Source organism: Miscanthus floridulus, chromosome 11 (assembly GCF_019320115.1).
Source record: "Miscanthus floridulus cultivar M001 chromosome 11, ASM1932011v1, whole genome shotgun sequence".
Lineage (NCBI taxonomy): Eukaryota > Viridiplantae > Streptophyta > Magnoliopsida > Poales > Poaceae > Miscanthus > Miscanthus floridulus.
Window position 1 is genome coordinate 91,833,889 of NC_089590.1, and position 139,435 is coordinate 91,973,323.

A 139,435-nucleotide genomic window follows, 5' to 3' on the forward strand; every position below is an offset into this window, starting at 1 on the left:
TGACGGCTTAGCTTAGTTATCATAACATGATACCAAGTTTTGTGATAGTTATCATAAGAAGATACCAAGCTTTGTGATGTTAACATCTTTGTTCAAATGTCTACTCGATCTGAAAACACAGAGCGTCAAGCCACATAGCTAGTGAGCCGCCCATCAGCCGTCTGAACAAAATTTGTTTTTGTTTACTCCAAACAGAATGTGTTTCACCCAAATGTTTATTTTCATTGCTCCACGTAGTTCTTCTTAATTAAGCGGCAGCCTTTACTTTAAAAAAAAATTGCTCCACGTAGTTTTTTTTTTTGTTGAGGAAATTGCTCCACGTAGCTAGTCGGCCGGCACATGATTCATGTTGGCCCAGAGCCAGAGGCCCAGATCTTGTACCAAAAAGGCCTAAACTATAAGTTTTGGGCTTGATGGCAAAGGGGTGTGGTGGCCCTGCTCAAGGTTCTTTGCTTAAGGAATGAGTGGCCAGTGTTTTCTTCTGAAAATTCTGAACTCGCAATGCGTACGTTGATCAGAGAAGCAGACTACGCCATCGTAGAAGGAACAGTAACTCTGCAGACCACACACACTACACGCACTGATCACACTCCATCACGAGTTCACGACACTACCAAACCTGACACCGGCCATTTAGTTCGTCTTCCGGCAGTTCACCCTGACCTGCCCTCCGGACCCAGTGACGACGCCGATGGCTCCCATCTTCACCATGGCGTCGCGGAAGTCATCGAAGAAACCGGCCATGTCGGACGCGTAGGAGGTGGTCTGCGCGTCCGCGGAGCCGCCGCTGAAGAGCTGCTGGTCAGAGTGGAGCAGGCCCTTGTTCCGCAGCAGGTTCTTGTAGTAGAAGTTGTCGAAGACGTAGGACGTGGAGGGGTCCAGCGGCGACGTGTTGTCGTCGCCGGTGCCGTCCGCGCTTGGGCACCGCGGCTTCAGCGACGACGCCAGCGACGCGTCCAGGCTGGTGGTCTCGTTGTAGAGGCGGCCGCGGAAGTTGACGCACCGCGCCTGCCCAATCGTGTGCCCGCCCGACAGCGCGATCATGTCGTTCGCGCTCAGGCCTTTCTTGGAGAAGGCCTTGATCAGGTCGCCGAGGTCCAGGGTCGGCGCCGGGAGGTCGTTGTTCGCGTCGTCCAGGCTCGCCGTCGTCCCGTCCCGCCGGCCGAGCTCCACGTCCCACGTAGGCCCGCCGAGCTGCAAAGGAGACGATCGTCAATTAATTTAGCTTGTAACCATGCATGAAAATGTGGAAGAAGCAACTAGTCTTGGTGTTCGTGCTTACGGCGACGACGGAGTCGCGGGCGGCGACGGCGAGGATGTCGGCGCAGGAGACCGTTTGGTTGCAGGCGTCCTCGAGCTGCGCCTTGATGTCGTCAACCACGTCGAACCCGCGGAGCGAGTTCTTGTTCGGCTTCGCCGTCTTCTCGCCGGTGAACCCCGGGGCGTCGTCGAGCAGCACTGACCCGTCGCAGCCCTGTAAAGTTAGTTTGCAATTGCAGTCAACGGTTAGTCCACGAAAAGACACTCCATCATTGTACTCAGAGCCAAACCGTCTGCTAGAAACGACAGAGACAGCTTGGTTTGAAAAACCGAAGCACGCCGTAGAGTGCGCGCCACTTTTTAACTGACTTGTAGAGCACCGGACGTAAAGCTAACAGTACCGAAAACTGTCTACTGAACTTCTGAACCAACGAACATGCTCTGTTATGCTATGCCTAAGCAAAATTCCCCAAAACAGTAGAAGATGAGAAGATCTAAGTGGAGTTCGTTAATTCAGTTCAGACTCATATATGGAAGTTTAATGTAACTTCATTACTGAATAAGTACTAGATAATTAGATATTGCTCCAGTTTCAGAGAAAAACAAAAGTGGAAGGCTGAAGAAAATCTGGAGGCGGCTTATGAATGGCACTTGCATTGACAAAGCAGTCGTGGAAATGGAGGCGGAGCAGGGAGGCCCCCATGCGGGACTCCTTGGAGACGGCAGCTCTCACGGCGGACTCGATGATGTCGAGCGCGTCGGGGCATGTCTCGTCGTAGAAGTCCGAGGAGAGCTGCGCCGAGACAGCAGCCGCAGCGAACAGCAGCGCCATGGTGTAGCAGGCGAAGGTCTGCCTAGACGCCACTGTTGGTAGTTGGAGCTGGCTAAGCCGCTGCTAAGCACAGAGAGTTCTTCTGTGACTCGAGTTGTCAGTGCGTGGTGTGCAAGGATAGCTCCACGCGCCACGGTATTTATAGGCATCGCGGTATCATCAGCATGCTGGCTAACTGCGCAGTGTCTACTGCCTACAGGCTACATGTTGCTATTGTTATCTGTCATGTACAGTTTGGGCATTGGCGGTATATCCTCTTTGCTCTTTTATCTTCCAATTTTTTTTTAACTTAGTGCTGTACAGCCCGAAAGCAAGAAATGAGGGGACACATCACACATGTTACATGTAGGGAAAGCAAGCTTTACCTGCATGCAGAAGAACGCTGCTGCGTGTGCTCAATCTGTAACGTACTTGCAGGATTATTACTGCCTGTGTGATCTTGAAGACTGGCGTAAAGGGACCTGCTAATACCAGATAAGTTGAGTGCATGTGTGCGTCATGCATATCTATAATTCTGTCACACTAGAACGCAATTAATTCAAACAATATCATATATACATCCCTCCATTCTAAATTATATGGCATTTTATTTTTTCTATATATATTATCTTTAGTATTGTATCTACATATAATGTATATCTAAATGCGTAGCAAACACTATGTTGTAGGTCGAAACGTCTTATAATTTAGAATTGAGGAAGTACAAGTTTGTTACATACTTCATCCGCTCTAGTTTATAAGGCATTTTGTCTATGTCAACAGTCAAACTTTATAAACTTTGTTCAATAATTTGGCCAATATTTTTTAACTATTGTAATTCAAACTTGACACTATAGATTTGTAATTAAATGTACTAATAATTATAATTATATAATTATACACAATAAAATACAACATAAATAAATAGTCAAAGTATAATTTAGGAGACCGTGTCATGATAGTTTATGCCTTGTAAATGGGATCAGAGGGAGTCATTTTTTTATAATCTTTTACTTTTTTTTCCGATTACAGTAGTTCTGCTGGCACAAGTAACGTAGTGTTGTACTAAGACCGTCCACAGGGTTTATTTGCAAATGGCTTCAGCTAAGAATCTAGAGAAGCCAACTTTAGGTGGTGACTTTTATTATCCCTCTAGTATAAAAATGGCTTCTTTCCTCTACAGTTCTGAACCATTTTATGAGCCATTGTTTGACAAAACTTCATCTAAAGAGCTAGAGAAGCCCAGCCACCAGCCGGTCACTCCTCTCGTGCCCTCGCTTGGTATCTTGGAACCAGGATCAAGCGAGATCCATCCAGTTGCATTTTTGTACTCCAGGTCGGGGCATGAATGTCAAAGCCACTGCCAAAACGTGGGACAGTCTCTCGCTAAGCTAGTGGAGCTTCAGTGCACAGCATACGACTTCGCAACCACCAATCAAGCAATAAACATGACCCAAATCCCCGTTTAGTCTTAAGCTCAGGTGTGAATAGCGGACACGGCTGGTCGCAAGTAGTATGACCAGGGTCAGCAAATTAGGCGCGCAGCATGTTTGCTTTAAGCGGAGGAATGCTTAGCAGCAGCAGCATTAAACATAAAACTCCAAGCAAAGAAACAAATTAGGCGTGCTCATATAGAGGATCGAGTACCTTTTTGCAACCCATGCATGCAGGATGGTTGCGGATCTCCCAAACTTGGTGTGACCTTGTGCCTGAGTTTCGTCCCTTTCTCTTCACTTCTTCACTAAGCTATATGATTCTGGAGATAGCCTTGTTCTCAATATTTCGGAAGTGATCGAATGGCAGTTCAAACTTGTCTTACTTGCATTACAGCGCTGACAGCTATTCGACGTGGTATAACTAGCTACTCCCTCCATCCAAGTGCACATCTAGAGTTCAAAATTTATCCCAAAATAAGTGCACCTCTAAGTATAAGACCACCTAACTCTAGTTGTCTTTTTTCTACCTTTTCTCTTTCCCAAGTGCAATGATTACATCTTTATAGGAGTATACATGTAATTTTTCACTGACCTTGATCTCTACACCAAAACTCTAAGTGTAATTATTTTGGCATGGAGTGAGTAGTAGGTTACCACCTGAACTGTGTTTGGAGGTTAGTTAGGCTATCTTTCGATTTCAATGAATTTCAATTTCTCTTAGAAAGACAGGCAGCTCTAGCATTCACTTAAGAGAGACAAATGAGGTAGTCACATGGATTCAGCTCTATCGAGAAGACGACATCACGTCATCACCTAATCCTAAGTCCTAACCTACCTAGCAGCCACATGGTTGCCTTCTCAAGTTCGTTCTCATTGCATCATACTCCTATATTCATACGCATGCATTTTATTTGCGGTTGCGGGGTGCATTATTATCCATGGAATGATCACATCGTGGCCCTCAAAAGCTGAATCAAATCATGCATGTGGAAGTATATATATATATTCATCTTCTGACACGACTAAAAAAATGGATTAGTCGGCTGAAAAGTGGTGACGAAGAACCATCGGTCGGTCCAAGCACCGATCACGGCGGTGTCTGGCACATTGCCAAACTTGAGTAATAAACACTACACAGACAGCAAGACGCAAGCTAGCTGCATGCGCCGCTGTAAGGCAAGCTCCGTCAACGAGCGCGCATGGCAGTGGCGCACGACCACGACATGCTTTGCTCCGGCCGACAGCGGCGAGTGACTGTTGACTGAAGAGAGAGGTAGGAAGTAGGTCCTCGGCTTTCTATTCTACAGTACGTGACTACGTGCAAGTTGCGAATGGATCACTTGGATTGGACTCTTTTTTTGCCTGCAGCCTCTAATGATCCTTGCATGCCGCGCACTGTCGGTTGGAAGACTCTGTTCACCTGGCGATTGCAAATAAAACTCCGCTGGATAGGGATAAGAATGGGATCAGGGCACCGATGTTTAACTAAGCTATAAGCTGCCGTGAAGCCCTGCGCTAGCCGCGCGCTCGTGTGAGTGATTGAGCGGCAGCAATAGCAGGCTATATATGGCCGCCATCCCACCATATGTCATCTGGTTACCCAAGGACGGTAAAAACTACTGATTCCAATCAGGCTGAACCTTATCCGGTATACCTAAGCGGCAGATAACACCGCATTTGTGCGCTAGTAATCTGGATAACACAACTAAAGATGGCAACGGCCCCGATACCCCATACCCGATGGGTATTTGATCCATTAGGGGACGGGGATGGGATCGTATCTTTACCCGCGGGCATCTAAATGGGCAAGAATCAATCCTCGATGGGTATAGCGGGTACAAGAACGTTCCCTGTTTACCCGTCCCCGTTACCCGTTGGTGAACCCGACTATTTGAGTTGTCATGCGAGTATTAGGCCCAAAGAAGCTCAACATAGGTATTTTGGTCCAAATCTGAACAATCATATATATAGTTTGTGTGTTCTAAGAACCCTAGTTCAATTTTTTCTCACCATCTCCGCCAGCAGCACAAGCACGCCTGCCTCACGAGCGCTCGTGCCCCTCGCTTCCTCAGTTCGGTCTCTCTGCCACCTTTGCTCGTCCTCCTCGCAACCTCGCTCATTCTCCTTGCTATCTCCGAGACTCCGACACTTATACCTGGGTGAAGAAGAAACGTCTCCGATTACAAAGCTGCGACCCCAAGTGTCCTTGTTTATCGGGTATGTAGTACCCGTCGGGTATCTGTTACCCGACCGATACCCGACGGGTACGGGGATGTGCAAGAATCTATACCCGAGACAGTTAATGGGGATGGGGACGGGATGAATTCTCTGTAGCGGGGAAGAGAACGTTCCGACGATACCCGACGGGTATATCCCCGTTGCCATCCTTAACACACAACACGAGTTTAGCCAGAAGCAAATGCCAACGCTATGGTGCAGTAAAGAAAAAGTTAGCAAGACAGGTAACTGTCGGCGTAAAAACGTGTCAATGCGTCTGGCACACAGCAAGCCGAAAGGATCTGCTTAGGATGAGCCCAGAAATCCGTTTGGCTTCAATCGCAGGACCCGTCGACCCTGCGAATTCCTCCCGAGGCGTACCAGTCAATTTGACCTACAATTGACAAGGAGAGAAAGTTTATCAGTAATTTAAGGTGGAATATGCCGGTTTTGCCCAGACAGTTCCAAGTGTGCCGCTTCGGGAGCTGACAGACGGGAAAAATCGACTAAACGACCAATACACGAAGAAATTGGCTGTTACGGACTGTAAAGCTCGTGTGTTGTGATTGATTTTATGTTGACAAGTACAACACATGTAGATATAAGTAAAAACATCAACTAGGTGGGTATTACCAGTGTAAAGCATTGAGCCGATGAATCTAACGAGAAATGATATAACATGCGAATAAATCGACTGTCTAGTACAAATGGATCTACAAACGCTCTGAATCTAATTTGTTATCATCAACAGTGAGGTTCGACCAGATCGATGGCAGCTATGATGATAATAACAAACTAAAACCGAAGAATCTGTAACATCTATACATTGACAGACTTTCCGAAAGACATGCTATATGTGTGAAAGCTCAAGCGGATCGACTGAAATAGCCGATTCAGGTAGAAAAGGACTACAACATGTGAACAATCGACTATTTAACATGAACAAATCTATGAAGATCTTTGTGATCTCCTCTATACTCCTATTATCTTAAGTCTTGTTACTACTCCGGGTTAAGTTAGACGTAGTTAGTCTCACACATTTCCCTATGGATACGATACTTGGAATACTTTCGGGTAAAAGCTACAGCGGTATCCGTGCGCTTGCGGATTTATCTGTGTGCGTTAAATATACCAACACTCACACATGTGGTGAAGGAGCTTATTGCATATGAGACATGACATTGAGCCATGTGACTAAGGTGGAGAAGATCAAGACAAGACTTGGCTTGACGGATCGATTGCAAGCATGAAGGGGCAAGTTGGAGGCTTTGGAATGATGGACCGCGTGGCGGTAAAGCTTGAGCAAGACTTGGCGTCGATGGATGAAGGCAATGGTGAAAAGCAAGTGAGGTCAAGATCGATGAACCAACAAGGTCACATGATGCTATGAAGTGAATTATATCATTTGCAATATGGTTGGTGTATGTGTTGCATCAACATTGGAGGAGAAGGAATGGAATGCGTAAGGCAAAGGTATAACTTATAGAGCATTTCATTTCACCGGTCATAGGTGAGTAGAGAAGTTTATGACCGGGTTTAGGATAGATGGCCGTACTATTAAGAGGAGCAAACTTATTTGCATATCGATCATCTAGTGCCACTTGAGCGATCTAACTTTGCATATGTGTTAGGATCAAGTGGCGCGGTAATTTGAGTGACTAATCCTTTGGAAAAATATTTGTGAAAAGCTAACACACGTGCACAAGGTGTTGTTCACTTGGTGGTGTTGGCACATTTACAAAGGAGAAGAAGTTGGAGTTGAAACGAATCAACTCGGAGAAGAAAAGGTGGTGCTGGTGTGACCGAACGCAGGTGACCTGCGTGTCCGGTCAGTACCGGTACTTTTCCGAGTAGTGGAGGAGGGGTCGAACGCTAGCGCTGAAGGTGACCTAATGTGCAGGGGCCGCGTCCGGTCATCTGTGACGTACACTAACGTCTTGGCGCGAGGAGCGGTAGTGATGCATGGCAGGCGGAGAAGGACCGAACTCGAGCGCTGCGTCCAGTCATGACGAACTTGACACGTCCGGTCGCATAACAGAGGCTCGGGGAGCTCTCTGGAAATGATCGGACTCTGGTGGTGGAGCGTTAGGTCATGTCTTGGAGGCGCGTCCGGACAGGTGCTAGCCGAGAGCAAGGACGCGTGATCTGACGCGGCGTGGCAGCGTCAGGTTGGGGCTCGGCGTGTCCGGTCATCACTTGACCGTTGGCGTGCGGCTGCCGACCGTTGGGATCGAACGCGCGACGTTGAAAGGTAGGGACACGTGGATGGCCAGGAGTAACCGGACGCAAGGCCTGGTGCGTCCGGTCGTTATGAGTTATGACCTGTGCGTCCGATCGCCTCGGGTTGTGCCTAGTGAAGGGGTACAACAACTCTTTTCTCATGGGAGCTATAAAACCAAGCACTAGCCAGCCTTAGGCTGGATGCTGAGCACCCTTGAGCCTTGGTGGCTTGTGTAGGTGTGCTTGGGAGCCCTCTAACTAACATATGCTTGATAGTGTTCATCCGATTGTGTGAGTGAACGATTCTAGTGCGATTGCATCGTGCCATTACATCCAGTGGCACTAGGTGTTCGAGTTGCAAGCCGAATTTGCTTCTTACTCTTGGAGGTTGCCACCTCCTAGACGGCCTGGTGGCTTATGACTCTATTGAAGCACACGGAAAGATTGTGCAGTGCACCGGAGGAGGATTTGTGAGGGGGATTGTGCTCACCCCGTGGGGATCGCGAAGAGCCACTCTAGTAGAGCGTGTCATTGAGCTACCCTCACTTGCGGGTAGGTTCTTGCGGTGCCCGACGTGCGGGCTTGGCGGGTGATGCCAATTAGCCGTCGAACCACCAAGTGAGCGGTCGACACAATGGGGACTAGCGTATTGGCAAATACATGAACCTCGGGAGAAAAATCACCGTGTCAACATTGTTCTTTCCGTTGGTTTGCAATTCTCCAACACAAGCTTGTTTTTACATTCTTTACATTGTGCTTGTGTAGTTGCTCTTATAATTAGTTAGCTTGTGTAGCTTGCTTGTTACCTTCTTGCTTGTGTAGCATAGAAGTAGCTTCCTTGCGTGGCTAATTTGGTTTTAGTAGTCTTATTAGTCACATTGCTTAGTTTGTATAGTTAAGTGTTTTGCGCTCTCTAATTTGGCTTGTGTAGCCTTGTTATTGAGCATTGTTAGTGAGCCTAGGAGCTTTGTGCTTTTTGCATCACTAGTTGTGCAGGAGCTCCCCGGTTGTGTGAAGTACTAGTTGCATAGGTTTGTGTGACCATGCAAGCTAGATTGGTTAGGTGAGCTCTAGCTAGCCCGACACCTTTGTTGTCTAAATATGATCTTTGTAAGGTGCTTGAGAACTTAGTTAGATGGGTGTAGTCTTGGCTAGATCGATAGTTTTAATTCCGCATTTGTTTCGGTTAGCTGGCGTGATTAATTTTAGAAAGTACTATTCACCACCTCTAGTCCGCCATCTCGACCCTATACCTGGCCACCCCTGCAACTTGCTAAGCGCCTAAGCTGGTCGGCCAAAGTAGCAACGCGGCCGGCAGCATGCGACATGGGCAGCTAGGGCTGGTGCAGACAGCACATAGAGAGAAAAGAGCAGCACGGCAAACAGCAACAAGCCTAGGCGCTCGGCAGCAGCGGACGCAGCAGGCGGCTAGTCTTCTGTGGTCACGAGCATGCACGGCCCCCATATGCCGCATGCACCCGAACGAGTGGCCGCACGCGCTCCCAGGGTGCGGACCTCGCTGTAATTATGGCCCTTTTTTATTGGCATAACGGCCCGTTCGCTTGGAGGAATCTGGAGGAATTTGTAAGAGGAAAACACTGTTCCGGATGAAAAAAGAAGCGGATCAAGCCGAGTTTAAGGGCACGCGAACGCGGGCACGGGGTGGGTCCCTCTACGGACGTCATCAACCAAGCATTAGCGAAAAAACAGGAGTCAGGTATGAACCAAATCGAAAAGATCAACAGCTACAACTATTTGCACATCTAATCACCATCGACAGATCAAAGCATTCGAGAGTGAATAAGAAACCATCTCACATCTGAAACAGATTTAGTACCTTGATCGGAGTGAAACAAGCAAGGATGGACTGGGAGATGTGGGACGGTCCTGTTCGTTTTACTAAAAAGCCAGGCCCTGAAAAGTACTATTTGCTGATTTATAAGCAGGTCAGATACCGTTGCACCAGTCGCCTGAATATTCGTGGTATGGGGTATGCCGTATGCGGACAGAGAGCATGCTCTGCTCTACGGTGCGGCTTGCGTTTATCGGGCGAACAGAGTTGGCCCGACCCGAAGCTTGCCGAACCAGAGTTGCAAGCCCCAAATGCCATCGGTAAGGCAGCCCACTGCCCAGCATGGAGAGATGCGTACATGGCCGGGCCAACGGATGAAGGTGCTTGTGCTTCTGCCACTCGGGGCCTAACCCTCTTTTGGATCGAATTCCGGAATCACTCTGGCCCAACCAAATCTGGTGGGCCTACCAAACTTGGCCTGCGCAGATGGAGCTCGTTGACGGTTGCTTCCAGTTCCCCTTCCCGTCATGCAGAGACACCGCGGCCGGGGTTTGGCACCGGATCTGCTGTCCCGGTTGCTGCCATGCCAGGTGGCACCCCTGATCTGAGCAGGAGGAAGCTCCCAGACCCGCTGCTGGGGGCTGGGGCCTGGGGTGGCGGAGCTGGGGCTGGGGCTGTGAACGCTCGCTGGCTGCGGCTGATCCGCTGATGCCGTTGCCAAAGTCCAAGCCAGCTGGTTTGGCCGCCCAGAGTTTGGGCACTTTGTTCTTTGTCTTCATGTGGTGCAAGGGCCTGTTAATCTGGATGGTTTGGAGAAATGCGGTAGGAATTTGTGAGAGAAAAATACTATTCCGGATAAAAAAATAAGCGGATCAAGTCGGGTTTAAGGGCACACGAAGGGGGGCAGAGTGGGTACTAAACGGTGGAGCAAAAACGACAGAGTCGCGGTGCCACTGCAGCAAGCCCCTAATTCAGAACTAAAAAATACTGTTCCAGCTAATTGTTATGAGAGGAAAATACTATTCTGAGAGGACGTGAACAGTATTTTTTTTTTTTTTTTTTATGGTGGCTGGCCAGCCGGTAACCAGCCAGCCAGCCAGCCGAACAGCCTCCATATGCTGCACGCGTTTTGTTAGATAGCTAGTCATCACGTCACTGTCTTCAACTAATCTTCTCTGATAGAGCCTTGTGTGCCGTACTTTCAGTGACCCTGTTGACGCGTTCCATACAGCACGCGAGTTTTCTAACAAGAACTGTTCATTGTTAGCTCCACTTCCTTCTCGCCAAAGACTGCTAGTAGCTCATAATATTGCCTGACTGCCCTGACTGACATCCTCAAGCAGCATTCCATCGCAAGCAGAGGGAGATTTCTCGAAAGATGACGATCCCTCCCGTCTCATCTCGGCGAGCTGCGATCGACTTGATCGGACTACTGGCATTTCAGCAGCATGTTCGGCAGGCTGTAACTGCCTGGCTTAGCTTATCAGTCAGTCAATAGTGTTTTTCTCTCACACCAAACCAGACAGAAGTACTTTAGCTATAAGTTTATAAACCAATCCAGCCGAATCGAACAGGCTCCTGTCGTCAGCGCTAGCAGGCTGGATATCCCTGCCCGGTTGCCCGGAAAGCTGTGGCGACGTACGGGTGCCGTATTCGTTCGGGATCGGCCAAGGCTGCTTCCATGACGGCTTCAACCTCACCTGCGACAAGACGCCGCATCCGCCGAAGCCGTTCTTAGGCATGGAGGTGCTGGACATCTCCTTGCCGAACGGCACGCTGCGCGTCAGCAGCCATGTTCTACGGCCGGTCTCTCTCGTGGTCTACACCTCATGGTCCGTCCCAGATACGACAGGGCCCTTCAGGGTGTCGTGTCTAGCGCGCGCAACTCCTTCGTGGCCTTCGGCTGCAACGTGGTGGCGCAGCTCATCCCCTACAGCGCGTTTGGCCCGCTCAGCGAGGCCAGCGTGTGCGCCGCCATGTGCCCGGAGACGCGCAATGGCTCCTCGTGCTCGGGGGTTGGCTGCTGCCGCATCACGCCACTCGCCGGCGGGGCCCTCGCCTCGTACGGTATCCAGGTCAGACATATGCTCGGGGAACAAAATGTCTCTCCTCTCTATGGAACAAACAAGACCGTGTTCATAGTTGATCAGGAGTGGTTCAGCAGAAGAGAGAGCGAGATGATAAGCAATGGTTTTGGAGTGGGCATTGGATAATTTAACCGGCAACAAGGGATGCCCAAGCCCAAACAGTTTCTCCTATTCTGCTGGTGGGAATTACGATGGGAGGCGATGCAACTGTTCGCAAGGGCACGAGGGCAATCCCTACCTTAGTGATGGATGTCAAGGTATCACTTTCACATGTGTTTCTTTACTTTGATCCTTAGAACAAGTACAAAGAGTGTCACTGTTTTGGCTCTTATTAGAGGTCATTTTCTTTTTATATCCTTTTAACCCGGCCTATTTGTTTTTCTAAAACAAACTTTTCAGATATCGACGAGTGCCAACAACCGGATCTGTACCCTTGTAATGGAACTTGCGTCAATTTGCCAGGGACATACCGGTGTTCAACAAAGAAAAGTATCAGGAACCTTCGAGGTACAAATTAAACACGACTTCCTAGTTTTTTTTTCCCGAACATAATCATTTTTATAGAGAAGAGACCAAGAGTAGCATATCGGCCGAGTTTGAAATGAACTTTATAGAAATCGAGGTTAACTGAACTCTGCAGTAGCCTTTCATTATATTTGCTTGAAATGAAGGTTTTTCCTCAATGTTACGAACTTATTATGATCATAATATGTTATGTACTTAGAACAGTTGCAATGCTGCATTGTTAGGCTACTAGCAAGGGAAAGAAAATGCCAGAGAGGGTGCAATAGGCTGGAATGGGTAGTAGTACTACCGTAGTACTAATTAAGGGCCGAGCTCGTACCGACTCCAGCTTTTCGACACGTGCAGTATTTGTGTACTGTTTACACACTATCTACGTAAGCTCTTTTGCTCTCTTCTTCTCCACAGAGCCGGTGGAGCTAGTTCCGGAGCACCTGGATCCCTAGCAAAGGGGCCTAAGAAATGAAAGCACCGGTTGTCCGGTTGTTGAGGCTTGTACCTGGTGCAAAGAATAAAAAAATTTATTTCTCACCACCTTGCTTCTCATTTTGTGGAGCTTGACTGGCTGGACAGTCCGCGGATAGAGAAAGATTATTTATTCGCTGAAAAGGTATATGGTAAATATACGCTGGGTTGCTCTTAGAAGTCCAACCGTACCACCATGATAGTAATTTTTCCCGAATTTTTTATTTTTAGTCTTTTTTTGAAAGTTTTTTACAAATACGTCCCTGGAGGAAAGATTTCAGAATCTGGACCCTTAGCTCGGCGCTATCGTCGCTGGCGCCGAGCTTACACTGCTCGGCGCCATCGTTGCTGGCGCCGAGATCTTGGGCTCGACGCTGACGTGGTGCTGATTTGACAGGTAGCTCGGCGCCGTAGACGCTGGCGCCGAGCTTGATGCCCCTGTACGAGAGGCCCTGATGGGACAACGCTATGGGCGTGGCGCCCTGTACGGTCCTGATGGGACAACGCTATGGCCATACAAGAGGCCCAATGCACCGCGCATTTCACTGTTTTCATCATCTACTTACTGTCGAGGCCATAGCGTTGTCCCATCCTAGCCCTGTCGTTGCAGATCTTTGCACCGGACTACTAGTAGCAACGCGTAGGGTGGGTATGGCACGACGTGCTTCCATTGTTGGCTACGATCTGACGATTAAGCCTGTGTTTAGGGAGCTCCGTCCAAACAAACTTGTTTGTAGTTTTAAATTAGGTTTTGTTTCAAAAAAAAGTTTTAATTTAGAGGTTTATACTCTGTTTTTAAAGGAGCAGTACTCTTCCGCTAGAGTACCAGGCTACCATCATTGACAAGTAAAAAGCCCATGTAACTCTAGGCAGCAGGCAACAAAAGGCCCGCCATGTTCGTTTCGTGGAAATTTGACTTATGTTGATGTTGATGTTTATACTGATCTATTATGAGAGAAAAATACTGTTCGATTTCTAAAAAATACCGTTGAACTAACAGGCGGGCCGACGCGGATATGATAGTAGTACTTGTACGATAAAGATATTTGACTTGACTAATACGGAATATTCATTTATATCTACTCACTCTGTCGCTAAAGAATTATCGTTTTTTGTTTTCCGTTCCATAAGTTTGATTAGATTTATTAAAAAATAGATTTAACGATCTATCTAATAATATTAATTATATCATAAATATTAATATTTTTATATAAAATTAGTCAAGGTTATTTCTTCTCCCTATATTGATCTCTATCTAATGTGCACCTAATATCAATGAAGTATGAAAAATTCTTTCTTACTTGCTCAACCATGAAACCTCGTTTACATGCACCTAAGACTAATGGCCATAAACTATAAGATCATAAACACGTTATTGTTGAAACTATATCTAAAAGTTGTATCCGTAGCAAATAACTGATAATATTAAGATTAACACTACTAGTAGTATATAAAGATTTTATTTTGATAATTTTAATATAGCTAAACAACATTAAGTTCAGTATGGATAATTATTTTACCTTTAATTAATATGACCAATGATGTATTATATGGTTTATAAGGATCTGTTAGTCAACTTCTTAAGACATGTCTATGATCAATTCATAATCATTTTTGTGAATATGCTAATTAGCATTTTAAAGGCATTTATAAGAAGTTTGTTTCTATGACTATTGACTAGTACTTTTTTCTAGTACCCCAAGAGCAGCCCACCCCAGCACCATCTGTACTACTGTAGAAGCAATGTCGTCCCATCTATGCTTTCGATTGCAGAGTTGACTCACAGAGTCTGCAGGGAGTTTTTTTTATAATGGAATTATTGCAGCCCCATAGTTGACGCGACGGCAGGTGCCTTTCTAGTTTGTAACGACACAGCAGCACGTAAACGACGTGACACACAGAAAACTCCAGTGGCTCCTCGCCCGACGAGGAAACAGTGGTGTGGTGGGGGCCACGACACGACCGCGACCGTCCCGGTTCCGCAATGATGCAGTAGCGCAGTGCGGGGTAGACTGTAGCGCTACCTCCAGCTACATGTGGCTCCACAGTCATCACTGGAATAAAAGCCCATTCATGGCCCCTGAACCCACTCACAGTAACACTGCTGTGTCTTTATTGCTTACTGTTGCTCGTGACTTCTCCATCCCGATTTATTCCTCGACGGTTGGGGCCGTACAGGGCGCCGAGCTCAGCGTCAGCGTCTATGGCGTCGAGCTCGGCGCCAGCATCTATGGCGTCGAGCTACCTGCCAAATCAGCGCCACGTCAGCATCGAGCCCAAGATCTTGGCGCTAGCAACGATGGAGCTCGGCGCCAGCGATGATGGCGTGAAGCTAAGGGTCTAGATTCTGAAATCTTTCGTCCAGGGGCGTATTTATGAAAAACTTTCAAAAAAAAGGCTAAAAAATAAAAAATTCGCTAATTTTTCACTTGCAAAATCAGGTATCCCTGTTGCTATTGCCAATTATTATTTGATACAACATCTAGATTATTAAGTTAAGGGCAAAAGGAAAAGTTGAAAAATATGTGTAAGAATGTAATGTGTTAGTGTTACTCTAGTTATCTCGTGAACAAATTAAATATGAGATGATTGTGCTCTAAAATGTATTCCAAGAAAACTTTTTCTATGGAAGAGTTAAGTGATTTGGAATGTTGAAATTGGTGCCACATCTATTGCACTTTACACTCTTGTATTTTCTTTCTACAGGATTAATTACAATAATATCAATAAGTGCTGGTTTTGGCCTACTATTTTCACTTCTTGGTATTGCAAAAATCATCGATAAACTTAAGCAACGAAGAGCCAAGAAGCTGAGACAAAAGTTTTTCAAGAGAAACCATGGATTGCTTCTCCAACAATTAATCTCATCAAACAAAGATATAGCCGAAAGGTTGAACATTTTTAGCTTGGAAGAACTAGAGCAAGCAACCAACAAATTTGATCAGAATCGTATCGTGGGAGGTGGAGGTCATGGCACGGTCTACAAAGGCATCTTATCTGATCAACTTGTTGTTGCAATTAAAAAGTCCAAAATTGTGGTTCAAAGGGAAATTGATCAATTCATAAACGAGGTTGTCATACTTTCACAGACTAACCATAGAAATGTGGTGAAACTCTTTGGTTGTTGCCTCGAGACAGAAGTTCCTTTATTAGTCTATGAGTTTATATCGAACCGAACCCTATCGTATCATCTTCACGGACAGAGTGAAAACCTTTTGTCATGGAAAGACAGATTGAGGATAGCAGTAGAAACTGCAAGGGCAGTCGCATATCTGCATTGTGCGGCTTCCATATCTGTGTTTCATAGAGATATCAAATCTGCAAATATACTACTCACTGATAACTTAGTTGCCAAGGTATCAGATTTTGGAGCTTCAAAATCAATCTCTATAGATGGACAGGAATACTTACAGGCATCCAAGCAACTCATGGCTACCTTGACCCTGAATACTATTACACCAGCCGACTCACAGAGAAGAGCTATGTTTATAGCTTTGGTGTTATTTTAGCCGAACTTCTGACGAGGATTGCACCAGTCTTCTCTTCTCATTCATCAGAAGTAACAAGCTTAGCATCACACTTCGTGTCAATGATAAGAGACAATCACTTGTGCGATATTCTAGATCCACAAATTGTTGAAGAGGAAGGAGCTAAAGACGCCGAAGTGATTGCAAAGCTCGCAGAAGCATGCTTAAACTTAAAAGGCGAAGAAAGGCCTACAATGAGGCAAGTGGAGACAAAACTTGAAGATATGCAAGGCTCAAAGGTCTATCCCAATTCTCGAATCTCGAGAACAAGTCAAAATGCTCTAAAGGATAAGTTAGCCAAGGGGAACAACGGCGGTGAAGGAACTAGACAATACAGTTTAGAGAAAGAGTTCATACAATCATCTGAATTTCCAAGATGATCATGCCTGTATACATTTTGTGAGTTATTTAGCAGTTTTGAGTTCTATATTGTACTTATGCACCTCAAAAAAAAAAAATAGTGGTAGCCGATACATAAAGGGAGAAGTGTGCCAGCTATCGTAAAAGAAGAAGCCAGTGATGTGGCTATGGACCGATTATGTAGCTAGGTCGTGTGACCTGCTCATTTTCAATCTTTTGGATGATACATATGTCATATAGCTTCCTTTTTAAACAACGATAACATTTGGATTTTCTAGCACTTAATAAAAAAACAACCACCTTTTGCCAATTTTGTGCTGTGATGTGAGCAGACCTAATCATGAGCCACTGACCCGGGCCCGGTGTGACCCACACACAAAAATCCGACCCAATTAATGCAACGGGTGGTGTAGGGCTTGATTTTCGATCCACAACAACAGTCATGGGTGTGTTTGGATCGAGGAATAAAGTTTAGGAGGTGTCATATCGGATATCGTATGGGGTGTCATATCGGGTGTTCGGATAATAATCATAAAACTAATTACAGAAGTCATGACTAATTCGCGAAACGAATCTATTAAGCATAATTAATCCGTCATCATCACGTGTTACTGTAGCACCATATTATCAAATCATGGACTAATTAGGCTTAATAGATTCATTTCGCAAATTAGTTTCAGTCTGTGCAATTAGTTTTGTAATTACTCTATGTTTAATACTCTAAATAGTGTCCAAACATTTGATGTGACAGAGACTAAACTTTAGGAGGTGGGAAGCAAACACCACTGGCAGGGGATGGCGAAGCCGTGAAGGGCCCTTGGCGCTAGCGGCTTGGCGTAGGCGCCGAAGGCTAGAGGGGGTGTGTGGAGGCGGGACGGCCGGCCGCGGACGTCGGACACCGGACGCCGTACGCGGAGGGCGGAGGTCGTGAGCTCGGGTGGGAGGACGGCGGCGTGGTCGCTCGTGGAGGGCGTGCACGAGCGGAGGCTCCTTGCGAGTACGGTGCGGGCGCGGGCGCTCGCGGAGTCTGGGGCAAGGGGCTGGAGCTTAGATATATCTAAAGATGTGCATGAAGCCCGCAGCCCGGTGGCACGGCCCGAGGCACGGTTTTTTTGCCCGGTCCAAGCACGGCACAGCCCGATGTTATGTGGGCCCGGGCTGGCACGGCCCGGTGCTTGGGCCGCAACCCAGGCACGCCGGGCAGCACAGCACCGCCCGGTAAAGGCCCGTTATATATATATATATATAGAGAGAGAGAGAGAGAGAAAACCCTAATTCCTATCTACTGTATTGTTTGTTTGCTTGTTCCCCTTCCAGCCGCTGCCACCCAGCCGCGCTCGCGCCCCTTCTCCTCCCCGCTCCTCGCGCAGTCACGAGTCGCGACCTTCTTTTCCCTGCGGAGTCGCGCGCTTCTCCTCCCCACCCCTCGCAGCTACGCCCTTCTCCTTGTCTCGCGGCCGCCGCCGCCGCCACCTCCTGCACCCCGTTCCTCCCTGTCTCCGGGACGCAGCCACCGCCACCTCCTACGCGCCCCTTCTCCTCCCATCTCACGGCCGCCGCCGCCACCACCACCTCCTACTCGTCCCCTTCGCCGGCTCCAACGTCGCCGCCCCTCACCTTCTTCCCTGCCGCCCCACCGTTGGAGCACTGCGGACGCGACCTGCCGGCCTCCTCCCTCGACGCTGGCGAGGCCATTGCCATGGAAGCCGCGACGGCACGGGCCTCGGGCCGACCCAGCCTGCTAGATTGGCCGTGCTCATAGGGCCGGCCCGGCATGGAAAGTGGCCCGTAGTGCCATTCCTGGGCCGTCGCCCAAGCATGAAGCCCAGCAGGGCACAGTCCGGCGACACGCCGTGCCTTACCTGGCCCGGCCCGGTCGGGCCGTGCCTAGTCCGTGCCGGGCCAGGCAGCCCGAATGCTCATCTTTAGCGATATCCTGTGAATTTTGGAGGCCTCCGGGAGGAGGGGGCAGCCCCTGGATCTGCCCCTGCATGATGTCATGCTCCATTCCGGCTCAGACCAGACGGAAAATATTAGGTGGCTCAGGCCGAACAAAAAATATCAGGTTTTTTCTTAGCCCAATGCAATATCACGTTTCAACAGGTGTCAGTGTGTTAGAGATCGGAGAAATCAAACTCGTACTGTAACACCTTACACCTGTATGGTTAGAATTCCAAAGCGACCCTTTCTAACCCCACTATTCAACGCAATTAGCGATTCATAGGACTAGGCAAATGTCACGTTGGTGGAAGGTCACGGTCTTGGACGGTGCCTTGATAGGAGGGGTGACCAGAGGACTTTGCTTTGCTACGGGGCTGATCGTTGGATGGTGTCAAGGGATTTTCCACGACGTATAGTACTGCGATTTGAATGGACCAATAATCAACCACGGCAGTCAGCCAACGACCGCTCCAGCACTCCCTCTACAGAGGATTGAAAAAACCATTGCATAGTTGAAAAACGAGAGTAAAATCACAGTAGGCTTTTAAAACAGGAAAATTGGCAGTTCAGCGCACAGAATTCTTTGGAGAAATTATCAGAGAAGATTAGAAGGCGATGTGATGACTAGCTATCTAACAAATTAAAACAGTACATCTTATAAAATTCTAAAGCATTAGCATTAAGCCCTACATCAATTTATAGGTTTCAAGAACTCAACACATTCAAGTAGGATATCGTAACAGTGCAAGGAACGATGAAAAAAAAATGCGACTGGGTCGTTGTGTTTTGCTTTGCTTTGTGCCATATGAACATCTTCAAACATGATACTGGATTTACATAACAAAATGAATACCATACACCGACAAGGTAGACAGTAGACTATAACCAAATCCACTTATTTACTGGTGGAGCATATTAGTTCTACATCAACCATAATAATGTGGAGGTGTGCAAGACTATATCTCTAAGTTTCTAATTTAGCCCAATTTACAAAACGACACTCAAAATTACTAAATAAGATGTGAACCCACAAAAGCGAAAATCATCTTGGAATTTCAGATGATTGTATGAACTCTTTCTCCAAGCTGTATAGTCTGGTTCCTTCGTTGCCTTTGCTTTGGTTGCGTGACTGATCTTTAAGAACAATTTGAATTGTCCTCGAAACTCGAGAACTGGAGTGGACCTTTGATCCTAGTATATTTTCGAGAATTATCTCCACTTGTCTCATTGTAGGCCTTTCTTCACCTTTTAAGCTTAAGCATGTTTCTGCAAGCCTTGCAATAACCTCAGCATCTTCGGACCCTCCCTCTTCAACAATTTGTGGATCTAGAATATCTAGCAAGCGACAGTCTTTTATCATAGACACGAAGTGTGATGCTAGGCTTTTGCCTTCTGATGAATGTGTAGAGAATACCGGTTTAACCCTTGTTAGTAGCTCTGCTAAGATTACACCAAAGCTGTAGACATCACTCTTCTCGGTGAGTCGACTAGTGTAATAATATTCAGGATCCAGGTAACCATGAGTTCCTTGGATGGCAGTCTGTATTCCTGTTTCATCTATTGAAATTGACCTTGAAGCTCCAAAATCTGACACTTTTGCTGTTAAAGTATCGGTAAGCAGTATGTTTGCAGATTTGATATCTCTATGGAACACTGATATGGAAGCTGCACAATGTAGATAAGCAATTGCTCTTGCAGTTTCCAGTGCAATCCTTAGTCTATCGTTCCATGCTAGAGGGTTTTCATATTGTCCATGAAGATGGTACGATAGGGTTCCATTTGATATGAACTCATAAACTAGTAAAGGAACTTCAGTCTCAAGACAGCAACCAAAGAGCTTCACCACATTTCTATGGTTAGTCTGCGAAAGTATAACAACCTCATTTATGAACTGATCAATTTCCCTTTGAACCACAATTTTAGACTTCTTGATGGCAACGACACGTTGATCAGATAAGATGCCTTTGTAGACTATGCCATGACCTCCACCACCAAGGATGCGATTCTGGTCAAACTTGTTGGTTGCTTGCTCTAGTTCTTCAAAGCTAAAAATCTTCATCCTTTCAGCTATGTCTTTATTTGAGGAGATTAACTGCTGTAGAAGCAATCCTTGGTTTCTCTTGAAAAACTTCTGCCTTAGAAGTTTTGCCCTTCTTTGCTTGAGTTTATTGATGACGTTTGCAACACCCAGAACTGAAAATAGTAGGCCAAAACCAGCACTTGTTGCTATTATAGCAATTAAGCCTGCAGAAAATAAACTCGAGAAGTCAAGGATTAATTACAGTAAGCTACATGCAGGATGACATCCATTTCAAAATTTTCTAGTCACTTAAATGTGTAGAAAAAAAATGTTTCTTAGAGCCGTATTACTAGTCACTTGATTTACTTCTAAAGCATATTACATTCTTGTAAAAAATAGACTTTTCTTTTTTGCACTTAAATTGAGTTGTATCACATGTTTAAACATCACAATAACATCAGAGAAAACTAATTTGGAAAGTGAAAAAATATAGAAGTAGTGGTATTTAGAGATGAACTACTCGTGTATTGATGTACATGACAGGTTCTCAAAACACTGAAGGAGAACCTTTATTCAAAGCGAGTAGTATTATGTACCAGGATGGATGCTTTTCTTTGATGAGCATCTGTATGTCCCAGGCATATTGATGCAGGTTCCATGACATGGGTAAATATCTGGCAGCTGGCACTCGTCAATATCTGGAGAAGGGAGAAAAGAACAGAACCATAAAGATGAAGTATTTCACATAATTTTGCTTCAGCAGCCTGAAAACATATAGAAAATAAATAACTAAACTAATTTTAGCTAGATAAGCACCTCAGTCATTCGTATAACTTGGACTTGCAAAATTAAAGGCCGAAATGATCGCAAAAAGAAAAAGAAAAAGAGATGACTGTAGTATAAGACAAGTGGTATACCTACCTTGACATCCATTATCAATATAGGGATTGCCCTCGTATCCGTGAGAACAGTTGCACCGTCTTCGGTCGTAATTTCCACCGATAGTATAGGAAAAACTGTTTGAGCTTAGGCATCTGAAGTCAGAAGATCGGGGACCTATAGGGGACAACACAAACAAGCCTGCATCACGTATTAGATCCAACGACCACTCCAGCACCGCTGGAACCGGAACACTACCGCCTCCCATCGCAATCTTGCTGAAGTTGCTCGCCATCTCGGCCTCGTTTCTGCTGAACCAGTCCTGATCAACTATGAAAGCTGCTCCTCCATACCCGGCGTTACCGCCGGTCTGCTCTTCTAGATATTTAAGCTGGATACCGTACGAAGGGAGGTCAGCGCCGAACGATGCGATGGACGTGCGGCAGCAGCCAACACCGGAGCATGACGAGGAGCCACTGAGCATGTCCGCACACACGGCAGCGCAGACGCTGGTGTAGGTAAGCGGGCCAAGGGTGTCGTAGGGGATGAGCCTCGCCAGCACGTTGCACCCGAAGGCCACGAAGGAGTTGCGCGCGCTCGACGCCATCAAGGGCCCGTCGTCCGGCGTCGGAACGGACCATGAGCCGTTGAACTCGGCGGCGTACTGTGCCCACGAGATTTTCCTCTGGATGCGCACCGTGCAGTCCGGCAAGGAGATGCCGAGCACCTGATCCGCGCCGTGCCCTTCCCCTAGCAGCAGCTTCGCCGGGTGCTGCGCCTCGTCGCAGGTGAGGTTGAAGCCTTGGTGGAAGCAGCCCCGGCCGATCCCGAACGGGTACGGCACTTGTACGCCGCCGCAGCTCTCCGGGCAACCAGGCAGGGCTATCGGGCCCGCCAGCGCTGTCGCCACGAGCTGAAGCGTGAGGGCTCCGATCGCGCCGATCGTCGTCGTCGGCCGGCGAGACGATACGGCGACCGTCATCTCTCGGCTCTCGCTTTACTACCGACTTGTGTTCCGTTTCTCGAATGGACTAATTGAAAATTGAGATGGTGGTAGGATATTTATTGGTCCAAAATGTGATCCGGCATGCAATTCGCAATTTCAAATCTAGCCAACGACTTTCACCTAGTCCGTGTTGACTGCCTCCCCTCAGCCCTCACCTTGCCTTCACCTGTTATTCATCACCATGTTCGCTTAATCGTATCAGCCATACTTATCAGCCATGATATAGTATTTTTCTCTCACAAAGCTTATAAGCCACAGAGCGAACATGGTGGCAACATCAGTGGCGGCACCTCTTCCAGTGGCGTTGCCCGGCTGCCCGGCCGGAGACGTGCGGCAACATAACTATCCCCTACCCCTACCATGGACAGTGCCGGTCCTAAGATTTTGAGGGCTCTCTGGCGAACTTGTCGCGACGGCCCTCTAGACTATATATAAATCTTGTAATATATATAAGCGTTATTTTTTTTCAAAACAAAAATAAATCCAGTGATATATTTTTAATTTAACATGCTTGATAATTATCGAGGAACAATGTAGACTAAAACTAATATGATTACCTTAAGGAAGAATAGAACTCCATAATATCCATTGCTTCTCATAAAAAGATGGTTCTTCGGGCGTTTCTTGATGCAAAATCATCGAGGACGGTATTGAGATCAATAGTGTCCAAGATATCCCTCTCGATGGTGCACATAGCCAATCCATTTAACCTTTCTTGTGACATAGTTGATCTCAAATTGTTCTTCAACAACTTCAATTTTGAAAAACTTCAGTCACAAGTACAGTTAAGAGGATTCGATAGGCAACTGAAACATTTGGATAGCAATCTGCAGCTATAACAAACTCCAGAATCTCAAGCACTGACATCAAAGAATCTGGCAAAGTCACTTGTAGCACCTTTAATTCTGAAAAAAAAAATCATCGATCTCAACATCGGATGAGTTATCCTGAGAAAATGTTTCCACAAAATTCTTGCAGCGCAGCCAAAGATCAGCTTCATCCAAAGATTTCAAATTTTTTGAGTTGAACAAGAACCCAAATACGCTATCAAATTTTTCATCTGCTCAAATCTACTAGTCAATGAAGCAATTGCAGCATCAATCATAACATTGAAGTACTCTACTCTAAATGAGTCCACAGCACTTGAGAGCTGAAAAAAACTTATGTATAGCACCTTTTTGAGATTCAATAAATTAATCTTCTACTCTTTTCTGTTTTCTTTTCTGACACCCCAACAAATATTTCTTAGGTAACATTCTAAGTTTCTAACACCCAAATTAGAAGAAAAACACAACTATATGAGTACCGAGTACTAGAAGTTCGAAGTAATTAATTTAGATTAAAAAACGATCAAGGAAAAAATACCTAGATCGTCGCCTTGCCGTCGTCTGCGTCCGGTACCCGCCTACGGCCTACCCGGCGGCGTTATACCGGACAACCACGGGACAGCCGGAGGGGAGCTGCAGTGCCTGTGCCGCACGCACGGTGTCGGCGAGACGGATCACGGACGGCGATTCGCATTCACCCTTCGGCGGCGCGGGTGTTCGGCCATTCGCGTAGGGTCCTGGGCGTTGGGCGAGCGTTTGCGTAGACACGTTACGCATAGTATACCTAAAGGTTAAAGGGCCTGCAGTCCTAAGGGCCTGTATACGTGGGGTCCTGCCCCCCCCCCCCCTCCCGTAGGTCCTAGGCCATCGCACCCCGTGCACCCTTGCAGGGCCGGCACTGTATGGAGGAACCGTCCGGCAGTTTTGGTGACATATAGATTTTTAACTTTTTTTAAAAAATAATTTTTAAAATTAACACCGTTATTTTTTTTTCATTCACACAGGACGGGGTTTGGCACCGTATCTGCGCCATGCTTCTTTCTGTTGTTCCCGACTACCCGTTGCTGCTAAACAGGGCCAAGCCATGGTGGCACTCCCTGACCTGTGACCGAGCAGAAGGGAGCTCCCAGACCAACCTGAACGGCCGGCTGCCGGGCTGCGGCTGATCCGCTGATGCCGTTGCCCAGAGCAAACGGAACGAGACCGTTCCTTTTTTTTTCCGCCTCTCATCTAGGTATGAACTGTAGTATCTGTTTGTGAACAGACACACATCAACGTCACACATACACCACACTCATTCACACCACAAGTGCATAAACAGATCCTACAACTGCACCTAGATTCTAAGATCGCGTCCTTTGTGAGATTACCGGGTCCATGGATCCGTAGACAACGAGGTGCGTCGTATTCCCTTTGTGGTTCTATGCACGAGAGGCACCAGAGTTATTTGGGGACGAACCCCGGTGAGACAACAGAAAATCGCAGCCACTGGGGCTCGATCCCTGGAACAGACACACACCAACGCCACACATACACCACACTCATTCACACCACAAGTACACAAACAGATCCTACAACTGCACCTAGATTCTAAGATCGCGTCCTTTGTGAGATCACCGGGTCCATGGATCCGTAGACGACGAGATGCGTCGTATTCCCTTTGTGGTTCCACGCACGAGAGGCACCAGAGTTATTTGGGGACGAACCCCAGTGAGACAACAGAAAATCACAGCCACTGGGGCTCGATCCCTGGCTAGCAAGGTCCCAGCCACCGGGCCTTGCCACCCGAGCTACGCTCGATTCTCGAACGAGACCGTTCCTGGTCAGCTGCTATGAACATCGCTCTGAAACTCAAAGAACATAAGACCCAAACTCAACATTGGTTTAGTCTCTAGTCTAGTGTGTGAATTTCCACCATGTGGTCTACTTGCCTCGACGTCGTTGCTGTCGTGATCCATCTAGAAAGGAAATGGTGAGAGAGAGAGAGCAGACGCGAGATGGAATGTAAGAGCATCTCCAAGAATTTGTTAAATTTTACTTGGCAAATCTTGTGATTTGTCAACTCCCAAAATTATATGCCAAGTAAAAAAACAATCCATCTCCAAGAGTTTGGCATTTTTGACTTGGTAAAATAAAAAAACCCGTTAACAAAACGAAGAGGCCCGCTAAGCGAACGAAGAGCCCCGCTAAGAAACGAAGAGCCCCGGATGCCAAGCCATATATGCATGCATATATTTGCGCGCGCGGAGGGAAGATTTGTCAAGTTGCTATTGATGCCAAGTTGTTTTGCCAAACTGTTGGAGGCTATTTTTTCTTGTTTTGCCAAAATTATATGGATGCCAAGTTGAGATAGCAAACTCTTGGAGGAACTAGGAATCGGGCAGGAAAAGAGTCGAAGAGATAAGCTGTTGTGGGGTCCACTGATAAATCCATGTGCCTAATCTGGTGGACAATTATAAGCATGTTCGGCAAGCAGTAAACGATGGTGGATTATTTACTGCTGGCTAGTTTGGTGTGAGAGAAAAATACTATCCCAACTTATAATCCACGATCATATACGAGCAAACGAACATTGGCCGATCGCATTCGACCAATAAATACCCTACCCTACCAACCATTTCAGTCCATTCGAGACACTGCATCATGGTCCGTTCCGGCGCCGGACGGGCCCTTGATGGCGTCGAGCGCGCGCAACTCCTTCGTGGCCTTCGGGTGCAACGTGCTGGCGAGGCTCATTAACCCAAACAAGCCGGAGGTGACTCCAAGAAGGAGACGCCGTCCACGTCGCCCGATTTTTTTTGGCCATCCGATCCGCGATCGTGTGGCTCAGATCTCTTGAAGCTGATTCTCGTCCGGAGCAGCTTCCCGTCGTCCTCTCCACCTTATTCGAATTCTTCGCGCTCTTATTTACCTTATACGGCTTCTTCTCAGAATCCAGCGAAACGAATATAATACCCAGCTTCGGATTTCCCTTCCCCAAACTTCTGCTTCGTCTTCCCCTTCCTCGCTCTCTCTCGTCCGCTCCCTCCCTCTCCCGATCCCCCTTCCTCGCTCTCTCTCGTCCGCTCCCTCCCTCTCCCGATCTCTCCCGACGCGCGGCCAGGGCGGCCACCGGCGTCTGCAGCGCGGCGAGGCTACGGTCGCCCTCGTCCTCCTCCTCCACCTCCCCACGACGTGCCGGCCGGGCAAGTGCCGCTGGCTCGCCGTGTTGCCAGGCCGCGCTGCCGCTCCCCGGCCTCTGCCGCGGCACCGCGCGTAGCCGGCGGCGGTGGCTGTCCCCGGCCACAGGGCAGCGTGACCGGGCCCTGCCGGTGGCTGCCCCCCGGCGCCGCATCCTCCTCTAGCCCGCGGCCGTTCGTGTGCTACAGGAAACCCTAGGTCGGGAGCTCCTAGCGCCGAACCCCGCGCCCGACTCCTCTCTCTCTCTCTCTCTCGCACGCCGAACCCGCCCCTGGCTCCTTTCTCTCCCTATGGCGTGTGCAGCTAGCTGAGGTCCTCATATGGCTATATTTCGAATTTATGCCTGTGTTTTTTTAAGATGTACCTCGATTTGTTTCTTGCAGGTTCTGCGCGGCCGACTGAGGCGGCGGTGGAGGCAGACCGGCCATGCCCCAGCGCGGCGCGCGGGCCCCGCCGCGATAGGATGGCCGCCGGCAAGCTCAAACCCTAGGTTCCCTCTCTTTAACTCTCCTCTTGCATGATTTTTCGCTGCATGTGACATTTGGAGCTGGGAATCTTGGTCAAAGGAGACAAATGAGCAAGGCAAGGTCATTTTCAGCCTAGATCTATTGTTGTCTCCTTGTCTTACCAAGCTGCATGCTGCTAACGATTGTTTTGCGTTCTGTAGGCTGTGGCCTGATCGGTTCTGTTGGATTTTGAGAGCGGGCAATTATTGTGCCATACATCTGAGCATGTGACCTTCTACCCTGTAGTCCTGGTGGTTTCTGGTTCAGTGTTTGCATTTTGGTCACCTTCAATGATGGATACACTTTTCTCTTCCTGCTACGTTTTACTTTGAGGGAATGGGGTACTGCAGTGATGATTATTGTAGTGTTTGATGCAATGATCATGGGCTATCTTTCCATAGTCTACATCTCCTCCTTTTTCATAACTAATAAGGCTATGCTCATGGGCTATGATGATTCTTCCTTCGTTTTACATCTCTCTGCTATGTCCATAACTCAGGCAATGATCATGGGCTGTAAAATTCTATTTTTTTGCCAGCTGTTCCGTGGTGATTAAAGCCACGGTGGTTGTTCCTGTTTTTTATGCATCTCTTCCTACCTGTTCGAATTTGTGTTGTTTGGAGACACCAGTGAGGGGTAATTTTTATTGGCTATCGAGTCACATACTATTCTGTGGTAATTGAGGCGATGGTGGTTGTTCCTGTTTTTTTATGCATCTCTTCCTACCTGTTCAAATTTGTGTTGTTTGAAGACACCAGTGAGGGGTAATTTTTAGTGCCTATCCAGTATCTCTTAGTTATGAAATCGCAGCTTCTGATAACGCTGCCTGCTCATGATTGCCTTTCGTTTTCCGCTCATGCTTGCTTATGATCATTGTCTGTCATGTCGATACACACATTTGTGCAATCTGAGCTTCTGTTATTTACTGCCTGTGAACTGATACATATATTCTTGGTCTTTCTAGCCTTATGATCCTTGCTTGTGATCGTCGCTTTCTGACGTCAAGTTATATGTTGTTGGCTCTGAGCACATGCCCTATTCCCAATGATTACATCGTCAAGATTTTGGTTCTCCTGTTCCTTCGAATTTTCGATACATCTTAGTTATTGCACTGGTGTTATGTGAACTCAAGTGGGGTGCATGCGTGCCTGAAGAAGAAGCACAGCAAAGGTCATTGTTTTCTTGCTTTGGAAGTTCATCTAATCTTAAGTTTATTTCCAATCTGGTCTAATTTATTTATTCCTGTAAACCGCGTCAGCTTCTAGGGTAGAAGCACCATCCACGTCGCCCTAAATTGTCCCAGCCGTCCAATCTCCTCCACCGATGGCTCAGCTTGTCCCCGCCAGATTTTTTTGAAGCGGCTTCTGACCGGATTCTCTTCGAAGCGGCTGGCTTCTCCTCTGCTCTGTCTCGCTTCTCCGGCTGCCAAAAGGTGATAACACTCTGTTTAGTTCTGTTACTGCTCCTATATGCACCGATATGGCATTCTCTGTTTATATGTGCCCATGGTTCGGTGTATGTGTTAAATTTATAGACGATACAAAGATATATTGTGACGAGGGCTTCATAGTACAGTGTGCATGCTACTAAAAAAACTCTCATTCTAGATGACAAAACAAGTACTTCATATCCTTGAAAGATTATTCTATGACTACCTTTAGTGCCTTGCGGCTAAACCAAAATCAGGTTCCAGCTTTTTGAAAACAAGGTGGTGGTGGAGGTTTTCCCAGTAGCAAAGTGAAAATCCTTAAATGAAACGTGTATGACCTGGAATGTGACAGACCTAAATAATTTTTCGCATTTTATAGTTTGTACTAATACTGATTTCATATGATATGTGGTTTGATGTATGCCTTCCATCAGCTTTGTATATTAGTTAGCTGGTATACTTACTACTGCATTCTTCAAATTAAATGTAAGCTGCGTACTATTACACAAGGTTCGATCTGTTCCTGGATTTCAATTTTATAGCATAGAAAAGCTATGAGTTCCGAACGAACTAGGCCTGAATATTTTTCTCGTGTTTTGTGGGTGGCTGAGGGGTTTAGGCAGCAAAGAAGGAACTTCCATACATTGGTAACATCTACCTGATAATGTTTGTTCCTTTCTTGAGAAGATTCTAGGTTTTCTCTACTTATTAGTTTTTACCTTCTTAAGTCACACAGCTTGTCCCTTTGCAAATTATTATGGAGTTGGGTCACTTGCGGAACTGTCATATCTAGATCATAATATAATTTTCCTCCTGCTACTATATTCCCTGTGGATGTGACCTGTACATGATCTATATCTGCAGAGTATCTCATTTATCGGCTTTGTGGACATTGATTCTATTTTTTTGGGGGGGTTCTTATTGTAGTGGTGGCTTTTTTTACAAAAAAAAAACTCAGCATACCGGTTTAGGGTTGAGCACTATTGCCTTTCAAACCTTACGGATTACATTTGTTACGTAACTAATAGGCCGTTGCCTAATTCAAAATTTTGTTGTACAGCCTGTAGCATGATTTCTTTTATTAGTCTAAACTTCACTCATGAAAGGCAACATTCAGGTGCTTTGTATTTCCTACTGTTTTTGTAGCCTGCTAATGACCACTTTGGTTGTTAACCATCCTTCAATCTAGCCACCATCACCATTCCTTCCTGCTGATCCATTTGTTCTCATGCCTATGATCAGATTCTTCGTACCCATGCTGATCTGCACTACCCAGCTATGATCAAGGTCTTGTGAGAGGCTCGACATTTTCCATCTGTTCTGATTCTGATGTCTTGATACTCCAAGACCTTGAACAAATGATGATTCATGCGTTTTTTAGGCCTCTAAAATTTTTAGAGCTTCCCTTTGCAATCTTCTTAGTCTATGATCTGGCCCTTTGTATTGATTTTACTTTGATTTTCGTAATTTTGTTTAAGAGAAATCGATAACTGGTTTCGATCTAGGCGCCATTATCATTCCTTCCTACTGATCCATTTGTTGTTATGCCTATGATGTAATCGTTCGTACCCATTTATGATCTACAATATAAGACAATGATCAAGATCTTGTGAGAGACTCGACATTTTTCATCTATTCTAATGTCTAGATACTCCAAGATCTTCATCACGCGATGATTGATATATTTCTGAGGCCTCTAAATTTTTTAAAGGTTTCCTTTGCGATCTTCTTTGCCTATGATCTCGGGCCTTTGCCTTGCAGTCTTCTGTGTTTGGTATACAATAGATCATGCTCTTTCTACGTTCTGCCGAGGTTTTAAGATATATTGCCATTCCTGTTGTCAAGTCTGGGAAACAAAACTCACCTATGTGGTTAGTAGTAGAATGTCTGCAAACCTTCTACCGCAATTGTTAGGTTGTTCCTTCTTTCTATCTTTGTTTTAATAATTTTCCCTTTGTTCCCAGTTTTTCGCATTGGTGTTTGATATAGCACATATGACAAAGCTTCGGACTCTGATGCCTCCTATTTGTTTACTATGCTACAACTACAGCCAAAATCATGAATTGGCTGCTTCTAGCCTTTCACTGTATGCTGTGGACACGTCTATCTTTCGGAGGTTGATTTAGGTTTTGACTGTACTACAAAAATAGTCAGTGACCCAAATAATGATCTTATTCAACTAACTTTAGTTTATTTGTGGTCTTATGCTTCTTTCAACTGACATATATCATACATCATCTATGTGAATTCTATAAAATTATAGTATAACATGGGTTAATTTTTTTAATCTTAGCACCTGCAATGAACTATGGGTTTATGCAAGTTGACAACTTAATATCGACTAGGCTTCTCCAACTGTGTTTTGATCCACGAAAAAAAAGCGAAACCTATTGCCATGTGGTGGAGTTTAGGATGGCTGTCATGCCAACCTGATGCCGCTTGCTGCTTCCTGTTGATCTGGATCATTCAAACCCAGCTACATCGCCTTTTAATTAAGATTTGCAGACTTTGAAACATGTTCTGAAGTTTTTTTTTTCCTAAACAGACTCGGCCAGCGCCTGTGTATTTTTATTTCCCAACTAATAATGCTATTTCTCCTTCAATCTGATTCTGCACATCATTAGCTGGTTACAGAGACTGTTTCCCTCAGGTAAAATTTGTCATGTTTGTAATTGGTAGTTAGCACAGGCCTTGGTTCTTCTTATGTTGCTAATTTACTCTTGTTTCTCTCTCTCTTTGCTGATTACCTGGCTATGGGGTGCTTCTGATGCTTAGATCGTCTATGCATTGTGATGGTCTGTAAAGACTCAGGCATACAATCCTATGGGATATAATCTATGAAGGCTTAAACATGGTTGCCCTGTCAGACTGCCATCTGCCTCTTCCTTTTGCTTAGAAATTATTAATACATTTATGACTGATGCGATATTCCTTTGCTTCAAGTTCTGTAGGCTGCCGGTAGATATGTAGTTGCTGGACCACCTGCCAGAAAAGAAGAGATCAGCATGTGTGCTGCCATTTCACCGATTGCTGCTGTAGCAACATCTCGATATTCTAACTTTCCTTTCTTACTTTGGTCCGTTTGCTTGATTCCCATTACCTGTCCACATCTCCTTTTTATTTGTTTTGCAAGGATGTACTGGTCCAGGTCCATGTTTGGGGTCTTGCTTATACTATACCACACCATGTAGCTGTGATATTGCCTAGGCAAAGGTTAGACACCTCCCTATCCACTTTGCCATCTCATCCTCTTTGTTTGACCCCTTTAGTATTATATTATGGTTTGCTCGATTATAGCTGTGTTTGCTTTGTATTGCACTAAACCTCTTGTTGGGTTTACTTTCAGCCTGCACATGTACAACGTGAACGCCAATGCAGCCGGCTAACTTGGTAAGCTCTCCTGTTCCTTTTGTTTAGTCCGATGTCCAAATTATGCATGTCCAGTTAGTAGATACTATTTTATTTGGCCTTGCCATGTAGCGATGAAGTAGTAATTTCCTACCGATTCAGTCATCACCTATGATTCCGAAACGATCTGTTGTTTTGGTGAGTCTTTTTTTTACATTTTATTTTACATTTCGATTCATGCATCTGTGACATTTATTTATGCTCGAGTTAACCTCTTCAGCCATGTCAGGTTACTGCCTGTTTTTAGACTGCTTTTACTTGCCTTCTCAATGCACACATATGCCTCCAGGACCTGGTAAATTTCTGAAGTGTCAAACTGAATCTCCTTATGCCTCACAAACCACAGAGAGCTAACAAAACCAAATCTGCATACAGATTCATCCACCTAGGAAGCTTTTGTCTCCACAGATAGTGACCTCTGAGACCGAGAAGCGAGATGCTAGCAAGGTCATCACCGAGTGCTTGACCTACAATGTTTAATTACCTGAAATTGTCACCGTGTCTATAAAATATGTGTCATGAACCCTAATGTATAAAGCTTGCAAGTGTCGTCAACTGTTATGTTAGCTCTACAGACCGGACCTGTGCATCTAAGGTGGACCATTACCGCGCTTAGCACATCTATGTAAAATATATGTACATACCATCCTCATGCTACGACCATGAGTAATTGTCGTGTCGGTTACTAAAAATTAGATGATTGTTTAATCCTGCGCTGCATCTTTGGTTGGATAACCGACGCGCACAATGGCGCGCGCAATATACTAGTATCAAACAAGCTCCAAAGTGTAGCTCCGTGGCTGCCATTCGCCCATCCTACGGTGGGGTCCGCCGGCAGAAGTGCTTTTCAATCCAAATCAGGCCCTTCCGGCCTTCCCACATGAAATGAAGTTCGACATGGGCTGGGTTGGGCTGAGGCAGGTAGGGCTCTAGCGCTAATGAAACTGTTTAATTAATCAATCAAATACCTATACCCTACGTGCTACTCTTTGAAAAGGTTTTACTTTTCCTGAATTATATCTAAGACGTTTTGATTTTTATAGATATATTGTTTTTACTATATATTTAAACATAGTGTATATTTAATAAGTGTATAGAAAAACTATGTATAATTAAAATATCTTATAATTTGAAATGGATGTGGTACTAAATACTCCCTCCGTTCCTTAATATAAGCCATATAGTTTTTAGCACCAATATTAACGCACGGCTTGGGGAAGGATGTGAGACCAAGGAAAAAAAGGAAAATCAGGCCATCTTATCTCTCCCAATCAGATTGCTTCCTAAATCTAAAGGATTGGTTGTGGCATGTACTATATACGGTGGGAAGGTTTCCAAACTAATCGGTGTGGGAGTTGATACGTACCTATATTTTGGAAAAAAATTTAGAAATCTATATGGCTTATATTAAGGAACGGAGGGAGTAGTTTTTTTTTTTTCTGTGGTCGGCAAAGTCGAAACCAGTGATAAGGATGCTCCAACTTCCAAGGCTCGTCGTTTCTGTGTTCCAAGGCTTTTCCCAGCCCTACTTTGTGTAAGACGTTGTCAGAAAGCTCACAGCCCATCTCACATTCCCTCGCCTAATTCGGCCCATACCACTCAATAAACTTATCAACGGCGCTTGAATTTTACAGCTGACCCCAGTAATTAATGCGGCAAATGATTTGGGGTTAGGCCATGTTCACGTCTCACTAACCTACAAGTGGAATTGCACCTAATATTTCCTCGATTCTTTTTATCGGTACATATTTCTCCAGAAATGGGCAAAGGAAAAAAAAAAAGGAAGAAGCCCGCAATCGATCGCGCTTTCTCACTCTTCACAATCAAAGACACACCTTTTCTACTTCCAATCGATGTATATCTTCATCAAAAGCTAATACTAGTTACCTACACCAGCGTCTGCGCTGCCGTGTGTGCGGACATGCTCAGTGGCTCCTCGTCATGCTCCGGTGTTGGCTGCTGCCGCACGTCCATCGCATCGTTCGGCGCTGACCTCCCTTCGTACGGTATCCAGCTTAAATATCTAGAAGAGCAGACCGGCGGTAACGCCGGGTATGGAGCAGCTTTCGTAGTTGATCAGGACTGGTTCAGCAGAGTCGAGGCCGAAATGGCGAGCAACTTCAGCAAGATGGAGATGGGAGACGGTAGTGTTCCGGTTCCAGCGGTGCTGGAGTGGTCGTTGGATCTAATACGTGATGCAGGCTTGTTTGTGTTGTCCCCTATAGCTCCCCGATCTTCTGACTTCAGATGCCTAAGCTCAAACAGTTTTTCCTATACTATCGGTGGAAATTACGACCGAAGACGGTGCAATTGTTCTCACGGATACGAGGGCAATCCCTATATTGGTGATGGATGCCAAGGTACCACTTCTGTCTTATATACTACTACTACTACTAGTAGTCATCAGTCTCTTTCTTTCATCCTTTGCAAGTCTAAGTTATACGAATGACTGAGCTGCTTATCTACCTTTTCAAGAAGCAAAATTCATATGATGTGCTTCATCTTTATGTTCCTTTTCTCTCTTTTTTTTTCCCTTCTTCAGATATTGACGAGTGCCAGCTGCCAGATATTTACCCATGTCATGGAACCTGCATCAATGTGCCTGGGACATACCGATGCTCATCAAAGAAAAGCATCAGGAGCCATCCTGGTACATAATACAATTCGCTTGAAAATTGAAATAAAGGTTCTCCTTCAATTTTTTGATAATAACCTGTCATGTACGTCATTCCACATGACATGGGTAGTTCATCTCTAAATACCACTACTATATTTTTCACATTCCAAATTAGTTTTCTCTGATGTTATTGTGAAGTTTAAACATGTGATACAACCCAAGTTAAGTGCAAAAAGAGAAGCATACATTTTTTTACAAGAATGTAATATGCTTTAGAAGTAAATCATGTGACCACGAACAAATATAAATCTAAGATGACAGCTCTAAGAAACATTTTTTTCTACACATTTAAGTGACTTGAAAATTTTGAAATGGACATCACATACTGCATCTAGCTTAGTGTAATCCTTGACTCCTTGAGTTTATTTAATTTTCCGCAGGCTTAATTGCTATAATAGCAACAAGTGCTGGTTTTGGCCTACTATTTTCAGTTCTGGGTGTTGCAAACGTCATCAATAAACTCAAGCAAAGAAGGGCAAAACTTCTAAGGCAGAAGTTTTTCAAGAGAAACCAAGGATTGCTTCTACAGCAGTTAATCTCCTCAAATAAAGACATAGCTGAAAGGATGAAGATTTTTAGCTTTGAAGAACTAGAGCAAGCAACCAACAAGTTTGACCAGAATCGCATCCTTGGTGGTGGAGGTCATGGCATAGTCTACAAAGGCATCTTATCTGATCAACGTGTCGTTGCCATCAAGAAGTCTAAAATTGTGGTTCAAAGGGAAATTGATCAGTTCATAAATGAGGTTGTTATACTTTCGCAGACTAACCATAGAAATGTGGTGAAGCTCTTTGGTTGCTGTCTTGAGACTGAAGTTCCTTTACTAGTTTATGAGTTCATATCAAATGGAACCCTATCGTACCATCTTCATGGACAATATGAAAACCCTCTAGCATGGAACGATAGACTAAGGATTGCATTGGAAACTGCAAGAGCAATTGCTTATCTACATTGTGCAGCTTCCATATCAGTGTTCCATAGAGATATCAAATCTGCAAACATACTGCTTACCGATACTTTAACAGCAAAAGTGTCAGATTTTGGAGCTTCAAGGTCAATTTCAATAGATGAAACAGGAATACAGACTGCCATCCAAGGAACTCATGGTTACCTGGATCCTGAATATTATTACACTAGTCGACTCACCGAGAAGAGTGATGTCTACAGCTTTGGTGTAATCTTAGCAGAGCTACTAACAAGGGTTAAACCGGTATTCTCTACACATTCATCACAAGGCAAAAGCCTAGCATCACACTTCGTGTCTATGATAAAAGACCGTTGCTTGCTAGATATTCTAGATCCACAAATTGTTGAAGAGGGAGGGTCCGAAGATGCTGAGGTTATTGCAAGGCTTGCAGAAACATGCTTAAGCTTAAAAGGTGAAGAAAGGCCTACAATGAGACAAGTGGAGATAATTCTCGAAAATATACTAGGATCAAAGGTCCACTCCAGTTCTCGAGTTTCGAGGACAATTCAAATTGTTCTTAAAGATCAGTCACGCAACCAAAGCAAAGGCAATCAAGGAACCAGACTATACAGCTTGGAGAAAGAGTTCATACAATCATCTGAAATTCCAAGATGATTTTCGCTTTTGTGGGTTCACATCTTATTGAGTACTTAAGTGCCATTTTGCATATTGGGTGTCAATTAGAATTTAGAGATGTAGCCTTGTGCACCTCCACAATATTATGGTAGATGTAGAACTAATAAGTTATACAAGTAAATAACTGAACTTGGTTATAGTCTGCTTAGCTGGTGTATGGTATTCATTTTGTTATGTATCCAATATCCTGTTTGTAGATGTGCAAGTGTTTGAGATCATGTGACGAAAAAATGGTTGATGTTAAATTTGCAATTGCAAAGTGACTAATATAATGACTTTTATAATGACATAATATAATTCGCTAATAAAATGTTTTTAGTTGAGCGTATGATTTCTTTCATAACAATGTAGTCATGGTACAATTTTATCCTTTTGTGAGTGGTGTGGTGTGGACTAATTTGAGTCAAGTCATGGACTTGTACTCGTATGCGGTTTAGTATTTCTTCATGTGCAGGTGTTGCTTTAGGAGGAACGTTGTCGGTGACGGACTGGAACTAGGTTCGGGTAGAACCGAGGTTTCAAGACTAAGTTCAGGGAGAAAATGAGGTCCTACGTAGGGGTGAAAGTGGTGTGGATAATTTTTCGATCCAATCCGATCCGAATCCGAATTTTGTAGATATGGAAAAGAACTTTTAATATCCATGCGAATACGGATAATCCGAATCCGATTTGTGCGGACGCTGGGTAGGATATGGAATAGGTAAACTCCGGCGGATATGGATTATCCACAATTTCTATGCGGATTATCCGATGTTTAAAATAGGATATCCGAAAGTTTCTCTCCCTAGTCTAAAGAATTTGGGATTCGAAAAACTTTGTTAGTTGAGAACTCTTATTTTGTGATGTGGTTATTTGATATTTTAAGGTTTGAATTAAGAATTTGCTAGGTATTATTATTTATTGGCTAATAACTTATCATTTTTAGTGAAAATATCATGTTAAGTGTAAACAATCATTGTGATAGCCGCTATATGGAATGCAATGCAAGCTTATTATCCATTGCTTGTTTTTGGTTCTTTACTAAATCAATTCTTGACAAGCTTATAATTCTCTATGTATGTACATATTACTCGACTATTTAAATCCGTCTCTGATCCGGTTCCGCTCCATATCCAGACCACTTCCGACTTCCGAAAAAATCTACATCCGCATCCACATCCGTGTATTATCCGCTCCGCACCGAATCCGACAAAGAAAAACAGATTAGGATATGAGAAAGGTATTATCCGCACCGATCCGATCCGTTTTCATCCCTAGTCCTACTGGTAAGGAATGTCACGCGGGACGTTCGAGGAATACTGCAACGAGACTTACCGATGTGTGAGTCTATTTGTCACTCGGTGTCGGTGGATATTGTTAGACTGACTACGACCGCCAGTAGTTAGATGAACAAGTGCTGCATGGATGAGGTGATTAGCATGGTGCCAATGCATGAATATGGAGAAAGGGGAGGAGCATCTTTGAAGTACGGTGCTTGCCATCCTTTTGTTTTTTTGCTAAGCACATGGCTTAGGCGGACAAGAGAACTGCTGCTGATATAAGGATAGCAGATAGATCAGGCGAGGTGTGTGACCAAGGTCTGAGACATGCATGAGTAGAAGCGAGATAGACAGTTCAGCAGAGATAGATAAATCAGAGAGGCGAGAGTAATATTCCGAGGACAAGTGTTCCTTCCGAGAATGAGAACTTGTAAGAGGAAATATATTTTACTTTGAGAAATCTCGGGAGAACTTTTATATTCTAGTATGAGACGTATGTTCAAGTAATAAAGATCAATGTTTGGAAACTGATCCGTTGTTATTAGGTTTGGTAGAATAACAGTTTGTCATTTTTGCCCTGGTTGAATATTTATAGCAATTATGTGTGCTGAGTAAAATTGATAGTCTGTGCGTTATATGTTTTAGAGCTCTTCTTTGCTTGTGCTATAAACACAAATCTGTTAAAAGTATAAGTTTCTGTTTTAGCACAGCAGCAGTTTTTCAGTTTGATTCTATCTCAATAAAGGAATATGAAGTGGCTTATAATTTCTGTTAATTAATTTTCGTCACTACCTGACACAGCGTTCTTGTTATTTTTATATCTCAAGCTCCAGACCTCTGTTTGACGTGATTCCAGTTGGGTTAGTTCATGAATTTCATCTAATTTAATCTGCAAAAAATTGAAGTCAATTAGAGCTATGAATTTTTGTCAAGATTATTTTAGTGGAAGCGTTGTGTTCTGTTCGGAACGATAAACAAGGTTTGAATAGACTTTGTTTATGGGTGGGTGGGGGGGGGGGGGGGGGGGTGGAGTGTTAAATTTTATTTTTTGGCTTCCACAATCATTCACCCCCCTCTGATTGCCTATTTTAGTGTGAATCGATCCTACAAAATGGCACAAGCAAACAAAGACAGAACGGCATAGTCATATTTTTTCATCTTTCTTTGCATTGTTATCTTACTTGAATGTGTTGAGTTCTTGAAACCTATAAATTGAGGCAGGGCTTACTGCTAATGCTTCGGAATTTTGTAAGCTGCACGCGTTTTAATTTGTTGGATAGGTAGTCATCACATCACCTTCTAATCTTCTCTGATAATTTCTCCAAAGAAAATCTTCTCCGATACGCGTCTGATAAGCGCCGAACTTTCAGCTTCCCCGTTTCATACGGCACGGGGTGTTTTCTGATCCAAGATATAGTCCTCTGCTCGTTGGACGGAAGCAAAAAAGATCGGCGCGCTAGCGTTCCACCTGTTCATCGCGGTAAGTGGCGGCAGCTCCAGTGGCGTTGCCCGGAAACCTGCAAAAAAGATCCGCGAGGGATTCAACCTCAGCCCTTGTTTAGTTGCACCTTAACTTTCAAAAAGTTGCTACAGTATCTGTCACATCGAATATTTGCGGCCCGTGCATAGAGCATTAAATATAGACGAAAAGAAAAACTAATTGCACAGTTTGGTGGGAAATTGCGAGACAAACGTTTTGAGCCTAATTAGTCCATGTTTGAACACTATTTACCAAATAAAAACGAATATATTACAGTAGCTCCAAAATCCAAATTTCTACAACTAAACAAGGGCTCACATTCACATCACATGCGACGAGACGCCGGGCCAGCCAGTAGCCAGTTAGCCACCGAGGCTCCTCGTGGGCGGTGGACGACCGGCGACGGCCTGGAAGTCTTCGGCATCTGTCAAATGATGTGTGACGGCACTGCAAATTCTCTGCACCCTGCTCACTATGACACTTGCCTAGTGGAGTGGTCAGTTTTTTTTTTCTTTTAGCTGGGGCCTGTTTAGTTCCCCTTCAAAACATCAAATTTTTCAAGATTTTTTTGTCACATCGAATCTTTCGACGCATGCATGAAGTATTAAATATAAATAAAAAACAAAATCAATTACACAGTTTAGACGAAATTCACGAGACGAATCTTTTAAGTCTAATTAGATTATGATTGAACACTAATTACCAAATAACAACGAAAATGCTGCAGTGCCGTTTTACCAAAATTTTAGGCAACTAAACTGGGCCCTGGCTGATTTCGCGCAGATGACGGCGACCGATTTCCTCTGCCCACCATCCCAGCTCCTCAAGCACTCCCACGCAGAAACAAGAAGAGGTTCGTTCGCAGTGAGGCTGAGCGACGATGGTTCCCATCTTCCGGCGAGCGACGATCGGATGGGTGTCACTTCAGCTCCTTGTGGTGGCAGCACTAGAAGGCCCTCCAGTAACCAAGCCCGGTTGCCGGGGGAGCTGCGGCCAAATAAGCGTGCCGTACCCCTTCGGCATCGGCGTGGCCTGCTTCCGCGAGGGTTTCGGCCTCGCCTGCGACGACACGCAGCAGTCGCCGAAGCTGCTCTTGGGCGACGGTGTGGAGGTGCTCGGCATCTCCTTGCCGGACGGCACGGTACGCATCAACAGCAACGTTTTGTTTTCAGCCTCTGACTCTGACTCTCCAGAGTTCAATGGCACATGGTCTCTCCCACAGGCCTCCGGGCCCTTCGTGGTGTCGATCAAATACAACTGGTTCGTGGCCATCGGTTGCAATATCCTGGCGCAGCTCATCCCTGTCGGCTCAGAGAAAAAACACCAGCCAAGTGCATCTGCGTCGACAATATGAACATCTCAGCTTGTTCGGGTATTGGCCTCTGCCGCACACCCATCGAAGGGTTGGCCCCTTCGTACTCTATAAAAGTTCTGCCCGTGCAAAGCTCGACGCCTACATCTCGGCTGCTGGACACAACACATGCAGCTGCGTTCATACACATGTTCGCTTCGCTTATAAGCCCACAACAAATCAGTCAACAGTACTTTCAGTCATAGCTTATCAGGCAAGGGAACATGGCAATAATTGATAAGGCATGGTACAACATTTACGGACACGACGTGCCCAGCAATATCACTTCCTTGTATTGGCCGCAGAGCGTTCCGGCAAGTGCTGGAGTGGTGGTTGGATCGAATCCGCAACGAGGACAAGGAGGTACTGCCATTCTTCCCAGCAGGGGACCGGCCTTCTCAGCATAGATGCCTATGCAGCAACAGTTTCATCTATTAGTCCGACGAGAATTATTACCAAAGACGGTGCAACTGTTCCCAAGGATACGAAGGCAATCCATACATCAGAGATGGATGCTAAGGTACTGCTTTCATGTATATTCTTGCGACCATGCATCGTAGCGTACATGGACACTAAAATGATAATTCCTCGGCTTCTGCGTATACATCCACATTGTCAGGAAGAATTTTTTATGACTTTTTGACCCTCTGCTTTTTCACCTATATAAACTTTTCCCGTTTCAGACATCGATGAGTGTTTACAGCCGGATGTTTATCCATGCCGTGGAACCTGCGTCAATGTGCCAGGAACATACAAATGCTCACCAAACAAAAGCACCAGGAGTCTTCCAGGTACCAAATACATCTTGCTTCAAAATTTCAAATAAAAGTTTTCCTTCAACGCAATAATGAACCACTGTTCTTTTAGTAATACACTAATACTAGAGAACCAGCTGTACATGAAGAGCACAAATAAAAGACTAGAAGATTGTAATATCAATACTAGAGAACCAAGCAACCAGCTGTACATGAACACAATTAAAAGACTAGAAGATTGTAGTGCTCCTATGTGTTGGCAGTAGACCATGTGTCTGTAACTAAATAAACACAAGTGTCTCCCTAACAAATACTCCCTTCTTTTTTGATATATAAAGTTTAGGACAAATATTTTGTTCATATTTAAACTAATTAACTTGTCCTAAACATCATGTATGTAAAAACACAGGGAGTTGCATAACCGCCGGTTGAATTTAGTTGCTATCGACGATGATGTTTTCCTTTTCCTATAGGTAACCTCTCAGTTACCTGCTTGTATTTTCTGCTATATATTAATAGAAACACTGTGAGTACCGGTTCGTTAAAAAAAATACCTAGGGAGTAGTAATAGTTGCAATAGTACAATTTAGTAATTTGAAAAGTAGGTCTCAAATAATGTATTTTAAATCTTTGGGTTATCTTCTGCAGGTTTAATTACTATAATAGCAATAAGTGGTTGTAATTAAATCTGTGATTGCTATTATAGTTTAATTACTATAATAGCAATCAGTGGTTGTTTTGCCAAAGGGCGCCTAGCTCAAACGGTTAGGGTGGGGGCGACGGAAAGCCACCGTGCAAGGGTAGGGGCGGGGGTTCGGAGGTTTTCTCGGCCGGGTGAGAAGGTACTTCTTCTTATTTGTAATGCTGCGGGGGCAGTCTTAACCCTGCCGGTCGAGTTTTTTTTAATCAGTGGTTGTTTTGCACTAGTATTTTCATTTTTCAGTGTTACCAAAATCTCCAAAAAAAACTTAAGCAACAAAGAGCCAAGAAATTGAAACGGAAGTTTTTCAAGAGGAACCATGGATTGCTTCTCCAACAGTTGATTTCTTCAAATGAAGATATAGCTGAAAGGACAAAGGTTTTTAGCTTAGAAGAGCTAGAGCAAGCAACCAATAAATTTGATCAGAATCGGATCCTTGGTGGTGGAGGCCATGGCATAGTATACAAAGGCATCTTAGCTGATCAACGCGTTGTGGCCATCAAAAGGTCCAAAATCGTGGTTCAAAGGGAAATTGATGAGTTCATAAACGAGGTTGCCATACTTTCACAGACTAACCATAGAAATGTGGTGAAGTTCTTTGGGTGCTGCCTCGAGACAGAAGTTCCTCTACTAGTTTATGAGTTCATATCAAATGGGACCCTATCATATCATCTTCATGGACAAAGTGAAAGCCCTTTGCCATGGAAAGACAGATTGAGGATAGCACTAGAAACTGCAAGGGCAATCGCGTATCTGCATTGTGCGGCTTCCATATCAGTGTTTCATAGAGATATCAAATCTACAAATATACTACTTACCGATACTTTAACAGCAAAAGTGTTAGATTTTGGAGCTTCAAGGTCAATTTCAATAGATGAAACAGGAATACACACTGCCATTCAAGGAAGTCATGGTTACCTTGATCCTGAATATTATTACACTAGTCGACTTACTGAGAAGAGTGATGTTTATAGCTTTGGTGTAATCTTAGGGTAACAAGGGTTAAACCGGTATTATCTACTCATTCGTCAGAAGTCAAAAGCCTAGCATCACACTTCGTGTCTGTGATAAAAGACTACCGTTTATTAGATATTCTAGACCCACAAATTGTTGAAGAGGGAGGGGCTGAAGATGCTGAGGTTGTTGCAAGGCTTGCAGAAGCATGCTTAAGCTTAAAAGGTGAAGAAAGGCCTACAATGAGGCAAGTGGAGACAACTTTTGAAGGTGTGCTAGGATCAAAGATCTACTACAGTTCTCGGGTTTCAAGGACAATTCAAATTGTTCTTAAAGATCAGACACACAACAGAAGCAAAGGCAATGAAGGAACTAGAGTATACAGCTTGGAGAAAGAGTTCATACAGTCATCTAAAATTCCAAGATGATACTTGGGTTCCATTTTGCAAACTTGGCGTCAATTATAAACTTAGAGATATAGCCTTGTGCACCTCCACAATGTTATGGTTGATGTAGAACTAATAAGTTATGCCAGTAAATAAGTGAACTTGGTTATAGTCTGCTTAGCTGGTGTATGGTGTTCATTTTGTTATGTATCCAGTATCCTGTCTTGTAGATGTGCAAATGGCACAAGCAAAGCGACGTATTTTCCCATCTTTCTTTGCAGTGTTATGCTATCCTGCTTGAATGTGTTGAGTTCTTGATACCAGTAAATTGATGCAGGGCTTAATGCTATAATAGAATCGAAGTAAATCTCGGCCTCTTGCCCAGGAGATTGCCATTCAGAGATAAATCACAGCAGCGCATGCTACCTTATACGGTTTTGCAAAAAACCAAAAAAAAATGCATCACTCAATTCAAAATGATGAAGGATGGGTCTGGTGCAAGCGGTAGAGTCTTACCGCCTGTGATACGGCGTGCTTTGCTGCGGAGGTAGTAGGGGGGCGAAGCTTGGGCGCGAGGACCTGAATCACGGCGTCGGGTTGGAGGCGCCGTGATCGAGCAGATTGTAGGGCAGAAGCCGGCAAAGGTAAGGGGGGGCCTAGGCGCCCAGGGAAGAGATTACTCTTAATCCCAGGCTGCTTTATTCAATCGTAATTATGTAGTACTTATACAAGCAATCCTCAACCGACTAGACTCTGACTTCCACAAATAACAAACTGACTTAAATAAATAACAAACTAAAGATAATAGTCCTAGATTCTAGGACTTGCTAACCGACTTGGCTTGGTGATCACGACCCAGCCTTATCATAGCAACTCCGGACTCTAGACACGGTTCCTGCGCTCGTACGTATTACCGATCATAACATCTCTCCCCTCCTTGGGAAACAGCTCGTCCTCGAGCTGGAACGAGGGGAAACGAGCACGGAACTCGTTCACCGGCTCCCATGTGGCGTCGTCTTCAGGTAAGGAGTCCCACTTGATCAACACGTGCCAGACGCCGCGGCGAAGCTGAGAACGCAGAGCACGTTCTGGACGATGAAGCAGACGACCATTATGGAGAGGAGGCAGCGCCGGTGTAGACATAGGAGGGGTGCCCTTGAAGGGCTTGAGAATGCCGATATGAAAAACGTCATGGATCCGGGCTCCCTCTGGCAAACGCAGGCGATAGGCGACCTCGCCCACGCGTTCTACAATCTGAAACGGGCCTGCATAGCGGGGGCTGAGCTTCCCACGCACACCCGGCAGAAGGGACTGAGCTGGTCGGTTCAGAAGGCGCGGGAGAACCCAATCGTCGACCTTGAACTGCAGAGCCCGGTGTCGGGCATCATAGTGCCTCTTGGCGTATTCCTGCGCCTGGAGTAGCCGGTCGCGAACTTCTGCGAGGAACGTGTCACGGTCTGTCAAAAGCCTATCCACGGTGTCAGTCCGTGCTGTTCCAGTTGTGTATGGAAGAAGGGCCGGTGGGGCACGGCCATAAACCACTTCGAATGGAGTCGTTCGGAGTGCGGAGTGGTAACTTGTGTTGTAACAATATTCAGCCCACGGCAACCAGTCCAACCAAGTCCTCGGGCGATCACCAGTGAGACACCTCAAGTACATTGCAATGGTCCGATTGACGACCTCGGACTGCCCGTCGGTTTGAGGGTGGAAGGCAGTACTCATCCGCAACTTGACCCCGGCGAGCTTGAAGAGGTCGCGCTAGACGTGGCCTGTGAAAACAGGGTCACGGTCACTTACAATGGAGGCCAGAAACCCATGCAGCCGGACTATGCCGTCAAAAACGCCCTTGCCACTGTTGCTGCTGTGTAGGGGTGACTTAAAGGGAGGAAGTGCGCCTGCTTCGAGAACCGGTCAACCACTGTCAAGATGACACTCTTCCCATGAACTCGGGGAAGGCCCTCCACAAAATCCATGGAGATGTCGGACCAGACCTGGGAGGGGACTTCCAAAGGTTGAAGGAGGCCGGCGGGGTGCAGATGCTCCGTTTTGTTGCGCTGGCAAGTGAAACAAGAACGGACAAATTCTTTGACAAGGCGACGGTCGTGGTCAACCACAAACTCCCGGCGTAGACGATGGAGGGTCTTTTCTGAGCCTTCATGACCCACGCCGTGGGCTAGCTGGAGGACCTCGGGCAAGAGTGCAGACCCTGCTGGAATGAAGACACGGCCGCCCCGCTTGATCAGTCCATCAGTGACTTGCCAGGGCTCGCCGCGTGCAGCTACCACGGAGTCCCGGAGGGCGCGAAGCTCGTCGTTGACTTGAAGCTCATGACGAAGGTCCGTGAACAGCTGGAAAGTTGGCTCGGACACGGATTGAAGCTGCAGGTCAACATCAGTACGTCGTGATAATGCATCTGCGACCACATTGAGACTGCCTGGTCGATACTCCACCGCAAAATCATATCCGAACAACTTGCTCACCCATTGGTGTTGGGGCACAGTAGAGAGGCGTTGATCCAGGAGGAATTTGAGGGCATAATGATCTGTGCGCACAAGAAACTGTCGTCCCCATAAATATGGTCGCCAGTGCCGGACCGCTTGGACGAGACCAATAAGCTCCCATTCGTAAGCTGCTAATTTGAGATGCCTAGCTGCAAAAGGACAGCTGAAAAATGCTAGGGCCCCGGCACCTTGATGAAGAACTGCACCAAAACCCGTCCCGGATGCATCGCAGTCGACGACGAAAGTCTTGTCGAAATCCGGCAGGTGAAGCACAGGCGCCGCCGAGAGCGCCTTCTTGAGGGCATCAAATGCTTCAGTGGCTGCTGGCGTCCAGAGGAACCCTTCTTTCTTGAGCAGCGTGGTCAGTGGAGCAGCCACTGTGCCGTAATTCTTGATAAAGCGGCGGTAGTAGCCTGCGAGGCCGAGGAACCCACGCATCCCGCGCACCGTGGCGGGCTGTGGCCAGCTGGTGATGGCCGCCACCTTATCCTGATCCATAGCGACCCCGGCCGCTGAAATGACGTGCCCCAGGTACTGTACTGAGGTAGTAGCAAAAGAGCACTTGGAACGCTTGAGCCGGAGTTGATGTTCGCGTAGCGCAGTGAGGACAGCATTGAGCTGTTGCAAATGTGTCGACCAAGACGGGCTATAAATCAAGATGTCGTCAAAAAATACGAGTACGAACTTACGCAAGAACGGCCGGAGCACGGTGTTCATGAGGCTTTGGAATGTCGCCGGCGCATTTGAGAGTCCGAACGGCATCACCAAAAATTCAAAATGACCTTCATGAGTGCGGAATGCTGTCTTTTCTATGTCCGCTGCGTGCATACGGACTTGATGATAGCCCGACCGCAGATCCAACTTTGTAAAGAATCGTGCCCCTTGTAATTCGTCAATGAGCTCCTCAACCACGGGAATAGGGAACTTGTCCTTGACGGTGACCTTGTTCAGAGCGCGGTAATCAACACAAAAGCGCGACGAGCCGTCGTGCTTCTTGATGAGGAGTACCGGAGCGGAGAACGTTGCTGTGCTTGGACGGATGACGCCCTGCTGCAGCATCGCGGCACATTGTGACTCCAGCTCGTCCTTCTGGAGCTGGGGATATCGATATGGTCGCACAGCCACCGGAGTCGTGTTTGGAAGAAGATGTATGCGGTGATCACAGGCACGGGCGGGAGGTAAGCCTTCAGGTGTGGCAAAAAGATCGGCAAAGGACAAGAGCAGCTTGTCCAATAGAGGGCTGTCAGTACTGGCCGTGACTTCCTGGAGGGCATTGAGGCGGCGTGTAGACTGCACGTCCCACCGAGTAGAACCAATGCCGCGCCAAAACACTCGCTTGCCGCCTCTGGTGAATGCCATACAAAGGTCGTCGAAGTCCCATAGAATCGGTCCCAGCGTGCGCAAGAAGTTGACACCGAGGACCATGTCCCACTTATCCAAAGGAATTGTGTAGCAATCAACTGAGAATACCTCGTCGGCAATACGAATGCCCACGTCATGGGCAAGACCGCGACACGCAACGCGGTCACCATTGGCCACGACGACGCCGGTACCCGGGCATGGTTCGAAGTGGATGCCCACGCGGCGAGCTATGTTCCCACTGATGAACGTGTGAGTCGATCCTGAATCCAGCAAGGCCAAACACTGGATGTCCCCAAGCTGAACAGACACCTGCATGGTGTCTTCAGTCCGGATCCCGGCGATAGCTGACAGGGAGATCGTGGGAGTTTCTTGGCCCGCAAGTTGTGCCTGGTCCTCTTCAGCAGCCGTCTCAGGTTCGTGGACAATATAATCAGCAACTTCCAAAAAAAAGAGACGCGCACACTTATGGCCCTGGACATACGGCTCATCACAATTGTAGCACAACCCGAGCTTGCGGCGTTCTGACATCTCCGCCGGGGTGAGGAACTTGAAGGCCCGCGCTGGAGGTTGTGAGGACGAGGCAGCCTGTGACGATGCACCACCGGGAGGAGGCAAGGCCGGCTGTCCCTGGCCCATGCGGCGAGACGGTCTGTTCGACGTGGCTGGAAGAGCAAGTCGCGATGGCGCGTTGCGGCGCTCATAGGCCCGTGCCAGGCGCATGGCGCGGTGCAGATCCTGGGGCTCATGAAGCTCAACGTCGACGCGGATGTAGTCCGGGAGCCCCCCTGTGAACAGCTGTGCTTGTTGGACCGGATCCAAGCGGCCGGCATGTGCTAACCACGCCTGGAACGCCGACATGTAGGAGTCGACGCTGTGGGTGAAGGGAAGACGAGCGAGGTCCGCCAGGTGGTTGGTGGACAAGGCCGGCCCGAAGCGCTGATGACATAGAAGCCGGAACGCGTCCCAGGACGGGCGGCCAGTGTCGCGTTCCATGATGTAGTACCACTGTTGAGCATCGCCGGTCATGTGAAACGAAGCTAGCCAGACTTTGTCCGTCTCTCGGGTGAGCTGGCCGCGGAAGAACGCCTCACAGCGGTTCAGCCAACCAAGGGGGTCTTCTTTGCCGTCATAAGTAGGAAAAGTCAGCTTGTGGAATCTGGGAACTCCAGCGCTCTCCCCATGATCTTCATGAACAGGCTGTGGCCGGTGCGGTGGTGTATGTACCACAGTGGCTGGGGACATGACGGCGCCGTTCAGGATGGCCGACATGGACGGCAGTGGCGACGGCGAATGCGGGAACGGGATAGATTGGATCGGCAGGCCCGTCGCCGGTGGCTGCAATACAGCGACGCTGGAAGTCACAGTCGGCGCGCCGGATGCTGGAAGCGCCGACTCAGCCGATGAGAGCGACGGCGAAGGCAAAATCTCCGAGATCACCGGCCCGGGCGCCGGAATCCCGCCGTACCCCGGCATGCCAAGGAGTAGAGGCTGGGAGTATGGAAGGGGTGGTGTCGCCGATGGACCGGGGCGGCCTTCGACGGCCGTCAATCGCAGAGAGACCTCCCCCAGCTGACGCTGCATGCCTTGCATAGCGAGGGTTAGCGCGGCGAGGCTGTCCTCGACGGAGGGCTTGGGAGGGGCCGGCTGTGGTTGGAACGGCCCAGAGTTGGCCGCAGATGTGGATGGCACAAGCGGCCGGGTGGTGGCAGCGGAGGCGGCGGTGGTGGGAGGGATGGCCGGTGCTCCAGGACCAGACGTAGCCATGAACGCTGATACCAGATTGATACGGCGTGCTTTGCTGCGGAGGTAGTAGGGGGGCGAAGCTTGGGCGCGAGGACCTGAATCACGGCGTCGGGTTGGAGGCGCCGTGATCGAGCAGATTGTAGGGCAGAAGCCGGCAAAGGTAAGGGGGGGCCTGGGCGCCCAGGGAAGAGATTACTCTTAATCCCAGGCTGCTTTATTCAATCGTAATTATGTAGTACTTATACAAGCAATCCTCAACCGACTAGACTCTGACTTCCACAAATAACAAACTGACTTAAATAAATAACAAACTAAAGATAATAGTCCTAGATTCTAGGACTTGCTAACCGACTTGGCTTGGTGATCACGACCCAGCCTTATCATAGCAACTCCGGACTCTAGACACGGTTCCTGCGCTCGTACGTATTACCGATCATAACAGCCTGCGACCGGAAGGTCCCGGGTTCGAGTCGCGGTCTCCTCGTATTGCACAGGCGAGGGTAAGGCTTGCCACTGACACCCTTCCTCAGACCCCGCACAGAGCGGGAGCTCTCTGCACTGGGTACGCCATTTACTCAAATCAAAATGATAAAAAAAAATAACTGGCAGCAGGACCGGCCATATGTTGAAATGCACCCGAAAAAATAAGGGAAGGGGCCTCCCTGTTCTTCTCACCCAGAAGAAGAAAGCAGAGGTTTCTCAAAAGAAGAAGAAGAAGAAGAAAGCAGAGGAAAATTAATCTTCAGCAAAATGGTGTGGCCTCAGAACTCAAATTGAAACCGTGAAATGAAAGAGACTCCACGCAACCAGGCTGATCAGCTATGCGTCTGGCAGCCATATGTTGAATTGCAGTGCAGTTTTTTTTCCCCTTTTAGCTCTAACTATTCCTTTTTCTGTTGGCTGGGAATGTATAACCAGCATCTAAACCTGTTGTAAATGTTGTTTTCACCCCTACTTAATGCAAAGGCAGAGCACCTGCCGTTTCATGCTAAAAAAAGATCGGCGATTCGGCGTTCATCATTCACCAGGGTTCATGAGGGACTCAGCAGGACGTTTACAATGGGAAAAAATGCCCAATATTCGAAACCAGCAGCTGCCATTTTGATTTTTTTTTAGAATAATAGGGACAGACCCCTGTTCATGCCAAAGCCATTTTGAATTTAAGCACAATGTCGTCGTGGCGTTACTGCAGCAAGTCAGCTGCTTCAGAATTCTATACGGCCTTCTTTAGTTCCACCCCAACTTCCAAAAAGTTGCTACAGTACTTGTCACATCGAATGTTTACGGCCCGTGCATGAAGTATTAAATGTAGACGAAAAGAAAAACTAATTGCACAGTTTGGTGGGAAATTACGAGACGAACGTTTTGAGCCTAATTAGTCCATGTTTAAACACTATTTGCCAAATAAAAACGAACATGCTACAGTAACCCCAAAATCCAAATTCATGGAACTAAACAAGGCCTATGCTGTTGGATAGCCATAGTCATGACATCACCTTCGAAATAATTTCTCCAAAAGAAAATTCTTCTCTGATACGCGGGATACGTGCCGAACTGTCAGCTTCCCCGTTCCATACGGCACGGCGGGTTTTATAATCCAACAAGGCAACAAGAAGCGGGTCTTCAGCCGCGGCGTTTCCCTCATGCCAAGGACTGGATTCTGGAGCAGCATTCGCAAGATGGAGCTGCTCTCCTCTAGCCGTTCCACGGAAGCAAAAAAGATCGTCGCGCCAGCGTTCCACCTGCTGTTCATAGCAGTGGCGGCGGCAGCTCCAGTGGCGTTGCCCGGCTGCCCGGATACCTGCGGCAACATAACCTTCCCCTACCCTTTCGGCACCCGCCACGGCTGCTTCCGCGAGGGATTCAACCTCACATGCGACGAGACGGCGACGGGGCGGCCGCCGAGGCTCCTCGTGGGCGACGGCGGCGTGGAGGTCGTCGGCATCTCTCTCGCCGATGGCACGGTGCGGATCCACACCAAGATGCTGGGCGTCGCTCCCGGGGAACTCGAGCTCCATACGGTTCAACGGCTCGTGGTCCGCGGGCGTGATGGACACGGGGCGCCTCTTCGTGTCGACCACGCACAACCGGTTCGTGGCCATGGGGTGCAACTTCCTCGCCACCCTCGTCGTCCATGGCGACGACGACGCCGCCTCGGGCAACGGCAACTACGTCAGTGTCTGCGCGGCGCTGTGCGCAGACGGATCCGAACTGGGCGACACCTCGTGCTCCGGCGTTGGCTGCTGCCAGACGCCCATGGCCGCATCCGCCATGGAGCTGTCGTACGGAGTCCGGCTCAGTGAACTGGCCGTCCAGAGTTCCGCCAGCTTGGCCTCGAGCTTAGGAGCGCTGTTCATCGCCGAACAGGAGTGGTTCGTCAGAAACGCGACCATTCTGCAGCTGGACTACTCCGGCGAGCCACAGAGAACCATCGATACGTGGGTGGTTCCACGGTGTTGGAGTGGTCGCTGCTGTATAGCAGCCGTGATTCGGACCTGTTCTTCGGCTCGGATGACCCCAATAATAGCATTGGAATCAGATGCATAAGCCTGAATAGCACCATGGTTGAAGACGGCGTTGCTGGAAGCAATGTTGGGCGGGCACGGTGCAACTGTTCCAAAGGATTCGAGGGCAATCCTTACATTGCTAATGGATGCCAAGGTACTCCTTGCTGCTGAGTTCACTCTTTTTTCTTTCCAAACAGTAGCTATAACAAGCTAGACATTTTAGTTTTTTTTTATAGGGTAATCTTATATTTGTTTTTTTTATATATATATCGGGTAACCTGAATGTCCACCAACGACCACATTGTCCCCGTGTTTCAGCGAGTTTGAGACGTTAGCATTCTGGGCCTGATAGGCCTCCTAAAGATGGGCCTAAAGCGGGAAAGGCAGGCTGTGGCCTTAGGGATGAGCCCGTTTTAGAATTTTCAATTTCCGATTAACTAGGTTGGGCTTGGGCATACTCCCTCTGTTCCAAATTATAAGTCGATTTGACTTTTCTGGTATATCTATTTTGGTATGCATCTAGGTATAACGTATGTCTAGATACATAGCAAAATGGATATATCAAAAAAGTTAAAATGACTTATAATTTGGAATGAATGGAGTATTTGTTAACTTTTCTAAATGACCTTTAAGGTAAGTACAATGGTATTGTCTCGTGAGACGACTTAAGAGGTAACATGTACAATAGTTTTTCTTTTAAGTTGTCTCATATTAATTCTAGGGTCCTCAATCTATGCATACAACAAAGAATGTTTATGAGTTTTCATGACAACAACCACTTGTACAATGTTGTATAAGTTGTCTCGTAGTCCTAAATTTTAGCTTATGAGGTAGTTGCTTCGCGAAACAACCACCTCTTACTCTTACCTCCATCTCTCTCTTCCATGTCACCAAAAATCCGATATGTCACTGCATGGGACAACCTATGAAACTGCTTACGTGTATCAATGTACTTGTCCTTAGATTGACCACAAAATTCATTTTTCTTCTATGTTGACAGAATTTTTAGTTACTCGTGACTCACGACTCATGAGATCTTCCATCCATTTTTTCCCTTTTATTCTTTAGAACTATCCTTTAGAACTTCTTGCGGCACTCAGCTCAAATTATCTCAATTCATTGAAATGTGTCTATTGGCCTTATTGATTTTAACGAGATGTGTCACACGCCCCCACTATAATACATATACCGCCAGAAGAATATTATTAAGTTTGGACAAATTCTATTTAACCCTCTCAACTATTAACATTTATCCATTTTCATCCCTTGATCTAGAAAACGAGATAGTTTACCTGTTCAAAACATAAAAAATCATTTAAATAACTCCTTGTGATGCATATTACGTGGATGATGACACGTTTGTGAGATAACAAAGAACACGAAACACTATATATAACTCCCTAACACATTGAGGGTTGATCACATAACCCCCCTAATTATAAGACTCAGTATTGTGTCCCTTAAAATATCTATCTTTCAAATGAACCCCAAGACAGTTTTCTAGGGCTATTTCGCCATGGTACCTTGACAAACTAGCATGACAACAAATGTTTGCATGTAGACCTATTTTGTAAGTAGGTACTCCCTCTATTCTAAATTATAAGTCACTTTGACTTTTTAGTTCATCCATTTTACTATGTATTTAGGTATGTTATTATATCTAGATATATAGCAAAATGGATGTACAAAAAAAGTCAAAACGATTTATAATTTAGAACGGAGGGAGTACATTATTTTTATCTTTACCATGTGTCCTGATTTCTCCCCGCTGCCTCCCTTCCTCTTCTCTCTCCATCCTACCCCACCTCCCATGAGTAGCTCGCGACCCTCCACTGTCTACTTTTGGTGTGTTCGGCTGCTCTAATAAGTCGGCTTATGAGCCAATTTATCAGTCATGGTATAAGATTTTTCTCTTCCAACAAACCAGCCGTACAAATCAGCACAAGCGGCTTATAGACCAGCCAAACACGACCTTTACCTCCCGATGCTCCTTGACGGCATGGAGCTTATGCACCATGTCTGCGCGAACACCATCCCCCTCCCTATTGTTTTCTCCTATCATGGCTACGTCACAAATGAGTCCCTTCGGGCCTTCCCTCATGCCTCCTGGTCCACACCCACCTTAGCAAGCCATTAGGTTCGCCCATCTTATATACGGGCTTGTATTCCAACATGGGTAATTTGTTAGGCCAGTATGATAAGGCACGGTGGAAATACAACCTTGCAAAATCATCATGAAATGTTATAGTCGACGGGTAATCCTTACCTTAGTGATGAATGCCAAGGTATATGCCACTTTTATACTCATCTATCTCTCTTTTGTTCGTCGTAAGAGTGACCTTGTTCTTAGCAACAAATAATTAAGTCATGCTAGTCAACGTGTTTTTAATGTTTTAGCTTATAATATTCATGTGAAGGAAAAAGTCCAAAATACTATCCTCAAGTATGCCCTACGTCCAAATAACACCTTAAACAAATGTTTGGTTCTTTTTAACCCTCAATTATTTCAGTTGGTCCAATTTACCCCTCAACAAGATTTGTCTTTTTTTTTGTTTCTCCACATTTAAGTTGGTTTTTAGTTTCAAACTTTATGAGGGGATATTTAGAACCATAATTTATGTTTAAAAATATTTCAAACATTTGTATCATTATTTGATAGGTTATGACATATAATAATAAATTAACACTAGAAATATAAAATTGTATTAAACATAATGATATAAAATTCGTATTATATTTTAAAAAATAATTTATGGTATCCACTATCGCCTCACAAATTTAGAAATTAAATTCAGCTTGTACATAGAGAAATAAAAAAAAGGAAAATCTTGTTAAGGGGTAAATTGGACGGACTAAAATAGCTAAAGGGTGTAAACTGAACCAAACATTAGTTTAGGGGCTTATCTAGACATAAGCAATACTTGGAGGTAGTAATTTGGACTTTTCCTATTCATAAATGCCAAGATGTGAAAGTGCATTTTTTGAAATACCTTTCTTTTGATCCTAGCAACCATTATCCTTTTTTATATATTTTTTCAGATATGGACGAGTGCCAACAACCAGATCTTTACCCATGCCATGGAATCTGCATCAATTTGCCAGGGACACACCGATGTTCGTCAAAGAAAGGGATCACTAGCCTTCCAGGTACAAAATACGACTTCCTCTTGCTTGAAAAGAGGTTTTCCCTGTGGCCACGAGGATAATCTATCATGTAGTGCATTTCTTCAGTTTCAAGAAAAAACTATTCCTTCATGCTATTGCAAAGTATGGGCATCTAGATCAAATTAAGGGGTAAAAGGAAAAGAAATAAAAGATATCGACAATAATGTAGTGTATTTCAACAGTTGACCTTGTGTCCCGGAATTAAATAGATCCAACGAAAACCTATTTTCATGGTCCAGTCACTCTTTCGAAAATATTGTATGCCACTTGTATTGTATTGTAAATCCTCGGGTTGAATTCTGCAGGTTTAATTACTATAATAGCAATCAGTGCTGGTTTTGGCCTATTGTTTTCACTTCTTGGTGTTGCAAAAATCACTAAGAGACTCAAACAACAAAAGGCCAAGAAGCTGAGAGAAAAGTTTTTCAAGAGAAATCACGGATTGCTTCTCCAACAGTTAATCACCTCAAATAAAGATATAGCCGAAAGGTTGAAGATTTTTAGCTTAGAAGAATTAGAACAGGCAACAAATGATTTTGACCAGAAACGCATCCTAGGAGGCGAGGCCATGGCACGGTGTACAAAGGGATCTTATCTGATCAAGGTGTCGTGGCTATCAAGAAGTCCAAAATTATAGTTGAAAAGGAAATTGATCAGTTCATAAATGAGGTCGTCATACTTTCACAAACTAACCATAGGAATGTGAAGCTATTTGGTTGTTGCCTTAAAACAGAAGTTCCTTTGTTGGTATATGAGTTCATATCCAATGGATCTCTATCGTATCATCTTCACGGCCAAAGTGAAAATCCTTTGTCTTGGAAAGATAGACTGAGGACAGCACTGGAAATTGCAAGAGCAATCGCATATCTACACTCCGCTGCTTCCGTATCAGTTTTTCATAGAGACATCAAATCTGCAAATATACTACTTACTGATATTTTGACAGCAAAGTTATCAGATTTTGGAGCTTCAAGATCAATTTCAGTAGATGAGACAGGAGTACTTACAGCTATCCAAGGAACTCATGCTTACCTCTTACCTTGATCCTGAATACTGCTATACTAGCCGACTCACAGAAAAGAGTGATGTTTATAGCTTTGGTGTTATCTTGGCAGAACTACTAACAAGGGTTAAGGGTGTGTTTGGTTGAGCTGTGGCTGTGGAAAAAAGCTGTTGTGGGCTATGAGCTGTGGGAAAGCTGTTGTGGGCTGTGAGCTATAGAAAAGTTGAAGGCTGTTTAGTTAAACAAATATAAAATATACCTTCTATCTTTATCTCTCTTGAAACAACTATGGAAGAGCTTTTTATTCCACCAATTTCGAAAAGCAGAAAGCCAAAAGCCAAAAGCAGAGTCAAACCAGCTTTCAAAACAGTACTATGAAAAAACAGCTGCTTCTAAAAAAAGCCACCTGAAAAAGCAGCCCCTTTGGTTGTGCTTCTAAAAAAGCCACCTGAAAAATCAGTTTTCTCTTCTCATTCATCAGAGGGTGCAAGCCTAGCATCATTCTTTGTGTCGCTGATAAGAGACAATCGCTTGTCGGATATTCTAGATTCACAAATTGTTGAAGAGGGAGGGACCGAAGATGCCAAGGTGGTTGCAAGGCTTGCAATGGCATGCTTAAGCTTAAAAGGTGAAGAAAGACCTACAATGAGGCAAGTAGAGACAACACTGGAAGATGTCCAAAGCTCAAAGGTCCATAACAATTCTCGGATTCCAATAGTGAGTCAAAATGTCCCAAAAGTTGAGTCACACAACGGAAATAAAGGAAGTGAAGGTACTAGACTCTTCAGCTTGGAGAAAGAGTTCATACAATCATCTGAAATTCCAAGATGTGTTATGACCGGCATCCAGTACTCCAGGCGAAGGCCCAGCATTGACTAGAGGATGCCGGCGGGTTAGGGGGCTCAAGGCCCATATTTATCATATTTTACATAATAGTAGAGTTATTTTCTATTATTATTCAGAGACATATAAATACATGTAAACTCTATTGAGGAAAGTAAGTAGAAACATATTATTGTTTCCGGCTTCCTTTAGGGAGCCGGGAGATTACCTTGTGCCCTAATCGCCTCTCCTCTTGCCTCACGCTCGTCGCCAGCCTCCACCCGCGAGATCACGGCGCCCCGCCGTGGTCCATCGCGGTTTAAGCCTCGACCCCCGATCTCCCACCGCTACAACCTACGCTCGGTCAGAGGAGGAACCTCGGTTCCTATCAGCTTGGTATCACAGACCTTGTCGATCATGGACACCCCCGCTGTCTCCTCCGCCGCGCCATCGCCGGCGATTCCGCCGGTGCCGACCACCTCCACCGCGCCCCCTGCTACGTCGGCCGTTCTGGTGGTGCCGCCCTCCCAATCCTTGACGACCACTGTCGCGCCGCGGCGGGTGTTCACGCCCGAGGAGGTGACGACCTCCATCGTCAATCTCAGCCATGGCGTGAAGGAGCTACAGGACATGATGAAGGCGTTTCTGAGCGGCCAGTACGTGGTTCAACCACCGCAACCGTCGCATCCTCCTCCTCCTCTGCTGCCGTTGCCCTCATCCGTCTCGGTGCCGCTAATCACCTACCCCTACGGGATGCCGACGGACTCCATGCCGTCGCCATCGACCTCCGTTCAGCCGGCGGTATCCCAGGTCCCGATCCATATGCTGCAACTTCCGCACTCGCCGTCGCCGATTCCGGCTTGGGCCCTTGGATCTTCGGCGGCGCACCACTCCATGACCGCGCCGCTCTACTCCTCGACGCCGCCTCGGACCACCATCCCTCAAGCTCCATCGACGGTCGCCCATGGGGGACCCTATGCATCAGGGACCCTGTACGGCGGCGTGGACGGGACGCTGTTCCACGACACCAGCGCCTCCGTGGCGGCCTACGCGGCCGTGCCACCTGGGGCCGACCAGGAGGGTCCCTACGAGCGCCCTCCGCAGGCCATGGGGGGTGGTTTCGACCGCTTGCCGCCCAAGACGCATCACCTCGAGTTCGCAACCTATGACGGCTCGGAAGACCCTCTGAATTGGCTCAACCAGTGCGAGCAATTCTTCTGGGGCCAACGATGGCCGGCCTCCGACAGAACGTGGATTGCGTCGTACCACCTCCGGGGCCTGGCGCAAACCTGGTACTACGCCCTCGAGCAGGATGAGGGCATGCCTTCTTGGGAGCGCTTCGTCGAGCTGTGCCGCTGATGCTTCGGACCGCCAGTGCGCGGTACTCGGCTGGCGGAGTTGGGGCGCTTGCCGTTCCAATCTACTGTCCAGGAATTCGCCGACCGCTTTTAGGCGGTGTCCTACCATGCACGTGGCGTCTCTACCAAACAGAAGGCCGATCTCTTCGTCGGCGGCCTTCCCGAGTACATTCGGGTGGATGTGGAGATGCGCGATCCCCAGGACATCCAGACGGCCATGTACTTGGCATGGGCTTTCGAGCGTCGAGCGGCGGCCATGCCCACGGCGCCACCCCCGCGGGGTGCCCGGCCTCCACCTCGTCCCGGCCTGCCCTCGCGTGCCCCGCCACCAGCAGCGGGGGCTCCAGCTCAGCCAGGCGCTGGCCCCGCGGGCGGGCAGGGCGCTCCTCCCGTGCGTCAGTTCCATCGCCTCACCCCGGCGGAACAGTTGGAGCGCCGCCGTCAAGGGCTGTGCTTCAACTGCGACGAGCCCTATGTCTGTGGCCATGTGTGCCCCCGGCTGTTTTACCTTGAGTCTACGGACTTTGTCGACGAGGAAGCCGGGGAGGTGGCTGCTGCAGACGCCGACGTAGCCGCCTTTCTAGATGAGCCAGCCGGCCAAGGAGTGGCCGGCGATGCAGCAGACGCTGCTAACGCCCTTGTCGTTTCTCTCCATGCTGTTGCAGGAATCCGCCCGCCCAACGCCATGCTGCTCTCCGTCACCGTCAAAGACGAGAGTTTCCTCGCCCTCCTCGACACCGGCTCCACTCATAATTTTGTCCAAGGGGCTGTGCTGCGCCGTTTGGGCCTGTCTCCAGCTGGTGGTGACCACCTCCATGTCACGGTGGCCAATGGTGAGCACGTGGCGTGCGAGGGCATTGCTCGGAACGTGCCCGTCCGCATCGGTGACGAGGACTTCACCATCACGTGTGTTGGCCTCAACCTGGGCGCCTTTGACTTCATCATCGGTTTTGACTTCATTCGCACGTTGGGGCCCGTGTTGTGGGATTGCGACGCCCTTACCATGGCGTTCGGGAGGGAGGGCCGCCGCGTCACCTAGCGGGGCGTGCCCGGCCCTCAGACGCCCACCCCACAGCAGGCGGTGACCGCGGTCACGACTGACCCGTGGCTACCTCTCCTGGATCGCCTGTTGGCGCAGCACGGTGACATCTTCGACGAGCCTACTGGGCTCCCTCCGGCGCTCCCCTACGACCACCGCATCCACCTGCTGCCCGAGACGGCCCCCGTGGCGGTGCGGCCGTACCGATACCCGCAGTTGCAGAAGGACGAGCTCGAGCGCCAATGTGCAGCGATGCTTGCCCAAGGGATCATTCGGCCGAGCACTTCGCCGTTCTCCACGCCCGTCCTGCTGGTGCGCAAGGCGGACAAGTCGTGGCGCTTCTGCATCGACTACCGCTCCCTCAACGCCAAGACCTCCAAGGACAAATTCCCAATTCTGGTGGTTGACGAGTTGCTGGATGAGCTCCATGGGGCTCGTTTCTTCACCAAGCTTGACCTTCGTTCCGGCTATCATCAGGTGCGCATGCACCCGGAGGACATCGCCAAGACGGCTTTCCGCACCCATCAGGGCCACTTCGAGTTTTTGGTGATGCCATTTGGGCTCTCCAATGCCCCGGCAACCTTCCAGGCGCTGATGAATGACGTCCTTCGGCCTTACCTGCGGCGGTTTGTGCTGGTATTTTTTGATGATATATTAATTTATAGTCCATCATGGGCCGAGCACTTGCAGCATGTCAACATCGTCCTCCACGCGCTTCGGGTACACCACCTTCACTTGAAACGATCCAAGTGCTCGTTTGGCGTGTCGTCGGTGGCCTACCTGGGCCACGTGATCTCCGAGGGCAGCGTCGCCATGGACGCTGACAAGGTCGCCGCTGTGGCTGCGTGGCCCCTACCGCGCTCTGCCCGCGGCCTGCGTGGTTTCCTCGGCCTCGCGGGCTACTACCGGAAATTCATTCAGGACTTCGGCATCATCGCCGCCCCACTCACGCGTCTCTTGCGGTGGGACGCGTTTGTGTGGGACGACGATGCTTCGGCGGCATTCGAGGCGCTCAAGCGCGCTTTGACCACAGGACCTGTTCTTCAGATGCCAGACTTTACTAAGCCCTTCGTGGTCGACTACGACGCGTCGGGCGCAGGGTTCGGCGCCGTCCTCCACCAGAGCGTCGGGCCTCTCGCCTACTTCAGCCGTCCCTTCGCGGCCCGTCATATCAACCTGGCGGCCTACGAGCGGGAGTTGATCGGCTTGGTACAGGCCGTTCGTCATTGGCGTCCATATTTGTGGGGGCGCCACTTTTTGGTTCGCACTGACCATTACAGCTTGAAATTTTTGCTTGATCAACGATTGTCTACAGTTCCGCAGCATCAATGGATCAGCAAGCTATTTGGTTTTGACTTCTCGGTAGAGTACCGCCCGGGTGAAGGGTCGAGATGGCGACTAGAGGGGGGGTGAATAGTCTTTTCTAAAACTTAATCGCGTCGGCTAACCGATACAAATGCGGAATTAAAACTATCGGTCTAGCCAAGACTATACCCCACTATATATGTTCACTAGCACCTTGCAAAGATAACAATTATGCAACAAAGGTGCCGGGCTAGCTAGAGCTCTCCTAAACAATTCTAGGAGCAAGGTTACACAAACCTATACCACTAGTACTTTAAGCGACAAGGGAGCTCCTACACATGCTAGTAAGCAAAAGCACAAAGCTAACTAAGCTCACTAGCAATGCTCAATAACAAGGCAACCAATGCCTAATTAGAGAGCGCAAATACTTAGTTACATAAACTAAGCAATGTGACTAACAAGGTTACTAAAACCAAATTAGCCACGCAAGGGAGCTACTTCTATGCTACACAAGCAAGAAGGTAATTAGCAAGCTACACAAGCTATCTAATTACTAGAGCAACTACACAAGCTTAATATGTATAAAAGTAATTGCAAGCTTGTGTAATGGGGATGCAAACCAACGGGAAGAATAAGGTTGACACGATGATTTTTCTCCCGAGGTTCACGTGTTTGCCAACATGCTAGTCCCCGTTGTGTCGACCACTCACTTGGTGGTTCGACGGCTAATTAGCATCACCCGCTAAGCCCGCACGTCGGGCGCCGCAAGAACCTACCCCTTGAGTGAGGGTAGCTCAATAACACGCTTTACTAGAGTTGCTCTTCGCGGCTCCCGCGGGGCGAGCACAAGTACCCCTCACAAGCTCTTCTCAGGAGCTCCGCACAATCTTCTTGCGGGCTTCGACGGAGACCACCACCAAGCCGTCTAGGAGGTGGCAACCTCCAAGAGTAACAAGCACCACCGGCTTGCAACACGATCACCTAGTGCCACTCGATGCAACCTCACGATGCAATCGCACTAGAATCGCTCTCTCACACTATCGGATGAACACTATCATGTATGTGTGAGATGGAGGGCTCCCAAGCACTACTACACAAGCCACCAAGGCTCTAGTGTGCTCAGCTTTTTGGCCCAAGGCCGGCCATGGCCTCTATTTATAACCCCATGGGCAAATAGAGCCGTTACCCCTTCACTGGGCAAAACTCGGGCCGACCGGACGCTCCGGTCCGATCGACCGGACGCTGGACCTCAGTGTCCGGTCACGCGATACTCGCCACGTGTCCCCTGCATTCAACGGTCATCTTCCGATCCCAACGGTCATCTGCCGACCGGACGCAGCACTTCAACTGACCGGACGCTGGACCCTCAGCGTCCGGTCGTTTCCAGTAAGCTCCCGAGCATGACCGGACGCGTCCGGTCAACTCGACCGGACACAGCCCAGCGTCCGGTGCTTAACCCTAAGCACTGTGCCGACCGACAGCCTGACCGGACGCACCACTTCAGCGTCCGGTCATTTCGGACTCAGCGTCCGGTCACTGTTAAACAGTGAGACCGAATTCCTTTCTCCTCTATCTTCTTCACCCTTGGTCCAATGTGCTAACCACCAAGAGTTTGCATCCGGCATAATAGAAAATAGGCATTCCATTTTCTCGAAAGCGCCGAATCCCGCCGAGCTTGCGAGGCGGGAGGGAGAGCTACTTCTATGCTACACAAGCTAGAAGGTAACTAGTGAGCTACACAAGCTAACTAATTACAAGAGCAACTACACAAGCACAATGTATGTGAAAGTAATTACAAGCTTGTGTAAGGAGGTTGCAAACCAACGGGAAGAACAAAGTTGACACGATGATTTTTCTCCCGAGGTTCACGTGTTTGCCAACACGCTAGTCCCCGTTGAGACAAGCTTCAAGGTTGCCGCCGGTCCTCTTGCTAGTGGTGACTCATAAGTCACACTCTCCCACATGGAGTGCTTACCACAAGCTCTAGCACTTGACCCGGCCGGACCACTTGTCGCCCTTCGCGTCTCGCTTTACTAGAGTTGCTCTTCGCGGCTCCCGCGGGGCGAGCACAATGCCCCTCACAAGCACTTCTCCGGAGCGCCGCACAAGCTTCTTGCGCGCTTCGACGGAGACCACCACCAAGCCATCTAGGAGGTGGCAACCTCCAAGAGTAACAAGCACCATCGGCTTGCAACTCGATCACCTAGTGCCACTCGATGCAACCTCACGATGCAATCGCACTAGAATCGCTCACTCACACAATCGGATGATCGCTATCAAGTATGTGTGAGATGGAGGGCTCCCAAGCACTCACAAGCATGGACACTAAGTCCCTTGAGGTGCTCTCACCAGCCATGGCCGAGGGCCACTTCTATTTATAGCCCCAAGGGCTAAACTAGCCGTTACCCCTTCACTGGGCAACGGTTGGGACGACCGGACGCTCCGGTCGTGTTGACCGGACGCTCCGGTCGTGTTGACCGGACGCTGGACCTCAGCGTCCGGTCGCTCGCAGACGACCACGTGTCCCAATTCCAACGGTCACTTGACCTGACCGGACGTAGCAACTTCAACTGACCGGACGCTGAACCTCAGCGTCCGGTCGTTTCCAGTAAGCTCCCGAGCATGACCGGACGCGTCCGATCGAACGCGATCGGACGCAGCACCAACGTCCGGTCACTCTCCAGCTTCTGCGTCACTCCACGTCAGCGCGACCGGACGCAGGTAGTCAGCGTCCGGTGCATTCAGATCCAGCGTCCGGTCAGTTGACCGACGCCAGCATCTTCGCGACCAACTCGTTCTCACTTCTAACTTCTTCATCCTTGCTCCAAAGAGCCAACCACCAAGAATTTGCATCCGGCGCAATAGAAAATAGGCACTCCATTTTCCCGAAAGCGCCGAATCCCGCTGAGCTTGCGAGGCGGGAGGGAGAGAAGGACCCAAAACCCATCTCACCCCTGCAAACACCACCTCCTTTGTAAATGTGCCAACACCACCAAGTGTACACCACCATGTGTATGTGTGTTAGCATTACATAATCATTTCCCAAAGGATGTTAGCCACTCAACTTGCCACGCCACTCGATCCTAGCGACAATGCAAAGTTAGATCACTCGAGTGGCACTAGATGACCGATATGCAAACAAGTTTGCCCCTCTTGATAGTACGGCCATCTATCCTAAACCCGGTCATAAACTTCTCTACACACCTATGACCGGTGAAATGAAATGCCCTAGGTTATACCTTTGCCTTGCGCATTCCATTCCATCTCCTTCAATGTCGATGCAACACATGCACCAACACGATCAACAATGATATGATCCACTTCATATCATCACATGATCATATTGGTTCATCGATCTTGACTCTACTTGCTCTTCACCGTTGCCATCGTCCATCGGCGCCAAGTCTTGCTCAAGCTTCACCACCACGCGGTCCATCACTCCAAAGCCTTCGACTTGCCCTTCACGCTTGCAACCGGTCCATCAAGCCAAGTCTTGTCTTGATCTTCTCCACCTTGATCACATGACTCAATGTCATGTCTCATGTGCATTTAAGCTCCTTCATCATCACGTGTGTGAGCTCTGCAACATCTCCAAGCCATTTTCACCTTCATGGCATATGTTGCTCACACACATGTACCTGTGGACTAATCACCTGTGTATCTCACATAAACACAATTAGTCCACCTAAGTTGTCACTCAATTACCAAAACCAAACAAGGACCTTTCACCGGGCCGCTTGAACATCATGGCAGACGCTCTCTCTCGCCGGGACTTGGCAGATGGGGGGGCAGCCGTCCTGGTGGCCGCGGCTGCAGTAGCCCTCCCCGTGTCGGGACCATCCTTCGACCTTCTGGACGCCATCCGGCAGGCAACAGCAGCCGCGCCTGACGCCCAGCACCTGCTGCGCAGTTCCAGGCGGGGGAGCTGGAGGCCCCATGGCGCCTGTCTGACGGCCTTCTGCTCCATGGATCCCGCGTCTACGTGCCGGACCAAGGGGAATTGCGCCAGCAAATGCTCCTCCTGGCTCACTCAGCTGGCCATGAGGGCACCCAGAAGATGCTACACCGACTCCATGCAGATTTCTACATCCCCCATGATCGTGTGCTGGTGCAGGACCTAGTGCGTTCTTGCACCACATGCCAGCGCAATAAGACGGAGACGGTTTAGCCCGCGGGCTTGCTGCAGCCCCTCGACGTCCCCACCCAAGTGTGGGCGGATATCTCGATGGAATTCATCGAGGGCTTGCCCAAGGTTGCGGGCAAGTCGGTCATCCTCACGGTGGTGGATCGCTTCTCCAAGTACGCCCACTTCATCGCGCTCGGCCGCCCCTACACTGCTACGTCTGTCGCTCGTGCCTTCTTCGATGGTATCGTTCGCCTTCACGGGTTTCCGCTGTCCATCGTCAGCGACCGGGACCCCGTGTTCACCGGGCACGTGTGGCGAGACATCTTCAAGATGGCGGGCGTCCAGTTACGCATGAGCACAACTTTCCATCCGCAAACGGATGGCCAGTCCGAAGTGGTGAACAAGGTCATCGCCATGTACCTCCGTTGTGTGACGGGGGATCGCCCCCGCGCGTGGGTGGATTGGCTGTCGTGGGTGGAGTACTGCTACAACACCTCCTTCCACACGGCTCTTCGCGCCACACCGTTTGAGGTCGTCTATGGTCGCCCTCCTCCGCCGCTGCTGCCCTATTCGCCGGGTACAGCTCGGACCGAGGCTGTAGATGCGCTTCTTCGGTCCCGTGATGAGATCCTCGCCGAGGTGCGCCAACGTCTTTTGCAGGCTCAGCAGCTGTCCAAAAAATATTATGATGCCGGCCACCGCGACGTCGAGTTCCAGGTGGGCGACTGGGTGTGGCTGCGGCTGCTCAACCGCACGGCCCATGCACTCTCTCCAGGGGCCAAGGGCAAACTCGGTCCTCGCTATGCCGGGCCATTCCGCGTCTTGGAGCGTCTTGGAGCGGTGGCATATCGTCTACAGCTGCCCGAGGGTGCCTGTCTTCATGATGTCTTCCACGTGGGATTGCTCAAGCGCCACCGCGGTGACGCTCCAGCAACGCCGGCCAGCCTGGCGCCGACCTTTGACGGCCGTTACACTCCTGCCCCGGCCAAGGCGCTACGTGTCCAGCGGCACCGTGACACCTGGCTGGTGCTGATCCAGTGGCATGGTTTTCCAGAAGAGGATGCGACATGGGAGTCCGTCGACGAGTTCCGCTCCTTCTACCCCGACTTCCAGCTCGAGGACGAGCTGTTTGAGAAGGCGGGGAGAGATGTTATGACCGGCATCCAGTACTCCAGGCGAAGGCCCAGCAGTGACTAGAGGATGCCGGCGGGTTAGGGGGCTCAAGGCCCATATTTATCATATTTTACATAATAGTAGAGTTATTTTCTATTATTATTCAGAGACATAAATACATGTAAACTCTATTGAGGAAAGTAAGCAGAAACATATTATTGTTTCCGACTTCCTTTAGGGAGCCGGGAGATTACCTTGTGCCCTAATCGCCTCTCCTCTTGCCTCACGCTCGCCGCCAGCCTCCACCCGCGAGATCACAGCGCCCCGCCGTGGTCCATCGCGGTTTAAGCCTCGACCCCCGATCTCCCACCGCTACAACCTACGCTCGGTCAGAGGAGGAACCTCGGTTCCTATCAATGACATATTGCAAAGTGGGGTGTCAATATATATATATATATATATATATATATATATATATATATATATATATATATATATATATATATATATATATATATATATATATATATATATATAGAGAGAGAGAGAGAGAGAGAGAGAGAGAGAGAGAGAGAGAGAGAGAGAGAACTACTATCCTGTAGCTGGCTACAGAATAACTTATTCTGTAGCCACTTTGAGTTACGATAATTACTATGTTAATTTACGAGATTATAGTAACTCCTTACTAAGTGGTTTAATATAACGTTATGGTAAATATCCCCATATGTTATAGTAACCCAACTATCGTAAATATGTATTGACATTATGGTAAATTAATATATAAAATTATAGTAAATGGGAGTGGCTACAGAATAACTTATTTTGTAGCCGGCTACTGAATAGCCTCTCCCTATATATATATATATATATATATATATATATATATATATATATATATATATATATATATATATATATATATATATATACACTTGTGCACCTCCAAAGTACCAATGGTCGATGTAGAACGAAGAACTTTGTAGTAAATAGACGAATTCAAATATAGTCTCTACTCTTATAACACCTAATATTTATCGCTGCAAAAGAAATTTTCTGTAAGATCTATCTATTGTACTCCCATATTTTTTTCATGTACACAAATATTGTTGGGTTTTCGGTACTCCAATACTTCAGAATTCACATTCTATTACTGAATTTGCATCACATGGATCTGAAGAATTCTACTAGATACAAACATAGATGTGATGTACTCCTGTTGGATGCACTTCCCATGACAGAAAATCCTGCACCGGAAATTTTAACAGTGCAATGGATGAACACAATGACAATTCAGCAATCCATTTATGGTTTTGTCATCTTGGCAAGTGCAGAAAGTGAAGCGACTGCTTTGGCAGTGGTCAGATACAAGCAATCTGGCCTAAAATAGTTTTGAGCCTCATTTGCTCGTTGTATTTTCTCCATGACCTCTCCAGTAGGATTGACAAGCACAAGCTGCAACACAATAAAAAGTTAGTTTGACATTCAAAAATCCTTTTCACTTTTTATAAGAATAATTGAAGTTTCATATCTGAAGAGCATACCTCCAGACCACGTTTCTCTATTGATTTCTTTATGTCAATGAGGAACGCTATGCCACTTGTGTCAATTGCAGGAACAGCTGAAAATATATTTTCTATTTGTTAATAAAAAACAGAAAATATTATAAACTATTTTGCACACAAGTATTTTTAATACATTGCAGACATTGCATCTTCTTTGTTTCTGATCTAAAATAAAACTTTCCAAACTTACTGTTAGCTAACACTTGACCACTAGCAAAAGCAAATTTTGCATAATGACAAGTTAATTCAGAACTATTTGTAACTGTTATTTTTCCTCTATTTTTTAAAAAGCACAAATTTTATTTCACAAAATAGTTCCAATGAACAATGCCGGATAGTTGCGTTTTCTCTATCTTATTGACACGCAGTTCTCCTGCGTGTTCGAGAAAAAAAATATGCCATATATCCTGTAATAAGTCACTGACCTGACAGATCCAAGATTATGAAATGGAGTTCAGTATGTTTATCCTGTTCAAAAGATTCTTCCTCTATCCATCTTTTAATCCTGCAAATGGAAATAACAAATATATATTTGTCAACTTGTTCTCTATGTTTACCATGCAAGTGAAATGCTAGAATACATACTGAATTGTAACGAAATTGCTGTTACCTTTCATTCAGGTAGTTGCAGTTAGCGAAGTTTATTGGTGCTTCAATGGCCAAGATCAAGAACCCGGAAACTCTTTGGGCCTCCTTGTAGTGATGTAGGTCCCTGTAAATATCAGTCCCCTTGATGTTCCCTTGAACCATCATCTTTGGCCTTGTGATCTGCATCAATACCCTAAATATAGATATACCAACCTGCATTTTTTATAAAAATAAATGTGAGCACCAAGCAAATAGAGCATGCACATTGAAGCACAGCTAGTATACGTACCGCTATTGCCAGGCCTTCTTGGACTGAGATGAAGATGACGCCGGCAAATGCACAAACACACACCAGAAAATCCATCTTGTCCATCTTCCAGATGTGGTACACAGCAGGCAAATCAATCAGACCGATAACCGCAGCGATAATGATTGCTCCAAGAACAACATTGGGAGTATACACAAACAATGGCATGAGGAACAGCAGCGTGACCATCACAGTCAGTGCCATGATCACATTGGACATGGCAGTCTTGCAGCCGGCATTGTGGTTTACAGCAGAGCGGGAAAACGCTCCTGATGAAAAATAAGACAGAGCCAATGATCATTCCCTGTCTTGGTATTGATCCTAGAAATTTACCAAGAATCTGATCGAAGATTGGACATGATTTGGCAAGCCAAAAAAAAAAAAAAACTGTACCTGTTGTTACGTAGCATGATGTACATGACCCAACAACGTTCATCAGCCCTATGGCCATCATTTCTTTGTTCCCATCTACTTGGTAGCCCCTAATTGAGGCAAATGTTCTACCAACTGCTATTCCCTCCTGCAGTGGTGAAATTACATCCGCATTCCATTAGCAGTGAGCCAGTGCTACTTGGATGAAAAACAACGGAACTGCTTAATTCTAGCGAAATAGTATGATGTGATATGTTTGTCTCAGAGATTTGTCAAGCACAATGCTCGATTAAGATAAAAAAGCAAAACGATGGTAAGCCATACCGTAAGAGAGATTATTCCAGTGACAAGGCCAGTCTTCATGGTGAGGCCTAAATATGTTGTGTCAAACAGTAGCTTGTCCCATGAGGGGTGGTTCAGGCCACACTTGAGCTGCCCGATCTGTGGTGAAAAAATTAAAAAATATATATCTTGATTGTCATCTTGTTGCAAAGACAACAAGCAAAACAAAATTCCTTTCAGATGTTTCAGTTCTTACGATGCTAATGCCATGATTCTGAGCTTTGAAGAGGTAAACAAGCAGGGTCGAGATGATGACAGATGCGAGGGGCGCGCATGCTGAAACCCAGAAAAGTTTTGGCCATCTTATGCTCTGCATACAAGGACGACGAGGTGGAAAATGTGTCACTGCAGATGGACTGCATCAAGAATGTAGATGAGACTCTGAAATCAACTTTTTCTCTGACGCCACAATCATTACAGAACAATCAACAGACAGCTGCGTCACTTATGCATTCTGCTAACACAGTTCCAAGCTTGCAGAGGGCATGTTTAGCAATCAAAATCTCGGCCACGACCAACATATATGGCTAGCAAAATTTCACACAGAACACGAACAAAGTTCTGCTGATACTCTGTTCAATTCACAGCAAGACGCCCACACACATGATATGTTACAGAACAGAGTAGATCAGACAATGTGCTACGTAAGATGCAGGGAATGATTTGCTAGTTGGAGTGGAGTATATAATCAGGTGATTGAATACGAATTAAAATCATTGTGGCCTTAGAGGCACAATGCTAGCCTAATGAAGGGCGCTAGATTTAGTGCTAGATTCAGCTGCCTGTGGGTTCGGTTGGACAGGTTAAGCATCATTCAGAAAGATATATAGTTTGGTTTACCGATCGACGTCATAAAACTCCACATATATATCTGCAAGTACGGCATAGTTGTCCTCACATACATGATACATCTGACATTCATGCATTGGTACAAATCAATTGCCGACGTGCCGTCCATTGTTCACTCGTGAACAGACCACTACGTACGTATTGCCATTGCTGATATATATGTGTGTGTGTGTGTGTGTGTGTGTGTGTGTGTGTGTGTGTGTGTGTGTGTGTGTGTGTGTGTGTGTGTGTGTGTGTGTGTGTGTGCCGGTTTTGGACATGATGTTTTGACCATTAGCTTTTGGAGTAGTATAGCACAGTAGCATGTGTTGCCGGCTGTAGGCGATGAGATTCCGTGGATCAGATCTGACTGAAAAATGATACGCAGATCCTTCCAATGCACGGTCAGATCGATACAGAGCGATCATTTCATCCATGACTACTGCATCTGCATGCATGGCTATCTTGCCCGCCCCGGCCCCCGGGCACTACTCCTTGTCCCCAGAATCTTCTTCTGCCGTGGGGTTGTCAAGCTAACGATCGCCAAGCTATAGCACTATAGCACACGACCCACACACGTACAACCTCCTGTAGCTAGGTTTGTTGCCGCCCGTTGCCGTGCCACCTGACGGCCCCTGATGAGGACCTAGGGCACTAGTGTGTGCCGTGTGCGAGTGCGACAGCCACAGCAAAATAAACAAGCAGAAAGGCATGCAAACGCGAAAACGCATGCTACTGGTACTACTAGCTGTGTGGGCTACTAGAGCGGCCAACGGTGCTGAACAGGGCCACGTACGTATGAATACCAGAAAACGACACTAGTCGTCGTCAAACCTGCAACGGGAGGCCGGTATGTACGACAAGAGGGAATTTATAAAGAGTAGTTCAAAAAGAGAAATTGGTTGTACGTACCACATGCCTCGCCGACAGCAGGAAAACGAGGAAGCAGACACCCATGAGAATCGTCTGCCACGACCACTGCACACGCAAGCATACAACAAACACGTACACGAGCCCGTTAGTTGCATTGGGTAGCTAAGGCAGCGGCCGCCCGCGCGCTCGGCGTCGGCGAATGGACATGCATGCGCGCGCGCACCTCGTTGGTGTGGTGGAAGACGGAGGCCATGACGGGGACGATGCCCATCTCGGTGGTGAAGTGGACGATGCCCAGCAGCGCCTTGAGCTGCTGCAGCGCCACGATGATGGCGGCGCCCGCCATGAACCCCACCAGCGTCGCCTTGGACAGGAAGTCGATGACGAACCCGAGCCTGAGGATGCCCAGGGAGGCCTGCACCAGCCCCGCGAAGAAAGTGGAGGTGAAGGCCAGCTGAAGGAACAGCAGCGGCTCCGCGGTGGGGCTCACGGCCTGACGCAGCATGGACCCCATGATCAGCGACGCGATCGACACCGGGCCCACCGCCAGGTCCCGAGAGCTCCCCAGCACCGCGTACACCATCGGCGGCACGAAACTCGAATCTGCATATGCATGCATGGCTCCTTCTGCTCATCACTTGAAATTACAGATAGATACTAGATAGAGACGCCAGCAGGGATACAGATACGTACACAGCCCGATTATGGGAGGCAAGCTTGCCAGCTTCGCGTAGCTAATGCCCTGCAGAGCCAAATAGAACCGTGTGTGCATGCGTGCATGCATGCAGCTGGGATTAATTAATGATTAATGCAGTACGAGAACAGTTGGCACAAAGTACTAAATCGCTCCAAACAAGCTTGCAAATACACAGAAACTGCAGTAAAGAAACGTATACAGCTGGACTAGCACAGCAGTTCCATTGACCGTCTGAAACGGCAGGGGGGGAAGATCCCATTTTGACTGCAAACATGCACTGTGGGAGAAGAAGCTAGCTAGTAACCAAAGGATCGATACATGCATGGAGAAGATGCTGCTTGCCTGAGGAATGGCGAGGCTGGCAATGGTGAGACCGGCGACGAGGTCGGACTTGAAGAGCGAGAAGGAGTAGCTCGGCACCCAGTCGAGGATGGGGAAGAGGTACCTGACCGCCATGAGCCACTGCGTCCCCAGCGGCTGCCCCTTGAACGCCCGGAACGGGTCGTCGGGGAAGAAGGTCTCCTTCACCCTCGCCTTCATTTTGCTCGCCGTGCTCTGCGCCGGCGGTGGCGCCACCTTGTGAACTGACATCGCCGCAATCTCCTGCTCTGTCACCGGAGCCGCCGCCATGCCGCCTCCATGCGGCCGGCTCTTGCTGTCATTGTAAGCACCACCACCACCACCGTAGGCACCTCTCATACCTACCATGTGTGTGACAGAGAGGTGACTGCTGCTTACAGCCTACAAGAGGAAGATGGGCCGTATTGGTAGCTCACTAGCTCCTCCGGCGTCCAAGTCCAAGGTAGATATAAAGGAGAGGAAGAGGCCGCTATATTGCAGCTTCAAAAGAAGAAGAAAAGCGGTACGCAACTTGAGAAAGGAAGAGAAGAGAGGGAACCAAAGGCGCCACAAGGGGTAGGGTTGGTGTCCAATAATTAGGCTCTCTCCAACAGGATATTCACTGTGGAATCCAAACCCAAAATGGATCTCTAACGTAATACATATAACCTCCAACAGAGTACCTATATGGAAGACCTATTTTAGGTGACAGGAGAGGCATAACCTAAATCTAAGTATCCTCTCTCCTGGAGACCTATTTGCAGAAAGAGTTGTTTTTTGGGTCTTATTATTGAAGAAGACTAAAAATAGGTATTGATGTCTTTGCCTGTAGTGCTATTAAAAGACGAATAGGTCTTGTATTTTGGGTCGCGGTTGTTTGAGATAGCCTTGGTCGGAGCGAGGCATGCGTGTAAATTGGCAGTTTTTCTCATGGACGGGATTCCATTCCGTGGATTTGATACCACCCCACCATCGCTTGTGATGACACATGACAGAGAAACAAACCATCCACACCACCACTTTTACTTGCTTTAATTTAACATCACCATTGCATGATCTCATATATATGGCAAAGTAGGGACCGGACCCATGCAGCACTAATATATTCCTTGGTGTCTACATGTGCATCATAGAAAGAATTAAAGATTCACGCACATAATTGATCGTTTGACCTATAGAGCATGATCATCTAAATTCATCAGTATTATTGCTGCACACACTCTAGTGGCCTAACTTGATGTGGCACGGAGAATGAGAGGAATTTCACGCTTGTCAATTTCAAATGTTGCACGCGTACACGTATATGTTGAGTTTCTGCCATGCTACATAGGGGTGCGTGCCAAGGGTCAAACTATATATTGCACCAAACATTAGGTGTGTTATAGGGGATTTATTCATACAGACTATAGGACTGATCACTGAAATCCCAGTAGGGGGCAGGGGCAACACCCCTCCTGTTCCCCTAAAAAAACTGATCATGCTTGCGCCCGAAAAGGATATACAATTCTTTGGATCATTGAGAATTAATCTCACTATTACTAATGAGAGACAATGTTTAGAGGCTCCATGCATGTTAATTCTAACAAACCATATGGCCATCGAGTTTGTAGACTTGACAACAATAACTTTTTTTTACAAACTTGGCAACAATAACTGTTAGATCCAATTTACTTCAAAATGACAAAAGCACATACATTTGCCAGTGTGCTCACTGCTGGTGCGAGTTTGATTCCTAGAAATCGCACTCGCATCTCTCACAGAAACTTGTTAGCCTCTCTCACGTGGAGCCATAAAAAGATTATGACGATGTCGCTTATGGGGCTATGGATGGTCCCAATGATCTCTGGATGGATGCAGTCTGCTGGTTTGTATGTAGTTATAGGTCGATCTAGTTGTGCATGTGGTGTGAGTGAGTATCATGGGCGTGTATTCATACATCAACAGATGCCACAATTGTATCCAGATGAGAGGCTTAAAAAAACTAAACCACCTTCTAAATTATCCAGCATAATCTAAAGTACCTAATCCACATCTCAATTGCACATATATGCCATTATTATTATTAAAAATAAACTAAAACAATCCCTAAATCTGCACCTAAACTATCCACAAATGTCATTATGGAAACAAATAACCCAAAGTATTTCATAACGCGTAGCTTAACTACTCGCTTTTGTTAATATATTATACAAAAAGAGCTAAAAGTACATATGTAAGATGTGTGCTACCATAGAACACATATACTAGCATAGTTCCACGCGGGGAGCCATGAGCTTTACATGGTTTAGCGATCATAAAAGGCGTTTCCTTGAAGAGTTACATATTTACAAGTTGAATCATATTAGTACTTCCATAAAACATATGTAAGTTGCTACTTTTAAATAAATTGATTATGTTTTTTTCCAAAACATTATAATATATTTGCGTAGACAGTTTAATGGTAAGCACTCTTTTTTTTCTAAAAACATTCATGCTTGTCTCATCTGACCATCGTCCAAAACTAAGCAAACGCTATGTGAGACAATGACGCAATTTTGAAGGGGTCGGTGACTATGGTGAGGCAAATATATATAAGTTCAGGGTCCAAAGTGACAACTATATATGCAATCAAGAGGTTGATGAAAGAAATTGCAAGTTTAGGGGGCTCGGAGAGATGGCTGCACAAGTTCAGCTCAGGGACCTCCTATACAATTTTATCAAAGAAGAAAGAATACCGAAATTTGAGTTGAAGATGGCTTGCGAATGGGTGTTGTGCATATATACTTACTTCGGTAATGCTCTCTACCAACTATCGGTTTGGCCGGATGCGCGCCTTCGTTGGGCCGACCAGGTCCGACCGGCCCATTATTACAAAAAATCTAGACGCTTCCATCGGGACAAAACCGCCTCGTGCCACGTGTCCCTGCACCTCGCGCCACGCCTTGGACCCGCTTCGCGCCGCGCGCCCCTACGCCTCACGCATCACGCGGGACCTGCCTCATGCTACGCACCACACCCGTGCCTCGTGCCTCGCGCCAAGCGCCAAGCGCCGCCCGCGCCTCGTGTTGCGCTCCCTCGTGCCCGCGTCAATGAGCCTTCATTGTGCGGCAACAAGTAGATGAGCACATGTTGCAATCATATGTTTCATGTGTTTCATATGTATGTTGCTTATGTTTCATTTGGATATTGCAAAAGTTGATCTGGTGTTGCATATGTTGCAATGGCTATACACGTGTATTGCAAGTGTATTGTTCAAATGTTTTATCTATTTCAAACGTATATTGCAAGTGTTTCATCTGGATGTTGCATATGTTGCAGTAGCTATACAAATATGTTGCAAGTGTGTTCTCCAAATGTTTCAGCTATTTTCATCTGGATGTTGCATGTTTTCAACTGGATGTTGCATATGTTGCAGTAGCTATACACGTATGTTGCAAGTGTATGTTTCAAATATTTCATCTATTTCAGACATATGTTGCAAGTTTTTTATCTAGATGTTATATATGTTGCAGCGGTTATTCGTATATGTTGCGAACGTATGTTTTATTTGTTTCACCTAGTTTTAGGATGTCGCAGCAAGTGTTGTTCCCCACGCACTGACTCGCGGGTACGCACGCGCTACAGGTACCCATCCAGTGCTGTCTATATCTGTCATACGGGCCAGCTTCAATAGTCGGATATGCACGCAACAGGCGGTCGGCCGGGCACTCCCTGGTCAAAGTTTATGCACTCATGTAGAGCACCAAAGCGGGCTAACACCCAACGGATACAGAACCAGGCGCTACTGCACCACCAGGCTTGGTCCTCCACGATGGAACATGCAGCCAGGGGTCAACACGGGTATGCACGTTGTGCTCCCACACTCTCTCTCGCATGCAACTGGGTGGGCCCCATGCACATGCTGCCCATGCAGGCGCAGCAGCAGCGCATGCCGACCCAGCAGGAGCAGGCGGGGCGTGAAGCACACGGGCAAGCGTAGCAGCGCACGCTCGGAGTGCAGCGAGCCAGCAAACGCAGCAGCACGCGCGGAGCGTATAGCACGCAGGCAGGCACAGCAAACTAGCAGGTGCAGCACACGCGGTACGCGGGCGTCCGGACGTCCGGCGCTAGCATGGCCCCACTTATATTCTCCACCAACAGGGCTAGGCTAACCTTTATAATATCTTGCCCTGAAGTTAGAAAATTCAATATTAAAAAACTGTTTCATAACTTTGTCAAATTGATGAGATCACACCGGTCGTAGTACTCTAGATAAGGAGGAAACATGTATGATTATCTTTATGAAATGGGCTGTAAAAGTTTGAAAGCTAAGAAAATCTAAAAAGTGACCTCGCATGCATCATTTAACCGTGCAGTGTCAGACTCGGCATGACTAGCTAGTTCTAAAAAAGCGCGCGACTAGTCATGTTAGATTGGAACACTGTCGTGATCGGAGGCTTAAAAACCACGACATTGCAGCAAGTTCTCTGTTAGAAACCACAACAAAAAGGTTCCAGGGTCAGATTAACAGATATACTCATTGGACATAATCATCTACCTAGCAGGATTGGGTTAGTCTTCCCCTGAATCCCTCTCCCAACGCTGGACCCAGGCTGCCAGACAACTCATAAAATAAATACCAACAAAGCTTTGTCCCAATAAACTTTGGAAAATTGTTTCGAAGGACAAGAAGTACAACATGAGACTTCATTAAAAACTTCTACCCATTACTAATGTGAGATGTCAAAACGTGCAATCAATCTATTTTAAATTTTACCACACATGTATTATGTATAGCTAAGAATACCAAAAGTTGAGTAGTGGTAAACTATATTTCTGAAAAAAAAAATTCATCTAGCAGGGGTAGAGCCAGAACAGAGGCAGAAGGCTGTTAACTACACTGCTAGTTTTAGCATGTCTTTGTTCCAGGCATAGATAGATGTAGTGCCAACTAGTCGGAGCAACCATGGGCGGACAGGCCATTGTGCCTGGGTATTCCCGGGCAATATCCTATTTGGTGAGTAGTACGACATAAAGCTGTTACCTTTTGCCACTACAGCTCTGTTCATTGTAAGAAATTTGGAGGAATCTAAATGAATCTGAAGAAATTTGTGAGAGCATAAACAGTGATTTTCATCTATGCACAGTGAAAACCGGCTGGTGTTTGTACCAGCCGAACGGCGCCTACGTGTTTCGAGTTTTTGTCTGTGGCAGTCGTCTTGTAAAAACTTGAACTTGCTTGCGTATTCGAGAAGAAAAAATATTCAATATTTCTAGAGAAAAATTAGTAGTTAGTAGGCATATACACATGTATAATATAGGTCCCGTTCGCTTCGCTGAAAAAACAAGTCGAAATATTGTTCTGGCTAATTTGTTGTGAGAGAAAAACACTGTTCCGGCTGAAAAAAAAAACAAGCTGAAAAAACGGATTATAAGAGAAACGAACATGGCCATAATTAAGCTCCAAAATGCTACTCTCTTCGTCTCATAGCATCTCTAAGAGTGTTTCTAAAGCTAACTCTCTAAATTATTATTTAGAGAGCCATTTGAATAAAAATCGTTCTTTACATCTTCCAACAACTTCTCTCTGTCTTGTTCACATTCTAGAGAGCCAACCCGTTCTTTATTTTTAGCTAGCGAAAAATCTAGAACAGAGGACGACAATATTTGAAAACTCAATTAAAGAAGCTATTAGAGGATATTTTTTACCTAAACCATTATTCCTATCAACGAGGAAGGATATAAATATGTTCTTAGAGTTGCTCTTATTCATCCAAACACGTAGCAGCCCACCGGCTCATTCACCTATCACTCTCACTTATTCCCCAATGGCCACACCCGACGACCCAGGATTTGGTGCCATCTTGCCTTTCCCCAATCCACGTTCTCCTCCTGTCCTCCCGACACCATGCCGTCTCCGCGCGTCGCCACGAGTCTACAAGACAGCGAGAGGCAGAACCGTTGAACCGGGAACCCTAGCAGCTAGCACTGCCGGCCCTGGCCACCGCCCGCCCGGCATGGTGGCACCTCGGTGCAGCAGCACCCTATTGCCCTAGGGGCGGATCCACCAGCCCACAGAGGCGCTTGGCCGTCCATTGAGCACAGCCGTGCTCGCTGCTTGGCCTCATCTACTAGCAAGCGCAATGCCATAGCAGGCCGCTGCACGCCGGTGGCCGGCCAGGAAGGGCGCACATACCCACCACAAGACAATTGGAAGGTGGAACTAGGCACATCTCAAATTCTCGAATCGATTTTCCTTGATCAAATTGAGAGGTACTAAATATTAAATCCCCTTTAGACCTTGTTTGATGTAGTCGGATTCACATCAATACATATGTTGGTGTGGATTGGAGTGGGACTTGAACTAAATTCCACCTCAATCCACCCCAACACAAGTGGATTCAAGTGAATCCAATAACATCCAAACAAGGCTTTAGTCTGTTTTGAAATCCCGTAGGTCCGCCATTGGTAGCAACGGAGTATAGTATACAAGAGTTTTTTTTGGTCGTTTGGATGACCTAATAACATTAATCATGCAATCTTTGAATTTGAGACCACATAAAGAGATTGTTTACAACGGCCGGCCGGAATCACCCTCACAGCCACTCAACCACCATATACGCATCTCATCAAGCAAGGGGCAAAGAACAAGAATCACCGCAGGAAGCATGAACAAGCTATAGGTTGTGTGCAGAATCTTGTCGAGAGCTACCAGCGCAGCAGCGCTACGTGCAGAAACATGCAGGCCTTGATCATACGCTCATGTGTGATCATAATCGTATGCCATTGGTGGAGACACTGAGTTGTCATTCGTGGCACGATTCGAGCTTAAGGAAAAAGCTGCAGGCGGAGAGGATTCGGATATACATGGAGAGCGACGTTTATGCATGCGCAAAGCTTCACGCGGAGCCAGGGCACTGTGTGTGTTTGCGTGTGTGTCCGTGGGTAGTGGGGCGGCCAGTGTTTTCCATTCCATCGCATCTTGGATCTGAAGATGTCATCTGTCAATGATATGAGATAATAAACTGATAAACGCACAGGAAGAGGAAGATAACACTGAGTGGCATGCAGGAGGGCAGCGAATGGATAGGAATATTTGGAGTACTCGATCCATGGAAACCGAGCGAGAGGACGAGAGAGAGACGGAAACAGACGCCGATCAGGATCAGAGCTGCCTTTTGCGCAAAGAGCGCTTTGGTCTTTGGAGCACCAACACCAAGCAAGGTCGTCCACCAGCCAGGATCAGTGATAATAAGTCAGTCTCGTCTGCAGCGGCTATGCATGCGCTTTAATTAATAATTCCCTACTCGTTTTCCAAACATGCATGCAGTATAGACCGGCCGGCGTCTTCTTTCTTTCTTTCTTTCTTTCTTTCTTTCTTTTTAATAAAATAGAGAAAAAAGAAATAGTAGTATGTGTCTTTCTCGATCGTGCGGTATGGTAGTACCTGCAGGAAGAAACGTGTTGCACAGTGTGAATCTGCGCGTCACTGTTGCAAGCAAGCATGCATGGGCCAGGGCCATGGAGCTATCTAGCCTGCAATGACTGGGCTACAGGTGGAGGTGGTGGTACCACCACCCCGGAAACTCAAGGCCTCAAGCTAAGTGGCAGGCTCACTCGCTCAGTGGTCCAGTCCAGCCAAGTCCACGGCCGGGAATGGATCGGAGTCGGAGGCGAGAGGAGCATACACAGCAGCGCCACGCACGCACACGGCACACGAGGGTGCGGCGACTGTGCTGAGTGCGTGGGGTACAGCAGCGCGAATTGGCCTCTTGCCTCGATCCTCTCCGATCCCTGCAGAGATGTGAAAGGCCGGCGATGACGGCCGGATCGGGGGGCGCCATAGAATATAGATGCCGCTGCCATTTGCCGCCGGGTCGACTTCGTCGTCGCCTTTCGGAGCAGTCATGGGAGAGACGCAAAGGTAGAAGATAGGGCGGCAGATTTCCCCCGAGTCGCCGCCTATCAACGCCTTTAGGCTTTATTCCTTCTCCTTCTTGCTTTGCGACCAGTTCACGTCCTGGTCTTGGCTTTTTAATCACCAGCACCAGGTGTGCCACTTGCGGCTAGGCTGCCGTTTTCCGACAAAACTTTGGACCGTTTTCCTCCTTCGGTACATGCACTTGTCTACTGCTACTGAGATCGAATGGCCGAATGCTTAAGGTGTGCTTATTTGATAGGATAATAGTGTTGGTTCATAAGGAAAATAGTTATCACTGATCGGTTTAAACTAAGCACCGGTGATGATAAATAAGGACTTGTTTGGTAGAGCTTTTCTTCGGAGCTGTTTTGGAGATGTCACAATTGTGGCTCCTCTCCTCAAACGGCTCCAATCGACTCCTCATGCTAAATGGTTTGGTAGAGCTCCTCCACGGAGCTGAAGATGGGCCCTACCAAACAGAGCCTAAATATCATTGTCGAATTCTAATAAAACCAATAATGGGCACTGACCACATCGACTAACAGTGCAATCAATTTTTGACTCGAGTTAGAGTCCGCCACACCCCTTTCCCTTCTCTCTTGGACTCTAAACATATCCTCTCTTTCTCTCTTCATTCTCCTCTCGCGTCCTCTTTCTTAGTCAATCCTCACCCTCTCATCTCTCTCTCTCTCTTCTCCCTCAGATTTGTACATCCTCTCTCGAACTCCATTGTGGCACTTTTGCATACCCCCTTCTCTCCTCCCCCCCCCCCCCCCCCCCTCTCCCTCATCCTCTGTCTCTTGGATCCGACCTTGCGTAGCTGCGGGCATGAAGGTGACGTGGCGGTGACTGCAAGCCTGGAGGCACGTGAGGTACGGCGGCAGCGTGTTGCTGAATTTTTTTCCTTTTTGTGTCAAAAAGGCTAACATTGTCAGTTGCTCACTCGGCGGTGACAGGTGAAACTGTCACTACCACTTACCTAGTGTTGTTTGGCAAAACCAGTGGTGATTGTCGATTTCATATTAGGGATTTGGACCAGGGATACAGGCTTTGTATAACTGTGTTTCAGAAAAGATAGTATTTGGTGAGGTTGCATGAGCAGATGCAACCTATCTATAGCCTATGAGGCTGACATATGGGTTTGTCACCCTTATTTTGCGGGGAAAATTTTCTATGGAAACTATATGCAAGTTGCGCCATGGATACATGCCTGGATGCCTGACACATGTTGGTCTTTACAGTGCATGCGGGCATGCGGCGGGTGGGCATGGCTGCGTGAAGGAGCAGCTGGCTGGAGCAGAGTCTGTTCCGAGCGGAGGATCGGCATTGGATTGTTAAAGTCCGACACATGTCAGGCATCCACGCCATGTATGCATGTCGCAGTTGTGGATACAGTATGCACATAATTTTTTTTCCTATTTTGCATCACCAAGCCATGCTATATCTATTCATGCAAGTGTGTCCGCACGTGGTGCATGTGTACCCAACTAAAAACACTCCTTAGACAAGTTTATAAATCTCCACTCATGCAGCAGGTTGGGCGAAGCTGGGCAACCAAATAGGCCTCCTAATAATAAGAAAAAAAAACTCAGCTGCCCATGGGCCAATATCCGAGTTTTAGCCCATTAATGTGATGGCCCAGATCTGGAATTTTTGACCCAGTCCATCCTTGAGCCCAGCTCTGGTTCGTTCCAACGAGCCATTAATTTGAACTTTTGAAGCCTTGGTGGCAAAGCTATCTCCTATGAATTATGATCATGTCAGAGCCGGCTGTCACTTGTAACGAGAACCGTGTCTTTGATGCCACTCTCCGTCTCCGAGTCCGAGGTCCAATGCTACAAAGACGTGAGGGCCAAGTTTGACAGGGGCACGGCTGAACTCTGAACCAAGACCGTCATGCCATCGAGCTCGGCTTCATCCCTGCGTCTCCCTCGTGCCCGGCCGTCGTCTATTTCGATCCGGGTTCTGTGTTTGTCTATTTGACGACCCAGGTACGTATTACTCCGTAGTACACATGTGTATTCTGCTGTCACACGAACAATGGCGTAGGTCCAAGAATTCCTCACCGTCGTCAACGGTGACCACGCAGGTGCTCGGCCAGCATCTCATCGTCGACAATGTCTCCGGCTTCGAGCGCGGCCACCGCCCCGCCGTGGGCCGACCTCCTGCCAGAGCTGTGCGAACTCGTCACGGAGCGTCTCGACCCCATCAGCATCCTCCGCCTCTCCCGGCCGTCTGCACGGGCTGGTCCGCGCCCTGCGAGGAGAATCCTCGCCTGCGGCCGGGCGCGCCCGCGCTCCTCACGTCCGGACTGGACCCGGACGGCTGCGAGATCGAGTCCAACGTCGACGCGGGCGCCTTCGGCCTCCATGACGTGTCTGCCGGCGGCGGCAGCAAGTCCTTCCTCGGCGAGGCCGAGGGGCTGAAGGGCCGGACCTGGGTCGGCGGCAAGGACGGGTGGCTGGTGACCACGGACTGCGGCTGCGACGTCGAGCTCCTGAACCCAGTCACCGGCACGCGGGTGAGCCTGCCGTCCTTCGCCACCATCCGGGGAGTCGAGGTGCAGGGCTACCTCCACGTCCGCACCACCAGAGGTGGTCACTGTCACAAGATCCTCAAGGTCGCGCTATGCCGGACGCCGGCGCACCCGGACGGCCACCTCGCCGTTGCTGTCTTCTCCGAAGGTCTGCTGGCGTTCACGGCGGCGGCCAGCGGCTGAGGCACAGGCGAGTGCCGCTGGACGGCGTTGAAGAACCCCGCGGCCGCCTCGCGGTCTGATGTCTCGTACATGGACGCGTCCTCGATGGGAAGCTGTTCGCCGTGAACGAGCTCGGCCGCATCTACTCCGCCTGGGACCTGAACGGCGGAGCCACGACGGAGCCCGCGGTGGAGCAGGGACCGGAGATTGATGAGACCAGCCGCCATGACCGGTGCGGGTACTACCTGGCCGCTTCCGGCGGTGGCGGCCAAGGGCGGCTTCTGCTGATCTACATACATGGCTGCGACGTTGCAGACATGTACAAGTACCGGGGCAGGTGCTGGGACAGTCGTGTATGAAGCAGGTTGGTGTTCGACGACAGGAGGAGCTTCCTCGAGCTCGGCATGTCGCTCCACGAGCTCGACGCCGGCAGCGGCACGTGGCGGCGCGTCACGGACCTCGGGGGAGATCGCGCGCTCTTCCTGGGGGCGAACTACCCGTTCAACGTCACCGTGCGGCGTGGGCCTGAGTCCGAGGATGAGGCCGATCTTGAGGCGGACTGCGTGTACCTCGCGGACACGCCCTACGGCTGTGCCCTACGGCTGCGACGCGGCCATCTTTGACCTGAAGAAGGGGGAGGGAGGTGACGGTTACGTCAAGCAGCGCCTCGCGTACTCGCTCGTGGCTGACCCATTGCAGATGCCCATGTGGTTCCTGCCAACGGACTACCCACACTAGGTGGTTACCGACGAAGATACTTTTTTTTTCTAAAAAAAATAATTATCATGTATGTTTGTGTGTAAGATTTAGTTTTACCAGGTAGCGTATCTGTGCGTTGCTACGACACAACTAAATCTTTTATACTAAAAATACACGGATCGCATGATAAGATAATAATACTGTTAAATTAAATACCGACGTCAAAGTGACATTTAATTCAAAAAGCAAAGTTCGTAAAATTAACACAGTCACGGAGAGAGTGACGTCGCAGGCTCACAAACTCTACTATATAGACTTTTTTCGTGATACGGCTAAGATAATATTTTATATCGGCAAAAAGAATTCTACGATATTCATTTCTTTTATGCGCCAATAAATCCATGAATAAGTTCCGCTATATCTCTATATAATCATGTACACACAGGTTCGAGTATATATGCAAATAGGTTCGTGCCCGTGCGTTGCTACGGGACAGCTAAACTTTTGTACTAAAAACACACGAATCGCACGATAAGATAATAATATTGTAAAAGTATATGACCGACGTTAAAGTGACATTTAATCCAAAAAGTTAAGTTCGTGAGATTTACACAGTCACAGAGAGCGTGGCGTCGTGGCTCACAAACTCTACTGTGTAGATCTTTCGGTGATGCGGCTAAGATCATATTTTATACCGACAGGAAGAGATTTTTGATATCCATTTCTTTCGTGCGCCAACAAATCTCCAATAAGTTTCACCACATCTCCATACCATCCTGTACACGGCGCTGGCAAGCAAATTAGCCACAACTTATGTAATTAGTTTATAATTAGCTCATGTTTAGTCCTCCTAATTGATATCTAAAAATTCAATATGACAGAGACTAAAGTTTAGTCCTAGGATCCAAACACCCCTGACTCTCGACTCCTGCTGGCTGTTCACTTGCACCACCATGCCTATGTGTCTGCACGTATATACTCTAATGCCAGAACGTCTAAGATGGTCTTTATTGTCCACACTTTGAAAATATCATAACTTTAAGGTTGCCATTTGTGTATGCTGTAGGATCGGGATACTTTGCACTGATCCATAAGGGTGTCCATAAGAGTCAAAATTTTTATGCTATTATAATATCTAACCTTACCAATCAGACAAAGACGAACTTAATTGTTAAAATATTTTCAACACTACTTTCATATACTCCCTCTGTCCCAAAATAGAATTCATTCTCGCTTCCCGAGAAGTTAACTTTTTTTTTTACTTCGACCAATTATATATAAAAGGATATTAATATTTATAATACATAATTAGTATCATTACATAGAATATTGAATATATTTTTATAATAAACTTATTTGGAGATATAAATGTTGCACATATTTTTTACAAACCTAGTCAAAGTTGAGAAAGTTTGACCTGTACGCATCCCATAACGACTTATGTTTTGGGATAGAGGAAGTATATGCTAATGGGAGTAGTCAACTGGAAGTTGTGATGAACACAACAATACTTTCATATTATATGCTAATGGGAGCACGAAGAAACGCAGGAGAATTGACCTATATACTAATGGTGGGAATATTCGTTTAGGAAATTGCAGAAGGTTCACCAGTCTCACCATGTATTTGGCACCACTGATGTTTACTTCCATGCATGATTATTGTTTCCTTCCATGAATGATTATTGTTTCATGCATGATTATTGTTTCCTTCCATGCATGATTATTGTTTCCTCCATGATTATTGTTTCCTTCCATATATGTGGCCTCAGGTGATCGATTTGTTTCCTTCGGGGATCGCAGGGATGACAATTTCTTTTTCTATCGCGCTCGCGCATTTTCTTTTCTCGCTTGCCCGTTAGACAGCGTGGGAGGTGTGATCGATCGTATGGGGTGGCAGACGGACGAACCAAGGCATTTGTCGCACCAAAACAGTGTCAACACTTTGTTCTTTTTAGTTGTAGGAGAATTAGAGGTTACATCAGAGTTGGTGCTATGTAAGCAGGCGTGAGTTAGATAGAGCTACGTGTTAGGCCCATGTAACAATCCAGATCAGCTTCACAAAATTTAGGGAGTCGTTGTAGTTGTAGCCATAAGGCATAAGGGAGAGGAACAACATCGCCACAATGATAGGCTCACGCCGATGAAGTCTCAAGTGACCGGAGTCGTGGTTTTCAAAGAGGAGCACTCGTAAAACACACCTGAGGATTTAGGCTTGGTTAAACCACATTACCAAGTCTCTTTTTTGAAAGATCCGGCTGAGCCGGCTTTTATATTAATAAGAAGGAAGCATATTTATGCGCCAGAGAGGAAAAAAAATCTAATCCCTACTACTCTTTTTCAGCTCCATTTTCAGCTCCATCTAACATGGTGCTAGTAAGTGCCGCTAGGGCTACAGTGACGTGTGCAGGAGGTGTTCCTTTGTACCTCTCCAGGTACAATTTAATAGCCTCATCTCCAGTTGGTTCAACAGGACCCCCCAAGGTCAAGCATTTCCATGCGGTGTCGTGCCCTTCGTGACACCGGCACCACGGAAGGTGTGCCTATAACTATAAGATTACCAAGTCTCAACTTAGTGGTGTGGCTATAACTATAAGATTCACCTAGTTAGATCCGAAGAAACGCTTTTGAGTATCACACTTTAAAATCCATATATCTATTGGATTAGTAGGGCTTGTATTATTCACCGTTGAGTAGGACGCAAGTGGACTAGTTCTCTAGCCTTAGTTTTAAGGGTTGCCATGAACAACCGGTAAAATTAAGCCTATATGTGTGGATTCACAAGCTAGTCCATTTACTATCTTCGTTCACAAAAGAATGCAACCATTGTACTTGTGCAAGTCAAATTAGTTGAAGTTTAACCAGATTTGATATGAAATGTATTAATATTTATGTCTCTAATTTACTATAGAATATATTTCATAATAAATCTAATGATACACATTCTATATTATAAATCTAATACTTTATAATATATATTTTAGCCAAAGTTTAGATTCCTCCAAATTCCTTCATTTCACGCATGCCTTGACGGCTTTGACGACGCTGCACACCTCCTGAACTAGGCCATCTCCGGTTGATGCATGCTAGGCTTTAGCCTTGCTCCGTAGCTCCCAAGGAATCTCACTGCACCGCTGCTGCACCGTACTAACACAGTGCGTAAGCGTGCACTCTACCGCACAGTCGCACAACCTCCCTATTAATGGGACGTTCGGACCAACAACAAGAACTAAACATGAGCTAATTATAAAACTAACTATGAGAAATATACTAATTAGTGAGACGAATCTATTAAGTCTAATTAATTCATGATTAGCACATGTTTACTGTAGCACCACATTATTAAATCATAGACTAATTAGGCTTAATAGATTCATCTCGAAAATTAGTCTCCATCTATGTAATTAGTTTTGTAATTAGTCTATGTCTAATACTCCTAATTAGTGTCAGACATCCGATATAATAGGAACTAAAGTTTAAGAGAAGATATCCAAACGCCCTACTTGCACCTCAAGTCTATTTCCACGGTCATGCGTAGTGAGTTGCATTGCATGCATTCTTGTTGACTGTGTTGGCCCGACAGTGAGCGGGCAGTGTTGACTGTTGATCTGAAGTTGCCATTGCAGAGTTTATCATACTTGTGAAACTATATCAGGATGAGTTCTCCATATATTTAGGCTAGCGTAGTGTAGTGTAACAATGCCTAGGCCAATGACTTCATACCAACGGCCATGTGCCCTTACATGTTCACCATATTCGCTTAAACTTATCAGCTTGGCTTATCAGTAAATCATGGTATAATATTTTTTTTCATAACAAATTAGTTTTAGTCGTTTATTCGTGGCTGAAACTATCGTGCGAATAGCAAGGTTATATTTTATTAAACAAAAGGAATAGAGGTAACGGCCATGTGCCACATATATTATTTTATTTGAATGGGTTTTGCGTGTCAACAAGATGCGATTTTGCTTGTGACACCCATGGTTCGCCGGCTGCAGTGTTGAATGGTTCGTTTTTTTTGGCCAACACCGGAGATGCTCTAAGGCAAACTCACCAGAAAACCAAGTCAGCAAGACCGATTTTATGTCTGGCCGAAGAACTAAACGTGCCCTTAGGCCGTTTCGGGTATAAAGTTTTAGGGTGTCACTTCAGGTGCATGCGGGTGTCGTATGGGGTGTTCGGATACTAATAAAAAAATAAATTACATAATTCGTCAATAAACCGCGAGATGAATTTATTAAGCCTAATTAATCCGTCATTAGCACATGTGGTACTGTAGTACTTTATTGTTAAATCATAGACTAATTATGCTTAAAAGATTCGTCTCGCAAATTAGTCGCAATCTATGTAATTAATTATTTTTTTAGTCTATATTTAATACTCTATGCATGTGTCAAACATTTGATGTGACATGGTGTAAAGTTTTAGCGTGAAAACTAAACAAGGGCTTAATCCACGTATCCACTCAGGAGGGTTGGTGTTGTCCACTGTTGAGACAACACTTGCACACACGCAACGACGCAATTTATCAAAAAAGAAGAAAAAACACACGCTCCAATCTCCTCATTTTACACACGCCTTGACGGCTTTGACGACGCTGCACACCTCCCAAGAATCCTACTGCTCTGCTTATTTCCATGGTCATACGTTCACACGAGGAGAGCTTGTCAACGGCAGAGCAGGGCAGCAGGCAGTGTCAAGCAAGAACGGCAGTGAGTTGCATGCAGTCTTGTTGACTGTTGAGCCTGGTGCAGAGGGCAAAGTCTTCGAGAAGCTCGTGAGGTGCAGCTAGCTAGCTAGCTCGTAAGTAGGACGGTAGGAGACCTGGAAGGAGATATCGGAGAAGCAGATCCATCGATTTGCCTGACTTTGGTCAATAAGGCATGCGGATCAAGCGTCAGGATTAGGAAAATAGAGCTCAATCAAACGTGTTTCAGACTTCCGGCGTGTTTGGCTGGTCCGATGAACAGTGGATTTCGATTGGTTTTGGGCGATTGAATAGTGTTATGTGAGAGAGAATAAGCTGAAACAAAACAGGACTATACCAGTCGAACACCCCTTTCCCAGTTCTTTTAGAAAATAGACGTTCGGCTTATGATTTCTGCGGCTGATAAGCCGGAGCTGATTTGTGAGAAAAAAAAACACTGGAAAAACGGTTTGTTCAAAACGGTAACTCAAGATCTACTGGCTTGGCTGTTGTGTTCCTGAGGGACAGTCTGCATGTCCAGCGTGGCGCACGTCTCGCTGTCCGACGCCGCCACGTAACTAACGTACGTGGTGGTCTGGCGGAGCAGAAGGGAACGTGGTGGTCTGGTTTGCACAGCATGACAGGGCAGCGGCCTGATTCGCGGCAGCATGCGGCATGCTCAATTGCTCATTAGACGTGAAAAACAGCAGCGGTGGCAATGGAGGAGCGGGCGAGCGGCCGATGGGCACAGTGGCGGTACTATGCCCGGCGCAGACAGTCGCCGTGCTCGCGGCCATTTGCCTCTTCCTCGCTGATCCGGCACTAGTGCTGCGCTGTGGCCGTTGGTCGGGCAGGTTCAGGTCTCGCTCACCCTGTACGCGTTGGTGACGGAGTGCTCTCACACGGCGGTGGTGTTTGGTGCGACCGCATGGCAGGCAACGCGGCATTCGCGGTGGTGTGGGTTGAAGCGGCGCCGCCGGCTTACGCGGATCATGCAGTCGCATAGACCCATTGTGGGAATGCGGGCTGGGCAAAGGGATTTACACGGGCTGGCGGTGCGGGCTTGTCCAACGGGAAGCGAGTCGGGATCGAATTCCTCACTAGCTTGGAAGGAACGGACCCGTTTGATTTTTCCCTCTCTGACTCCCTGTATAAAAATAGCAGGAGGACCGCCCGTCCGCCCCGCTGGGACGCTCCTCGCCGTAGACGACACGAATCGAAGCCGTCGACCACGACGACGACGCAGGCACGCTTCCCTTCCGGTGCCTATTTCCTGATGCTCTAGAGGCCCTGGTCGCCTCTGCGACACCAACGCCCTGATCGAGTCCGTGTGAACAGCAGCACACGGATCCCCTCCCCTCCAACGACGACGGCCCTGCGGTGTCCACCTTATTGCCTGCGTCTTCATCTCACATAAGGTACGCGCTTCTCCGAGCTTGTGACTTGTTTTCTGCAACTGTGATTTGTGTGTGTTCCATTAATTCCAATGGCCTGCCTGATAACATGTAAGCGTCAATTATATATTATATAATGATTGTGAATCCCGGGGGAATAACTGGTAGAAGGTTTGCTGTTTTTTTTTTCTCACATCTGTCTGCTATCAGTGAAATTCCTTTTTTTTTGAATGAACTATCAGTGAAATTCTAGGGAGCCATTGAAAAATGCACAATCTAGGTACAGGTAACCGTACTCCCCCATCACAATAGTTTGTTGAGGCATACTGTTCCAGCGCAACAATCGCAGACTTGAGCACGACTTGTATCATTGTATGGCTTGAGCACGACTAACTGCAACAATCCCAGATTCGCAGGTGATCTCCAACTAACCGTACTGTTTTCGCAGGAGGTCTCCGGGCGTATCACCGATGTCATCAGGTTCCAACGACGCGGACACCGCTCCATGGGCCGACTTCCTGCCGGAGCTATGCAATCTCGTCTTGGACCACCTAGACGTTATCGGCATCATCCGCTTCCCGGCGGTTTGCTCGGACTGGGCAGCCGCTTCCAAGAACACTCACTGCCCCCGCCTGCCGTCAGGCACGCCGACGCTGCTCACGTCTAGCTTGGACCCTGAAGGCTACGACGTTGAGTACGATGTGGAGCCGGGCGCCTTCGGGCTCCATGACGTCACCACCGGCAAGTCCTACTACGGCGAGGCCGAGGGGCTGAAGAAGCGGACCTGGATCGGCGGCAAGGACGACTGGCTGGTGACTACGGACTTGAGGTGCAGCGTCGAGCTCTTGAACCCCATCACTGGCGTCCGCGTCCCGTTGCCGTCCTTCGCAACCATCCCAGTCGTCGAGATGGTGGAGGTCCGCGATCGTGGCCCCGGTGTCTCCTTCGAGAAATCGCCGCACCATTTCCAGAAGGTCACGCCCTGGTTTCGGATGCCGGCGCACCGTCTCCAGAAGGTCATGCTGTGTCGGACGCCGGCGCACCCGAGCGGCTACCTGGCCGTCGCTCTCTTCTCCTCGGGTGACAGCACGGGTTTGGTTGCTTTCACCGCAGCCGACGATAAGCGGTGGACGCTGTTGAAGAACCCTGAGGGATTACACTATCTCGGTAACTGTCCACAAGGGCAAGGTGCTCGGCGTGGCCACGTCTGGAAACATCTGCTCCTGCGACATGGACGTTGGCACAGCCACAGAGCCCACGATTTTGCCACCACTGGACATCGACATCGACATCGACTACTGTGTCAAGCGCGTATTCTACCTGGCCACGTCGAGCGGCGGCGACCTTTGCATGTTCGGCGACAACGAGGACATCAAAGACACGCGCTGGTGGAGGATAGTGTTTGATTTCCAGTGGAGCTTCTGGCCACGACGCGTTTTGCTCCACGAGCTCAACGCCGTCACCGATACGTGGCGACGCGTTGGGGACCTCGGCGGTGGTCGCGCCCTAATAGAGGGGGCCAACCACCCTTTCTACGTCGACGTGCCTCGCGATGGCTCCAAAGATCCTCTTCTCCAGGCAGATTGTGTCTATGTCACGGACTTGATCAACTGTAACGCTGGCATCTTTGATCTGAAGCTAGGAGATGACTTCAAATTCAACTTGGATGCTCGCCTCTGTTATCCGGCACTGAGTGATCCGTTGCAGATGCCGATGTGGTTTCGGCCAACTGCGGCGTTACCCAAGAGCACAAGTGCCCGTAGTATAGAAGAGCAGCAGACATTATTATTGTAGTTGAAATAAATGGCATTCGCAATGCAAGAAACTTTGAATCTTTAGTTATGTAACAATAACAATATTGATCTTTTGCTAATGGATTGATATGTATAAGTAGTAAATTTGTCTCCAAATAACCTTTATATTATTTAATCTTTTTCGCGATTGGAACAAATGTGTGTAAAGTAAACATCCAGAAGCAATTCGAGCTTCATGTTTGAAATCGTTATTCGAGGCTCCTCTCTTTTTGGCAAAACGCCTAGTTGGAAGGACAAGAGTCTTCTCTTTTTGGCAAAACGCCTAGTTGGAAGGACAATTTCCTGTATATCAGAACAACACCTATATGCACATGCAAACATTTGAGTAATTGACTACATAGAACTTCACTTATCCAAAAGTAATTCCAACTTCATGTATGCAACCAGCCACTGTTATACTTTGATTGGGGATAGAGACAAGTGTCAATTAAAACAAAATGCACAAGGCATTCTATGTTATGATATTTCTCAACCAGAAAAAAAAAGGTAGGATGCCTCAAGTACACAGCTAGAATAGACTCTGTATAGCACCAGAACATGCCCGGAAAAAAACCATCAATTGCTAGTCTTGTTTAATGTCTCCAAAGAAAAGGTTGCCCCAGGGCGAGTTTCCGACACCGTTGGGTGTGATGTTAGTATGTACAGTACCCATAAGTGAAGGCATACTAGATACACCAAGGCCCCAACCTGGGCCTTTGGATTCCGCCTCAAAAAGATATGCCCGGCTGAGAAGATCGAATCAAGCTGTCGGATTGCAGATCCCAGTTGCTGTTGTCCAGCCCTTATCCTGTCACCAAGCTTTGGTGAATGTGATTGTTGCCATGCACCAGCTTCAATGTCCAATCTTGATGAGCTTGGAGAAGCTAATGATGAGGCGCTATTGTCGAGCAACCTCGTGACTGCCTGTAGATGATGGACAATGTTATTCTCGTCGCATGCACATTTACTTGGGTATTTTACAAGGTCCGGTCAGAATATTTTATAAAAATGACCAAAATACAGTGGGTCTACATATACATACCTCGATTCTCATTAACAGAGCTGCCTTCTCTGAAGATAGGGACTCAACCTAAAAAGAGAAACATTTGATTTTGAGCCTTTGAATGATAGCCCTGTACCGGTGTAGCCAATAGATACCAAGAGCTAGTATCACTATGCGAATAATAGCATTTATCCTCAGACGGGTAACCATCTTTTTTGTGTTAGGTCATTATTTATTATTCATGTCGAGGTGTTTTCTTTCCAAATCTTGATGATTTTCTAAGTTTCCTAACTCCATTTATAGTACCAATGAAAATAGGGAAGGGTTCCCAATACAATGACCTAATCATGTTTTTTCTACTGTAAAACCCATGCTGATCCAAAAAAACAGGTAACAAAATCGCAAGATATGCTGTAAAACAGAAAACAAACAGGATGTGATATGATGAAAGAGCCCACATAAGGAATGAACCTGCATTTGTTTCTGAATCAACCGATCAGTAAGTTGATCAAGCCTCTTCTTGAGCTCAGTTTCCACCTCTGTAGGATGAACCATGTCTCTTCTAGTCAGCTCAATGCTTTCTTCAATCTTCCTTGCCTACAACAACAACAACAACAAAGCCTTTAACAATCTTCCTTGCCTATATTTGAGAAAAGAACATGGACCAAATTGAGATAATTGGTTAACATAACTATTAGCTGCACACAGAATGTAAAATACTCAAATCACTAGCACAAATGACACTCAGCCTAACAGCACCAGAACCTAAGTATGAAATATTCAAGAAATTACAACACATGCAGAATTAGTTTTTTTTAGAGTATGACTTCAGTTGGATGCCTTTAGTTCCTTGCTTTCAGGTTGTACTGTATTAGGCGACAATAAAACAAGGGCACAAGGGTATTCCAAACCAAGTCAAATGGGACAAAAAGTTTAAAACAGTGAGACAACCGAGCCTCACTTTAATGTTATACCACAGTACAATGACCAAAACACTACGATATATGGGAGTCAATAATCCAGAGTAATACTAATAAGATCCAATTGAGCTTATAGTTATTAAAGGAATTCCTGAATCAAGACTATAATTTGTAAATAAGAATTAATTACTACAGGCGGTCAGTCATACACAGGAGAACCTACCTTGTCCTTCAAGCTCACAATTCTGTCACATATCAGAGCGTATTCTGCATCAATAATTTCTTCCTGCAGCTTGAACCTTCTCAAAGATTCTATCTAGACAAAAGTTAACTCATATTACAATTAGATAAGGTAAAGACATATTTTCTAGGAGTCAATAGTTCTACTCAAAAAGGCTCAATGAAATATTATATCAGTTGTGTGGAATGAAAAGCAACTGGCAAATGTAAGTTGATTGCTTACTTCATCAACCAGAGGGGCACTTGTCTTTTGTATCTTTGCTAGCTTTCTTCTGTATTCTTGTTCATGGAATGATAGCAAAGGTCACATACCAAAAAACAGTGCTATTAGTCGAGATAAAAAAGAATGGCATGTCATACTTAAATCAGTTCAAGAAGGAAACAAAATAAGTCATTAATATACCATTGGCCTAAGAATGAAATAAGATTGCTTAAAAAAACACAGTAAACTCTAAAGCCAGAGAGCCCCAAAAAGAAGGCCATGGTCAACTTACTATCTTGAGCAAGTTTCTTCAATTCAACTTCCTCTCGAAGCTGTGCCACTTGATCAACCTATTCAAGTATAAAGAATAACAAGCTTTCAGTTTAATGATAGAGCATTGTATAATTTGTGAAACACCTATGAAGTATGAATCGCATTCAACTCATCGCTAGCAGTTGTTATGTTAAAATATCGGACTCCAGCAATAGGAAGGCAACAAAATATAGTTAATTACATTTGTGTACGAAACTCCAGGGCATGATCACTCTAGACTAACCCATTATTTCAATGCCAGAATGTATCAACTTTGTCTAGTCATAACATTTTGGACCACATGTTAAGGTGCAGGCTCTCGAAAATGCCAGAGTTCTCCAAACTTGAAGGGAAGAATAAAATTCCTATGTTCAACTATCTATGCATAGTCACATCTATAGTTTGCCTCTACATCTGCTGTTGACTCAGAGCAGGGCAGTCTGTAGATTCTCCATTGTTTCTTACTTAAGCCTAAAAACACAATACACGAAGAGGGAGGAAAAAGAAAACATACTTGAACTTCCAGATTCCATTGTTCCCTGGCAAGTGACTTTGCAAGCTCACCGTTTGTAACCTGCGAAAATCTTCTTTAAGAGCATTGCTAAGACTAGTGAAGGTTGGGTGGGGCTCATTTGTAGACAGGGATATACCTCAAGTCTAGCCAATCGTGCAAGGGCTTCCATTCTAGTGCTATGATGTCTCTGTTTCTCTATCTCCACTGCTTCCATTGTTTCGATCATACTAGTCTGCAACTCTGAAGCCTGAAACATGTTGAACAAAAAGCTAATAAGGAATCACCACTTTCTAGAAACCATCTCAACAGGATAACTTATGTATAGAAATGTTTTTGCATATGAATACTCGACTCTGCCTTATAGGTACTTGGGATCAACTTACAGTTCCATAACCAGTGAAATATGTGCAAGATTTTGTGCTCAAATGCAGTATTGCACCCCAAAAAAAAAATTCCAATCTAAACAGAATATATTTTGCAGATTAACAAACAAAAAAACATACTCCCTCCATCACAAATTATTGGCCGTTTTGGCTTTTATAGGTACCTATGCACCTAGATGGACATATAAGCTAAAAACTTTGTAGACCTATAATTTGGAATGGAGGGAGTATAATGTGGTACTAACGGAATGGTGATGCAAATCACAAAAAATAGCTAACATCATGCATGCTATAAGAGCAGTTTTTCTTGCTCTGTTCAGAGCGGTATATATTAATGTCATCACATTAAGCAACCTCTCAAGTCTCAAGCAACACAAAATAGCCATGAAGCAGCCTCACCTCCTGCGCCTGCTCCTTCTCACGCTCGGCGAGCAGCTTCTCAAGCCCGGCCTTCTCCCCCTCGAGCCTCGCAACAGCCTCTTCGCGCTCAGCAATAGCGCGTGCAGCCATGGCCGCAAGCCGCTCAGCCCGCCGCCGTCTCCTCTCCTCCTCCCTCCGCCTCTCCTCCTCGGAATCCTCCGAGTCGTCGCTCCCTGATCCATCTGAGTCCTCATCGCTCCCGCTCCCGGAAGCGACACCCTTACCGTCCTCGCGATCCCCACGATCTGCTTCTGGCTTCACCTCGGACACCACCTCCACCGTTGGCTCACCACCGGCCTGATCCTGCACCGCGAGCACCGCAGCCGCGGACGCGGAGCGGCGGGGCCCTGATGAAGGCAGGGAGGGGCGCTTCGCTGCGAGACGGAGGCCGAGGGAGGGCGGCCGGCCGGACGGCGGCGGCCTGCGCGGGGGCGGCACGTCGAGGAGGTCATCGGCGGAGCGAGATGATGTGGCTTGCAGCGCGGCGAGGTCGGAGGCGGAGGGGGACTTGCCGAGGGATTCCGCCGCCTGCTGATCGATCTGAAACGCAAGAGAAGTGAAGAGTCAGAAGAGCTGGAGTGAGGAGAGGACTCAGGAGGGGATGGGGCGGCGTCGCGGCGAGGGACGAAGAGAGCGCTGGCTTGCCTGGTGGAGCAGGGTCTCGGCTGCTTTGAGCTTGGAGGAGATCCACCCCGCCATGGCGCGGCGAATGGAGGCACCGCGGGGCGTGGGGATTGGAGTGACGCCGCGCGTGTGGCGCGGCTGGTTGGTCGATGACTGACGTGATGGGCCCGCTCAACCGCCGCTGGTGGCAACTGGCGAACTATACCTGAAAATGGGCCAGGCTAAACCGGGCTTAATGAAAATGGGCCAGGCTAAACCGGGCTTAAGGCCTCAAACTTAATAAAAGAATCTAGAGTTAAATGCATCGGCGGCATTTAAACGTGCAGCTCTGTGTCACTTACGAACCCTCAAAATCAAAATTTGCCCCTACTCAACTTGTTAAGTCGTTCACCGGAGGTACATGCCCCTTCGAAAAAACGCCGACTAGGATAAAATTTTACAAAAAACACCCTCTATGATCATTTTCTACCTACAGCAGTCCTTCCTAAGGAGGAGATCCATACCCCATAGCCGTCTGATGCATTGCCCGAGCCGGCCTTTTCGAGAGACAGGTCAGCCACCCGACACAAAGAGCGCGGCCGGCACCGGCACCGGTGTCGCTGCCGCCACGACTACGTATGGCAGCGAGCGCGAGGCAGCTATCATGGGCGTAGGTGGAGGCCATGACGGGAGGCTTCACGTTGTAACACATCTGGTATTACGAGCTTGCTTAGCACCTAGGTTAATGCCTAAAAGAAATTAGCAAAACAAGTTTTCGGGTCTTAAAAAATTTAAAACCCACGTGCAATGATAGTCAGCTTGTATGTCTCATCCCTTAAGTAGAGAAATCAAATGGATATGGTGAGTTAGTAGTTTATGTGAAAACATGCTAACGAGATCCTGATAAGAAAATTGGGAAAGTTGTTTTAATTGTTTTGGTATGAAAACAATTTCTATAACAACAACCAAATATAACTGGAGTACAGAGCTTCGATAGAATTTGAGAGCAAGTTATGTAGATAGATATATAATTTTGAATTTCAAAGAATAGTGTGGGTTAATGAGTGAAATATTCGTTAGGCGAAATTAATAATGTTTGGGCATCCAGAAAATTACGATAAAAGTGGTAGTAGCTGTTAGTTTAAAACTGAGCCTTAACTTTGAAATATTGGTAGACAATGCCGTTTTGGCATTTAAATTTCGACGATAACGATTAAACGATCCATATATGTTTTTGCACTATTGGTTGCATCAAGGTGAGCACTTAGCAGGGTGCAGGTTATAGTTGTGTTGGATGGCCCGTGGTCCTCCTAAAAATTTTCAAATTTCATTGAAACGCGTTGTAGTTATGCCGTTGGCGCTTTGTTCGTGAACCGTCGTTCAGCGTGACGAACCCTTGTTGGAAACATTGTACCTCTCTACCTAGTTACTCCCTGGTCATGACGGTTGTTTGGCTTAACAGACGGTAGTGTGGACTTCAGATTTGAGGACTTGCTTGGGCCTCAATCGCAGCACTTGCTTAGCTTTAAATTCGTGCGCATCCCTACTCACCATCGAACGGCTCGGCATGCGGTCGCCGCGTGCACTGCCTGCCAGCCCTGGCTGACGTGGTGCTCCGCCCACCGCACGACCCACCTAACTACGGAGGAGCTGGCTGCCTTCGCTGTCCTGTCCCGCTACGGCTGTTGATTCTGATCTATTAGCGTTGCGCCGCGTTGTCGGGCCCCGTCGCCGTGTACGCGGGTTTGCTTGCCACCACCAATGGAGCCTGTCTTAACTGCTCGTGCCGCGTTGCCCTGCCCCTGCTTTCTAGTGGTTGGCGAGTTCGGGGCTGAGCTTAACGTCGCCGCTCCCTGCTGCTCCTTCCTTGCGACCTCCCCTGCTCCCAACTCCTCCACGTGTAGCACCGGCGCCTCCTCGCTCTTCCTCTTGCGCCGTACTTCCCCGCCTCCCGCCCGGCCACCACGCGCGAGCGCGCGTGCACCCCTTGGCCCCACGCTAGACTTGCTGCTCCATGGCGCTGCCCCTCCTAAGCGTCTCCTCCGCCGTCATTTGCGCCGGGCCACCCTTGCTGCCGAAGCCGCCGCGGGGCTCCACCTCCATGACCCGCCCTGGCCAGAGGCCCGCCGGTGATGGTTTCCCCACCGCGCTCTGTCCGTCGCGATATCCCTGGCCACGCGCCGTCGCCGCAAATTCCACTGCGGACCCCGCGCGTCTCTCCGTCAACCTTCGTCGGCCATCGCGCCCCGCCCGAGCTCGTGGTTCCCCGCAGCACCCCCGCCGTCGTCCGTGCATGGCCACCGTGCTGTGCTTGGTTGCCATGCCGCACGTCGCCCCGCAGCTGTGGCCACCTCGTCTCGTGCTGATTAGCATCCATGGATGTGGCCCGGTCCTACGCACCCCGCGGTCGGTCCTCCGCCACTGCCGTGGCTTTCCCGTGCCAAATCGGTCGCCGGTGATGGCTCCCCTCTGCGTGCTCTATTTCAAGGTAGAAAAGGGACTCAAGCATAAATAACACTTTTTAATGTGTTCATTTTTTGCAAAAAATGCTAGACTGATAGATTTACAAATAGGGGCTTAGTTAATTCAGAGAAAGCTCAGGGGCCTCTTCACAAATATACTGTCGTCGCCTTGCCCTGGCCGCGTGGGTTGGCTTGTTGGGCCACGCTCGTCCGCGCGTGGGTCGGCCTGCTCGCGTTGGGCTGCGGTCTGCCTACCGCCTGGGCCACGCGCGTGCGTGTAGGCCGAGTCATGCTGCCGGCCTGTCGCCGTCGCGCCTGGGTCACTCACGCCCGCGCCCGTTACCACTGGCCGAGCGCCCGCTTGGGCCGGCCTGGTGCTGCCCGCGTCTGGGCCGCGCATCCGCGGTGGGGCTGCTGGGCCGCTTAGCCACCGTCGGCCCTTTTCGTTCTATTAAAGATTTTCTAATTTAGTTTCAAGGCAAAAGTGTAAATTCGAGATAAATTTGTGTAGATAACCAAAAATTGTGAAACCAATTTTGTTAGGCACCTAAAATCATGATCTATCTATTAGTGTATTTGGTTCATCTAGTTTTAAAATGTTTCTAGGATTGCTCTAATTATTTTAAAATGTTTAATATTATTAAAATGTGAACTTGTAGCAATTTCCATGATAATCGATGATAGTGTTGACTCTGAAAATTTTATAGTAAATTACTAATATTATTAGCTGCTCACTATAATTTTTGTAGCTCCTGAATAATTAGTTTGCTAGATAGATAACGATGCTCTATTTCGAATAAAGATTAAATCGATAGAATTGAATAATGAAATAACTGGGTTTGTATAACTAAAACACTTGTTGGAAAATGACACATTTCTCGACAATGTTGATACGCAAATTAGAGCTAGCTTATTCGTTCGTAGTATGTACTTTGTTTTAAGAATTGTTGTTGCCTTGTTAATTAACTGTTGTATCATCTCTGTATCGCATTGTATACCATAATAGGGACGATGATGGATCGTGGAGTCATCTGGAGTAGCGAAAAAGATGGTGTAATGATATTCTCTCTAGGATATGGTGCAATGGGCTTTCTATTCATATGATGGTGGATGATCTGAAGATGCAGATACTAACTTTTTAGTATATATCTTATTCAGGCAAGTCCCGGTGCATAACCCCTACCTTTCTACACTTTAAATTATATTTATGCATTAAGTTTTAAGGAGTTGAATGAAGCCCACTTGCATATATATATCTTTATCCTATGAGTCTTACTAGTATGGCAGGATCGTGTAGATTACTATACTACAGGACTCTGGTAGAAGTCGAGTGATTGCCTATCACTCGCGAGAGATAGGAAATATATTATTGTTGTTACTATATTATTATCACTTGGAATATATATATATATATATATATATATATATATATATATATATGAATGATAAATGGAGACCGGGCAGGGATATGATTTGAGTATTGGTGGGTGTAAGAGGTTGTGTCCTAGGCCAACGGGGCATAGCTTGGTTACACTGTTTTTCTTGTCTGTGTCGGTTAAGGACCGGACGTTGCATTGGACTCTAGGTAAGTCACTGATTTATTATTCCGAGCACATACTTGGATATGGGCACAGGAAAGACTTGTTACTCTCTTGTCATGGGTTTTGGCTCTTTTCGGATCGATTTTCAGTGTGGTTTTTGGGTTGGAAGTCCTAGCACCGCACTGAGTTCGGGACTCGGGGGCGGGGGCTTGGAGTCCAAGTTTGGACGGGAACCTGAACCCCGTGATAGAAGGGTAGTGGGTTGGTCCTATTTGTGCCTATGGTACAAGTGGGGCGTGTGTTTTGGGGTACCTAGCTGGGCACATTGATTCGCGAATCACCGACGTTCAGGTATGACTTGTCTACACTCTAGCACCGTAGTAAGAACTAGAAGATAAAAGATGGTAAAATGATTCTGATCGCTTACCACCTGCTTAAAAGTAGCACAGGTGCTTACGTAGAATGGTTGGTTAATGAACTAATGTTGATTGCTAGTAAAATTGAATATAAGGACGCACACTTAGTAAGACTGTCTCCAACAGAAACAACCCAAACACAATACCCATTCAATAATATAGGTCACCTACAGTATAAGGGTCACGCACCCCAATCTCGTCTTCTCCAACACTATACCCATTCAATCATTCATTCAATGAAGCAGCCAGCACTCTCTCACTGTGACTCCGTGAGCTGCCTGCTTGCCCCGCTCCACTGCACACTCCCCGCACAGCCGCACCAGCTCAGCAATCATGGCTCGCCTAAGCCTACTCCTCCTCGCTGCCGCCACAGCGGCGTTCCTGGCCGTCGCGGCCGCGTCGCCGGTGGCCAACGACTTCATCCGCAGGTCGTGCCGCGCGATGCAGTACCCGTTGGTGTGCGAGCAGAGCCTGGCGTCGTACGGGGGCTCCCTGCCGCCGCGGAGCCCGCGGGACCTGGCGCGCGCCGCGCTGTCGGTGAGCGTGGACCGCGCGCGCGCCGCGTCCGCGTATGTGGGCCGCCTGTGCGGTGGATCCGGCGCCGGCGCGAAGGGCGCGAAGGGGTCTGGGTCGCGGCCGGCGGCGGCGGCAGGCCCCGCGCGCGACTGCCTGGAGAACCTGGCGGACAGCGTGGGCCACCTCCGTGACACGGCGCAGGAGATCGAGGCCAACCTCGGCGGCGGGGCAACCTCCACCGACGGTGCGGACGCAACTTCCCCCGCGCGGAGCTTCCAGGTGCAGGCGCGCCTCGCCGTCGTCGGTCGCTACAGTGTTTTGCGTCGGGGAGACAGACGATGCTTTTTTGCCTACCGATGCACCTGGTACGCAAAATGGGGGCTTGGTTTGCGTCGTCTGTTGGGACCGTGTTTTCGATACGCAAAACACTGTAGATGACGGATTTTGCGTTTGGGTGCCCGTCTGCCTACGCTGTTGGAGACAGTCTAATGCTTCATACATATGCATAACCCACAAGTCAGATAGCCTTGCATATTCTTGGAGTCTTTTCTTTTCTCCTGTCGGGTAAGTCTTGCCGTGTACAATTGAGTACTCAGGGTTTTATTTCCCCCTGTTGCAGGTGACAGACGGATGCTAGAGCTGACTCTTGTGCGTGGATTCTTCTGGTGAGCTCAGAGGGGATTCCTTTACGCTGCGATCATAGTCTTTATTTATAACCATCACTAAATATTTTTATAGATGGAAGTTTTATAATCTATTATCATAGTTATATATCAATGTTTCATCATGTCATGAATAGATGTTTATTTTCGTTGTAACTCTGATCACATGTTTATATTTCGCTATTATAACAATAAATATTATACTCTGACGTTGCATGAAAAGTGATGTAAGAAATGGCTAAAATGTTGTAAGTTTTATTCTCTCATTTGTGATCCTGATGAAAAATGTAGATTTTCAAGTTCTCCCTTGGAATGTGCTCGACGGAACTGTGTAATTTGATGTCCTCACTTGAGTACTTAGCCTTTGATGGAAGACGAGTATTCCTGGAAAGCATTAAATTAGACGGTTCTGCCACACACGTCGGCCGTCGTCGACGAGGGCAGCTTCAGCACCTTCTACCTTGCCCGCCTTGCTGGCGCCCTCGCCACCGTCAAGGTTCACCGCGGCAGTGAGCGCCTCTACCACGCGCTCCTCCGCGTCCGCCAAGGCGCCAACCCCACATCGTCCGCCTCCTCGCATTCTGCGACGAAGGCGGTGCTAGAGTTCGCGCCGAACGGGAACCTACACGGCTACACAAGAGGCTGCACGGCGACGTGAAGGCATCCAATGTGTCGCTGGACGCGAGCCGGCCTCCGCGCGCGCCGTGCTTGGTCCCAGGAAGGGATCGCAGAAAAGGCCACGGAGGCCCTTATCCTTGCCCTTGTCGCCGAGGATCTTGGCCGCGTCGTGACGACGCTACTCGGCGCGGGCGCGAACGGCGACGCGGTACATCCTTGAGGCGATCCTGACGTCGCCGTGGTTGTCGCGAAGCCCGCGCTGCGGCTGCTGGCAAAGGCCGCAGGCTGTGGCGACTGGCGACGGCAAGGCGGCCATCATGGCCGACACCGCCGAGGTGGCGGCCGCCGTGATGGGGCGAATGACGCGGATAGGGCCGGCGAGGCGCGAGACTGCCGTGGTGGAGCTGTGGCTGTCCTGTTGCGCTGGCGGCGGGATCGGAGGACGCGGGAGGCCATGGCTTCCGTGCCGGAGGCGGTGGGGAAGTTGCTGGTGGTGATGCAGGGGACTGCGCCCCGACCACCGTGGATGGCACACCGTCGTCGCCGCGCGACGTGGTTGGTGAGCTCGTGGACCGGAGGTTGGGATGCCGATACGACGCCCGCAAGGTGGCGGCCGTGGTGTTCGCGTGCGTCGGGGACAACCCGAGCCACTGGCCGTCGATGGCCGACACGGTGCCAGCCCTGGAGTAATTGCAGCAGCAGCACGGACGTAGCTTGTTGGGCACGGGAGGGAAGTTGTAGATGACTACAGGGCGGTTTTTGTAAAAAATTATTAATCAGCGTCCTCCGAAGGGGCATGGACCTCGGGTGAACGACTTACCAAGTTCAGGGAGACAAATTTTGATTTTGAGAGGTCGTGGATCTAAATGGCACAGAGCAAGTTTAAAGACCGCCCGTGTATTTAACTATTCTACCTCGATGAACTACTGTCAGTAGTCTAATTTTCTTCGTCGAACTCTAAAACAAGACATTTTATTTTTTTGAAAAGGAGAGAGCTTTCAAGGATGAACCGAATTACATTCCTGAGCTACAAGCTGCTCAATACAAAAGGGAAAACGAGAATGCCAAATAGCACTATCCCGTAGTCTCCTACCCAGTTGCGCCAATGCGTGCGCTACCTGGTTTTGCTCTCTCCTAATATGCTTGAAGATCACCCTTGGTAGTCTGGCGCCAATGCGTGCGCCTCCTGGATTGTGAAAAGTCCTACAGCCTTGGATTGGTCAGATACTTAATCACCGTACTACAGTCTGACTCAAGGACAGTCGGACCTCGGATCCATTCTGGAGCTAGACAGAGCCCTTCTTTGAATGCTAATGTCTCAATCTCCTCCGCATCCACCACTCCAGGGATCCACCTCCAAGCTGAGAGAAGAACCTTTCCGGTATGATCTCTGATGATAACACCCCAGCCCGCCTCACCACCGCTTGTCGAACAGGCGCCTTCCACATTGATTTTGCACCATCCCGGCTCGGGTGGAGACCAGCAAGCCATGGCCCTGCTCGGCTGCGCCGCTGGCTTCCACAGCTCAGGGACGAGTGCCCCCTTGCCCTTCTTGCCCGTCACCCGGTCTTGTCGGACAGTGAGCAGTGATCTCCTAAGCGCAGCAGGAAACCGACTGACTTGCCAATACCTAGTCCTCTCGTTGAGTGAGTGATGTCATTTCTTGCTGCCCATGCCTGCCATAATATCAGCAGCATGGATGCCGCTGTAGCCTCATCCAGTCGACCCAACAATGTCAACAGCCATTCAGGGCCCGAGTAGTGGAGGTCCGCTTCAGGGGAAAGGCTCCGGTACCCCCTCGTCGCATTCCGAAGTGTGCCAGCATGTCCACAGCCATTATAACCGCATGATGGCAGTCCTCCGGTACTTGTCCGCATACATCACAAATGTCATCTGCGACGATGTTTCTGCTCTTCTTGTTCTTCACCGCCAGGCCATTGTTCCCAAGCTTCCAGGCAAAAACCTTCACCTTGTGGGGAATATTCAATTTCCATAAATGTCTCCAACCTTGACTGTTGCCATCAGGCCTTGAACTCGTGCTAGCAACCTGCCCGAGGTCCTATAACGTGACTCCCAGCCTGTAAGCACTCCGGACAGTGAAGTTGCCTGAACGTTCTGGGTGCCATGCAACAATGTCCTCCCCCTCACGTGGGATTTTGATCTTCAGAATCTCTGCGACATAATGGTGATGGAAATAATGACTGAGAACCTCCTTCCCCTTCCAGCAGTGATTGTCCTCATCGATGAGGTCTGCCACCCACTTCAATCGGCAAGGGTGACGTTTGCCAACCAATCGCAGGGAATAATCCCTTGGAATCCAGCAATGCCGCCACAGTTTCACCCTCTTGCCGTCTCCGATTCTCCAGATTGCGCCCTTCTTTAGTAGCTCCAGCCCATGCACGATGGCCCTCCAAGTTGGTGAAGCTTGGGATGGGAATGTGGTATCTAGCAAGTCTTCGTTTGGATAATATTTTGCTCGCAGTAGCCTTGCGCATAACGAGTCCGGATAACTGATTAATCTCCACGCTTGACGCGCCAACAGAGCTTGGCTGAAAAGTTGCAGATCCTGAAAGCCCAGTCCGCCTTGAAATTTGCTACGAGTGAACTTCTACCAAGCAATCCAGTGAGTTCTCCTAGCGCCCTCCTCCTCTCCCCACCAGTAGCGAGCGACGGATATTGCACTCAAGCTCCTCACATGTGGACTGAGATAGCTTGAACACGCTCATGATATAGGTGGGAATGACCTGGGCTACTGATTTGATCAAGACCTCCTTCCCCGCACAAGACAGTGTTAGATTGGTCGGCACAGCTGTCATCTTCTAATTTAGGAGATGGAACTGGTCGTCTCGGCTAACCACTCACTGCTGTTGCAGCAGTAGTGAGGCAGTAGGTAGAAATGACTTACTTCAGCAATGTAGTGTAGAGATGGCTGAGCTAAGCCTTATACCTTAGGAGTAGGTAGTTCGTGTACTCATCAACAACTATGTACCTTAGGGTTAGGTAGTTAGTGTACTCACCAACAACCATGTACCTGATAGAGGTATAGCTAGAGTTGTATATATTCCATCCAAAGACAATGAAAAAACTCAGTTCAGTTTGCCACATCCAAAAGCAGAGTTTTCGGCCAGCGCTGGGCTTGTGCTGTGTGTGTGAGCTGTTCTCAATATCTTCTTCTACCTCTAGCCATAGTGAGTGAGTGTGCTGGTAAGCTTACTGCTTATCTGTGCAGGGCAGTCGGGGGACTAACAAGTGGTATCGGAGCCATACAAGCGCCATCGCCGGACTAACTGCTGGCGTTGACGGACGGTTCGGAGATGGGCGACAGCAGCAGCGCTGCTGTGGCTGCCCAGCCACGACAGGAGGTCGTCGTGCGCACGGTGCGGGAGGTCAGCGGCACCAGTTGGCCGACGCTGACTCGCACCAACTATGGCGAGTGGGCGGTGACCATGAAGGTCCAGCTCAGAGCCCGACGGCTCTGGAATGCCATTGACAAGGGCACCGACAACGAAGAAGATGACATGTCAGCGTTGTAAGCCATCCTCGCTGCTGTGCCAGTGGAGTACAGGGAGCCGTTGGGGACGAAGAGCTCTGCTAAGCAGACGTGGGAGGCCATTGTGGCGATGCGCGTCGGTTCTGACCACGTAAAGAAGGCGACGGCCCAACTGCTGGAGCAGGAGTACGCCAATCTTAAGTTCAAGATTGGTGAGTCTGTGGAGGACTTCTCTCTCCGTCTACAAACGCTCATCAGTAAGCTAAGGAGCCACGGTGTCACCATCGATGAAGAAGAGGCGGTCTCCAAGTACTTCCACTCCGTGCCGGCGAAGTACATCTAGATTGCTCTCTCTATAGAGACGATGTTGTAACTTGTCCACCCTCACCCATTGAGCAATGTGACAAGCCATCTACGGGCGGGGACGAGCGCATGGAGTAAGGCCACAGCAATGACGGACAAGCGGCAAGCTGCTGCTAACAGAGAAGGAAGAGTGGGCTACCCGGATGAAGAAGAAGAAGTCTGGGGAAGGCCTCTCCAGCCACGGTGGTGATGGGAAAGTGTGCGGCAAGGTTTCTTTCAGAGAAGAAGAAGAAGAAGAAGGTCGACCCCAACGTCTGTCGGTGATGCGGGAGGACGGGCCATTGGGCAAAGGAGTACCCAAATCGCAAGCAGGAGAAAAAGGCTAAGACTCATCTAGTGCAGGCTGATAATGATGATGATGAGGCCACTCTCCTGATGGCGACGTTTTGTGCACTACACGACATTGAGGGTAAGGAGAAGGGAGAGGTGATGACGGTGAAAGAGCCTAGGAAGGCTCTAAAGGATGTCAACCTCGACGAATCGCGTGCCCAAGTCCACCTTGAACGTGTGGGCGACGAGCAGAAACAGCGGTGGTACCTGGACTCCGACGCCAGCAACCACATGACGGGCTCCAAGGCAGCCTTCTCCGAGCTCGACGATGACGTGACCGGCAGGTGAAAGTTTGGGTGACGGCTCAAGAGTGACGATCCGAGGGCGTGGCACCATCATCTTTAGGTGCCAGAACGACGAGCACCGCGCGCTGACGAATGTATATTACATCTCACAGCTGCGTTCAAGCATCATCAGCATTGACCAGCTAGATGAGCGCGGCAGCGAGGTAGTGATCAAGGATGGCATCCTTGGGATCAGAGACCGGGAGCAGCGGCTTCTTGCCAAGGTGAAGAGGTCCTGGAACCGGCTGTACCTGCTCGACCTGAAGGTGGAGCAGCCCATCTATTTGGCTGCACGGCGCACAGAGAAGCTATGGCTGTGACATGCCCGGTATGGACATCTCAGCTTCAACGCCCTTGATCGGCTGGAGAAGATGGTTACTGGGCTGTCTCACATCGAGCACGCAGGCGAGCTATGTGACAGTTGCCTAGTCAGGAAGCAAAGAAGGTTGTCGTTCCCGAAGATGGCGAAGTACCGCACGGCAGAGGCCCTCGAGCTGGTCCATGATGACCTCTGCGGGCCGATCACGCCGGCGACGCCTGGTGGGCGCAAGTATTTCATCTTGCTGGTGGACGACTACAACCAGTACATGTAGCTATAGCTTCTGACTAGCAAGACCGAGGCGACGGAAGCGGTCAAGAAGTTCAAGGCGTGCGGAGGCGGAGAGCGGCAAGAAGCTACACGTTCTACGGACTGATTGCGACGGCGAATTCACTTCGATGGAGTTCGCTGCGTACTACATGGATCAGGGCGTGGTGTGACACCACACCATGTCGTACTCACCGCAACAGAATGGCATGATGGAGCGATGGAACCAAACGGTGGTCGGCATGGCTCGATCCATGATGAAGGCCAAAAGCTTGCTGACAAAGTTTTGGGGAGAGGCGGTGACCAGCGGTGTTCATCCTCAACCATGCGCCCACCAAGGCTCTGAAGGGTAAGACGCCGTTCGAGGCTTGGCATGGACGCAAGCCGAATGTGTCCTTCCTTAGGACATTTGGCTGCATCGGCCATTTGAAGAACACCAAGCCTCACCTCGACAACTGGAGGACAGGACCACACCGATGGTGCTCCTAGGCTACGCGAAAGGTACCATGGCGTACTGGCTCTATGACCCATGCGGAGGCAAGGTGGTTGTCTCGCACGACGTCATGTTCGACGAGAAGGCGACATGGGACTAGGACAGTTCGGGCACGAGGGAAGCTGGCGGCTTCACCAGCACCTTCGTCGTCGAGCACTTGGTCATCCATGGTGATGGAGACACTGGATAGGAGGTGCCGACCACTCCAGCAACAGAGCTGAGCACTCCTGGGGCGGTGCCGAGCACTCCAGAGGAGGTGTCGAGCACTTCAGCAGCAGTGCCGAGCGCTCCAGCAGTGGAGTCGACCACTCCATGAGTGGTGCCGACCGCTCCAGTAGTGGATCTGACCACTCCGATAGTGGTGCCGAGCGGTCTAGCAGCGATGCCGACCACTCCGGCAGAACAAGGAGGCCGGGGACAACCGATAGAGTTCACCTCCCCTCCAAGCGACATCAGCAAGTTCGTGGATGCCTTCCACAATGGCGAGGAGGTGCGGTTCCGCAGGCTGGACGACATCGTCAGCAATGTAGGGGCCATAGGCCTAGCGAGCCGATTGCTCAACGATCCAGAGTTGCTCCTTGTTAGTGCCAAGGAGCCATCGACGTTTGCGGTGGCTGAACGCGACACCAATTGGCAACGGGCGATGTTGGAAGAGATGAAGGCCATCGAGGACAATAGCACATGGGAGCTGGTAGATCCACTGGTGGGCTGTAGGCCGATCGGCTTGAAGTGGGTCTACAAGGTGAAGCGGGATGAGCACGGCTTCGTACAGCGTGAGGGCATCAACTTCGAGGAAGTCTTTGCTCCGGTGGCGTGAATGGAGTCCATTTGCTTGTTGTTGTCCATGGCAGCAGCGAAGGATTGGTGTGTCCACCACCTCGACATCAAGTCTGCGTTCCTCAACGACGAACTCACGGAGATAGTCTTTGTCAAGCAAGCTTTCGGGCTTCGCCGTCAAGGGCGCTGAGCACAAGGTGCTCAAGCTACGCAAGGCGCTCTATGGGCTACGGCAAGTCCCTTGGGCGTGGAACGCCAAGCTCGACGCCATCTTGGACGAGCTTGGATTCACTCGCTGCGCTACAGAGCACGCGCTCTACACGCGGCGACGGGGGAAGGAGGAGCTTGTCGTCGGCGTGTACGTGGATGACTTAATCGTCACTGGAGCACAAGCAGAGAAACATCGATGGTTTCAAGCGTGAGATGATGGCTTGTTTCAAGATGAGCGATCTCGGCGCGCTCTCCTACTACCTCGGCATCAAGGTGAGGCAGGGGAAGCAGAGCATCTCCCTAGGTCAACGTGGCTACGTGGACAAGCTGCTGGAGCGCGGCGGCATGGCGGAGTGCAAGCCGTGCGCGACTCCGATGGAGGAGCGGCTGAAGCTAAGCAAGCACAGCACTGCTGCGAAGGTGGACGCGACATGCTACCGGAGCTCCGTCGGTGGGCTGCGCTACCTCACTCATACCCGACCGGACATTACGTTTGCGGTTGGGTACGTCAGCCGTTTCATGGAGGACCCACGCGAAGATCACTGGTTGGCAGTGAAAAGGTTGCTACGCTACGTCAAGGGGACGCTCGATCAAGCGATCATCTTCTCCAAGAGTGATGACAAGGGTGGGTTACGGCTCACGGTCTTTAGTGAGGCACCCCCAAGGCAAAGGAAGGTGAGCCGGAGCTCACTGTCTTCAACGATGTGGACATGGCGGGCGACATTGATCGGCGACAGAGCACCTCCGTCGTGCTCGTCTTCTTTGGAGTGGCCCCCATTGCTTGGCAGTCGCTGAAGCAAAAGATCATGGCGCTGTCGACGTGTGAGGTGGAGTATGTCGCAGTGGCCACGGCGGCGTGCCAGGCTGTCTGGCTACGCCGGCTGCTGGGCGAGCTGACCGGCGAGAAAGCTCACCTACCAGCTCTGATGGTGGACAACCAGCCCGCCCTCGCCCTCGTAAGAACTATGTCCTCCATGACCAGAGTAAGCACATCGACATCAAGTTCCACTTCCTTCAGGACTGCATCGATGGATGGCAGATCGTCATCGAGTTTGTCGAGACCGGTAGACAGCTCGCTGACATCCTCACCAAGTCACTCGGACGCCTGCGGTTCATGGAGCTGAGGAAGATGATTGGCATGGATGAGGTCAAGGCATCAGGTTAGCAGCAGGATTAGAGAAAGAATTGTTAGACATAATCTGATGCTCCCAACTCTCTCTTGATTGGTCGGCACAGTTGTCCTCTCCTGATTTAGGAGATGGAACTGGTCGGCTCGGCTGACCACTCACTGTTGTTGTAGCAGTAGTGAGGCAGTAGGTAAAAATGGCTTACTTCAACCATGTAGCGTAGAGATGGCTGAGCTAAGTCTTGTACTTTAGGAGTATGTACTCATCAATAACTATGTACCTTAGGAGTAGATAGTTGGTGTACTCACCAATAACCATGTATCTTACAGAGGTACAGCTAGAGTTGTATATATTCTATCTAAAGACAATGGAACAACTCAGTTCAGTTTACCACATCTAGAAGCAGAGCTTTCGGCCAGCGCTGGGCTTATGCCGTGTGTGTGAGTTGTTCTCAGTATTTTTTCTATCTCTAGTCATAGTGAGTAAGTGTGCCGATAAACTTACACTTCCCTGCCGAGGGACTAACAGACAGGAGCTTCTCCGACCATGCTGCTAGTCGTTTCCCCAACTTCTCTCTTAAAGGTTGGAAGCGCTCTGATTTCATACGACCTTCCGGAGTTGGCAAACCCAAATACTTGGCATCAAACTCCACACGTTGGACCTCCAAAATATGCCTAATATTCTGTGAAATTCCGGGGTCTAAATTCTCTCTCGCCAGCAAGGAGCATTTGGACGGGCTGAACAGCTGCCCCGTCCCACGCTCGAATCTTTGCAGCATTGATTTGATTCGCTCCGCTGGATCTTCATTTGCTTTGAAAAACAGCAAGGCATCATCCGCAAACAGCAGGTCGAGACACCTGGGGCATTGCGTGTGAACTAAAGAGTTCTTGTATGGATCCATCCAGCACCTCTTTCTGTAATACAGTAGACAAGGCAGCAGGTCGAGACACCTGGGGCATTGCGTGTGAACTAAAGAGTTCTTGTATGGATCCATCCAGCACCTCTTTCTGTAATACAGTAGACAAGGCATCAGCGACGAACAAAATAAATATGGTGATAACGGATCACCTTGGTGGAGTCCACGAGTCGGCTGGAAGAAAAAAAAAACAAGACATCTTATGCCCCCTATAAATTTTCAAAACCATTCAAATTAACTCGCTTGCTTGATTTGGAATGCTTCTGAAGGCAATTTTATATTTTTTTATTCAAAAAAAATTGGTACATACTCCCTCCGTTCCTTAATATAAACCATATAGATTTCTAAAGAAAATTCCAAAATATAGGTGCGTATCAGCTCCCACGCCGATTAATTTAGAAACCTTCACACCGTCCATAGCACATGCTCCAACTAATCCCTTAGACTTAGGAAGCAATCTGATTGGGAGAGAGAAGATGACCCGATTTTTCTTTTTTTCCTCGGTCTCATATCATTCCCTAAGTCGTGCGTTAATATTGGTGCTAAAAACTATATGGCTTATATTAAGAAACGGAGGGAGTACTTGATAAGGTTTTTAAACTATGGAAAATGTCTCTAGTAAGCTTTTCAAAATTCCAAACCAAATTTAGAGATAGATTGTGATAGAAAAAATTCAAATAAAATATTTAGAGACCGTGAAAACATCTTTTAAAACTTCAAAAAAAAGTTTGGCTCTAGGAAAATGAGAAAAACGCCCAAAAAATCTTTAAAAACTCCAAAACATTCTAATCGATATATAAACATGTTTTAAAAACTTTGTACAACAATAGTTTGAGATGCAACTAGCATGAATACAACATACATTAATATTGAATGCATTCATGCTACTTGCGTGTTATGTCTTTTGTTGGGAATTTTTTTTGAAAAACACGTATCAATTAGATGTTTTGGAAATTTTCTATATTTTTCAGGATATTTTTTCGATTTCCCTATAGCATATAGCCTTTTCTTAAGCATATAGGGATAGTTTCATGGGCTCTAAATATTTTATTTGGGTTTTTCTATCCCAATCTATATCTAGAATATTTTTTCAAAATCTCCAAAAGCTTAGAGGCATTTTTCTGTGTTTAGAAACCTTATAAAACTAGTTACCTAAGCCAAGAAACAGACTATTAGTATAAGAAAGGAAAATTCCTCTATGGTCTTAATAATGTCATTGGGTTCAACATGTACCCCAAAGACTAGAACACCACTAAAAAAGCACACAACCACCAAAAGAGAAAATCACACACACTAGTGATTTGCAATACAAAGACTAGAACGCCACCCGTGTGTCTGGGAGAAGACAACATGTACCTGGTTTCTGGAGGATATCCCAAATATATATAACTTACAAAGGAGAATAATATTTTTCTTTCAAAAACTAAATGATTTCTGTGTAACCAAATCGACCAATGGGTGCCGACCACCTCTAGTAGTAGAACTAAAAGCTTCAATTCTTTACTAATCCTTTCTAACCAATTGCAAAATATATTTGACACGCTACAGGATTTTATGTAGACCTGAGGCAACCTGAGTCATGGTTTTATTAGTGTAGATCAAAGAAGATCAAAGATTTGAGCGTAGGTTAAGCTTTAAGTTTCATGACCCACTTCAACCCCCTCATAGGCTCACTTGACCCCAAAGTATTGGGGTGAAGTTTTTTCTCTCATAAAAAGAGCCTATGTGCAGCTATCAATGGCATACTTCGTGAACACATATGAGTATCATGTATATATTTGATACAAATGTATATACCTAGATACATATGCTAGTACTACTATACTAAACAGGGAAAGTAAAATTTACCCTTAGGGGTATGTGCTCCATGCACATGACCATTAGATGTGTATAAGAATGTGCACTGCACGAGGACGTGTGCACATACCCTTAAGCACACAAAAAAGGTGTTCCTACATACTAAATATCTACTATATATACACGTATTTGCAAATTCAATTCATTTAACTGACAAAACACTATTACTCGTTTACCCATTGGAGCAAGAAGAGTGTCGTCGGGGACCAATACTAGGGTAGCCGAAGAGGAGGGGCTAATGACCATCAACGTTGATTCGTCCGCGCGATCAAGTGCGCGACTACACCGCTTGCTAGGTCCCGCCTCGTCCGGCCACCGAGGCGGTGGGCCCTGCCTCGTCTTACCCCCGAGGGTTGGCTCCGCCTCGGCTGACTCCCGAGGGCTGGCTCCATCTCGCCCGACCCCCGAGGGCTGGCTCCGCCTCACCCGACGTCCAAGGGCTGGTCCCGCCTTGCTCGACGTCTGAGGGCTGGGTCTACCTCGCCCGACCCTCGAGGGCTAGCTCCGCCTCGCCCGACGTCTGAGGGCTGGGTCCGCCTCAACCGACGTCTGAGGGCTAGGTCCGCCTCGCCCGACCCTCGAGGGCTGGCTCCACCTCGCCCGACGTCTGCGCACGACTCCTTTATAATGACGCGCGCAGATAAGGTAGGACACTCAAGTCAACCTCAATACCGAGGACCGTACCCTGCACGCCGGTAGGAAAGTATCATCAGGCCCTGCTAGAAGGGTGCTTTGCGACCTTCCAGGCATGTCAGAGCCAAAACAGTGTTGTAGGCGCCGACATTTGCCTTACAGTGTTGTGGGCGCCGTCATTTGCCCTCGGGCACGGGTCCTTACGGAAGCTCACGACAATCACTATGGTCCAGAAGGAAACTCACATCATCCACAGTAACGGACGTGCGGTCACTGTGCCGCCTGCTCCCTGTATGGCGGTTGATCAGCACCCTGGTCCGCCACGCCGCCCGCCGGGGCGCGATGGGACGTGACAACTCGCTGACAATGCCAGGACATGGCATCGTCAGCGAGTTGATGCCCAGCGCGGCCCTGTCAGGGTCAGCGGACATACGCCCGGCATGGAGCTATCCCTGGCACCGCCTGCCATGTCAGCGGGGCCCACAAAAAGGAAAAGGAAGACCCGCCGTCCTTGAAGGACTTCCTTTGCCTCTGGTTTTTCTCTTTTCTCCTATTTGTAATCCCTGCTCTCTCTTGGCCTATAAAAGGAAAAGCAGGGCACCCCACTAAGGGGATCGATTCAACACATCACAACAAAACCACTAGCATTGAACCTCGAACACATAGTTGAGTAGCGACCTAGCTCTTGGCACTCATTCGATCTTTCCATCAGAGACTTGGGACCTATCCCTCTCTTGCCCGTTTGTAACCCCTACTATAAATTTTTTAGTGCTAATAACATGAGAAGCAGCCACGAACTAGACGTAGGGACATTCTGTCCGAACCAATATAAACCTTGTGTCTTTTTAGCACACCATCCATGCCAGATGCACAATAACACAAATTTACTCGTTGGTGTTTACTCGAAACACCGACAGTTGACGCGCTAGGTAGGGGCCTTTGAGCGTCCTGACATTAACATCAGGCAACGGATGGCTAGTCATGGCATCAGCTGGGTCCTAGGCGCACGCTTTGGGGACCTGGGCTTCATCGTCATGGTGGGAGGAGAGTTGGCATTGGCTCACGCCGCCATCCAACCTCTCCCCTCCATCGGCCTCGACACAGTCGACGAGGTGGTTGAGGAGCTGCAGCTGCATGCACCGGGGGCCCGTGCCCCCGGAAACAACTAGCTCCTCGACTATGGGAGGCTTGAGTACCAGCTCGGCGTCTCCCTAGGACCCCAGCCGTCCCGGGAGGACCTGCGCCACCTCACCTTCTCTTACATCAACGACATGGCGCAGCTCGCCGGAGGGGAACCCCTCTCTCCAGAACACCTCATCCGGAGCGCCCCGACAATGCTTCCATTTAGTCTCCGCAACGCCGTGGAAACCGTTAGCCACCTTGTGGCGCAACGCATGATTCCACCTCCCACGAACGATGAATTTCGTGGGGGTGATCGAGCACGTCATAGAATCTTTCCACGACCTCCTCGCAGAGGAGCCAGAGTCGCCCTCTGGCTCTGACTCTAGCAGGGGAGTCATCACCCCTCTCGCGAATGCTTCATGATAGGTACCCCTGAGGGACACGTCGAAAGCGTCCACGAGGAGGAGGCTACCCCAACAAACGACCTCGACGATGAGGCCGAGGGGGAGACAATAGCCCCACCACGCATGCGGGTGGAGCAGCTGAAAGCCCGACACTAAGAGCTCGAGGAAGCGCGACTCTAGCTCGAGCAGGAGCGTGCGGAGCTCGATCGGGAGATCGAGCGCCATGGAGACGGCGGGCGAGTACGCGCCATGGCCCGCCACATGAACCAAAGGATCATCACGGACGATGAAACACTCCCTCGCTTCATCTGGGCAAGCCAGAACATCACCGCCATGGCGGCCTTGCTCCATGGTCTTCTAGAGGCCGCGACGCCTGAGGATCGTCGGGCCCACCACGAGATTCACACGCTGCTCGAGCATGCGGCGGCGCAGCAGGCCGAGAGCTCGTTGTCTCGGCGACGTGAGCTCGACGCCAACCAATGCATGCTCTCCGAGCGCCCCAGCAGGGAAGCGTTGGTCCACCAGGCACCACAAGGCAGCAGGCAGCGCGCTGCGGTCCCGATGCATCAGCGTCTCGCCCGCAACCATGATGCACGCGACACCCTTGACGCTCGCAGGCATACCCACGATGACCTGAGAGAGGGATCAAGAGCTTGGCGGCTCAGGGCATCTCTCGGGTGCCTGCTTCCAAACGAGGTGAAGTCTCATCATGTAGCGCATGGCCTGACCAAATGATATTTCGACGCCAAGCGTGACGGGAAAGAAGGCTTACGAGGAGCTCTACGAGGCGGGTCCGAGTGCTTCCAATGTCGAAGTGTTGCACGCCCAATTTCCTGACATCAGGGTAGGGACGCGGAAGAAGCAGCGACGATCGAAAGCAGTTTCTTAAGTCGAAGCGCCTTACATCTCTTGATTGTCTAGCTTCTAAGTAATACAATACCTTGTATCAGTATACTAGAACGGTTTTGAAAGTACCATCAGCGCTGCTTGCTAAAATTTCGTTCTTAAGAACTCGAAGTCAATGCCTTGTCTATTAATGTGATGAAAACGAGATCGAAATTGATCCTACAACTTGATCACTACTCGTGCAGTGATCAGCACGTGGCCCACGCCGGTGGTTGGGACCTCCGGATCGAGCCGTCGTTCGCGTGGACAACTGGACATGAAGGAACAACACGTTGTTGGTTAAGCACTGCACGTGAGAAAAACTGACACACTCACACACCTCTGCTGGAGGAAGTTTAGTTTAAGCAAATGAAAGATGCTTATTATCTCTACCCTATCGGTTAACATACTGATCGAATACTGATGCTCATTTGGTGCAAGCCATATAATTAATTTCCTTGAAAGTGACATGCATCCGGTCCATGTGGACAAAATTTCTAGGTCCCTAAAGCATCAAGGGTGAGAAGAAGGAATATACTATATATATAATCATGTTATCAAGTATTTATTGAAATTTTATTGCAATAAGTTTTTAAAACATGTTCATATATCGATTAGAATGTTTTAGCAATTTTCTATATTTTTCATTTTCTTAGAGCTAAATTTATTTTTGAAGCATCTTTAGATATTTTCATGAGCTTTAAATATTTTATTTGGATTTGACATATCCCAATCCATCTTCAGAATGTTTTAAGCTTCAAGATATTCTCCGTGGTTTAAAACATTATCAAGTTTTTACTGAGTTTTTAACTAAAAAAGCGATAAACCACCTTTGAAACCACTCAAAAAACTAGGGCGGAAAGGTACTTGAACGGTTTTGAAAGTTCAAGAAGATAAAATGTCTGGTTTTGAAGTTTAAGGATGAAAATAGATGGACATTTTCCTCTGTGAGGCGAAGCAAAGTGGTTTGGAGGACCGTGATGGGCTCAAGCGGGATGAAAAGAAGCGGCTTGATAGGGGCACGTGAGCAAAAGTTATAGAACTGTGCTGGGCTATGTGAGAGGGATATGATCGGATTTGCAGGATTGCAGCCCACAAGGATTGGAACCTTGGAATGGTTATGACTTATGAGTAGCATTTTCAAGAAAGGGTCCATGCAAGATATTTTTTAGACAACTTTACCCTTGCACACTTCTTCAAGGAGATGGGTTCGAATGCAGGACCTGCATGCCCACAAGTGAAGATCTGCGCCACTAAACTAGACCACAAACTGAGCATCCCAAAGGCCCAAACTAAAATGGCGTGCGAAACTGCAAATTGATACCTCGTTCACTATTGTATACACTATATATACAAGACAGACAGGGATAGGTATACGCCGGCCGGCCCATCAACCATGTGCGAGTGTACCAGTACGTGTTCTTCGTATCCAAATCTGAACTTGAGTACACTTGACTAGCACTGAAGTTAACGTGCAAATTGTTCATGTTTGGCCGCCATCACTCATCAGACTACTTAAAAACGATGCGAGCATCGGAGCATGCGAATACTTCTGTTTGTATCATCAGCGACGCTTCCTAAATTCATTCTAAAGACCCCTCGAAGTCAATGGCTGTTCTAACATCGACATCGAAATTGAATGATCCTGCAACTGGATCACTACTCGTGCAACGATCAGAAACCACGCCGGTGGTTGGGGCCTGGCCTGGGATCCGTCGTGTGGACAACTGGACTCATGAAGGTGAAGGAACAGCACGTCGGTACTTAAACACTGCACATGAGAAAAACTGACACACGTCTGCTGAAGCAAGTTTAGTTTAAGCAAATGAGAGATGCTTATCTCTATCATCCGATCCTATCGATTAACATACTGATCCAATACTGATGCTCATTTGGTGCAAGCCATATATTAATTTCATTGAAAGTGGCATGCATACGGTCCATGTGGAGAAACTTTCAAGTCCCTAACTCAAGCATCATGGGAGAGAAAAAGGAATATACTATATAATTACACGGATCACATCAGCTAGCCGGTGTATAAATAAGGGAGCAGAGCGCAGTACCATCAAGGTGGTTGAGGTGAGAACAGGAGAGTCCCATCGCAACACACAAGTAAGAGAAAGGGGAAGCGCACGATGGGCGTGCTCCTGCTTCTTCACGTCCTCCTCGTCGCGGTGGCGGCGAGAGCTCCGGCGGCCGACGCATGGGGCAAGGAGGGGCACTACATGGTGTGCAAGATCGCCGAGGTAACTGAACCAGCTTGAATTCAGTGCATGAGTCAGCCATAAGCAACCTGGAGATCGAAGCTGGACTCGTCGTAACTGTGGAGTGATGTATATATCATGCAGAGCTTTCTGACGGAAGAGGCCTCGACGGCGGTGAAGGACCTGCTGCCGGGGTGGGCCGGCGGCGACCTTGCGGAGACGTGCTCGTGGGCGGACACGCAGAGGTTCCGGTACCGCTGGTCCAGCCCCCTGCACTTCGCCGACACGCCGGGGGACTGCGAGTTCGACTACGCCCGTAAGCACCCCGGACTCTGAATCCCTGATATCCATGCAATCTTTGCCGTTTCTCAGAATTCAGATCAGGTCGTCTCTCCGTTAGCGCGCACAGCGAGCTTTGCTAGCTGCCTGACGATCCATGTCGTGGTCGACCATTAGTGCGAACTTTGCTTAAAGAAAGACATTGGAGCGAGTAGCTAGATCAGATGGATGGCACGTCGCTGTCATGCTCATGCCTTACGTCTTACTGGCTAGATAGAGAAGCAGGCGGCGTCAGCCAAGTGGTTGGGTCGTTGGTTCAGAGACGGCAATTCGGCAGAGATATTTGCGGGCGGTGTGTGTGTGTGTGTGTGTGGGGGGGGGGGGGGGGGGGGGGGGGGGGGGGGGGCGGTGTTTGGCGGTGGGGGGTAACAGTTTCCCATTATTTGTAGGATACAATCTCAAGGGAATAATCATGAGAGAGAGAGGACGCGTAGGAGCATACATCTCCTTGCTTGCTTGTTTGGTTGGGCAAGGAAGTTAGGCTTGCGTCAACACCACAGAGGGCAACGCAAGCATAAGTGCATACCAAGTCCCTGCAACAAGGTTAGGTTGTTTGGTTGGTAGCCAGAAACGATATACTACTACCACTATTGTATATAATGTGCAAGTTGTAACGAACGCATGCAGGTTTCGTGTACCGTTTTACAGATGCTATTTTTGTTTTATCACAAAGGAAGTTGAAAGCTTTTTCTTTAGTCTGTATATATAGAACACAACAGTCAAACAGAAGATGAGAAGAAAGGTAGGTGAAGAAATCCTAGTGCCAGTACAAACTGCCCAAAAAGTTCAGAGCTTAGAGCATCTCCAAAAGTATCTAGTATTTTCTTCAAAAAAATAGAGTTTTATAATTCCTAAAAAAATATTGGAAAGAATAAAGACGGCCATCTTCAAGAGTTTCTAATAATCCACTCCTAAAATATAGAAGACAATTTTACATCAGGATTCCTATACTATTTTTAAATTATCCTAACCACTTTTATATATTCTTTCTCTCTTGTACATTTGCATCAGGAACCCTTTTCTACTCTTTATTCTTTCTACGTCCTTCCACCTTTAGATTGGCCGACAAACACGCGCGGAGAGAGAAGATACGCGCGACTCGGAAGCGCGTAACTTTACGCGGAACATGGTGACTTTTTCCAAGTTCTAAAAGATTAAGAGGATGGATTAGGAGTTGTTGGAGAGGAGTTTTTTCTCATCTCGTAAAAAACAGGGATTTGGAACGGATTTAGGAAACTCTCCGAGATGCTCATCTTTTTTTTTATGGTTGGAAGGACGTAGTGCATGGAACTTACAACGTGGTAGACGAGGACTGATGGAAATGCTCTGCTTGCTTGTGACTTGGGAGCAGGGGACTGCCACAACACGAAAGGAGAGAAGGACATGTGCGTGGTTGGAGCCATCAACAACTACACCGCGGCGCTCAAAGACTCATCAAGTCCATGTAAGCACCAGTCGTATTAAAAATTAAACATAACCACCCTAGTATATTGTGAGACCCCGCTGGCTGGGCCTTGGGCCGACCGTGGGCTGGGCCAAATCGGTGATTACTGTAGCTTGGGTACTGTAGCGTCGCGAATCACTGTAGCACGGGAGTAGTACCACCGCGGCAGTTAAAACTGAAACGAACGAACTTAAATAGCCAGCCCAATGACGCGTAGTAATCTTTGGTTAACCGTTTTACGTGAAGCGAGGACAAAAGCGTAAATAGGTTGCTACGTAGGTAGGGCCTATTCCTCGGTAGAGTGGGCTTGTGCCGTGTCTTAAGACCTGGGTCGTTACAAATGGTATCAGAGCCAAACTCTCGCGGTTTCACGAATATATATGGCTCGGGAGCTCGGACAGGCTGCGCATGGCTCTAGCCAGAGCATGGCACTCCTTGGGCCGAGGAGCTGGGAATATATATACGTGGGCCAAGAGAGAAAATTGAGTCGAGCGGTTTCACGGACATATGGCTCGGGAGCCCGGACAGGTCGCGTTTGGCACTTGGGCCGGGGAGCTGGGAATATGGACGTGGACCAATAGAGAGTCGATCCGTTTAGACCCTTTAGACCCTCGACGAGGACGTCGAGTCCTTAAGGGTGGGTATATGTGAGACCCCGCTGGCTGGGCCTTGGGCCGACCGTGGGCTGGGCCAAATCGGTGATTACTGTAGCTCGGGGACCGCGAATCACTGTAGCACGGGAGTAGTACCACCTCGGCAGTTAAAACTGAAACGAACGAACTTAAATAGCTAGCCCAATGACGCGTAGTAACCTTCGGTTAACCGTTTTACGCGAAGCGAGGACGAAAGCGTAAATAGGTACCTACGTAGGTAGGGCCTATTCCTCGGTAGAGTGGGCTTGTGCCGTGTCTTAAGACCTGGGTCGTTACATATATCATGCATCGTAATCATATGACTTTGACCTCGCTCATCCGGCCATTGCCTGCACCGCTCTGATCAGTTGATCCGACGGAGAGCCTGATGTTCTTGGCACACTTCGTCGGCGACGTGCACCAGCCACTCCACTGCGGCCACACTGACGACCTCGGCGGCAACACCATCGTCGTCCACTGGTACCGAAGGAAGACCAATCTTCACCACGTACGCTTATATATAGCTTCACAAACTCAGCCAAACATCTCACTGAGTACATGTATAGCACTGTAACCAACCTTTGCTGGTTCTTCAGGTATGGGATGTGAACGTCATTGAGACGGCCATGAAGGACTTCTACGACAACGATCAGAGCACCATGATACAGGCCATCCAGCAGAACATCACGGTAAGGACAGACAGACCTGGTTCAGGCTGCTTAATTTTGCCTTGTTAGTACTCTATCGTAAGTACGTAGTGTTGATTGAGCTGTTCTCGTCGTCCAGGAGGAGTGGGCTAATGAAGAGAAGCAGTGGGAGACCTGCCGTAGCCGGACAAAGACTTGTGCTGAAAAGTAAGCTCATGATCTGCATGCAGCCATTTTTCTTCAATTCTTCAGAAGTAAGCTGAAATCTTCAGAGGCTAAGTGCTGCTGAAAACACATGCAGGTACGCTGCAGAGAGCGCGAAGCTGGCATGCACGGCGTACGAGGGTGTCGAGCAGGACTCCACCTTGGAAGGTAGGTTCCCAACAAACGTATACTAGACGGATCAATTTGTGAACCTGATGATTCGACTGTAGTTTCCCTTAGATTTTATTTTAGAAGCTTGATGGATATGTGAATGTGATGCTATCCTTTTGGAACTGAACTGCATGCAGATGACTACTTCTTCGCTGCGCTGCCGGTGGTTCAGAAGAGGATTGCTCAAGGGGGTGTCCGGCTGGCCGCAATACTGAACAAGATATTTGGTGGGAAGAGCAGGCTTCAGATTCAGAGCAGTTGATTGATCCATCCATCCAGTAGGTGTTAAACAAGAGAGGAGTGGGGAGGGCATGGTCTGCAATCTGAATTAGAATAAGAGTATCTTGTCTGACAATGTAACTACAGTAATCACACACAGCCACTACAGATCAGAATAGCTCACGAAATTATTGTTACAAAATTGAAGCACTTGTAGTACTGTGCAATAGATGATGCAATCACATTTGTATTCAAATATATATTCGTGTATCTTTCAGATCGACGTAATCGGAAATGTTATAAAAGAAATTTGAAAGGAGAAGATAAGAACACTCACGCATTAAAATTTTCACACAGTGGCCCAGTGCTATTGCATTGTCTGGACTAAAGTTCTGGAACAAGAACAACTGCACGACAGCACGAGGGCGCCTTCTGTCGAGGGCTCGAGGCCCGTTCCCATATGCCAGCCACCTTTCAACGCACCTTTCCCACCCTGACCCTGCAGTGCAGGGCTCAGGGCTGCAATATGAGTGTCCGTCAGCACGAGCGCCCATGAACGATTTCTAGCAATACTAGAACCGGCAGTACTGTACAGGCTAGATCTGTAGACTGTAGTGTTGGAAACTGAATTGTTCTGCCAAAATTATGAACCCTGTGGTGGAGACTGGATATATAGTGACCGACCAAAGAGTTGTTTGGTGCAACTTCTTGCTGTCCAGTCATCCATAGCGAGGGCAGTCAGTGGATTGAAGCCGGCTTCAGGGCTCTGTCGACTGAAGTTGGGTATATACTACTGCTGCTGTATAAATTAACGTGCAAATTGTTCATGAGTTATCATTATCATATTGTTCAAACGATGTGCTCGTGCGAATATGCCTGTTCTTGCCATCGGTGATGCTTCCCCAAATTGGTTCTAAATAGCTCAAAGTCAAAGTCAGTATGTTAGAACACAGAAATTAGAATTTTCAAATCGGTTCCTCAAATTGGTTCTAAATAGCTCAGAGTCAATGCCTTCTGTAGGAAATAAATTAATGAAGATGCTTATCTCCATCCTAGTCCCAGTATCAACTAGTACTAACATATTGATGCAGTCGCTGCAAACCATTTCGTCGAGAGTCACGTGCATGCATCCAGTCCATCCAGAGAAATTTTCAAGTCCTCGTCAGGGCTCAAGTTGTAGATCGGAACCGAAGGAATCCAAACACGGATCGCGTCAGCTAGCCGGTGTACCAGCACAGACAGGAGGTAGCAAAGGTGAGAAAACAGCGATCGAGCAAAGCCAGAGCTGGGATGGGCGTGCTCCTGCTTCTTCACGTCCTCATGGTGTGCAAGATCGCCGAGGTAACCAGACCAGCTTCAATTCAGCCTAGCACAAGCAACCTGGAGAAGTTGGTTGTAACTGTGGGCTGAAATACCTTGCAGAGCTTTCTGACGAAAAAGGCCTCGACGGCGGTGAAGGACCTGCTGCCGCGGAGACGTGCTCGTGGCCTCGTGGGCGGACACGCAGCGGAGCCGGTACCGCTGGTCCAGCCCCCTGCACTTCGCCGACACGTTAGCTAAACTGTTGCATCATTCGGTTAGGATTTCGTTGTTAAATCGTCAAGTCATAGGAGTCTAGTCGAGTTAGCAGATTGGGCGTGGCCAGAGGCGTGCTTGGGCATGACACGATCTGGAGTTCTCGGTCGGTAGGCGTCACGACGTATGCCGCAGCACGTGGTGCGCGTCGCGGGTGAAACGGCGTGGCACACGGTGTGCGGCGTGGCGCGGGGATATGCGGAGACATGTTCCGTGATCCCATCTATCATTATAAATAAGAAACAATAGAGGCCGGAGAAGCTGCGATGTTTAGGCAGCGCATTATTCTCTCACAATCTTGTTCCATCTGTTACTCAGTCGCCGCGGTCACCACACCGGTGGCGCGTCGCCGTCGAGGCCTGAGCTCGAGGACCCAGGGCAACGCCTGGTTCTAACAGACACGCCGGGGGACTGCCAATTCGACCAGTACGCCCGTCCCCCGGACTCTGAATCTCTGATAGTTCTAGGCGGCTCTCCCAGTTCCCATCGTTTCTTTCTCCCAGTTCTCTCCTTCATGTACATGACGTCTGAACCTCTTCTTCACGTGAAGTCTGAACTCTGAACCTACGCGGCCTGACAAAGAAGATACTTTCCAGCAGGGAGCGTTGGTGACAAAGATAGATATACGTGCCAGTATGCCACCAACCAAGCCGGAGTACGATCTTCTCTCTTTTGCAAAGGGCGATACTATACTAGCGCCCTCCAGCGCCTGCGCCCGCGCCCGCACCCGCACCCATCCTCGCTCCGGATGCGGCGTCCGCCCGCGCCCGTCTAAGACTCTAAGGGCGCGTTTGCGACCCTGGCCCGGACGGTGGCTCGCGCTCCCCAGCTGCAGCGGCCCGTGTTTGTCGTCCGTGGCCCGCTCCCTGGCCTGGCTCGCACGCTGCTCAAAGCAGCCTGCAGCCTGGCTCCCAGGAAACGACCAGGGGGTTCGTTTCTTGGCGGCCCGGCTCGGCGGAGCGAGACGGAGCACACGGTGCGCGAGCTCGTCACCTCCCGGCCTCACCTCCTCTCTTCTCCGTTCGCTTCTCCTTCACCGTCGCGCGGCTTCCTCCTTTCGCCTACCGGTGACGTGCCCACCGCCCCACCACACACCTCCTCTTCTGTGCCGCCGTCCTCACGGCCTCCCCGGAGTACCTCGACGCGGACTCCTCGGCGGCGCCGCGGCAGCAGCAGCAGCTGGAGGAGGTGGTGGGATGCCATGCGATGGGGCCAAGGACGTGAACCAATTCGAGCGGCTCCACGACGCGGTGCTGCTCGTCGTCCTCAACCGCGAGGCCGGTAAGGAGGACCTGAGCGCGCGGCCGGCAAGGAGGACCTGGGTGTCGGAGCTCGTGGCCGCCGCTCTGCCTCGTCCAAGCAGACCCTGCAGTGTGTTTGATGAAATGACTACAAGGATAGAGAAGGGGAGGACTTGTGTGGTAATGCTACCACTTCTTGGATGCAAGGTGAGCATAACACGTGGTACAGAGAAACAAACACAATCCCTGTTTGGCCTGGCTCATTTGATTCAATGGAGCAAACAAGAGTGCTTGCACCATGTCAGCCGGGCCTAGGCTGGCCACGACCAGGCCAGCCGGCCATGCCGGGCAGAGACAGGTGAGCAAACACGCCCTAAGCTCCCTCGCCCGCGCCGGTCTGACCCCGAACTAGTCCACGGACCTGACGACGGCGTAGGCGAGCATGTCGTTGATTCAGGCAGCGCCAGAGCCACGTATGACAGCGCATACCCACGCGTCCTCCGGTGGAGTGTTGCACCAGCTTACCAGCTGACGCCCCATGGCTCCCGTGCTAGCTGTCTCTTTCTAGCTTGACTACCGTACATTCATATCTACTTTTACAACACTTAAATGAAATAAATTGCAACATACGTCTAAAACAGATAAAATATTTGGAACATACACTTACAACATAGCCATTGCAACATATGCAACGTCCAGTTATAATACTTGCAACATACGTCAGAAACAGATGAAATACTTTGAACAAACTCTTGCAACATATGTGTATAGCTATTGCAATAAGTGCAACATCAGGATCTACCTTTGCAACATCCTATACGACACACTTAAAACATACATTTAAAACATCTGAAACATATGTTTGCAACACGTGTTTTCAGCGCAACATGACGCAGGCGGCACGGTGAACTGACGCGGTGGAGGCCATCCTACGAGACGGCCGCAAGAGTCGGGGCGTGTGACGGCCAGGGCGAATCCACGCGGGCTGGAGCGAGCAACGGCGTGGGGCACGCGGAGCAAGCGGCGCGAGAGCTAGCAACGGCGCAGGCGGGCAGGGCGCTAGGGGCGCGGGACGTGCGGAGCGAGCGGCACGGCACGGGCGGGCGGGTGCAGGGCGCGCAAAACGAGTACGGAACGATCCGTCCGGACAGACTGGACGCGGACAAGCATTATCGTTTTGCAAAGGGAAGGGCATATATACATGCCTTGTTTCCACCACTGCGCATGTGTGTCTCCAGCATGCTGGGAATGGGATGCTTTGCTGTTTGGGCCGGGAATGGAATTCGGAATCTCTTGTTGCTTCCCTGCTCAGTCGCATGCAAATGCAATGGATAGTACTGCTTTATTACTAATTAATTAAGTTGGGACACTACAACCGAATCAGTCACGCATGCTCAAAATCATAAATATACATTATATATATTCACATCGGCGTTCGGTTGTTGTGGCTACAGAGAGAGCCACTGCGATGAGGCGTGGTTGAATAAAATTAGCAATCGCAATTCGCAAGACGTACACATATCAGATTCCTCCAATTGTTGGCACAACAAGAGGCGTCATTCAACAACGTGCATAGTATACACGGAATGGAATCTATAGATGGGACCGATATACGCGAGTATTCGACAACGAAGCGTAGGACATACGATGTATGTTGGAAGCAATACAACATGACATTTAGGGCCTGTTTGGTTGGGTGTCGGTCTCCCAATCAGACTCCAAAAAAGCTATCTGTTTGGTTTCCTATATTGGCCTGTTAGTCGGCCCCCGCCGGGCCACCGACCACTCCCTAGCCTGGTTTGCTGGGAACGCGGTGGGTCCCAAATAGCTCCTCAGAATCTTTACTACTTACTGGCCATGGACAGTTGTAGCTGTATCTGTAATTGTCCTTGTATTTCTTTTACTTGGCTTTTTTATTCCTCCTTTCTAATCTGATTTTTTTTCTTTGATGTAAAGTTTTTTCAATTGCTGTGTAGCAACTGAAGCCATTAATTATGCTCTGTGGCATTATAAGTGTCAACACATTTTGATCTCATATAGAGTCATCCCCTCCATCTATTGTGAGGGGATATTATCCTTGGCTACGTAGATCAACAAAACGCAGGCGCCTGTATTTTTGCACAATATAGATAGATCATTATTCTCTTATAATGGATTTTATGTCCTTTGATTTGTTTACTATGTTTTTATTTTTTAATTGTCATTTTGAAATATATTTGTATTTTATCATATATTATATGAACTTCAACCTTAAATATAAATGCATTAAATACGACATGTATAGGGCTTCATGTTTTTCTTAATAATGACATAAGTGGGTAATAGTGGAATATGTAATTATGTATAGTGATTTTTAATGTTTTTTTGCATAATAGTAGTGATAGATAATTTATATTTATCAATGGGCCCTTTAATTGTATTTTCTTCATGTAGTAATTTCTAAGACTTTTAGCCTTCTATTGGCCAAATATTAATAATAATATAATATATAGAGTTGCGTCGATCTCAAAGAAAATAAAATTTTAATTAATAATGATTTTGTTAATAGCTTTTGCCTTCGGGTTCCCCTATCCGCTTTGGTATGAGATCCGAGGGGGGAAAAGGAATGATTAATAGAACAGTTCATTAGCAAATTTTGTATCGAGATCTGTGTAAAATTTTATAAAAGAGACACAGGGGCAGTTCTCAATATATTATATATACAGTACAATTCACAACGGCGTGGCCCGCGTGGGTTGGGGTACAATTTGCTGCACATGTGAACTACGCACGCCTCGCTGTCAGCAAAACTTTTTTTATTGAATAAAGTAACAAAAGCTGAGAGCAAAATATGCATATTTATCTCTAGCCTAGCTACATATGTGCATTATCATATTGCTTCAATTGGTGCAAACCCTAGCCACGACAGTCACACGTGAAGTATATATACTTATTTTCGTACATAAAAGGCATCGTGGACAGGAGGAATCAAAACGCGGCTGGCATGGATTAGCCTGTGTATAAAGGCACTGGCATGGGCTACAGCTTACAACACTGAAGAGAAGAGAGTGACAGAGAGGTTCTGTAGCTGCTAAGCCAATAAGCTACGAAAATGCGGCTGCTGCTCCTCCTTCAAGTCCTCCTCTTCACCGTGGTGGCGAGAGCTCCTACCGCCGCCCACGCATGGCGCAAGGAGGGCCACTACATGGTGTGCAAGATCGCCGAGGTAACACTGTAACAGAACAAGAGCTCTGTTGAGTGATTTTTTTATTACAGTATTTGTTTGCCGTTGACCGGATTTCATTTCTCTGATGATGAGCTGAAAACTGCATGCAGAACTTTCTGACGAGCGAGGCCTCGGCGGCGGTGGCGAAGCTCCTGCCGGAGTGGGCCGGCGGCGAGCTCGCGGCGACGTGCTCGTGGGCCGACGATGAGCGGCGCAGGTACCCGTGGTCCGGTGAGCTGCACTTCGCCGACACGCAGGGAGACTGCCAGTTCATCTACGACAGTAAGCTCTATAGCCTCTCAGCGGCATCCATCCAAGACTACCTGTACATGTTGTGGTGTAATGGACAATGTTTGTGAGCAGGGGACTGTCGCAACATGAAAGGAGAGAAGGACATGTGTGTGGTCGGAGGAATCAACAACTACACTGCAGCGCTAATGAACTCATCAGCTCCAAGTAAGCATGCCTCAGACCATCCCTCATTGTACTATGTCTTTTTATCACTCTGTAATACTAATATATAATCCTTGTTACACGCACTGTCACTGCCACCAGGCGTTGATCCGACGGGCGACGGTAAGCCTGATGTTCCTGGCGCACTTCCTGGGCGACATCCACCAGCCCCTCCACTGCGGCAGCGTCCAGGACTACGGCGGCAACACCATCGCCGTCAACTGGTACAACAGAACCATGACCAACCTCCACCGTGTGTGGGATCAGGACATCATCGAGAAAGCCATGAAGGACTACTACGGCAACGACCTGAGCATCATGACCAATGTCATCATGCTCAACATCACTGTGAGTACAAGTGCTCTACTGCATTGATCATGCATAGCGTGCGGTGCTTCGATTCACTTCAGTTTTCGCCATGATGTTAGTTCTGGGGACTAGCTAGCTAGAGATTGAGCTGCTGTTATTATATGTCTGTGCATCCTGAAGGAGAATTGGTCCGACGAAGAGGAGCAGTGGGAGGCGTGCCCTAGCAAAACGAAGACTTGTGCTGACAAGTGAGCTCGAGATCTGCAACAAGTCGCTCAAGCTCTCTGTTTGGAAGTAATGAACCTACTGATCTTCAGATGAGGCTAACGACCGCTCTGAATCTGAATGCAGGTACGCTATGGAGAGTGCACAGCTGGCGTGTGACGTGGCGTATGCGGGTGTCAAGCAAGGCTCCGTCTTGGGAGGTAGGCTCTGAACTGAACACAAGATCAAATGATTTTGTAAAAACGTGATGTGAATATATGTGATCCGGTTGAAACTACTGCAAATAAATGCAGACGATTACTTCTCTGCGCTGCCGGTTGTTCGCAAGAGAATAGCGCAAGGAGGTATCAGGCTCGCTGCAATCCTCAACAGGATCTTTGGTGACAACAACAGCAGGCTGCAGAGCATTTGATCCACTAGGACGGGAACGGATTAGTTAATAATAAACAATAAAAAGTGGAATGATTCTCTTGTCTGAAAGTGTGACTTCAGCGATCAGGATATATGACTGCTGGATTGGATTTATCTTCTTCATCCAGACAGAATTGCTCAGGATGAATCGCTTGTTTGCTGACTTTATTTATGACTGCCTGATCGGATTTATCTCACTACATTTGTCTTGGCACGTTTTCTTTTGAGCATTCCTCCCAACCTCCAAACCTCGTGCGGTATATAGCAGAATAGACGAGAGAAGATAGAGAAAGGAAGAAGCAATGCCAAGCTTCGGCATCTCGTTTGCACAAATTTGGTTTACACGACCAGTAGCTCCTTCGAATTTGCGTATTTATCCTGCTGATCCATCCGAACAAACCCCAATCCCAAATAAGGGTTTGAAGCAAACACGCCCTAAACCTTGGCTGAACTCAAGATCCAAAATCCCCCCTCCTCAGCTTATATATATTAAATTATATATGTATAGGATCATGGCACAGTAATCCGTTTCCTGAACAGGAACACTGACACTGTTCCTGAATCCTGAGTTCCTTCCATTGGTTGATTCAGCATGAGTGCTGTAGAGTGCAACAGATTGAGTAAGCTGACAATTCTAGCAATAAGCCATCAGGGGTGCGTAATACACTCTCTGGTCAGAAATCTTAGTAACTCTGATTTCCGATGCACATCCACAACCAAGATGACTTCTGCAAAGCAACTCAGTATTGGGTCCATGACAGCGAGTTAAAAAGAAAATCAAAAAGGAAAGGGACAACAGTGAAATCTTTTCTTATCTATGTTACAGAAGAAATGATGGTCTATAAATTCTCAACATTTAAGTTCTCTAAAACCCAAACTGGGGCTGCCAAAATCACAACTCCAAAGATAACAGTCGATACAAGTGAAAAAGAATGCAACCTCCTTTCAAATAAATTCATGGACATCGGGTCAACCAAGGCCAAGGTTCATTCTTCTTCTGCACATCACTACATCAGTGCAAGTGCGGAGACCACTGTGGGCTGTAAAGTTCCAGCACAGCTCTATAAAGGCCCAAGTTGAGAATGCAAACAAGGTGATTTTTTACAAAAGCTTCAGACCGCCAGTAACATCATCAACCATATCAGCTGGCCCTGCCCGATTGGAACGGTAGGATCAGTTACAGAACAAGCAATAATACACTGAATATATCATGGGAATGTGAGTTGAATGCAGATTACCAAGAATAGCCATGACTGTCCTTGAATCTACATAAAGTTTAGAGGCAAGGCAAAATTCAAATCAACAGAAAACCATAATAAGAAAGAGAATGTTACAATCCAAAACTTGAAAAACTCACTTGGAGCAATTTGTGTTCTTCCAGCGTCTATGGTTATGTGAGTTGGCAGATTCAAAGACTTTGCTCTCCCCTGCATAAAAAAGGTAAATTTAGACACACTGAGCAAGAAACAGAAGTATTGTTTTTTTTAAAGGGCAAGTTCTACATTTGTTACAAAAAAACGCAGGGGAGTTCCCCACAAAAAGAAATAGGTCAAACCCTTGCCATGTTTCAGGAATTTACAGCAGGCTTTTATTTTTCTCTTCAGTAAAAAATTGGAGCAAAAAGATTTCTCTAAAAAATAAAAAACGGTCGCATCATGCAACACGTTATGGAACTATTCCAGAATGAAGTGTTATTTTCTCTTCAAGGTCATTTCATCATGTTTGGATCTCAGAAAAGGAGATTCAAAATAGTCAACATGTAAGAATGAAGAATATTTACTTGTAAAACAAGCATATCTTCCTCGCTTTCTATTTTCACAACCACTTTAACTTGCCCACACCGCTCCCACCTGCAAAACATGGAAAACAGAGAGCCAAGGAAATTTGGCAAATGTTTTCTTATCTCAGTGGAATATGAAGTCAAACATTTGGAAGAACCTTCAAAGTTCAAACAACACAAGGAATTGTTTTGGAACAATACCTTCTTAGTGATTTCGGAGCTCTCTGTTGGAGTTTTTTGAATAGCCCAAGAGTTGCATGACTAAAAAAACAGAAAAAAAAAGGAAACCGACATTTTAATCAATGCTGATATTTAAAAAACAGAAAAGTATATTAAGTATGATAACTCTTTCACTGCTTAAGGTAACAACTGAAGTGCTGGAGGCAAAGATCAGCATCAATTTCTTAGCCTGGTAATTCAATTCATTAAAGCTAAAATGTACATATGTTTCATGGCCCAAGTAAATGCAACATCATATGTGCCCTAAGACTTAGTTAAAGCCAGACAGTATTTGCGAGGATAATGTGGCTGATAACACTGATAAATACATCACAGATATTAGCAGTACATTTACTATGGCAACAGATGTTGCATGGCTGTCTGGCCAAAGATTGCTGACTAAAAAATTATATTGGTTCATTTCTGCTTTGTCGAAGCTATCAAAACTTTGGACGCACCGTAAGTCATACTATGTGAAGCAACCAAGATTGGTAGCACTGATTTTGCCATCCAAACACAGTTGATAAATTTGTATTGGATAGGAGAGGCAGCTGGTATGGCTATTATATCAAAAACTGTGATGTTTGAGCCAAACAAACTACAGAATCAGATATAACCTATATGAGTCAGCCAACCTATCTAAATATAACTACATAGTCCCGTATCTTCATCTATCTGCTGATTTGTAGAGTGAATAAATCCACACAATATTATGCACTTCTATGGATTACTTTACTACACCCTAAATACACCAAATACACCAAACAGCAGGAACACTACTATTTAATTCAAAACAAGTAACTGCCAGCATAGAAAGAACAAAGACACTGGCACCACATATCAAACAAACATGATCAATTTTTTGTTCTACTAATTTTCACTTCTGCACTGAAGACGACAATATTTGTACAGGTTCTAAAGTTTGGTCATTACTAATCCAGTGTCTATTCATTTGAAGTCCATCAAAGTACATCATAATTCATAAGGCTACAGCACTATCAGACAGACATGGATCCTAAAATCTCCTGTGCTAAAGACGAGACAGGCATTCTTTGGTTCAAAGGCATAGCCATCAATTTAATTTTTCTGAAAACCACATGGTATACATTATACAAACTAGCCAAACATTCAGGGTAACTAGTGAGGTATGTTATGTTCATTTCTCCCAGTATACACTCATCTTCAATCATGGTTTAAGTGAAGCGAACAAGGTCTCACCTGCATTGTGCTGCAATCTTCCCCTTCCCCATCTTCAGATCATTCCTCACGACCAGCACCTACAACCAAAGAAACAACCAACATAACTGAGCATCCCTTAGTTCTATCCCCGCCCCAAAACACCACCCAACACACCAAACTGGTAGATGTCTGAGCTAAATCTGCAGTACCATTTTGAAATCTTCTATTATCTCAGCAAGGTTCTCGATCTCCAGGGGGCTGGCGGCGGCCTGAGACTGGGACCTCTCCGCCTCCCTGGCGGAGTCGGACTTGGTCACCACGTTCCGTGCCCAGTAGAGCAGCCGGAGCCCGGTCCTCTTCTGCCCGCCCGCCCGCTTGGCGGCGCGGCTGCGGCCGGAGTTTTCGCCATCATCTTCTTCCGAGTCATCCTCGGAATCGTCATCGGAGGGCCCCCCGGAACCTGGGGCGGCGGCGTGGAGCGGATGGCGGGCGAGGGCGAGGAGGTAGCCGAGCGCGAAGCAGCCGGCGGCCCCGGCGACGGCGGTAGCGGCTGCGGGGAGCGCGGCGGCCGTGGGGAGCGAGAACACGGAGGCCGACGCGCCCATGGGGATCGCCGTCGCCGGGCACCGACGGCGGCGGCAGCAGTAGCTAGGGTCTCACGATACCGTGGGGTTTTGGGACTGGTGTGTCAGGGGCCCAAGACTCTGACATGCGGGTCCGCTTAATCAGCCAGCTATGGGCGGCTATTGCTCAAAAGAGTCAAAACCGACAGCGACAGGTCAGGCTCAGTACAGCCCCACTCAAAAAACGCCTTTCTTCTCCCGTTCCGCTCGTGCGCTCTCTTTCTCTCTCTCGGCGACGATTGGACGACCGCCGCCGCCGCCCCCAGGTCTTCGCTGGGCCCGTCGCCGGCGACGAGCACCCACCAGGTACTCCCGCCCCTTCTCATCCCTAGCTGCTGTGCGAAACCGAGCACCCAGACCCTAACTTCAGCTATTTGGCTATTTGTATTCGAATTCGGATCTGATTCTAATCATTGACTCACGAGTGTACATGTTGCCTCGTTATTCAGCAAGCTACACCTTGATCGATCGTTGGAGCAATTAAATTGCAAAAAGGTGAAAATTGTCCAAGAATATGGGTTTAACGTTTCAGTGTCATAAATCCAAAAACAACATTGAAAGCACAATGTTTCTGAAACTCTCGACCAAAAACTGAATTCCTATTAGGAATGCAGGAGCTTTTATAGGAAATAATTTGATATAATATGACTAAAACAAAATCCCTGTGTTCCAAATGAATTCTTAAGTTTTGAAGTTCTTTTTTTTTTGTATTTTGGTCAATTAGTACCTCGTGTGCAACCTGAAAGGCTGGAACACACCGTGAGATGTGACTCCTGCTGGCTATCTTGTTTTTCTCAGGCTCGGAAACATCGCTGACATCCACCTGCACCACAGTAGTTCAGTAGAGTAGCTGTCGGAACCCACACGCGGGCGATGGCAACTGCTCCTGTGACATCCTCTGTGGCTACGAACTCCCCCTGTGTGCGGCTTCCTAGCATGCCCCTGAGGCGTGCACCTGCCACCATCTCCTTCTCCTCTCATCGTAAGCGTCCGTTCTTGCCTCAATTCCTTAACAATCACTGTCCTGCTTATCTTGATTTATTCCTCTTGTTTTTGCTTCGTGCAGCATGGCCAGCCGCATTGATCTCATGCATTGGATTGTCACAGCGCTCTGATGTGGTCGCTGCCGCGGGACACCAGAAGTTGATGGGATCTTTGACCAGCAACGAGGGGCTCAGGTTTGGGGTGGTGAGTTGAGCATTACTTAATCGAGAAACACCTATTCCTTTGCTATATAATTGATGGAATATTGATGGGACCTTAGTGAACAAAAACCATAGGTTACTGATATGTTTTTCTTTGAAAAACAGTTGCTTTTCTGCGCTTCCACACCTTTTACCTCTGAATGCACAATCCAATGACTGTATGGTTGCTTATTTAACTGTAGGTTGTGGCACGGTTCAATGAGGTCGTTACAAATTTGTTACTGCAGGGTGCCCTAGAAACTTTCGAGCGATACTCTGTTAAAGCAGAAAATATAACAGTACGCATCTTATCTCTTCTGGTTGGTTGAAGTTGTTCAGCGTCATACTAATCTGTTAAGGAATTTCTTGCAAGTAACGTTGATCCTTATTGCTTTATCACAACTTTAAAAAATTGGCAGTCCTATTGAGTGTACTTATTATATACTTACGCTCCATCCTGATGGTTTTTTGTCAAGGTCTTAAGGACCCATGAGCCATACAGAGAACTATCTTTGGATGGTTAATGTACTTGGTAGGGTTGACTTTTTAACTTCTAAAGCCTTGTCCTTTGTTTATTTAATTGTGCATAATAAATATTCTGGAATGGTAGGACATGTAGTTTTTCAGGGCCAATAAATATCTTTAGTTATTCCCTTACTACCAACCTCAGTGCTTATTGCTGCTATGATAATTTGACTGATAGATAGCTAGTTCATTTCATGATTTTGTCTCTGTGAGTTATTCTTATGTAAATTTGATGAATGTTGTGTTGTATATTCAATTTTAGATAATCACTAGTATTAAATACCTTGAATTATTAAACAAAGTTGTCTTAGAATCTGTAGCATAATATGCACTTGAATAGGAAAGCTGCTACCATATAAATTCTTTGCTACAAAAAGCACGCAGAAAATTGCACCATGTAGAGTTCTACTATTCATCTGCAAACATGACTTCAAACAACGTTAGTGATGAGCTACACAGTTGTATACACATCTGAAATGTTTCAGAAACTTTTGGAAAACGCAATTGTACTCAGATACAAATTCTTCTTTAGGTTGTTAGTGTTCCTGGAAGCTTTGAAGTTCCTATAACGGCACAAAAGCTTGGGAAATCTGGAAAATTTGATGCGATTCTGTGCATTGGAGCTGTGGTGAGTTGATTAATTGATTAGTTTCATATCATTTCCATATTACACATATGAATTTTTATCGCTTTGTACTTTTCATTTGATGTTCATTTTCCTAATACTATAACAGTTTAGATATATCCTCTCACATTTTACATTATACATCCCCATGAATTGTGCACATGAGGAATTATAAAGAAGATTAGTAGACCTGTGCTTTTGTAAACTATCCTCTGAACATTTTTTGGAGCTGATCCTTCTTAAATTTTACATTGAGCTACGAAATGTTACATCCACATGTCAATTACAACTGAGAAAGAAACCAAAGAACTCTAAAAAACATTTACTTTTTCAATCTGTTTTGTACTTCTCAAACTATCTTTGAAAGTGCATGGCTTCTGGCGATATCTCGTTCTTAACATGTTTTACCCATGTGCCCATCTATATTATATAACCTCTGTGAAAGGTTGTATCAAATAGCATAGGTATAGGTAACAAATAACAATATTGTCTACCTAATTGTATTATTATTTGGCCCTTTTATCTACATTTATCATGATGCTCGTGTGGTAATATCAAATTGAACCTATACTTTGCAAACTCATTGATAGCATTTAGCAGTAATGAATGAAAGTCTAAAGTCGAAAAAAAAGATAGCATTTAGCAGTAGCTGCTTCTATTTAATTTTGGAATTGTTCCTTAAAAAATGTTTTGCAGATTAGAGGTGACACAACCCACTATGATGCTGTTGCAAACTCAGCTGCATCAGGTGTACTCAATGCTGGATTATCTGCTGGTATGTTGTTTTCTGTTCTTCCCCTTCATGTGTCATGCAGTAGAGAACTTCCTGTCTCATCGGAGGGTAATTCTAAGTACATTCCTTTTCTTCTAGCTTTTAAGTGTTAAAAAGGTTGTCTAGCATGTTGAAATATTGAGCTCTTAAACATATTCCCGCAGGTATTGAAACTTTTTTATATGTTTAATTAATTGTTGTTTCTCAGCGAATATGCATATTAAGTACAATGACAAAAAAGTCCCAAGCATATGAGGTCAGAGAGGCGTTGAAAAGGATGAAAGGAGGTAAGGCGATGGGACCGGATGGTATCCCAATCGAGGTGTGGAGATGCCTCGGGGACATAGCTGTAGTATGGTTAACCAAGCTGTTCAACCATATTTTTCGATCGAACAAGATGCCTGATGAGTGGAGGAGAAGTATATTGGTACCGATCTACAAGAATAAAGGGGATATTCAAAGTTGTACAAATTACCGGGGAATTAAGTTGATGAGCCATACTATGAAACTATGGGAGAGAGTTATCGAGCATCGCTTGAGAGCAATAACGCGGGTCTCTATGAACCAATTTGGTTTTATGCCCGGAAGGTCAACCATGGAAGCCATTTTCTTAATAAGACAAGTTATGGAGCGGTATAGGGAGAAGAAGAAGGACCTACACATGGTTTTTATTGACTTGGAGAAGGCTTATGATAAAATACCAAGGAATGTTATGTGGTGGGCTTTGGACAAACATAAAGTCCCAACGAAGTACGTTGGGCTCATTAAGGACATGTACAACAATGTTGTGACTAGAGTTTGAACAAGTGATGGAGACATGAATGACTTCCCGATTAGGATAGGACTACATCAAGGGTCAGCTTTGAGCCCTTATTTGTTTGCTTTAGTGATGGATGAGGTCACAAGGGACATACAAGGGGACATCCCTTGGTGTATGCTTTTCGCGGACGATGTAGTGCTAGTTGATGAAAGCCGGACAGGAGTGAATCAGAAACTGGAGTTATGGCGGGAGACTTTGGAGTCCAAAGGTTTTAGACTTAGTAGAACTAAAACTGAGTATATGAGATGTGACTTCGGCACTACTACTCGGGAGGAGGAAGATGTTAGTTTGGAAGGTCAAGTAGTGCCTAGGAAGGATACCTTTCGATATTTAGGATCAATGCTACAGAGGGACGGGGATATTGATGAAGATGTTAGCCATAGAATCAAAGCAGGGTGAATGAAGTGGCGGCAAGCGTCTGGTGTCCTATGTGACAAAAGGGTACCACAGAAGCTAAAAGGCAAGTTTTATAGGACGGCGATTAGACCTGCTATGTTGTATGGTGCAGAATGTTGGCCTACGAAAAGACGACATATTCAACAACTAAGTGTCGCGGAAATGCGTATGTTGCGTTGGATTTGCGGTCATACAAGAAGGGATCGAGTTCGGAACGATAATATACGTGAGAGATTAGGGGTAGCGCCAATTGAAGAAAAGCTTGTCCAACACCGGTTGAGATGGTTTGGACATGTGCAACGGAGACCTCCAGATGCACCGGTGCGTAGTGGAATCCTAAGTCAGGATAGTAACGTGAAGAGAGGCAGAGGAAGACCGAAGTTGACTTGGGTAGAGGCAATAAAAGGAGACTTGAAAGGATGGAATATACCCAAAGACTTAGCCTTAGATAGGAGTGCTTGGAAGACAGCTATTCACGTGCCTGAACCTTGATTGCTTCTGTTGGGTTTCAACTCTAGCCTACCCCAACTTGTTTGGGACTTAAAGGCTTTGTTGTTGTTGTTGTTGTTGTTGTTGACAAAAAAGTCCCAAGCAGGTTAGGGTAGACTAAAATTTTGCATGTCAAGTGACTCTGGGCAAGTACAGCTTACAGAAACCTACAATAGTTAATGTGAGCAACTAGCGTGGGACTGGAAGGTTTTGGTTATATGAGATAGCTGTATAGTTGCCTAGTTGGTGCTATAAAAGTACTTTGCAACATTAAGTGAAACTTTGCAGTGTGCTCGGCTTGTTTTTTCTTTATGATGGTTAATTCAGTTAATAATCAGACTCAGATTATTTTGGCTTTTAATGGTGATACAGGTGTTCCTTGTGTATTTGGTGTTCTAACCTGTGAAGACATGGATCAGGTACTTCGTGATTTTATCATGTACATGTATACATCTTATTAATTGTTACATGCCACCAGATCATGTTTGGTAACCCAAAGCAGGGGTAGTTCTTCATTGTTACTGGATTTCTGGCCCACATCACATGTGTAAAACTGATCAGTTTCCGGGGTAGTTCCAAATTTTGTTTTCAAAAATAAAATTAATTGCTGTTTGAGCTATGTTGTGTTCATTTTATGCTTTTTTGAATATTTTCTAGTTTCTGACCAGTAGAAACCTGTAAACAGCCAAGAGTGATTTTTGTTGCTGACCAAAATGCTATTGTTCAAGTTCCCAAGCCATATACAAACTTATTTTGAGGAGTGCCCACTATTTTGTGCATGCTACAGGCACTATCATTACATTTCCATCACCTGTAAAGTAGTGACATCTTTAATCCAGAATGGCCACGTTAGCGAAGCAGAGGTTTCACACAAGTATTCCCTTGTGATGAGAAAGTTTCATGTCCATAATGTGACTTGTGATGAGAAAGTTTCATGTCCATAATGTGACCTTTTTTGTTGATTATCTGACTACTTTTCAAAACATGTGCACTGTTTTTCTCCTTATCAAAATCCTGCTGAGAATGCTAAATCAAATACTGCAGGCGCTAAACCGTGCTGGTGGCAAGGCTGGAAACAAGGGTGCTGAAACTGCTCTAACTGCCGTAAGTAAACCTTCCGTCGGCAATCTTAATTTCAAATAAACATAGATGTATTATCACTTGACAGCTCAAGTTCCCTGCAGATTGAGATGGCCTCTCTGTTCCGGCATCACTTAGGCTGACACTTTGTGTATTCTGATCTCTATACACGAGGCGACAGTATTTCTTCCTATCAAGAGTTTTGGTTAATAGAGCTTTTCTGCCGTGGCTAGTATAATAATTTCTAAATCTGTTGGTCCGGTGCTGATTGGTTGCTTTGCTTTCTTTCTATGAAATTAGAAAAGCTCACGAGACGTTTGTAAACCTGACACCATGAATAATTGTCACCAATAATGAAATACACGGCCATGAATGAAGTTGCACTAGTGTTTGTTATGGATGAACTGCATTTGCATCCCAGAGGGCAATTCAAATGGCGTTGGAGTTTTTGTGAACGTGGACATGCATGTTGCGCCAGTCTGGGAGACTGGGACAGTGCATCGAAGCCGCAAAGCGCAAACCGGAAACCTTCCGAGTTCCGATCTTATACTGGCTATAAAATTAGCCACAAATGCCAAATCTTACTGCATAGCAAGTACAGGCGTCGATGACAAGTCATGAAATAGCTGTAGAACTAATGCAAAGCCTATTGGCCTCTCCTGCTAATGCCTGGTAAAGATCTAGTACTATCCATCAAGCTAAAACTAGGACATGGTAACAATGTTTATGGCGATACCCGAACATTAATGTCACGAACTTAAATCATAGAAATAGAAACAACATAGGGGAACTGTATTACTGCAATAATGAAGGTGAGAGGTCCGCCATCCTCGGCTATATATACAAGCACAATTGACAATCCTCGTCACCAGACAGTAATGACGGTCTGCACGCCCTAAATTGTTTTCCAAAGCGTGTTACAGATCTCAACTGGTGGCGTCGTATTCTCAAACTCGAACTTCGGTATCTTCTTCCCATTCTTGTCGACGGTATCTGATTAAAAGCTAAGGACTTCCACAATGCCATGACTTTTTGTTAATGATCGCTGTTAGAGAAAGCTGATACGAAATGCAAAAACTAAGCAGCATAGCCTTTTAGATTTAACATGAGTCACATTCTTTTCTCTGAATAGGGAAAACCGCAATAAACTGAAAGGATACAGCTTGAGATCTTATCCTGGTCTTCCAAATTTGGGAAGATATTTGTAACTGACACACACATGGACAGTTTATATCTGCATAAAAATGCAGTCAGTGAGCTATTTTCACTCAGAAACAGGGTAGACAATAGAGATAATACTGGTATAGCTCGATTCATGTTGAACTAAGAGGCACAATTCAAAATTCGAACAAATACTATTCAATTAATTTTGAGTAGTGTTTTCCACAATGTTGCTATAATATTCAAAAGTGGAGGAAAGATAGTACAATCACACTGCAACAGCGGCACCTTAAGATGAGGCAACACTGCAGGAGGCAGTGCCAACCAGCAGTAGTAGTGTTGTCCAAGTCCAATGAGCAAAGAGAGGACATTTGTCTATTTCAAGTTCAATCTTATGTTATGATTTTTTTTTCTCTACTACCACCACAACAGCGAACTCCGCCTATGTTGTCTCAACATAGCAGGTCCCAAGTCCTGGTAAAGGAGGAGGGTTGTGATAGGCGTGGCGAGCCAACATTAAATCTAGCCATTCTAATGGAGATGAAACCCGAAAGAAAACCGTTGGGGCGTAACCCTCTTAGCGACGCGCCATATCGGAACCCGGATATGGTGTTAAATGAGCAAGGGCCGGATCGTCACCCCCGTGACGCGCCATGTCGCGATCTGGGCACGGTGTAAGTGAGCAAGGATCGGGTCGTCGCATCCTTAGTGGCGCGCTACATCGGCGCCCGGGTGTTGTGAAAAATGAGTAAGGGTCTTCGCATCTGAGTCGACGGGTGCGAAGGGTAAGGAAGCTAGTCGAACAACTAAGATCCGTTTAGATAGTTGGAATGTAGGGTCGCTTACAGGTAAGTT

General features: G+C 47.4%; 12 protein-coding genes, 2 long non-coding RNA genes and 5 pseudogenes across 15 annotated transcripts in view; 13 read left to right on the top strand and 6 right to left on the bottom strand.

The window, feature by feature from the left end:
- Positions 1-611: 611 nt before the first annotated feature.
- On the bottom strand, positions 612-2,148 carry LOC136492607 (peroxidase 4-like). Its single transcript, XM_066488590.1, has 3 exons — positions 1,916-2,148; positions 1,283-1,474; positions 612-1,194 (listed from the first exon to the last, which is right to left on the bottom strand). The coding sequence occupies exons 1-3, from the start codon at positions 2,090-2,092 to the stop codon at positions 634-636; spliced, it is 930 nt and encodes a 309-aa protein (XP_066344687.1). The 5' UTR covers positions 2,093-2,148; the 3' UTR covers positions 612-633.
- Positions 2,149-11,184: 9,036 nt separating this feature from the next.
- On the top strand, positions 11,185-16,717 carry LOC136492447 (putative wall-associated receptor kinase-like 16; annotated as a pseudogene).
- A 2,717-nt stretch (positions 16,718-19,434) lies between these two features.
- LOC136493917 (wall-associated receptor kinase-like 8) lies at positions 19,435-22,693 on the bottom strand. The gene is made up of 3 exons (XM_066490041.1): positions 21,580-22,693; positions 21,255-21,356; positions 19,435-20,882 (listed from the first exon to the last, which is right to left on the bottom strand). The coding sequence occupies exons 1-3, from the start codon at positions 22,517-22,519 to the stop codon at positions 19,681-19,683; spliced, it is 2,244 nt and encodes a 747-aa protein (XP_066346138.1). The 5' UTR covers positions 22,520-22,693; the 3' UTR covers positions 19,435-19,680.
- A 3,159-nt stretch (positions 22,694-25,852) lies between these two features.
- Positions 25,853-36,312, top strand: LOC136492448 (putative wall-associated receptor kinase-like 16). Its single transcript, XM_066488459.1, has 5 exons — positions 25,853-25,882; positions 25,994-26,125; positions 33,767-34,253; positions 34,436-34,543; positions 34,951-36,312. Exons 1-5 carry the CDS (start codon positions 25,853-25,855, stop codon positions 36,150-36,152), a joined length of 1,959 nt encoding a protein of 652 aa, XP_066344556.1. The 3' UTR covers positions 36,153-36,312.
- LOC136492608 (uncharacterized) lies at positions 31,072-31,934 on the top strand. Its single transcript, XR_010768137.1, has 5 exons — positions 31,072-31,135; positions 31,261-31,347; positions 31,437-31,520; positions 31,619-31,698; positions 31,832-31,934. It is a non-coding gene; the product is annotated as an uncharacterized lncRNA (long non-coding RNA).
- LOC136492609 (uncharacterized) lies at positions 32,010-32,332 on the top strand. Its single transcript, XR_010768138.1, has 3 exons — positions 32,010-32,031; positions 32,123-32,188; positions 32,269-32,332. It is a non-coding gene; the product is annotated as an uncharacterized lncRNA (long non-coding RNA).
- Positions 36,313-39,734: 3,422 nt separating the features above from the next.
- LOC136492611 (wall-associated receptor kinase-like 8) lies at positions 39,735-43,319 on the top strand (annotated as a pseudogene).
- Positions 43,320-50,100: 6,781 nt separating this feature from the next.
- Positions 50,101-55,565, top strand: LOC136492610 (wall-associated receptor kinase-like 10; annotated as a pseudogene).
- A 1,013-nt stretch (positions 55,566-56,578) lies between these two features.
- LOC136492450 (uncharacterized) lies at positions 56,579-57,520 on the top strand. Its single transcript, XM_066488460.1, has one exon. It carries the CDS (start codon positions 56,579-56,581, stop codon positions 57,518-57,520), a length of 942 nt encoding a protein of 313 aa, XP_066344557.1.
- Positions 57,521-66,065: 8,545 nt separating this feature from the next.
- LOC136492612 (probable sulfate transporter 3.3) lies at positions 66,066-71,468 on the bottom strand. The gene is made up of 12 exons (XM_066488591.1): positions 71,014-71,468; positions 70,668-70,716; positions 70,198-70,577; positions 70,014-70,079; positions 68,470-68,583; positions 68,256-68,372; positions 67,953-68,079; positions 67,542-67,828; positions 67,275-67,465; positions 67,090-67,169; positions 66,644-66,720; positions 66,066-66,554 (listed from the first exon to the last, which is right to left on the bottom strand). Exons 1-12 carry the CDS (start codon positions 71,377-71,379, stop codon positions 66,405-66,407), a joined length of 2,004 nt encoding a protein of 667 aa, XP_066344688.1. The 5' UTR covers positions 71,380-71,468; the 3' UTR covers positions 66,066-66,404.
- Positions 71,469-79,722: 8,254 nt separating this feature from the next.
- Positions 79,723-82,402, top strand: LOC136494173 (uncharacterized; annotated as a pseudogene).
- Positions 82,403-88,219: 5,817 nt separating this feature from the next.
- On the top strand, positions 88,220-90,160 carry LOC136490821 (uncharacterized; annotated as a pseudogene).
- A 374-nt stretch (positions 90,161-90,534) lies between these two features.
- On the bottom strand, positions 90,535-94,944 carry LOC136493922 (golgin candidate 2-like). The gene is made up of 10 exons (XM_066490043.1): positions 94,799-94,944; positions 94,133-94,693; positions 93,487-93,597; positions 93,351-93,410; positions 92,817-92,874; positions 92,546-92,601; positions 92,306-92,398; positions 91,634-91,759; positions 91,202-91,249; positions 90,535-91,083 (listed from the first exon to the last, which is right to left on the bottom strand). Exons 1-10 carry the CDS (start codon positions 94,850-94,852, stop codon positions 90,736-90,738), a joined length of 1,515 nt encoding a protein of 504 aa, XP_066346140.1. The 5' UTR covers positions 94,853-94,944; the 3' UTR covers positions 90,535-90,735.
- Positions 94,945-99,496: 4,552 nt separating this feature from the next.
- On the top strand, positions 99,497-101,011 carry LOC136492452 (pectinesterase inhibitor 9-like). The gene is made up of 2 exons (XM_066488461.1): positions 99,497-100,006; positions 100,757-101,011. The coding sequence occupies exons 1-2, from the start codon at positions 99,509-99,511 to the stop codon at positions 101,009-101,011; spliced, it is 753 nt and encodes a 250-aa protein (XP_066344558.1). The 5' UTR covers positions 99,497-99,508.
- A 15,482-nt stretch (positions 101,012-116,493) lies between these two features.
- On the top strand, positions 116,494-120,638 carry LOC136492614 (endonuclease 2-like). Of its 2 annotated transcripts, XM_066488592.1 has the most exons (8): positions 116,499-116,694; positions 116,797-116,968; positions 118,343-118,435; positions 119,436-119,575; positions 119,664-119,756; positions 119,854-119,921; positions 120,016-120,086; positions 120,227-120,638. In XM_066488592.1, exons 1-8 carry the CDS (start codon positions 116,584-116,586, stop codon positions 120,349-120,351), a joined length of 873 nt encoding a protein of 290 aa, XP_066344689.1. In that variant the 5' UTR covers positions 116,499-116,583; the 3' UTR covers positions 120,352-120,638. The 2 variants fall into 2 exon arrangements, with proteins under 2 accessions (XP_066344690.1, XP_066344689.1); XM_066488593.1 differs by lacking the exon at positions 118,343-118,435 and having other exon boundaries at positions 116,494-116,694.
- A 5,461-nt stretch (positions 120,639-126,099) lies between these two features.
- LOC136492615 (endonuclease 2-like) lies at positions 126,100-127,937 on the top strand. The gene is made up of 7 exons (XM_066488594.1): positions 126,100-126,329; positions 126,440-126,611; positions 126,693-126,791; positions 126,898-127,130; positions 127,272-127,339; positions 127,443-127,516; positions 127,610-127,937. Exons 1-7 carry the CDS (start codon positions 126,216-126,218, stop codon positions 127,726-127,728), a joined length of 879 nt encoding a protein of 292 aa, XP_066344691.1. The 5' UTR covers positions 126,100-126,215; the 3' UTR covers positions 127,729-127,937.
- Positions 127,938-128,522: 585 nt separating this feature from the next.
- Positions 128,523-131,617, bottom strand: LOC136492616 (uncharacterized). Its single transcript, XM_066488596.1, has 7 exons — positions 131,115-131,617; positions 130,945-131,003; positions 129,709-129,768; positions 129,508-129,577; positions 129,085-129,154; positions 128,966-128,992; positions 128,523-128,878 (listed from the first exon to the last, which is right to left on the bottom strand). The coding sequence occupies exons 1-7, from the start codon at positions 131,508-131,510 to the stop codon at positions 128,829-128,831; spliced, it is 732 nt and encodes a 243-aa protein (XP_066344693.1). The 5' UTR covers positions 131,511-131,617; the 3' UTR covers positions 128,523-128,828.
- Positions 131,618-131,684: 67 nt separating this feature from the next.
- Positions 131,685-137,805, top strand: LOC136492617 (6,7-dimethyl-8-ribityllumazine synthase, chloroplastic-like). The gene is made up of 9 exons (XM_066488597.1): positions 131,685-131,834; positions 132,327-132,510; positions 132,595-132,716; positions 132,916-133,011; positions 133,770-133,865; positions 134,559-134,637; positions 136,712-136,758; positions 137,384-137,443; positions 137,524-137,805. The coding sequence occupies exons 2-9, from the start codon at positions 132,402-132,404 to the stop codon at positions 137,560-137,562; spliced, it is 648 nt and encodes a 215-aa protein (XP_066344694.1). The 5' UTR covers positions 131,685-131,834; positions 132,327-132,401; the 3' UTR covers positions 137,563-137,805.
- A 319-nt stretch (positions 137,806-138,124) lies between these two features.
- The window catches only part of LOC136493925 (kinetochore protein SPC24 homolog), a 6,108-nt gene continuing 4,797 nt past the window's right edge, over positions 138,125-139,435 (bottom strand). Inside the window, exons 4-5 of the mRNA XM_066490047.1 lie at positions 138,580-138,653; positions 138,125-138,412 (exon numbers count right to left, since the gene is read on the bottom strand). Coding sequence (XP_066346144.1) covers positions 138,315-138,412; positions 138,580-138,653 — 172 coding nt within the window. The 3' untranslated portion in view covers positions 138,125-138,314. The remainder of the gene's footprint in view (positions 138,413-138,579; positions 138,654-139,435) is intronic.

What these genes read in the sequence shown, in the direction of transcription:
- LOC136492607 (XM_066488590.1), bottom strand. Translation starts at nt 2,092, where the DNA reads ATGGCGCTGCTGTTCGCTGCGGCTGCTGTCTCGGCGCAGCTCTCCTCG. An exon ending in TCCACGACTGCTTTGTCAAT is followed by an intron (nt 1,475 to 1,915) that starts GCAAGTGCCATT and finishes CTAACTTTACAG; the next exon opens with GGCTGCGACGGGTCAGTGCT. An exon ending in CCCGCGACTCCGTCGTCGCC is followed by an intron (nt 1,195 to 1,282) that starts GTAAGCACGAAC and finishes TCTCCTTTGCAG; the next exon opens with CTCGGCGGGCCTACGTGGGA.
- LOC136493917 (XM_066490041.1), bottom strand. Translation starts at nt 22,519, where the DNA reads ATGACGGTCGCCGTATCGTCTCGCCGGCCGACGACGACGATCGGCGCG. An exon ending in TATTGATAATGGATGTCAAG is followed by an intron (nt 21,357 to 21,579) that starts GTAGGTATACCA and finishes TCCCTTCTCCAG; the next exon opens with ATATTGACGAGTGCCAGCTG. An exon ending in AAAGAAAAGCATCCATCCTG is followed by an intron (nt 20,883 to 21,254) that starts GTACATAATACT and finishes TATTTTCTGCAG; the next exon opens with GCTTAATTGCTATAATAGCA.
- LOC136492448 (XM_066488459.1), top strand. Translation starts at nt 25,853, where the DNA reads ATGGTGGATTATTTACTGCTGGCTAGTTTG. An exon ending in ATTTACTGCTGGCTAGTTTG is followed by an intron (nt 25,883 to 25,993) that starts GTGTGAGAGAAA and finishes CAACCATTTCAG; the next exon opens with TCCATTCGAGACACTGCATC. An exon ending in AAGCATCAGGAGCCATCCTG is followed by an intron (nt 34,544 to 34,950) that starts GTACATAATACA and finishes AATTTTCCGCAG; the next exon opens with GCTTAATTGCTATAATAGCA.
- LOC136492450 (XM_066488460.1), top strand. Translation starts at nt 56,579, where the DNA reads ATGGACACCCCCGCTGTCTCCTCCGCCGCGCCATCGCCGGCGATTCCG.
- LOC136492612 (XM_066488591.1), bottom strand. Translation starts at nt 71,379, where the DNA reads ATGGTAGGTATGAGAGGTGCCTACGGTGGTGGTGGTGGTGCTTACAAT. An exon ending in TGCTGTCGGCGAGGCATGTG is followed by an intron (nt 68,584 to 70,013) that starts GTACGTACAACC and finishes CCTTGTATGCAG; the next exon opens with AGCATAAGATGGCCAAAACT. An exon ending in AGAATCATGGCATTAGCATC is followed by an intron (nt 68,373 to 68,469) that starts GTAAGAACTGAA and finishes TTTTCACCACAG; the next exon opens with ATCGGGCAGCTCAAGTGTGG.
- LOC136493922 (XM_066490043.1), bottom strand. Translation starts at nt 94,852, where the DNA reads ATGGCGGGGTGGATCTCCTCCAAGCTCAAAGCAGCCGAGACCCTGCTC. An exon ending in TGATTCAGAAACAAATGCAG is followed by an intron (nt 91,250 to 91,633) that starts GTTCATTCCTTA and finishes TTCTCTTTTTAG; the next exon opens with GTTGAGTCCCTATCTTCAGA. An exon ending in CTCTGTTAATGAGAATCGAG is followed by an intron (nt 91,084 to 91,201) that starts GTATGTATATGT and finishes CATCATCTACAG; the next exon opens with GCAGTCACGAGGTTGCTCGA.
- LOC136492452 (XM_066488461.1), top strand. Translation starts at nt 99,509, where the DNA reads ATGGCTCGCCTAAGCCTACTCCTCCTCGCTGCCGCCACAGCGGCGTTC. An exon ending in CCGTCGTCGGTCGCTACAGT is followed by an intron (nt 100,007 to 100,756) that starts GTTTTGCGTCGG and finishes GCATTAAATTAG; the next exon opens with ACGGTTCTGCCACACACGTC.
- LOC136492614 (XM_066488592.1), top strand. Translation starts at nt 116,584, where the DNA reads ATGGGCGTGCTCCTGCTTCTTCACGTCCTCCTCGTCGCGGTGGCGGCG. An exon ending in TGGTGTGCAAGATCGCCGAG is followed by an intron (nt 116,695 to 116,796) that starts GTAACTGAACCA and finishes TATATCATGCAG; the next exon opens with AGCTTTCTGACGGAAGAGGC. An exon ending in ACAAAGACTTGTGCTGAAAA is followed by an intron (nt 119,922 to 120,015) that starts GTAAGCTCATGA and finishes AAACACATGCAG; the next exon opens with GTACGCTGCAGAGAGCGCGA.
- LOC136492615 (XM_066488594.1), top strand. Translation starts at nt 126,216, where the DNA reads ATGCGGCTGCTGCTCCTCCTTCAAGTCCTCCTCTTCACCGTGGTGGCG. An exon ending in CTGCCAGTTCATCTACGACA is followed by an intron (nt 126,612 to 126,692) that starts GTAAGCTCTATA and finishes GTTTGTGAGCAG; the next exon opens with GGGACTGTCGCAACATGAAA. An exon ending in CTCATCAGCTCCAAGTAAGC is followed by an intron (nt 126,792 to 126,897) that starts ATGCCTCAGACC and finishes CGTTGATCCGAC; the next exon opens with GGGCGACGGTAAGCCTGATG.
- LOC136492616 (XM_066488596.1), bottom strand. Translation starts at nt 131,510, where the DNA reads ATGGGCGCGTCGGCCTCCGTGTTCTCGCTCCCCACGGCCGCCGCGCTC. An exon ending in AAGAACACAAATTGCTCCAA is followed by an intron (nt 128,993 to 129,084) that starts GTGAGTTTTTCA and finishes AACTTTATGTAG; the next exon opens with ATTCAAGGACAGTCATGGCT. An exon ending in GACAGTCATGGCTATTCTTG is followed by an intron (nt 128,879 to 128,965) that starts GTAATCTGCATT and finishes CCAATCGGGCAG; the next exon opens with GGCCAGCTGATATGGTTGAT.
- LOC136492617 (XM_066488597.1), top strand. Translation starts at nt 132,402, where the DNA reads ATGGCAACTGCTCCTGTGACATCCTCTGTGGCTACGAACTCCCCCTGT. An exon ending in TTAAAGCAGAAAATATAACA is followed by an intron (nt 133,012 to 133,769) that starts GTACGCATCTTA and finishes ATTCTTCTTTAG; the next exon opens with GTTGTTAGTGTTCCTGGAAG. An exon ending in CTGAAACTGCTCTAACTGCC is followed by an intron (nt 137,444 to 137,523) that starts GTAAGTAAACCT and finishes AGTTCCCTGCAG; the next exon opens with ATTGAGATGGCCTCTCTGTT.